This window comes from Glandiceps talaboti, chromosome 20 (assembly GCF_964340395.1).
Source record: "Glandiceps talaboti chromosome 20, keGlaTala1.1, whole genome shotgun sequence".
In the NCBI taxonomy this organism is placed as follows: domain Eukaryota; kingdom Metazoa; phylum Hemichordata; class Enteropneusta; family Spengelidae; genus Glandiceps; species Glandiceps talaboti.
Genome location: NC_135568.1, coordinates 17746593 through 17890771, shown reverse-complemented (window position 1 = coordinate 17890771; position 144179 = coordinate 17746593). Strand labels below are relative to the sequence as shown.

The window sequence follows — 144179 nt, the reverse complement described above, 5'->3', positions numbered from 1 at the left end:
TTTTTCTCATCTATGTTACATTGATGTTGACATACCAGTTAAAGAGCTATCAAATCGTGGTATGTTAAACCTAGTGTGTTGGCCAGAGCTGTTACAGGGATTTTGTACACATTATTGTACATAGCTGGTACAGCCCCGTGGCTCTACTGAGCTGGTACAGCTATGTACACATCCCTGTCCTAGGTAATGAATGTTACAGGGGAGTGCAATGTTCCCTATTTTCTAAAGAAATATACGAGGAGTGGGATGAGAAGGAGTTAGGTGTGGTGGTGTTGGTGATGTGGTGATAATAATGGGGTGATGATTATATAATGGTGAGGTGACATCTCGGCCCTCTTTACCCGCTCACCTCTTCCAATGATAAAATAACACTAAGCTACATTGATATTCAGAATACAAACCTAAGTGGTACATGCACTCTACCTAGCTGCAATAGTTGCAGCTAATTTATATACTTGCACTTATATTATATCGTTGCCTTGGCTACACATCAAAAATGTATAGAACATTAAGTGATATCAATAATTTGTTGACAAATACAAATAGCATAACAACGATTAATCTTTTTTTAGACAAAGTTCGTGATATTTTACAATTATTTAATGTCATGGCTTACACATCTAGATAAATACAGAATTTTTTTTTTCAAATATCACATTTGCAGTTTATGGTGTTATCGTCTTGACCAGCTTGTGGCTGTGAAAAGAAAGAAAGAAAGCAGGTACATGAATTGTTGTCACACGTCTAGCAAAGTCATCGAAGTCACAATTTGCAAATGCTAATTGCACATATTGCGTAGCAAAGTGGTGGCCTTCGGATTCACGAAGGTCGCCCTCAACTGTTGATTGATATAGACAGGTGTTTCCGAAGTTCATTGTATACTCAATATAGTGTCTTCTAAGCCACATTGGTTTATTTCTATAATTCTGTTAAAGAGTTGATTGATGAAAATGCAAAAATGCAACCAAGATAAACTCCGCCTTCCCTTTGTGAAATAACTTAAGTATTACGTCGAACTATATGAACTATATGAATTTTATTGAGCTCTTATATTGAGTTTTGATATAGTACTCACATCACAGTCATTAGCCTTCCATTGGTGGCCATCTTTATTCCAAGACAGACATCTTCTGAAAGATACTGACACAGTCACCACGTGTTCATCAACCACATTTTCTATAATATAGGATAAATTTGGCATACGGTCAAGCTGACAAATACTTTTATATGATGAGGCTAGAAAATCGTTTACTCATTCAAGCCCATTTCAGCATAGTCTCACTTACCCAGGCTCTCACTGCTGATGGTTCTTCTCGCTTGATGAGGTCATGTAGGCAGAGCCCCCACCGGCTAGAGTGTGGGTAACAAGACTAGTTTCAACAGGTCATGATGACCATTTTACGTTTGATTACATACATACATACATACATACATACATACATACATACACACATACACAGTGCCTATTATTTGTATGTGTAACTTGCAACAAAACTGGTTGTGTGTGACATTAAAAAATATCGTGCCGCCCAATTAAAATTCTATACTCTTTATGGTTAAGTACTAACAACTTTTATCGAATGGAAGATTCTGTTTGATACGGTTTCAGATCGACAAGTGCACTGTGTTCGTAGTGGATGCAGATATAGATAGTTTGTATTCAGATAATTTGATTTACAAATTATTAAGTCAGCTATGTTTGATGAAATAAATGTTGTGCATCCTGATGAGGTAACGACAACACACAAAGTAATTTATCAAGGGGGTGTAGAATTTAAACAATTATTAGACATCCCCATTCACAACCACCAACAACTACACCAGAAGCTGAAGCCACCCCACCCCACCCCCATCACCACCATAAACATAACTGGACGACTGAAGATCAACCTTTACTTTGAAAACTTACCAAGGGCCAACGCAAAGATTAAGTGTTGATTGCCGGCGAGTTTTGAATCGTGAAATATAGTTTGCGGGAAACTATTTTCCAAGACCCACCCTTCTTCATTTAGTGTGGAATTCAGATATAAATCTGTAAACACCTGGAGATTGTATACTGCAGCAGACTTTGTTGTGTCCACCATGACAACCAAGACGCTCTCAGGGACAATGGCATTGATCTCGAATGTAACATTTCTATTGTTGGAAATATTAAACCGAGTCCCTTGTAACTCTACTTCGGGTTTCTTTATGGCGAGGTCATATTGTCCGTTGAGGGCGATAGTCGTACCATTCCCATCAGTCATATCAAGGAGCGTAAGTGGCGTTGCACCCCAATCATCTCTGTCGTCACTCAATGGGTTGATTTTTATTACCATAAACTGAAATACAGAAGGTATAAGATTAAAATGTTTGTAAGAGTACCTCTTATATTTATGTGTATACGGGTTAAAGGGGAACAAAGCAAATAAAGGCATTTTTATGACGTTTCCACTGAAGGTAATGGCTCTTAGGGCTCATCAATATTCAACAATTTCCATAAACATTTCTGCTACTTCGATCCATGAGACAATATGGCCCGCAGCAAAGATCCTAAAAAGGGAACAACTTCAACTTGATATGTTTCTGTGAAATCGCACGTATTAATGTTCAGTAGGTGATGATCACCATGCCATGGCTTTCAAGACCCCAAAACTCATGTGACTTACTGGAGTGGCTTTCTCCTGTAATAGACATTGAAAGACAGGGGCATTTAGTCATTGTCGTCGCATATAGATAAATTGGCATACTAATTTTGAATTCTGAGTACATTTAAAGAATGTTCTCACCTTTGATAAAACATCTGTCATAGTACCGTTATTAGTGCCATTTGGCAATGTGATTGCTGCAAATGAGGATGAGAACGTGCTCCCGTCGAGGTTACTTTCGTTTACTCTGCGTACCTCAGTTTCAAGAAAGTTGTTTTTGAATGTTAGGGATCCTTCTCCACGTGGTAATGTCACCATGGAAACATCCAAGCATTTTCCAACCACAGCTATTGCATGGGACGCATCAAAGACTTGCTGGAAATGAACAATACAGAAATCATGGGCTTTACTGGATTTAACTTTACAAGCATAACACGAAGATATATGTCACACGTGCACAATACAACACACTGAGTACATGTAAAGGTGTAATGGATGAGAATTTGGTATTTATTTTCGTTTTCTAATTGATAAAGCAACTTTACTCTATGTGAAGCAACATATACCAAGCTCTTTATTTGTAACTCAACAAAGTACAAACAGTTCATGTTTGTTATTGTACGTACAATGACAAAATTACCCCACATATTTTCATGCTGAATTTTGCAATTTGTTAAGTTACAGACATTGACTTTATCGATACTGTTTTTTTCATGTGTCAAGTACAAAAATCATGAGAAATGAATATCCAAAATAAATATTGCTTTGTCATCGATATGGCCACTTATGAGCACTAGTGAGTTTTGCTTTGTTCCATGTACATACACACATACATACATACATACATACATACATACATACATACATACATACATACATACATACATACATAAATACATACATACATACATACATACACACACACACATACATACATACATACATACATACATACATACATACATACATACATACATACATACACACACACACACACACACGTACGTACGTACATACATACATACATACACCTACACATACACACACACACACACACATACATACATACATACATACATACATACATACATACATACATACATACATACATACAAATTCAATGTAATTAGTAAACTCCACACTTGTATGACACTCTGGAATAGGTTGCCGTCTTGATCGCCTAAATTTTGGTATTTTGTTTATTGATCTGTCTTTTGTAGACAGGAAAGATTTGTCAAGTATCCTGATATGTTCCTTATTGCTTTCTTTCATTGTTATATCATTCTTTAAATTAATGATGACTTCAATTGTACAAATTCCAGCTTTGTAAACCGGGAAATAATGTTGATTCTAGCAATATGTAATGAGATGGAACATTTAGCTCTATTTTCATGGTTATAATAATGAGAAGAAGAATTAAAATAACACAATGAACACGATGATCTACTAAATCTAAACATAACAGTCTGCATGTTAGGATGAAGTTACTCTCAGCTACTCAGACTTTTATCCCAGACCAGAGTCTGTGCAAATGCATACCTAAATAAAAGTTTTTGCACACTGGAAATAACGCAGTACATTTCTTCAAAGTCATTAATGATGGGCTTATGATGTCCATTATTTTGAAATGTCGCTTTAGACATTCTAACCTGTCGTGCAGCATGTCATGTTGGAGGTGAAGTATTTCCAAGAATGCACTACATGGACACAGATCGGAAAACGTTGAGTTGCATTCCCGTCTGAGGGTCTGGTAATGGGGCCCTCAGCGGTGAGAGTCTGGGTAACCCCAACTTGCATTTGGATGAAGTGGTTTATTTTGTGTGTTCACAAACACGATGCCATTCCGGCTTCCACATTGATATGTCTTATATATATGCTGGACTTGGGGGAAAGCCTTTCGTAAATATTCTAACTTTGAGCTCAGAAACAAAGTCCTTACTGGACAGGCTGTTGTAGAATTGACTCAAAATAAAAGACGCGCTTGCGTTGGAATATGTCTAGTAACATCTCGACACAGAGATTGGAAACGTTACAAATTACCCCGAGTGTTATTTTCACGACAAAACTTTGATATAACCATGTAAAGAAGTGAAACACGCATACTGTTAGCAAACACATACATTGCCAATTCTGCAAAGTGTGGATTAAATGTGTTGACGATAACAAAATGACATATTTACCTCTGTAGAATCGTCAATTTGAGAGTCATTCGAATTCATTAAACCTGCTTCAAATATATTTGAAGACGTTGCCATTAAATCTGTGAATGACAAATTGAAAGGAGAGTTTTATTAAACAGATATCAAAGCAAAAATTAGAAATACAAACAGTAAGTGTCACACATACGCCATCGCGCATTAGGCAAAATAAAACAAGTGTGTTTCCAATAAGCAGACCGACCCTAGTTCAAGCCGCCGACCCTAAACATTTGTTAAACATTTATGACAAGGAATTCGTTGTCTTCTTGACCTTCATGCACGTCAATTTTCTTTCTTCGATCATGCCTTTACAGTCATATTTCCTCAAACTGTTACAGAAGGGGTATTCAAATATAAAAACAAGATAAAATCAAATAGAACCAAATCAAATCAAACCTATTCAATTCCCGACATAATCGGCTCTATTTTCTGACGTCATGTTATCGGAAACACACAATTATTATTTTCTGACGTCATGTTATCGGAAACACACAATTATAATTTTTCGCCATATTTATGGTACTACATTCTAAATATTCGCCTGCAATTCGTTCAGCCTGCACAGCGGCAATATATGCCTACGAGAAAAAGTAGTACTCTGCCAAAACTTGTTTCAGGAAGATACCTTCATATTTTAGGAATCTTAATCATACATTACCCGCCATCATAACAATCGTTCACTATGCATACACAAAATATTGCAGAGACAGTGTGAACGTTTAAACGTTCTGTTCGGGAGATTAGCGGCCTTCCTCGCGTCGGTCGACGTCGGATTGCTATCAGGCGCAAGCGACCATATTGCTTTTTGTTTGTGATTGTATTTCGAACACCAATACTTGACATACAGCCTCACTTACAAACTGTCACGCTTTTATCTCATGTATCTTCCTAACTCGCAGTCCAAAATTAAAAATTTCAAAATGAAACAATGATATCGTTTACAATACAGACATACTTGAAATTACACTAGTTGTTTTTTCAGACGCACTACCTCCTTTGCTTGATATTTGATATAATGATGCAGTAACCATCTCAACATTTTCCACAGTTTTGTGCTGAAAAGAGAAGAAGTACATTGAACCATTGACGAACACACATTTTAGAATGAATATTCAAATAACGATATCTATAAGGCCAAATAAAAAAGTTGTTTGGTTCCGGTTACCCGACTCCACCTAGATTTTCACGCAGACCCTAAACTTTTTTTTACAAATTCAAGAAAAAAATAAGAAAATCGATGAAATTTTGAAGTCTGGCAAAAATATAGTAGATGCGGAAACTGACATCAACTGAAAAGACAATACAAAACTGTTCTTCCAAGCTGTAATGGCTGTACATCTGATGAGAAGAAACCAATAACACAGAGACTATATAGAAAACAACAGAAAACATAACTACCTGAAGTAGACACTCACATATGAAAACAAAAAATAAAAAATAAAATAAAAAATCTACCCACCTAATTTAAAATTGAAAGTAATCGGAACCACACAATTTTGTTTTAAGCCTAAGTTCATTTAAAAAGTGCATTCCTTAGCCCATTACAGGATATCGCAATTGAGTCAAAGAAAATGAATTGTAAATAAAAATTCGTGTAATTATGCAACCTTTTCACATTGTCGTAATTCACTGTCCTTTTTACGGCAACTTCTAAATACACGAACAATCTTCAAACCAATGTCTATACTAGTGATTATGACGAACTGTATCATCATTACACACTTTTGTCAAAAATGTCTGAGAAATAAAGAAGAGGAAATTACGTATATCGTACCAGAAAATCTACAGTCAGTTCTTTAGGGTCACTAAATTGTGCCACACTCTTGATTGATTGAGATGCTACACCAATGGTGTCCAGTGACGTCATATTCTCACTAACTATCTGTGATATGACGTCAGTCATGAATAGTTTGATCTTTTTTCAGAGAAAGAGGGAAGACAAGATAAATGTTATGCTTGTATTGTTGAGATAACGGTTTTGTGTGAGAATAACAGTATTCGCTTAAAGTGAAATGCAGCTCGGAAATAAACTTTTGTTATTACTTTGTTCAAGGAAACGCCAACCTATTCTCAGTTGTTTTTTAAAAAAATAATGATATAAGGGGTGACCGTACACATCTTTGAAGTTGACGTCAAAATATTAACAAAATTAAGTAATTTTGCAATCCAAAATGGCCGCTGAATACTATGTGAACTCTATAGGAAAATTAAGGATTGTCAATTTCCTCGACAACAAGACGGTGAACCCTTACATTTCTTTGGCTTCCATATGGCAATGTTGGAGAAATTTTAAAAACTTTGATTTCAGTGAAATTCCTCTCCGAGGTGCATTCTTCCTTCATACAGGTACTTTACCAACAAGATCTAATTATTTGGTCATTCTTATACTATGTATCTTGGAAACTGCATTACATTATGTGTTATGTTCGATATTTCAAAACCGTTCAACCAGACGTCTAATCTGATGCAAGGCAGCAGAGTACACTTGCAAATCATATTGAGCATGCTAAGCTTGAAAGAACTGAGACATTGTTTGTACTTCTGGTTATACCTAAGCTGGGGTGATCACTAAATTTAGGCTAGCCTAACCGTAAGGTAAGCACATTAAAACGAGATTAATTTCGTTTACTAACAGAATGATGTTTGCGACCATATTTCCCACATGATGGCGCATCATTCAAGATGGCATGGTGGACGTATGAAGCCACCAACGACTACCGTCTGGATATTAGACTAAGGCAAACGGAGGCCACAAAAATCATGACAGGCGCCCTCGCTGGCAAATTATTGAGAGTGTATGTGAATTATTGTGCATAGAGAACATTAATGTAATCATCAGCTGAATAGGAGTACGTAAAACTATCATTATTGAAGCGCAGATGTTCCTTCACGGCTAAATGACTGTTCATTTCAGTAATTAATTTACTTGATGGGTAATTTTCACTAGTAGGCACTCTGAAAAGTAAAGGAATGTCTCTTCAATAAATTATATCATGGTTTGTTGGGTTTCGTTTTTTTTAATTAGATGGTGTTTTCAATACAGGCCATAAAAAACACTTAACTTTTGTAGAACTGTGTATTTTAAATGTACCTGTTGAATTCTTTCCAGCTGGTTATCATTACTTAGTTCCTAGTAAAGAAAACAAATTGCAATTGAGGTTATATATGTGAAAAGAAAAACACCCTTTTCCGTTTCAGTTTTATGGTATATGATAGTTGTTTAAGTCATTTAGTGGCGAGAACAATACTTCAATGTAGGAAAAACCCTCCCAACCCCGCAACCCCCAACCCCCCAACCCCCTTCTAACTTGATTCCCCAAATAATTGGTTCAGCCAGCACAATCAATTTTAAATCAGTAAGCAGTATTATGAATACAAAGCCAGTATGCTGGGTCATTAAAATACTCTTGTATTGACATTTTATTGCATTTCAGTGCCATGAATATAGAGAAAATTCTTCCATTTCTCGATTTGACATTTAATATCTATATTTAGGGTTACAAAACAGATTCCATTAAAAGTGAAATTGTTTCGTTCAGTAAACGAATCGTGTTTTTCATGGTATTTAGTTGTATGTAACGAGAAAACATAATTCCACTTCTGAAGACATTATGTTCTGACGTGATAACGAATGCGTATATTTACAAGAGAATTATAAGACATGACACGACAAGTACAGGTGTATTTTATCCATATCTACTGAGTAGATATTAATAAATTGAACTCTCTATTCATTGGGGTACTGATTTGTTGGGTGCGGACCCAATAATAATTAGATTGGATAAATTGCACATATGTGTACTGTGACACAATTGGTCTTACTCACAGGTGATTCAATACATCCTGCGGTAAATAATATTACGTCTAACGAGTAGATCATTAAATCTAACAAAACAGTTTACCTGTGATATCGAATTCACCGTTCCCGAAACAATATACAGGTTGGAAAGAGCTAAATTCTCATCTGTGCTTAAGAATTCACCCAAAATACTTCCATTGTCTGATAAAGTTGTGACCAACAAATCTAGTGCATTTTCTTGGTCAGATGCAAGGTCTTTAACCTATAGAGATGATGGCAAAACACAGACGTCAAGCTAGTTTAATGCTCACTTTAATAATTACTTTGTTTACAAAAATAGCAAAGCCATTCACAGTTACAAACAATACAAAAAACATAGGGCCATTATACAAATTCCTTAAACAGATATTAAAATGATGTCAATGAAGCCATTTTAGAATCATATATGGTCGTCAAATACTTCCCACACTAAAGATTTATCTTTTCCTTTAAAAACAATACAGTGAAAGACTGTTTCTAATTATTAATAAATGTCCGGAAACAAGCTTTTATATGGCAATACTTTGAAAGAATTTTAGAAACTCGGATTTCCAGGGAAATGTGTCCCTTAGGCACAGTCTATCATGAGCATTGGAAATGAGTGGATTTAAAGACGTCTAATATAATATAATTGCATTCTGTCAGTCTGGCCTAGCAATATTCATTAACTTCATTAAAGAACAGCAGAACCCTCGTGTTTATAGTTTAAACATCATTTGCAAAATTACATTTTTTCTTTTAAATGTAGGCCAATGTAATTGGATAGGTAATACAATAGCAGGAACACGTAATTTTAGTTGCTATGTCAACGGCTAAGAAGATAATAATGACAGACGACAGACGTTGTTGAAAACTGAGTGAGTGAGTGAATGAGTGAGTGAGTGAGTGAGTGAGTGAGTGAGTGAGTGAGTGAGTGAGTGAGTGAGTGAGTAAGTAAGTACGCACGAGCCTTACCTTGACACTTAGCGTGTGAACCGACACAAGGTCAAATATATCAATAACATTAATGAATATATTAACCATGTATCCATTAGACTCCATACCAGATGGTAATATCATTTCTGGCGACGTTGAATTTGGACTTGAATACACCAGATCAACTATGTCACTCGTTTCCATGTCAACGATGATCGTGATTTCATAAATCAGTCCTATTGTATTACCATTGTTATCGAATTCGATTGTGTCCAGACCATCAAGTTCGTCTTGCCAATTGGAACATGTAAAGATGAACTTGTCAATAGGAGTCACACCTGTTTAATAGACATTAAAATAGAAAGAGATATAGATTAGTAGTAAATCGAAATGAACGGAACTACTATTGATATCAGACGGTGCAAAATCTAACAGTCACAAAATCTACAGCTGTTACAATATCACTGAGGTAAATAAAATGCCACCCCACTACGAGTAAAACAAATTCACTGATTCTAACACACACGTTCATTCACTGATTCTAACACACACACAAACACACACACACACACGTGTGTATGTATGCATTGCATGTATGTATGTATGTATGTATGTATGTATGTATGTATGTATGTATGTATGTATGTATGTATGTATGTATGCATTGCATGTATGTATGTATGTATGTATGTATGTATGTATGTATGTATGTATGTATGTATGTATGTATGTATGCATTGCATGTATGTATGTATGTATGTATGTATGTATGTATGTATGTATGTATGTATGTATGTATGTATGTATGTATGTATGTATGTATGTATGTATGTGAGTGAGTGAGTGTGTGTGTGTGTTTGTGTTTGTGTGTGTGTTAGAATCAGGGAATGAACGTGTCTATATACATACATACATACATACATACATTCATACAGTAATATTTGTCTATAGTTCCAGATAGGTTACATCTCCACATATGCGTTAGTTCAGTTGCATTGCATTGCATTGCATTGCATTGCATTGCATGTATGTATGTATGTATGTATGTATGTATGTATGTATGTATGTATGTATGTATGTATGTATGTATGTATGTATGTATGTATGTATGTGAGTGAGTGAGTGTGTGTGTGTGTGTGTTTGTGTGTGTGTTAGAATCAGGGAATGAACGTGTCTATATACATACATACATACATACATACATTCATACAGTAATATTTGTCTATAGTTCCAGATAGGTTACATCTCCACATATGCGTTAGTTCAGTTGCATTGCATTGCATTGCATTGCATTGCATTGCATGTATGTATGTATGTATGTATGTATGTATGTATGTATGTATGTATGTATGTATGTATGTATGTATGTATGTATGTATGTATGTATGTGAGTGAGTGAGTGAGTAAGTGTGTGTGTGTGTGTGTGTGTTTGTGTGTGTGTGTGTTAGAATCAGGGAATGAAAGTGTCTACATACATACATACATACATACATACATACATTACTAAATTTGACTGCTGCCTTGTGGCAAAGTAGCGATGGTTGTAACAAACCTTCATAACGATCTGCTGTACACGTTCCTGCCCAAGGGGGTTTATTTACTGTAAAGATTTTATCCACTGTAAGTGATACTCCATCCGGATATCGCACAATTGCTTGTATTCGGTAACTCTTTGTGTTCTCCATAGTCGTTGTAGATAATGAGTAGGACGATGACAACATACCTAGAATATAAAGAATCGAGAAAATATCAAACATGATACATGATAGATAACTTACGCCATTCGAGGTAAATATGCTGATTCTGGTGAAACCTGTCATCACAAATAAAAATCTAGCCCGTAACTGGCGATCGACAAAATTGTGTAAATGGGCAGAAATGTGTATGATATACGAAAGAATGTCATTAAACATAAACAGCCATGGGACAGTCACTCGGTGTAATTAGAACATTAACGTCTGGCATCTTGGTTTAAAACTGAAATTGCAGAAGATATATAAATTTTGTGGAAGTGTCTTTGCGCTTAATATAAATGAAAAGGATCACAGTACATACCAATTCCTTCGTTTGTTTCATTTAAGCTTGAGACGTATTCATATCCAGATACGTCAGACTCTATTTGTGTTCTCCACTTGTACACTACATTAGCATCAGTAGGACAATCATGACAATTGACAGTGAACAGGATTGTACTTTGTGAACTAACAACTGTACCACATGGTGCATCACAACTGTTAAAATAAATGTTTAACAAAAAAAATTTCTGCGAATTACATATAATTAATGCATAACACATTTTTCTCGTCCTTTTGGAAAATTAGGAATTATGATACGGTGACGTGGCTGTCTTGAATCTCCTTTATGACACTCTGCACCGTTATTTATTTATCATTTTTTTTACAAAGATGTAAGGCCAGTTATACGTTCTATTGAAGTCAGCAGTTAAAGGCAGAAATAAAATAAAAATTTCTTCCAATAACACGACTTCAGAAAATAGGGTAGGTAGATCGGGATTTCATTTTATTTTACATGTTTTAATTACTTCGACCAAAGAACAAGATACTCGTTAGTCATAATACTTCCATAACAGTTGATGAGGTGAAAAAGAAGTAAAATTGATACAATTATGTGATTCAGAAGTAGACAAACACAATATGTAGACTGTGCTGTTATAGGCTGAAATGGCATCGTTTCTCTCTGGAATGTGAAAGTAAAAATATAACCAAAGATACTTTGACAAGAAAATCTACAGGGAACTACAAGTAAATTATCATAAATTACCCGTTTGCATGTAAAACAATGTTTAGGGTTGAGGGCTGGAACTTTTGTCGGTCGAGTATAACAAAATATTTTTTTATTTGGCCTAAACGTAAAATCCTTCTCTATGATTTGATTGAATATTTACAACTATTTATATTCAATTGTAAATAATATTGCTATCCTGGCTATCTGTGACCCATCGTCGTAAACCACAGCCTCTTTTACGGCAACGTCCAAACGTACCGCCAAAGTTCGTTATTTACGGCAACGTCCAAACGTACCGCCAAAGTTCGTTATTTACGGCAACGTCCAAACGTACCGCCAAAGTTCGTTATTTCGCGCGCAGTGTCGCGGAATAAATAACAGCTCAAGAATGTCTGTGGACTGATTTAGCTTTATACATATTCACTTATGATAGTCACTTACAATAAATTGTCTTAATGATATTCTACTGGTATTCTACATTTAACACGTTCTGGATTATTTTTAACAACTTTTTTGATATTTTGCTAATAAAAATGGAACATTTCAAAAACCTTGGATAACAGTTAATGTTCGGCAGTAAGACATAATCAGAACTTGACGATTATACGATTTGCTAAGGAAATAAAAACCTCTAAGGGATCAGATGGTCAGGTACTCTTACCTCATCTCCAGAGTTGCTGCAAAAATAATAGGAGTTTGCATAAATATCATATTATATGCCATACATTCAATGAATTATACGTAATCGGCAAACTCGTTTAAGTAAAGTGAACGAACATATATTTTTTTATTACAAGGAAAAGGTGTAGGCAGCAAACAGTTCCAGCTGTAAATGAAGAAACTGATCTTTCGATAGCTCTCTCAACTTTTACGCCTTGTCTCAATACTTTGAAGTGTTTCCAATGGGAAAAAATACTCCCCTTTGTGGGGTTCATATGAGTTGTAGGACATTGACAAATATGGGAGGGAATCAAAACGTCTAAAATAGATTTAAAATATTATTAGTATGCGAGTTAATGAATTGCGTATATACTATCTTAAACGTTTAAGAAATTACTGGTGGTGTGAGGGTATGAACCCATAAAAAGATTCTTTTGAGATCTTGGTAAATGTTTATTTGAAAAATATGTCAATTCACAAATATTGGACTTGCAACTTTTACAATGTCTTTAAGCTTAAACACATTCTTGGGGATAAATACAAAAAAAAGTTACTCTTGATAACAACTTTTGTTATTTGTTATTTAGTCAACTGGTAAATTCACAAACATCGGACTTGAAGCTCTCGTAATGTCTTTACACTTAAATATGTTGTGTGGGGAGAAACACATGAAACAGATACTTTTGATAACCTAGCAAATTTTGTTATTTTAGTTGGTTTATGGCGAACTCGCAAATTAAATATTGGACTTGAAACTTTAATATTGTTTTTTAACTTAAGGAAAGCGTTGAAGATAAATAAATGAAACAGCAATTTTTGTTATTTAAATGATTAATTAATTAGATTTGTAACCTTCACAATGCAATCAATCTCATTGACCTTCTGCAGAGTAACGTTTACATATATCTTCTACGTTCTATGTTAATTAAGCGTGTGCTGCTGTCCTTTACGATGTGAATGAATAGATAATAATAAATTTATTTATTGCCAGAAATTAAAGGTTTACAAAATACTCTAATCTTATCTACAAAAATTTAATGTACAAATATATCAAAATTAACAAGTCAAATGTGCCTTAACATAGAAGAATGTAGAGGATTGCAAACAAATTTCTGACAAGGGCAACAATAGTTCTTAGGAATATGAAACAGGCTGTAAGTTAGTATGATACAAACGTAAACGATTTCATAGTATACTTACGACAGTGTTCGCCTGGTTCACCAACGTCACACATCTCGTAACGTGTATCTTCTACGGTATAACACCAAGCTGTGGAATCTTCATCCGGGCTCGGATTACGACAGTAGTTGTGATCCCCGAGTCCAGAATTCGGATAATCTTCGGGTGGATATGAGTGACTATGTGGTGTCTGCTCTGTCCATTTTTGACAGGTTTGGCCATTCGAGGTTTCTGCAATTGTACCTCTGTAGTCTATAGCTTTCAGCTCATAGTAACACTCCCGAGCTGCAGAAGTTAATAGGGTGAAAGTTTACATTGGGAGATGGCACATGGTTTTGGAATACTTTGGATACGAAATATTATGTTTAGCAAGACATACACCGATGACGGGTTAACCTTATTATAATCAGGGGTCTCGTTGTAATTTGATGCGGAACATTAGAAGTAGCACAAACAAAACATTATTTTGATATCCTGAATTTATTGATTTATTTATTTCCAAGGATTAATTACGGGACTATACAATACAAACACCACAACATGCGCAAATTAAAATAAAAGTGCACTTGAATGGGAAGAGAGACAAGAAATTAAAACATAAAATAAAAGCAACGCATCACATTACAATATTAACGACACTTAAACTCAGCAACTGAGAAAAGGTCAAAACAAATGAAGTCATGGTCACATGTATTGCTTCACAATATTATCAAGAAATACCCAGAAATAAGCTTTTTATTTTAAAAAATCCACGCACCGTAGTCCAGCAATGAGTCGAGTTTGTTGATGTTTGTGGGCCTATGGGATTGACTGTACATCGTACAAAAAGAAGTAGAACAAATATGGGTAGGTCTGGAAGATCGATATTTTTCTTGTCTAAGACTAAGTAATTTTGTTTTCTTGGTAACTTAACTTTACCATTCATTCTGTGCTAATACATATTGTTTCTGTCGCTGCTTTTACGTCGTATGCTTAGTTGACTGATACTCACCTTCATTTTGAAGGACGCCTTGCATCAAGACGAAGAAATTCACCACCAGACTTAATTGGAATCCGTATGTAAAGACCAACATGTTGACTTCAAAATGAATGTCGATCTAAATGCACCTCTTCCTCGTCACATATTGGTCATGTGATCTTTTTCGTCGTGGAGAAAGGAACAAAAATATTATCGTTTATTAGCTTAGTGCCATTATTATTTTACCATTTGAAATTAGAAAATTAAAGATTTACTTCATCGAGCACATCCCGTTAGAGGGTCATGATGAATCAATCATCCACATATACACTGTTACGAATTTGTAATTAATTAGCTGAATGTAATGAAATATTAACAGAGGAGGGAAACGAGCTATAATACGTTTTAGACGACAACGCAAGGTTTCTATGTTGCCTCAATCGTCGGTTATCTCTCTGTGATAACATCTTAGCCATAACTAATCCAGTCAAAACTGTAATTGCAGTGGGTTCCGTCCGTCCGGAATACGCCATTTCTCAGACATGCCTACATAACCCAATTTCATTCAAACCTGGCACAAAGATGCCATATCCCATGAGACATATGCACGTCACTTTGTTTCGTTACATATGCAAATTTGACCGACTAATTTTAGTTTTAAATGAATTTCTACTGCATATTAACTGAGAAAATTGCAAAAGATTTCACTCATGTGTCTACCCATATTATCAGAAAAAAGTTTATATAAGACCTTTAATTTTGTTTTCGAACTTGACCTTCAGTGTCAATAATCAAAGTTAAATAATTTCTTGCATACCATTGACACTGTAGAATTTGAATGATTCCAATTTATATTAAAACACGTTCACAGGTAATATAGAAGAGAATTATTCCCAATTATTATTTCTGTTTGTCACGTCAGTTTTTACTGAATGAAGGCTATATTTGTAATTAAAAAAATCGTAGTTTACTGCATAACTCAAACACTATAATAGCACACAAGACTACATTCATTTGCCTACCCCAAATTATAAAGTGTAAGCTTTCTTTTAAGAATTTAACCTTGACCTTCAGTTTCAATTAAGAAAATCAATACAATTCTTGCATACTTATATTGCAGACACTTTGTGTTATTAGGTGTGGCCAAGCTAGAGCACAAGAAAGATATAGACATGCTTTATGTTTTTTAAGAACAAAGGAGATATTTACATGCTTTACAGAATGGCAGCTATGCTTGGTGTAAAAACCAACAAATTGGTGGAGACTTCATTCAACTGTCTACTATTATAGAATATCATGTTACCTTTCTGACGATATGGCCTTTCTATTAGTATTTTTATATATGACCCTTACCTTTAGCTTCTGAGTAAAACAAAAATCACGTTAGTCCCATTGAAGTAAAGTGCTTGAATAAATTGTGTCTTCTATGAAGACTTAACTATCTGCATTTTAGAAGCTTACCCTTCTACTTAGTGCGATGAACAACACTAGCAAATCATTGCGGCTCAATAAGCCATTTTTACCTCCAGTAAGGGTACAGGAGGTATTAAAATACGAATGTATGTCTATGTGTCTGTCTGTGTGTCTGTCTGTCTGTCCGTCTGTCTGTCTGTCTGTCTGTTTGTCTGTCTGTCTGTGTCATCATTTTCTAAAATTCAGCTGGCTCAATTGTAATAAAATTTGGAATATATAATCTGTAGGGTAATAGCTAGACCTGATTAGGTTTTGAGTCAGATCGGTTAATGTTTAATTAGAGAAATTTGCATATTAATGAAATCAAATAATTAAGCAATATCTTAAGACTCCATACTTCAATTTCAATAAAACTTAGTATATTATCAAACATAAGAAAATACATTTGTTCATGGACTTTAAACTGTTAAGACAATATGAATTAATATAATTACGCTATATTAATTTGAGTAAACTCGGAAGGTTGCCCTCAGCGGCCGGTCGCTGTCAATGGTTTTATGATAGTCTTCTATCTGAAGAGTATAAAGTTGGTGTCAGATTCAGATTCAGATTCAGCTAGCATCATATTCAGCGTCATATTCAGCGTCAGATGCTTAATATGACACTCAATATGACGCTATCTTAATCTGAATCTGAATCTGACGCCAACTTTATACTCGTTCTAGTCTGCCCAAATTAGCGGGCCGAGCAGACCAAATCCGAAACGTTTGGTGAGTATACAAATACTATATATTTTTCAGATCTTCCCTTTGGCTCTAGTGTGTACATTTCAATTGAGTTATACCTTTAGGAAGTTCAATTCCGTGAGAGAATGCAATGAAGACAAATGCGTATGCATGAAGTGTAATATGGCAAGATGGCGAACCGGATCGAACACATTACGTGAACTTACAGTTCGCTTCATGCTCTTCGAAGATTCATTTGAGGTTAACCATGGTTCACACGTATACATCGTTCAGAAATAAAAATTATCATGGTGTATACCAAGTTCATAGTTCTCCTCAGCAACACAAATTTGTTTATACCAGTTTTTCTTTTTAGTATAATTTTAATAATTGGTGGTTCCCTTACGGGAGGCGCTCAGTTTAAATCTGGTCAAATCTGATATTCACACACTTGAATGAAATTTTCTCCCCTACAACATTTTTAGCTCTTCATGAGTAGAAGAGATCCTGTTTACTATCCACTGAATGGTTATCTTGATATAATATATACCCATACATACAAAATAACGAAAAGTGGTACCATTTACCAATACATCAATTTTAATTTGAACTTAATATCTCAAAGGTAGCATGGCATGTTTTAACAAACATATATAAATCTGAGCAGAAGATAGTCTAGTACATTCGATTCTAAAAATAAGACTAAAGCAATATCCTAAGATTTTGTCATATTATTGTTCTGGCCTAAGAAGCGAAATTCAAGTCTTTTAGCGGACTAATTAACTAACATTTAATTTCTTTACTGTCTTGATTAACTGTCTTCGGTGAACTCCCTCAAACGATAAAATCGCCCGTGCGCATGCGCAAATGACATGTATCTCATCACTCCCATCGAATGTGAACACAATAGAAACATCACTGACAGCAAAAAAATAGCCATTCCTCAAAGAGTGCAGCAAAGGGATACCACCAATATGTAGAGGTTTGGACCTCAGAGAGTGATCATGAACTGGCCGACTGTTTCACCGATTTTCCAGCCTTTAATAGCAAGTATATGTAAAGTGATGTATGTTTGTATCAAACTTGTAGTGCTATCGTATTTGGTCACTCCCAACGGATCTTGACACGGATCTTCTGTGTGAAATGGTTTGGTCTATTCTTAGACAACTTTTTTTTTCAATGCTTCATTTACAGTGGGTACTCCATGTGGCGTGTCCACACGTTGACAGTGGTGAGTAATAAATACAGGTATTTTGCATCGCTATTTTTCCTCTTCTCCACAAACACAACTACTATATCAAATTTATTAAACTGAAAATGTGTATTTCAGCTTGTAGAAGCTAGAATCAGTCAGGCAAACATCATATTTATGAATGACAAAGACTGCCATTGAGGAGCATAGTTATCCAAATAACAGATCAACGACTTTGAAACTGAAGATGTGAATGTACTACCGAAATAGACTAATTTAGTTTACTTTATTTTTACAGCTTAACAGAAAGGTAAACTGCTGATTGCATATAGAATGCATTATATAATATATTAAGTGAACCTTTTTTAAACATTGGTCAACTTGCTTATCACAGCAAGATCTCACTAACCATAATTGCTTGCAGGTACAGCGACTGGGGGATGATAACCAAACATCGAAGACGAATATCTGGCCGGTATCTCGTTTACCGTATTCCTTTCCTGTCGAGCCTCTCATGATATTTGAAGTTGTCTTACAACCAACATTCGGGCTACGGGAAATTCTTTAAGAGACTCATCAAATTCATAACACGGTGTTATCAGAGCAAGATCTCATCTGTTTGTAGTCGTTGGTGAAAGTGAAGCGACATGACTCAACCAAACATAACAGAAAAATACGACGTCGGTAAATTGACTTCAGTTTTCCTGACATCTCAGCCCTTCATAATATTTGAAGTTGTTTTCCTTTGTGTGATATGTATTGCTGGTATCATTGGTAACCTGTTGGTTCTGATTGTAATAGCCCTAGAGCCAAAACTTCATACGGCTGCCAACATATTCATTATTAACCTGAGCATAGTTGATTTATTAGTCTCGGCTCTACTTGATCCATTTTACGTTCTCACTATTTTCATAGGTCACTGGCCATACCACTATTTTGGATGTGCAATCATCGGTTTCGTTGCCATGGTAACGATAGGGGTTTCTATTGGTATACTATCGAGTATTTCAGTCAATCGTTGTGTTTTAGTTTGTCTACCTCATAGGTACACAAAGATATTTAGCCGGAAAAATACAAAACTCTGGATATTTTGCTTATGGGCTTTCTCAGTCGCGTGCATGCTTTTCCCAGTTTTTGGGATTGGGAAACTTGGCTTTAATTCAGCAATTGTAAACTGTTCATACGTATACCATGACAGTGAGACTTGGTGGTTTCTATTCTTTATTGTCACTATCGGTGTATTTGGTACGATGGTATGTATAACCATCAACTATTGTATCACATATAGTGGTGTACGTAAAAGCAGGATGAAAGTTCATGGGCACAGGTGTATTACGCAGAACAAGGGGAAATCGTCTTCAGGGACAACGTGTGATAACATTCAGAAAATCCCGACTAAGGAATTACACTGGACAAAGGAGGAGCAAAGATTAACACTATATCTAGTCCTTATCACCGTTGTATTCTGGATCTGTTGGTTGCCCTACTGCATCGTTAATCTGTCTGACATAAACTTTGATATGCCACACGTAGCTCATAAACTTGTTTCACTTTTAGGTTACAGCAATTCGACATTCAATCCTGTACTGTATGCTTGGATGAATAAAAACTTCCGTGATGCCTGTCGACATGTAGCACAAAGAATATGCGGTCTTAGAAAGCGAAAAACGGACAAAATAATCGTCTTACCCCGTGGAGAAAATGTGTAATTGTTAACCATCGTGACTCTTACTTTCAACAGGACAACGTTGAATCGATCTTAAACAAGTGACTCCAAGAAAACAAGTTTGTAGTGCAGTGTTTCCAGATTGACAACCACGGTCGTTGATTTAAAATGAAGATTATACATATCCAGCATGTACAGTATTTGAAACATTGGAAACATTACTGCTCAACGTTATGGCATATTTAGTGTTGGGGGAAAAATATGGATATTGCAAATTTCGTGACACTTCTCAAATTTTTATGCCTGTGTACATTAACACTTCACATATTGTTGTGCTTTACATATTGGATATAATGTTAAATTTATACATGTCTAGTGGTATACGCTTCTAGCATCGATCTTGTAAAAATCAAACTTCTTAAAACTTCTCGGCTCCCAACTTTGTCATATGGAATTTTGTGTGGGGTTCTTTTGAAATGAAAATTAAAATTGGGATTTCACCATCTAGGATATCGACAAACTTGTACTTTCCTGTATAGTTGAAACCACATTATTCTTTGGTCATATTAAATACTAAGATGGCTCCATATGATACCATTTTGCCCCATTTCGAATTGTTTATCTTGATTTTAACTGAGAATGTGTTTGCCCTTTCATTAACAAAGTAGCGGCAAAAGTTTAAGATTTTTATTTCCGAGGCATATATTACATTAGCAGCGTGTGTATGCTATTAGTATGCCAATTCAACAAATATTTTCCAGCTATTGGAAACTCACCATTGAAATTATAGATGAAACAAACAGACATATGTAACTGTTACCAACTCACGATTGATAGGATTTCAAATGATATTCATATGTGTATATGTATATGTATATGGGATTATAATATATATATTCCCATGAATGTAAGTGTCTCGCTGGAGAGAACAGTGCTCGATGCAAATATTAGTAGCAGAGCATTATAGACCTAATTCAAAAGAATACGGATGTAATAAGTCGTTACTCAGAGTTTCACGCTTCGAGCGATCTTCAGACAAAGATATATATACAATGTATAAAGCTTTACCATCAATTATGACTATGCTTTGCTTAAATTGGTCAAGTTTAGTGTATAAGCTATAATTTGACTGGAGTGAAAATACTGTATGCTAAATTATGTCATCATAACAAAAACATTTATGTATCATTCCTAAATACCAGGTTTGATTTCTGCGAATAGTACGTCATGGTTTAAAGTGGCCAGATGGATGACAAATGGATATCTATTTTGGATTTTTAAATCATAAAAGAGCTCTACTATTTTTTTATAACTAGAAAAACAAAGTATAAGAACATATACTAAATCCTTGTTTGTAAATCTAAAAATTGCAACACACTGAACCAGATTTAAACTGAATGCCTTCCGTAAGGATTTATGCAAGAAATTTAGCTCTATATCAGTTGTGGCATTGCTACTTTGACCATTGACTGTAATATGGAAAAGATGATTGTCGGTCAGAAGTGAAAGGAGTTTCGTTTCTTTTTCCAATAAAGACTTTCAAAGGTGTAAAACTTTTTTTGGAATGCATTGACAGCAGACACTCTCCGTAATGCATGGCACAAACTCAAGTTGAACATCCTTGATGAAGCAGTTACAGAACCGATCGTAACAACTAGTGGTGAAACAGTATCAGATAACGTCGACACGAAAACATGGCTGGTGTGATTGACCAGATCGCTCCCACTGACGGACAGGAAATTTCGGACTGGCCTACTACGAATGAAGCAGACCCTGGATACCAAACTTTTGATGATGAAGAGATATCACACGATGCTAAGATTGACACTGAATTTGATAGTGAAACTGAAGATAAAGAAAACGATGTCCCGTGTGAACCAGTATCATCGCATGGCAAAGCGGCAGCTATGTTTTCTCGGTGTTTGTTATGGCTAGAGTCGCAGCATGATTGTGAATCTACCCAGTTGTTTGCTCCATAGTTTACACAGAAAAGCAGCAGACAGCCGTGCAATGAAACAGAAACCCCTTACTTCGTTTTTTTGAACTTTATTTTTTTCTCATTGACTGGCTAAATTGCGGATACATCGTTTGTACACATTGATACAATTTGATTACATTTACATGTCAGTGAACACTATTTATAGATGCAACCATGACAACAGTGCGTTCTTATCAGCTGTCCGCCACGTCGTCGTCTTTCTTGTAAATACGTTTTTTGATTTCTTCTACACATATTCAATTCACAATGGCGTTTTCCTATTATATTCAACTCTTTGTTTAGTTTTAGTATTAAATAAGTACAGTTCATTAAAAAGGGTTTCTATGTAGTACGGTACGTTTCATTTGTCTGAGAGTGCATGTAACATGTGTAAGTGCGATATGCAGCGTATGTGTATATTCATTCTGTATGAGTGCGACCTTTTGACCCTGCCCCGTCCCATCTCGATGCAGATTGCATATCCGAACTGACCGCATATCCGAACTAGTTTTGTCTACACTCTCATTCCAAAAACACTCAAGTTCATACACATGACCAAAAATATAGGAGGACGCCTGTATGTTTTATTCTGGACTAGGATACAAGCTACAGATTCTTGACAAAACAAGAAAACAATGAGACAGATCATTCCTCACTAAATCGACACACTTCGCACTAAAAAACAGAGCAGAAAAACCCCATGCAATTGTAGTGTTCTTTGAGGAGAAAAATCTCTGGAAAAAGCGTAAGTGTTCAATTTGATTATTCCGCTAATATCACATGTATGTACACACTTTACCAGTAAGGTACCCAAAAATATAGTTAGCCCATTTACAAAGGCAAAACAGACTTTGGAAAACTATTAAAGAATTCCCCTGCAAAACAGAAAAAAGCATGTAAAACACAATCTGAGTAACTTTGGGGTGGGGGGTGAGTTAAGGTTACGGCCCTAGTCCTCAAACGTGCAAGCCTGGAATGGTTCTGCCTCATGCAGCAACTCCAAGTCATACACGGCTTCAACAGCCTTGTCCAATCACATCACTACACTTGGAACTTCTGACCAATCGTTGGTCCTAAAATTCCCGCAATACAAAATAACGATCAATACCATTGACGTCACGTTGCCCATGACTCCTTCAATCTGATACATTTCCCGCCTCACCTAGACTACAACAATTGCTACATTTCTGGATCCGACACAACAACATTTTCACGCTTTACTACGAACCGCTAGAAAATATTAAATGCATGTCCCCATAAGCGTTCGGATAATCGACATTTTACTGTACTTCCTAAACTTCTAATTGAAAATCTAAAAAGACATGATTTCTCTTTATTCATCTGCGCATCAGTTTGAAAATGATAAGTCCATATTTGACGAAATTGAATCGATGATAAATATTTCACCTGTTTGTGAACTCCGCGCTCATTGTAAACCTATTTTAAGGCCGAGAAAAAAATTGTTTTCTGGTGAGTTTGAATCACTTAAATACCCTGCCTCGGTCTTCTTTTTTCTCGCGTTTGTGCAGCCAATGCAGAGTGCAGATCCAGGGGAAACACAAAATAAGGTTGGCATGAAACCTCTGAAAACAAAGTCTTTCTCAGTAGTGTAGAGTACGAGTATAAAGTTGGTGTCAGATTCAGATTCGGATCTGAGGCCATCTGATGCTCAATATAACGTTCATAAGATAAGGCTACCTAAATCTGAATCTGAATCTGAATCTGATGCCAACTTTATACTCGTTCGATCGATTAATTACTCAAATTGGTCAGTAATATTCATCGCATTATTACCAAAACCTAATCAGTTCTTGCATTTACCCTATGGAACATGCCTATGAAATTTTGTTTGAATTGATGCAGCCGTTTTTTCGGAAATGGTGATACAGACACATACACACACACACACACACACACACACACACACACACACACACACACACACACGCACAGACACACAGACTTCTTCAGTATATTATAACCTTCCTTACAGAAGGTATAAATGGCTAAAGTATTTGTTATTGTTCGTACAATAACAAACTTTTTAAACACTTTTTAGTTTGTTGTAACTTATTGAGTTGCAAACATCAACTTGGTTGGTGCTATTTCACTTTGGTGTTTTTTTTTCAGTAAACCATAATAGCATTGTCCTAAGAATTAAAGTGATTTAGTAAGTAGAATTAATGCAACAGTATCTTTGATATCTACGGAGAAAATAATATATAAACTCAGCTTGTGCCCCTTCATACTACACATTTACATTCTTCAAAATACATCCTCAGTAAATTCATTCCTTGTATAATTTGAGACAAATAGCTTTAAGTCATTATAATGTAACTTTTGGTGATGTGTTTTATATTGTCTTTCATTACCTGACAAGGGAAGATTTTGACTACTGTATCTGTCATTACTAACTTAAAGTTACTTTACTTAAAGGGGTTTAATTCTTTTTGTGTATTGGCAAACCACACAATATTGACCTGGAGAATAACTGCACCTCTTATTAGACAGTTCAAATGTTTTAACTTTCGTATGCAAATGTCTGTCAAATTAAATGCATTCTTAGTCGTCCATCTTTTCCATCTCAAATCCATACCACCACGTTGAGTTGTAATGTGCTTATTTGCAAGGTAATATTTACTTGCTAGGTTTTCGTAACGTGGGACCCAGAAGCGAGCGTTTGACTCGGACGACTTGTGTGCGGAAACCGTCGTTCCACTCGGACGACTTGTGTGCGGAAACCGTCGTTCCACATTGAAAATGTATGTTGGTTTCTTTGTATCTGCAAATTGACAATATGAGCGTCATTCCAGAATAGAATCTACCATCCTACATGTGTATCTATATTTCTATTAAAATTGAACATTAGAAGAGTGATTTTGACACTGCAGTTTCTCCATGTGTGAGTAATGAAGTATATTGAATTGCATTGTATTATATAATATTTCGGCCGTATTGTAAAGTATTGCATTGCATTGTGCTGTATCGTATCGTATCGTATCGTATCGTATCGTATCGTATCGTATCGTGTTGCATTCCATTGCATTGTACTGAACTGAATTGTACTATATGGTACTGTGCTGTATTGTATTGTATTGTATTGTATTGTATTGTATTGTATTGTATCGTATCGTATCGTATCGTATTGTATTGTATTGCATTGTACTGTATTGTATTGTACTGTATTGTAATATTAGAGTGATTGCCCTACCTTTCGATTTCTTATAAATAAGGTGAAACTCTTGTTCTTCACAAATAGTACTTTTCTCTATCTCCATTTAGTCTATACACATACATTTTAGATATATGAAATGATGGTATAATACGTTTTCTACAAACCAACCATGCATGTATATTTTACCTCCTTCATTAGTTGTATATTTCGCTATGTCTGACATGCATTCAGTCATGCCTGTCAGCGAGATATCAGTGTTAACAGAAACGTTGTCCCCAATGGCAACACAGGCAATCTGATATGCTTAATGAGACCTGGACACACAATACAAGTACAGAAATTGGAACACTATCATTATCTTTAATATTTCAATGTTTAAGTCGTAGGAGATATCATGTAATCTGAACTATTTGATTCACTTTGGAATCAAATAATTCAGACTATATGATATCTACATCGAGCAATAGACCTGAACTCATGTGCATTCAAAAGGAGTAAAAAACAGAAATCTATTACAGCTTACAGCTAAAATGATGTAAGTCGGGTGTTGCACCCAATTGATATGACATTTAATACAAAAGAAACAACTACATAGGTGCCGTTCACAGAGGGGATGTAGAAGTAATCAAGTTGATATGTTGATTATCAGTTAGAAAATAAACAATTGCAAACATTAAAATTATCAAGTCCATGTGTAATGTTTTCATTAGAAGCCTGTTTTTACTGCACTGTGAAAGAATAGAAATGCTTCTCTCTCTCTCTCTCTCTCTCTCTCTCTCTCTCTCTCTCTCTCTCTCTCTCTCTCTCTCTCTCTCTCTCTCTCTCTCTCTCTCTCCCTCCCTCCCTCCCTCCCTCCCCCCTCCCCCCTCCCTCCCTCCCTCTCTCTCTCTCTCTCTCTCTCACTCTCTCACTCTCTCACTCTCTCTCTCTCTCTCTCTCTCTCGCGCGCGCGCGCGCGCGCCAAAAACGTAATGTCCCATGCGAGAAACACCAAGCCTGCCTCATTTTATTTTTAGCTATATTTACAGGCGGGTATTTGACAAACAGTACAACCAGTGACAGGTACCGTTAGTGTTAACTGTCTGATACGACCAAGCATAATTGAATAAGAAATTACACATTCTACGAGAATTCACACGAGAACTCCTAGGTTATTTCCTTCAGATTCAAAGACATTAATATTTAGTGTGCATCTAATAAACATTAATGTCTTCTAAGACCCATGAAGTCACTGACCCCCCTATCTGTAAAACCCAAAACAGGCTGACCCCCCCCCTATCACTTAATTCTAAAACATGATGACCCCCCCCCCCCCATATATGATATTCGCATGAGTGACAGGTACTTTTTGATCGTGGACTGCTTGACTGTCTTGCATCTACTTTATAAGATCCCGGGTTAGCACTATCATAATTATAATTATTGACTACACAGGGTAAATATATTTGAAAAGGAGTTTAATAGCATCTTGACAGTGAAAGGTAGGGGGAAAGCTTGAGAAGGAAATATGTACAGCTGTCATGGGGGGTCCTATGGGGTCCCCCCCTAGAAGCCCAGGAGGTTTTTAACTCTGAAAAGTCAATTTTGAGACTATTCAGACATTTTTAGAAAATCATTTCCAAGCTTTACAAGACAGCACCAACATGTAAAAAGCAACTACATAAGGTTGAAATATTTTTGAAATATAGTTTGATAGGATCTTGACAGTAAGAGGGGAAGAGCTTGAGACTGGGATATGTCCACCTCATGCGGGGGTCTGAGGGGGTCTCCCTCTAGAAGCCCTGAAGGATTTTTACTCTTATAGCCAATATTTACGCTATTTAGACCCTTCAAGCAATAACTTAATCCATGCTTTACAAGACAGCAAGTATCAGAAACTATTCTTTATAACTTACACTAAGGGTTGAAATATGTTCTTAAAAAGTTAAATGGCATCATTATATACATGTAGCAAAGGTCAGCACATCTAATGGTAGTATCATTGGTAGGGGAGATTTGGAGATTAAGGCAATTTTAGTCTATCTTGGCAAACATTTCACATCTAGAAAAAACAATATCATCTCAAATTAGAATAGGGTGAAAATATTTCAGAAAAGTTTAATACAATTATGACAGTAAAAAGGTTGTTGGTGCATCTGATTGTTGGTTGAATGCATGAGTGACCTCTGGGGGTGAGGAAGTCCTTGGGGTTTTCCCCCTGGCAGATATGGAGTTTTTTGCTTGAGATACTAAAGCAATGTTTAGGTTATTCATAACCTTTGAGGTAATATTTCCAAGCTTCGAAAAGCTAACCTAAATGTACGTTTTAAATGAGTTTCCTATATCACATAAAATAGACATGTAACATTAGTATAGGGGCATTAATATATGTATAATAAAGTCACCGGTATGTTAGAGAACTTTAGGTGGTCATACCTAGTGTATAATAGAAACTGGAATCTGATGAGATGTGGTGATTTGTAGTGTCAATAACATGACGAGTAGAACAATTTAGATTAACTTCATTTATAAACTATCTATGAAAATTGCCATTACGAAACCTTCAAGTCACAAGTTCACTTTTGCCCCAAACTGCAATATAAGTGAAGCATTGATTGTGAAACAGCCAAGCATTTACATGACATGTTCTGTAACTAGTGTGGTAGCTAGGTAATACATGTATATGTATATGTATAGTTATGTTTGAACTAATAAGTAATATTAAAGAATTCATGTAAGAAACAGGGACAAGAACAAATATTGACATGTACCACATTTCAGACAAGGCTATATGCCATTGTAGAAAGGATTTTTTTCTTCCATAACAATTTAAAACACAATGACCCCCCCCCCCCTATCCACAATTTTCAAAACAGCATGACCCCCCCCCCCCACTGCCAATTTCAAAAACAGAGTAACCCCCCCCCCCCTACCAATCCACCGGACCCCCCCCCCCCCCAGGCCGAAGAAACTGACCGGTCCCTTAGTCTGATGAAATAAATCATATAAGGTGCTGCAACTAGATGCAGGCATGCCGGGAGCCTATGTGTAGATGATGTCTGCATAGTGGCATGTTAACTTAGTTTATTTCATTGAGACAATATGTTACAGGAAATGGTATTCATTCAGTCTTGCAATCTTAAAGTGTAGGATGTATAGTTTCTTATTGTTTTCTGCATTGTTGTATCAAACAGAGCGCAGTACACTGAAAACCAGTCAATTTGAAGCCAAATCTTTTTCTGGGTCACTCTATCCACATGACGTTGATTTCAGGGTTACCGACTAACATTTTAATGTCAACTCAAAGATTTATACTCCTAGATTTGGCGTACTTGGTAATTAGTAGTTCTGCCTGTAAACAGTGTACGGCAAATGTCACAATCGCGACTTACTCCGTTTGCAAACAGGACTAGATAGTTTCCGGTTTTGTCAACGTGAAGTGTGGCGGCTAAAGTGTCATATGTGTTGTTCCCAAAGTACATTGTAAATTAGTAAAGATCTAACTCTTATTATTGTAATATTCATGAGGTATTCGTATTCATGTGGATATTCCCTACAATTCTATATATTCACTGGGTACTGTTTATCTCTGACGCATTACTAATTTCCCTCATAAATGGGATATTGGACATAACTTTTTTATTAGTAAACTGATCAAAAAATGTATTTTTCATAACTTGTCAATGATTCAGAACACTCAAGGGACTGTAATGCAATGAAAGTTTGATAGAAACACGTGGAAGACATTTATTCATATTATAATTCCTTTGAACCTGAGTTTTTCAGAAAGAGGTTAATACTCCTACTTGATTATGATAAATTTATTTATTTCTAATAAACAAAGTTATAATTGCTGATAAATATTTGACGAACAACCTGGTGTCAGGTATACAATAAGAAAGATATACCTGCCTTTGGCCATTTTCCTTGTAACAAGTTTCAACTATTCTTTGTACTCAGTACAAAGACGACATGTTTAGTAATCTAAATTAAAATTCCTTTCAATGGAGGAGGGATATCTGCAAATACAGGTCATAACCTACACCTCGATCGGACTACGTGGTTTGAGCTTGAGTACGGACATTGACTCTGAGTACGGACCTGCAGTTTCCAAGCACCAACAACGTTTGCTACTTGTCCGTACGCGTCCTTATGACCAAGTTAGGTTATCTTCATTTCACACACTAGTTCTTTCTACAGAAGATACTTCCACAATTACATATAGATAATTCCCCATTCTTTCCCTGTAGGCTCGGAGAAATACAGTTTAGCCATTTCGGAACTGGAAACATTTACATTAAAAAAGGACAGAGCTTTCCTTCCCAGGCTTGACAAGTCTATAATGCAGCCGACACATGACGTGGTTGTTGTAAAGAAAGTTTCTACTACTGAATCAAGGTTTCTACCAAAACCAACTTCTATCGAAAGAAGACACTTACCATGGGCTTCCACCCACCTCCCAACAGTTTGTTTTGCTGGTATCGTCAGGTATAAGAAAGTATATTATAAGTATAATAATAATAAAGACAAAACAAAAAAGTATAATATAAGAAGTATAAAAAGTACAAAGAAGTATACTATACGTCACAATAAACTTTGAATATAGGGCGCATGTGAAAGTCCAAACCATTATATTAGGGCAATTTGGAAACAGGAATTACTGTTATTATCTCAGGCCTTGGGGAGAGAATGGGATATGTTCAACAAGTAATTATTAAGGTATCTTTTTTCGATAGAAAATATTTTTGATAGACATCTCAATTTTGGAAAATAAGCATTTATCCCTCCGCTTTTGCTGAAACTCGACACGAATAGTTTACAATCAGAAAATAGACTAGGTGTACTTAATTCTTTTTCATAGCAATTAGTATAACTTTTGCAAAGGCCCCTCTTTCCCTGCAGCATTGAGTTAAATTACTCAGTATGCAAACAAGATGGACTCATTTGTGACCATTTTCATGGAATCAATTATGTGAGAATGTTTTTTCTTTGATACAATATACTAAATCCGGTATGTCTAATTGTATGTATGTATGTATGTATGTATGTATGTATGTATGTATGTATGTATGTATGTATGTATGTATGTATGTGTGTATGTGTGTATGTATGTATGTATGTATGTATAAGATATTGTCAATTGGATGAATACGCTGATTAGACGTTGAATTCACAGCACACTGGATACCGTATGTTGTTTTGTGGCATCACAAACCTTGAATTCACAGCACACTGGATACCGTATGTTGTTTTGTGGCATCACAAAGCTTGAATTCACAGCACACTGTATATGTTGTTTTGTGGCATCACAAAGCTTGAATTCACAGCACACTGTGTATGTTGTTTTGTGGCATCACAAAGCTTGAATTCACAGCACACTGTATATGTTGTTTTGTGGCATCACAAAGCTTGAATTCACAGCACACTGTGTATATATGTTGTTGTGTGACATCACAAAGCTTGAATTCACAGCACACTGTGTATGTTGTTTTGTGGCATCACAAAACTTGAATTCACAGCGCACTGCATATATGTTGTTTTGTGGCATCACAAAGCTTGTGAATTCACAGCGCACTGTATATGTTGTTTTGTGGCATCGCAAAGCTTGAATTCATAGCGCACTGTATATGTTGTTTTGTGGCATCACAAAGCTTGAATTCACAGCACACTGTATATGTTGTTTTGTGGCATCACAAAGCGTAATATCATAAGAATGCAAACTTCAAGTTCCATATAATTGTGTACAAGCTTACAGATGTAGCTCTTTAGCTTAATGAGTCATTTGCAGAATTGATCATTTTTGTTAATTAGGCAATACTATAAGAATGTATGCTACAAATTTCACATAATTTGATACATATATTGACAATTATATTGACAATGACACGGTACATGTGTCCTATATTGGTGTAGCTTTTGATTTTAATGAGTAATTTGCATTAGTAATGGTTTTTGGCAAATAATTTGGTACATAAATTGACATGCACATATGCCTTACCGGATTTGTTGATGTGGCAATTGATTTGCATAGTGACTGCATAATTAATGATTTGGTAATTTGACAATAGTAATGATGTAATCTTCAAATTTCATAAAATTTTGTACATAGACGATTACAAAATGTTATTTTCTTGTTGATGTACTCTTTAATAATAATCAGCCATTTGCATAATTAATGATTTTTTTTGTTATTATGCAGTTTCTTCAGGCTACAATCTTTCATATTCTTTGGGATAACAAAGCATGTGTGTCCCACATAGCTTTTTTAGTAGTTTCTATGTAATTTGGTACATGCATCGATAATAACAAAGTGCACATCTGATATCACTTGGTGATGCAGTTTTTAATTTCCACCAAGTCATTTGCATAATCAATGACTTTTTGGGTAATTACTAAACATATTAATGTGGTATATATGTTGATTACAACAAAGGATATTGCAACAACAACCTCTGATGAAAGCATTTTGTGTACATTCGGCTTAGTTTAAGCACTGTTTATAACCTACCATAAAAGAGATGTAATAGGGTAATGCTTATGTTAGTCTGTCTGTCTGTCTGTCTGTCTGTCTGTCTATCAGTGGAAATCATTACCTCACAAAACCCTTTATTTCACGATATGACATTCAACATATTGGTCTCTATGGCAATTGCTAGAGCTATATTCTTGCTATATTTTGTTTATTATGAAATAAACCGTTAAAGCATGCTGCAACTAGACAGGAACACAATGGTTTGGTGTCTGCATTTGATGTCCACATAGTGGCATTAAGTTTATTTCATTTATACAAAATGTCACAAAAAAACTGTATCATGCTATCTTACAGTGTGGCATATGCAGTTTCATATCCATTCCTGTGTGGTTGTACTAAACCGGTGAACAGTAACTTGGAATGGGCTGTAATGTTGACAAAATATTAATTCTATTCAAAGACTTTTGACATCAATATGTGGTGACTGATTGCTCATTTCTTGTTACATTAATATTTAGTAACTATTCGTACCATATGGAAAATAAATTGGTCTTCAGATTGTAAACACAATTGAAATCACTGCATATTTTAAGCATCATTTTAGTTGTACTAAAAACCTTATCCTATAGTATCCAGGACACATGTACAGTGACTACATTTTCCAAATCTTTGGTATTTCTGTTGAAGCCCTTTGCAAATAAAATACAAATGCCAAATTCCTTGTCGGCCATATTGGATTTCTTGCCCACAGAAAATTCACATTTGCATATCATTTGCATAGTGCTACTATGTGCAAATTTCGGTCCCATCTTTGAAAGTGACACTGCTTCATGGTGCTTCCATACTTCAACCACATGTTTTAAAACTATCCTGACAAGTGTCACCAGGCATGCAAGATATAATGAAGAAATGTGTACGAAAAATACAACATTGTAAAATTTAACACATATTTATTTGTAAATGAGGTCTGCCTAGTCAGTAAATTATGCTGCAAGAACAGTGTCACTGGTGATGTTTTACCTATGGCATCGATGTTATAGGGATGATACCATATGTTGTCAACATGAGTAATGTTGGCCTTAGATTCAGATTCATGATCAGATTGGAGACCAATCTGTGGCTAGCCACATAGTGAGCCACAGATCAGCCTCTTATAGTCTAATGACACCACACAAGATAAGTCAAACATGAAACACTACCATTAAGACGACAAGAAATGGTCCTGCTTCACATCTTCCATGAAGTGTTACTTTTACACACTAGGTTAAATTAGATTGAAATCTTTCTACACAACTGTGTTACAGACACATCATTGGAACCTGCCAACAAACACACACACACACACACACACACACATCAGCTGAACTATGACTTAAAGTCTTGCAATTGGTGACAGGCTTTTATCGCTATTTCACGTAGTTTTCCCCAAACAGAAATTGTATAAGTTGAGACATTCCCTACCCCTCTCAACTGATGTGAAGTGGAGACCAATGGTATCATATGGTATTATTTCTTGACTGACTTCATTGGGGTATTCTGTATCTGAAAATGATATGAGGCTGAATGAGTAAGACTAACCTCAGATTGGGTTCCAATCTGATTCTGAATCTGAAACCAACTTTATACATGTTGATGTCACGCATGAACCTTGACCCATGACTTGTACCCACTTACATAGTGGTACACTGCATGTCATACTACTTTTCTGAATGGCAATAAAAATATGTCAAGATCCATAGCATCTAGTAATTCCTACAGCTGATGGGGGTCATTGTTTTATTGGCATCTTTATATGAATTACCATGACAACCATCTAAAAGCTCATTTTAAGTCTGGTCTGCTGAATTAGAATTGAAAGCCATCCCAAGGTTAGTATTAGAGTCATCACTTTTTTCACCTGAATGAAAATCTCTAATTCAGGTTAGTTAAAAGTCTCAAGAAACTATTTTGTTATCTGGGACAACAGACGTGTCAAAGCTCAATATCATGGTATCACTTTGTAATCTGAAATGAAAGCTATCCTACAAGTCGTTTCAGATTATTTGGCAAATGATGACTTTCCCAAACCCAATTAAGGCTGGTCATTACTTTATGAGATCACTTTGTGAATTGTGGTAGAAGTTATGCTAATCCCATTATCAGGGGTAAAACTTACAAACTGAAATGACAATAATCCCAAAACTAAATTCAGATGATTTATCGATCAGCTCCAAGAAATCACTTTCTGAAACTTGACAACAGTTGTTATCCTATGTCTTATTTTTATGATAACCTGTAGTCACATTGTGAATAAAGACATTACTGCATCCCTACAGCCAATTACACAATGGCGAATGTTCACCTTCTGGATTGGGATAACAGCACTGCTAGGTCCAAAATAGCAATTTCAGGAGATCACTTTGTCATTAGCAACCATAAACACCATCTGTGATTGACAAACGATTATTTTTGTAAATCAATGCCAAGTCCAAAATAATGGTTTCAAATGTGGTCATTTTGTAATCAGTGTCACTGGCAAATGACTCAATGATGACCATTTTAATGATAAGGACAACATCAATGCCAAGCCCTTAATAACAGTTTCGAGTTATCACATTTCCATGTGCGATCCTCAACTCCATTTCAGATTGATAAACAGCTTCATATGATCATTTTGTAAACTGAGATGACAGCCATGCTAAGCCCCATTTCAGATTAGTCAGCATAAACTTCAATGCCTTGGTCCACTGTTCTTCAGAGTTGAACTGAATTCTGGTAAAAAAAAAACACAACAAAACACTCCATCATATATCTCTCTCAACAGTCAATTGAATTTTTTAATGAATGAGTATAATAAAATGTGAAGAAAACCTATATTATTACATACTGGTATGTACCAGATAGTATCGGTACAAACCGTACTTGAACAACTGTGCATGCATATTGCTGCAGTGTAATACTGAAAACATTATTCTCACACCTCCATGCGAATGATATGCTAATAAGAAATTGCAATTGTTTGTTGAACACATGGTACATGAAAGTGTGTGATCACACTATTATTTTTGTAGAAATTTGCCGTTTCGAATATTACATTATGTAATAATAACAGGACCCCAAGACATGTGAGTTGGTGTGGGTATTCCGAGTATATGCACTCGTGCCTGCAGTGTGTTCTGCTGCACTTTCACTCACAATGCTCATGAAAGTGTGGGTGCAGAGAACAGTGCAAGCACTCATGCAAACATCCCAAGTATGCCATACTTGCACTCATGCATCATGGGATCCTATCATAGTATGCCATACACTGTGCTAACAATACTAGAGGATGATTTGCAATGCAATCAAAAACTTGCATGGACATTAACGTCACACCAGAAAAGTTTACTTGAGGTTTTTATGTATTAATATTTTCACCCTTACATTATAAACTCAACTTGTGCCACTTTATGCATAAATACCAAACTATGTTCTTAGTCAAGTGACTTGAAACTAAGGTAGCCTTCTCTAACTTACTACAATCAACATAATATTTTAAACTTTGTCGATGTAACTTTGGCGGTGATGACTTACTTGATAGAATAAGATGTCCCTGTTGCTGCGTCTTCAATTCTACCATTATTCATCTTGTATGGCAAACAGAACCCTGTATCACCTCTCTCTACTTCTTCTTTGAATTGTTGTAAACAGTCTAAGAATGCCACCATGGCTTGATCGAATCTGAAAGAGTTAACAACAATGGTTTGATCAAACCTGCAATGTTAACAACTATTTGCTTTTATCTTCTTAAATATCAATTTTTTTTACTCAGCTAGATAATACTTCATGACATAAGAGTTTATCATTACTCATCTAGCAACTCATAGTGACAAGGCCCCTTAGGTCACCAATACTTTCCTTAGCTGAAAGAAGAAAAATATTGGGGTATATTATCTAACTGTACTTGGATTCTTGCATTCAACACTTGTACATACATGCAGTTATGTCAAGACATAGACAGAAAACAGTTATATTACCCTGGTAGTTGAGTCTTTGGTTTTCTAAGGTAGACACAAACTAAAACTACTGTCAAAATATGTTCACACAATAGTGATAAGCTATTGAATGGACATTGGTTTAATTATAGTCTCAGTAGGGAGGCATCTCTGCAAACTAGTTTATTTAGAGTTACATAAACTTGCAGTGCTGTTTTGGGACTTTAAATGTTTACACTATCTTGATCACAGTGTGATTAGAATTGTACAACAGATGAACCACTACCACCTACTTGTGAAATCTATCAATAGTTAATAGATTTAGTTAGCATCTATCTTAGTAAACCAAAGGCTTGATTACTAGTGTCAAAACTACCTTAAAGCCTCACTAGCTACAGCTGGAACATTTTTGAAACTGTTTTGTTAGATATAACGATGTACTCATAATATAGTACACTCTGAACAGTATTGAATCCCCGTTGGTACATGTATTTGTGCAGTTGTACACATGCTATGGAACAATAAATCCCATCAAATTGATTTTTGGGTCTACACCCAAAAATCAAGCACCCAAAAGTGATCACGATTTCAATCTGTTGCTGTGTACTTCTTCTGGATACAATCGACCCATAATTTACTTACATTATCTAATTATTGGTATTTTAACAATTTTCTATGAATGTACATGTATTGTTGAATGTTTGATTAAAAAAACCGCAGTTACGATTAGTGCAGTTTTAATACAAAGTATCACATCATCACTTACTTAGTGTCCCAAAAAAATCTAAAACCGCCAGAGCCATAAAGTGGTAATTCCTTAGACTTGTCACTCAAACATTCCAGGAAAGAATGATTTCCATAGGGAACAAGTTGGTATCTGGAAAATTAAGAAACAATATTGGATGAAAACACTATTATTACTGGTCACTTGACTGATAGATTTGTCATTGAGGGCACTACACACATTCTGTCATTGTAAGCAAAAGCACGAGTAGAGAGCTCACATCGAAAATCTTTAAAATTTCACCAGCTAGACAGGATTAATTTTAAGATATTTGTTAATAGTTGAAGACAATGGTAAATTATCATTCTGCCAACGGAGGCTATAGGACTGAAACTATCAAGGCACTCACTTATGGTTCAAAAGCTGCTTCCAAACAGCACTCCTAGTGGCCAAACTATAAAATCTTTTGTTTTTCTGACAACTGGTATTCAACAGCCATATGTCCTGACTTGAGGGCAGTAGTAGTCTTACCTTTCAAATTTCAAATTCATTTTCTGTGCTAAGGAATGCAAGAGGAGAACTGTTTGACCCCAGGCAGCATTGATTTCATTCCACTCTACAGGTACACTGGGTAGTCTTCCTAATCTGAAATTGTTGATTGTGCCAAAGTGACCACTATGCCTACAGGTGAGAAAACATACATTTAGTCTTACATGTAGACTAGCAATTCTGTCAAGATATGACATTCTGCTATTCCCATGTTTTGTGCTATATTTGTGAATAACAAAAACAGCAGAAATATGATGAAATTCTTTTGTTCTTGTTCCCATTCCTTCTATTGTACCGGGGTATGTCTAATGTATGAATATTAAAGATACACTTTTACAGACACTACTACAGATACCATAGTGAAGGACATGACAAATAGCTCTAACAAAGCTAATGAGACAATACATTTACTATTCCAGTACTGTTTCTAATAATGGTGACATCCTACTCACTAAATTGGAGACAATGAGGTTGGGATAAAATTTGGGACCATATGATAAAGATTATGTGTGTACATTGAGCACATTTTCACCCAGTGCTATCTACAATACATGCATGTATGAGAGTCAGTCTCTCTCAGTCTCTATCTATCTGTCTGTCCATCTCTCTGTCTCTGTCTCTCTGTCTGCCTCTGTCTGTCTGTCTGTGTCTGTCTGTCTGTCTCGCTCCCTCTCTCTCTCTCTCTCTCTCTCTCTCTCTCTTTCTCTCTCTCTCTCTCACTCTCTCTCTCTCTCTCTCTCTCTCTCTCTTTCTCTCTCTCTCTCACTCTCTCTCTCTCTCTCTCTCTCTCTCTCTCTCTCTCTCTCTCTCTCTCTCTCTCTCTCTCTCTCTCTCTCTCTCTCATTCATTTGTTTATGTCTGTGGCATCACTGATGACACACCTTTACAGCCTTTACACTCTTGCTAACAATAATTTCTACATTCAAACTTACCATATATGGAATGTAGCATTAAATACATTTGTTTTCTTGAGTTTATCCAACTGTGCCTGTGCATATTTCAACTGACTGTCTACACTTCTTTGTTCATCTTGGAATTCTAATAACTGTCGTTTGTATTCACTGTACTCTTTCCAATACCTGTATAAGAATTGAAATTGAGACAAACAGCAAACGTTATGCCATGCCATGAAAATGCCTTTATATCCTGGAGTGGTGTTTTCATACCATTTCATTATCATTATTTTAGAAAATAATGAATGAATGTACATGTACCTCTCTTCTTCTTGCTGTAATCGTAACACTTCACTCTTTTTTTGTTCTGTTTCTTCAGAAATTTGTTTTCTTTCGTCTTCAATATCTATTAATTTTTCAGTAAGTCTCACTTCTTCTTTCTGTAGCTGTAGACAAAATGCGAAGATAAAGAAGTAATGAGTTCCTTGAGCATCACACATGTATGGTTGGGATGTCAAGACCCTTCATTGAAACAGTGCCCTCTAGAGTTGTATGTCTAAGATTTCAAGACCTTCATTGAAACAGTGCCCCCAGAGTTGTTTCATAACTATCCATTTCCAAGTGATGGTAGCTATTTAACAGTTACCCAACTTGAATAATCAAGATACTTTAACTGATAAATATTTTGTCACACTTGAGATTAAATCTGGTACAAAAATACTGGCGTGTTTGCTTGAGGGAAGTGAGCTAAAGGAAGACTTCACACAACCAAAAAAGTAGGTGAAAACACCAATACAACTGATACAATAACAACATGGAGTGCCACTGATGTAGGTTTGTGTGGCACTTTTATTAGTTTGTTTATATCCATTAAAGTTATAATGTAACACTAACAGTCATACTCAATCGATTCAACAACTAACATTCTATCAGTAAACAAAGTTATGGAATTATGATTTGATACTCCAAATATGGCCACCATTTTATAAAAAAGTTACATGAACACTAAAAAGAACCCTTGTGTATATTTTTCTCCTCCAATATTTATTACCTGTGGACAACGTTTCAAAGAAATTGACAACAAATAAAAGATGACAAGTGTCTGGTGTACTGGTAATTGACCCTGAAGGTCAAGATCAAGGTCAAAAGTCAATGTATTTAAAGGAAGCTTGTACCTGATAATACTATAAATAGGGGGTAGACACTTGAATGGAGTCTCTATGTATTACAGTTTTTGAGTTATGCTGTAACTATTGATTTTTAGCTACACATATGGCCGCCATTTAATTAAATTTGCATATGTTGCAAAACAACGTGAGTTGCATATGTCCCATAAGTAAATTCACCTTTGTGCCAGGTTTGAAAGAAATTGGATATTGCATGTCTGAGAAATGACATATTACAGACAGACTGACGCACGCATGCATGCATGCATGTACCGCACACATGGACGGACAAACCCCATTGTAATAGTTCATCCCATTGGAGAACAAAACGTTATGTTTAAACTTGTACGTAACAGTCTCTCTACTTCCTATTATCCTGTTTTCCAACTACTAAGTTCTTAAAAGACATATTTTTAACTTCCTGACCTGTTGTATTTCTTGTAGGAGACTTTCTTCATCATCTTGATCATTAGATTGGTTTAATTTCTCCAGAAGTTCTCTGTAATCTTTGCACTCATCTTCTGTTATTTTCAGTTTTTGATCTAACTGATCTAATAATGTATCTGTACATTCCTATAATGTAAAAAAAAATGCAATAGCGCCCTCTAGAGTCTTTTTCAATATAAGTGCCACAGTTAACGACCATTTCTGATAATATCAAAATGTACATTCATATTGGCAATCCTTTTACTTGGCTCAGGTATTGTTCAATTTTGCACAAACAAAGGGGTGCTAAAACAAAGGTTTTGGCACTGAGAGTGAGTATGTGTAATTAGAACTTAATTAGCAGGCTAAATTCATGGCACCCAAGTAGCACAGGGAAAATTGGGAAAACTTGTATGAATTGTCATACCTTGAATCATAATTTAGTCAGGGAGGGAATCATGGTAAAATATCACATGGATTTTAGGTAGTTTTACTTCTATTATCACTTTTCACAAAAACACTGCTGCAAATTTCACATTTACTTACCTCGCAAAGTGGGTGATCAACATCGGATTCTCCAGACATGATATCAAACAAGTAACTGGTCACCTTTGAAAAGGAAATAGACAAACAATTAATTAAATGTTTAAATTTGACCATGATAGATGTAAATGTAGGGTGAAACCTATAATATAGACTGGAACTGAAAGGTTAGAGAGCAAACTCACAGGTTTGTGTCAGAAGCAGCTCAGCTAGTTAGCATTTTGAGCCTCATAACATATTGGGTCTTATTACTTCAAGTCCTCTACTCACAAACAAACCTTGTGTAACTATTTAATATTTCACAGCTGAATAAAGAAAACTAGTTATATTTGTAAAATGTTAATTTAGGTGAAATTGGGGGAAATATTGAATCAGATTTTAATCAGATTGATGATTCATCAGCTAGTTTTTAATTTATGCAATTATAATTATACAGCAATTTTTAATTGGTTGAGCCATATTGTGGTACACTCATGTTACTGTATCAATAAACATGTAACCATTTCGACTTTTGAAACATAACACACAGTGAATATTTGGTGAAAAAACCCAGAAGCTTTCATCCATATCTGTTGACATCAGTCATTGCTATATGAAATTACAGTCTTGTTTTAAATCATAGGGCAAAGTCCTAAGTATGTATTCAGATGACATGGTCAAGATAAGCCCAACTAAGCCTCTAAGCTACACATACCTTGACTCTGTGACTTAAATTCTCCATGTTACCAATGTCTGACTCTCCTAATAGTGTGAAGCCACCACTGTCATTAGATGACAACCTAGAATACGAAGAAAATCAGTATGTACATATAAAAGAAAAGCAAGGATTTTTAATGGAATGTACAACAGAAATTAAATAGCACTTTGATGGTATTAAATACAGATGTATCATCATCATCTCTCTCTGTCTCTCTCTGTCTGTCTCTCTGTCTCTCTGTCTGTCTGTCTGTCTCTGTCTCTCTCTCTCCCTCTCTCTCTCTCTCTCTCTCTCTCTCTCTCTCTCTCTCTCTCTCTCTCTCTCTCTCTCTCTCTCTCTCTCTCTCTCTCTCTCTCTCTCTCTCTCTCTCTCTCTCTCTCTCTCTCTCTCTCTCTCTCTTTCTGTACTCAACAATAGTACTTAGTCTAAAGTACATAGACTTTTAAGTATCATATCTAGACTATCAAATTAGCAGTAGTCCAGGACACATACACTTCTAAGCACCATATCTAGACTATCAAATTCAGAAGATGATATACTGCATGAACATAGCGTTTCTGGTTTTGTGTGCTCTCTAATGATAGCCAAATATTGTTATTGTGAGTCAAAATGATAAAAACTGGCATTTCCTGTGATTCACCACAAAGAAAGAGATAGGGAAACACCAAATATTGGTGCATTCCTAGAAATTTTGTGCATCAGTGGCGCATCAAATTGGCTTAGAGGGCACACTGACAGTCACAACAGAAATGTGACTTTTCTGGATTTTCAGCAATTCCATTGTGTGACCGTCATGTATATACAGCTGGAAACGCCACCTTTTCATGCAGTGGTAGTTTGTTAGGCCATTGAAAATCAATCAAAAATTGTAGCTCAAAGTTATATGTACAACCGTTGGTAGGATTTTTTGGAATTTTATTTTTACATGTAGCTGGTTTGATAGTTTTTTATGTTATCTACTTGTTTTTTTATTTTTTTCTTAGATTTGCTTTACCTAGCTGGCTTGATATGTTTCCTTGATACACCATCATCTATATCAGCCTGGAAGTCTTCATCTTCTGTGGCACATGTATCCCAATGATCTTTATCACCACTACTTGTTGTTGTTGCTAATGGTGCTAAAATTCATAATAAAATACAATTATGTTTTTGTATGCTTATTAAATAAGTTCAGTGACTGCATTTATAAGAATTGATGAATATGTCTGAAGATTCTTTACATACTTCAAATTTAAGAAATGTGTATGTATGTATGTATGTATGTATGTATGGATGGATGGATGGATGGATGGATGGATGGATGGATGGATGGATGTATGTATGTATGCCACGGTATGTATGTATGTATGTATGTATGTATGTATGTATGTATGTATGTATGTGTGTGTGTGTGTGTGTGTATGTATGTATGTATGTATGTATGTATGTATGTATGTATGTGTGTGTGTCTGTGCGTGTGTGTGTGTGTGTGTGTGTGTGTGGGTGTGTGTGCGTGCATGTATACATGTGCATGTACATGTATGACATGTCGAACATCGTATACATCCAGAGCTACAACACATATGCAGCATTTTGAAATGCTTACATCTCGCTCATGTTTTCGCCATGATCTCTTGGACTTACGTTTACCCAGCATGAATTGTAGGGTTTGCTTCCAGTTAAACATCGAAACGAAAAAAAAACCACGAAAACAGACGAAAACCCATCACAATCACAACAAACGCTACAATTATTGCAGCTATAAATGTACATACAATAGTAAAGTGTGTTAACTATACATTTACATTATGTATCATTATGCATCATGTATATCACTTTCAAAATAAAAATCCTGTAATATAGTATTGTGAACTCACTTTCATATACAAATACGTAATCATTTGCAAGTCTACAGTTGAGAATAAAAACATATGAACTACGTTTTACCTGCCAAATCCTGTACCGTTTGTGAATCCATCGAACTAAATGATGGGTCCAGTCTCAACGGCTGACAACATCTCTGGCACACAAAATTGACCTGGCTGGTTGGAAGAGCCAGTTTGCTTGACGATTCAACTGGTTTAAGACTAGTCGCCATCACTATAGTAATTCACTTATTGTCCTCCGATCGTTTTAAATGTCGCCTCATACGGTGTACAATAACTATACAATAACCGCTAATGTAATGACAAATGTCTCGAATGACGACTGACTGTCAAGTTTCGATGCCCGTTCTTCGTCAAATTATTTTCAGTTTATAATCTGGAAAAATCTCTATTGTAGTAAGAAATAGCTTAACATCTATAAAGGATGATAAATGTTGTAATGGATCTCCCAAGTACCCGCCTTTGTTTACGAAAACAATATTATTATTATCAAAATCCTACTCCCCTTCCGCATTAAGGCCTCGTTTTCAATTGACCCCACTCATTTACGGCAAAAACACAACACGTTGCGAATCTATTTGTCTTTACTCCTTTTCTCCTTCATAATAATAATAAAATAGATTCTATCCGTTTTCTTTGTATATTTTGTATTACTATAAATAAAAATTCAGCTCATTTTGATTAATTATATTTTGCGACAATTACATCAAATGTTCGTGCGCAGACTCAGCATGACGTCATGGGGAGTCCAAGCTGTGTCCATGACATTTCCCAAGGCAACTCAACTGATGTTTTATGTTTCGTCTTAGGACCTTTGCTACAAAGGGTGAGTATTGTTCTGTGAGTAAATACGTCTTCGTCTGCCGCTTTCCATTGTTGGATTCCCCGACTGTAAACCCCTGGCTCGTAAGTAAGTAAATTTCAACCCGGTTATTTTGTTTAGACGAACCACGTGTGTGCTAGGCTAGCTAGGGAACCATCGCCGTCGTGGCAGAAGTTCGAAACGGCAAGGACAGTACTACAAGCTATCATGGTTGCACTATAAATGGAATACGTACATATTGTCATTAAATATAGTCGTTCTTGTTCTCAGCTTGACCAAGTATTGTGTTTTACACAGATGACATTTTCTTGACCACTCTACCGCACATAACGACATGATTATTGCATAATATCTGTCAATTTCTCACGATCGCTGCCTGACATCGCAAGGCGAGCACCGACAAGGGTCAAATTTGAGCGACGACACTGTTTTAACGCAGACGACATTAGTTTCTTGAAATAAGTCATTTGCATGTATCGTGCGTTGAGTTACAAAACAAACGTCGACTTAGTCTGCCACTTAGACGTCCATGTTTATAATGAAATAACAGAATACCGCCTGTATATAAGAATATATCTTATCATAATTTAATTATGTAAATTGTTACAATCACTGTATAACTTAAGGGGAAATCAAACAAACGTTTGACTATAAAGTAAACATATTATAGTGGGTACAAACATACAACCAAAACATCTGATAAGGACTAGAATCTAAATTGGATTGAGAGTAAATAGGAACTTTACTATACATATAATCCTTAAAAAATACAAGGAAGTGACACACTACATTGATTTTTTAAAATGGCCAAATAGATGAGGATTTGATATTGATTTGGGATTTTTAATTGATAAAATCAGTTTATCATGACTTCCTACTTGAAAAATCAATGTGAAACAACATTGACCAAGTCTGTGTTTGTAACTCAATACATTGCAAAATGCTAAAACATGTGTAAAATGTTGGTTATTGTACGTACAATAACAATCGCTTTACACATTTATTAATATTTTTCAATTTACTGAGGTGTACACTAGGACTTGGCATATCTTGTTTCACATTTGGTTTTTCAAGTAGGAAGTCATGATAAAATTATTTTCTGAATTAAAAATCCAAAATAAATATCAAATCCTCATCCGTATGGCCACTGTAATGTACATCAATCATGTACCAATAAACAGTTTTTTTATTTAAACATTATTGGTAAAACAAAATATGTACAGTCTAAATAAGTTTATTGAAATAAGTTTACATTTTTTAAATAAGATTTGAAAACTTTGGTAACCCTGGTAAAGTTTGCACCTATTGATTTGCATATAGTGTACAATAATAAAAAACGTTGAAACGTTGGTAAACAAGGAAATTTGGGTTAATTTTACCAACTTGGCCCCCATAATAAAACTTCCTAGAAATAGTGACAATTAATATATCATTATATATTCCCCTTCAAATTAATATTTTTTCTGGAGAAAAATTAAGAACAATCTGAGAGATCTTTTCAGTGAGTAAAAGATGCTTGTTGACAAAAACATCACGTCTTGTGTATTTTCAGGCTGAATGTAGAAAAATATTGAAAAATACCGGTACTATCAATGATCGTACTAGTCTCGTTCCAACATACGACGCATTACAATTACTACGATCATCTCCACTCACGCATAGGGAAAGTCGTTATTCTAGCACAGAAATCTGTACTACCTCCAACTGCATTCACATATCATGTCCCCAAATGACTTAATTTAGTGTCAATTGGAGAACCGGAGTTAGTTTGGTTAATGAGCTATTGTCTAAAAGAACTAACAACTGTTTGTAAATTTGTGATGGGTTACTTATACTACTGACATGAGTCATTTACCCTTCAGCCATCGGGGGTAGCACATATTTATGTGCTAGAATAAGGACATTCCCTATACATGAGTGGAGATGATGGTAGGAATCATAATGCATCATATAGGAATTAGACCATCACGATCATACCTATGCAAGCCTAGTTTTGAAAATGTTGAAATAATGGGTACACCCAGAGACTAATGGTTTCATACTATCACAGGCTGCTGAAATGACATTGTCAATTCAGGCCAGTGACCCTATGGACTCTCTCACCAGTCCTTGGGAGTATCGCTATTAGGTGTTTTGTATGTACCAATATCTACCGCATAATTGTACTAGAATATAATTGTACTGAGGGCACTCATTGACTACATAGGGCTAATCATGCCCCGAGCATTGCAATAACACATCAACAAATGATTAGCCCTTTATGTAGTTGATGAGGGCCTACAGTACAAGCGATGTGATGCTCCGAGGACTGTGAGAGAGTCTAGTGGTTTTACTTTGTTGACTAGGAAAAAACAATGGTGATTTTGAATGTTTTGACTCATTTCAAGTATTGCAGAACTTTAGTAGATGTGTGTTATCCTGACATACAGTAGGACAACCAGGAAATAAATCCAGAATTTTCAGTTTGAAGTCATACAATTTACTTTGTCTGTAATATAATGTATGGCATGGGTAATCCTTTCTGATATTCTAGTTTATGATAAATCTGAAAGAGTACAAGTTTAACAAATTTGATCCTAGAATGGTTGACTGCAAGAACTTCAATGTACAGCCCAATACCATCCCTTATCTTACCAAATTTTTTGTCCAGTTTGTGTCTGGTCACAATTTTCACTGTGGTAATTGCCCAGTTTACTATTGACTTAAATAATTTACAAGTATTTTTTTCTGTCTGGGATGTGCCCAGTTTGCTATTGACTTACATGTAATTTCATGACCCATTTTAATTGTCTGGAATGTGCCCAGTACATGTATACCAGTACATGTAGCTGACGCTTAGGTTTTTTGAAAAATATTGAAGTCCAGTTTTTGCCCAGCACACTAGAAACTTTAATTCTGAGATATTTCCAAAGTCTTTTTTTTTTTCGTTCGTTTATCTCTGATAAAATTTTAATGTCTGGTTAGCACAGACACAGTGAACATTTAATACTATAGATACCCTATTGTAACCATGTTTGATACAATGTATGTGTTGTGTCATAGACATTGTCAGGGCTTGAAATTAACTTATTTCTATGGTAGTCCTAGTAGGCTACCAATTTCAGAAATTGGTAGCCCAAGGATTTTGACTTGTAGTCCCAAATATATTCCAGAACTGAAAAAAGATATCCTCTATTGGAAATATGTGTTATCATCACATAATCAGTGGTAGCCTGAGTGGGCTACCAGCTGCAAATAAATGGTAGCCCCATGACAATTAAGAATTGGTGGTAGTCATGGGACTACTGTTAATATCGAGCCCTGATTGTTCTGCAATGTCTATGGCTGTGTTACTATATTTTGTATGTAGGCATTGACAAGGTTCTTAATCAAGAAATAATGGGAGATTAGTATTGATTTGTATATGTATTGCTAAATGTTAATTGAACCACTATAATCCCATGATTCAGAAAACAATAAATTTACATGTATTAGCATAACAAAATAACAGCTAAGACAATCGAGTGATTGTTCTAAAAAAGGTCAATCTTTTGAACAGAGAGTTGTTTGTTTTAAAAGGTGACCATACTAGGTCAAATTTGGGTTTACAGATGTGTAGAAGACTATGACTGCTTAAAGCTTGTTAAAGAAAAACTGGATACCTTGCAGAGCTTGAAATTAACAGTAGTCCCATGTCCACAGAGTAACAGACTACCAATTCTTGTTATGGGGCTACAGGGTAACCACTCAGGCTACCACTGGTTATGCAATGATTTAAAGGATGGAACCATATTGGCAGATTTACGGACATGACAATATATTAATAACACTCATACTTCCAATAGTCAAGAGGAACTCTGTTTTCAGTTCAGGTATATAGGACTACTTGTCACCATCCTTGGGCTACCACTTTCTGAAAATTGGTAGCTCACTAAGAGTAAGACTACCACAGAAAAAAATTAATTTCGAGCTCTAGATGCAAACCTTGAAATGATACTTACTATAATATACACAGTCAGTGTGTACATCACTTATTACACAGTGTATATCACTTATTACACAGTCAGTGTACATCACTTATTACACAGTGTATATCACTTATTACACAGTCAGTGTACATCACTTATTACACAGTCAGTGTACATCACTTATTACACAGTGTGTACATCACTTATTACACAGTCAGTGTGTATATCACTTATTACACAGTCAGTGTACATCACTTATTACACAGTCAGTGTGTACATCACTTATGACAGTCAGTGTACATCACTTATTACACAGTCAGTGTATATCACTTATTACACAGTCAGTGTACATCACTTATTACACAGTCAGTGTACATCACTTATTACACAGTCAGTGTATATCACTTATTACACAGTCAGTGTACATCACTTATTACACAGTCAGTGTACATCACTTATACACAGTCAGTGTATATCACTTATTACACAGTCAGTGTATATCACTTATTACACAGTGTATATCACTTATTACACAGTCAGTGTACATCACTTATTACACAGTCAGTGTACATCACTTATTACACAGTCAGTGTAAAAACTGTCATTTCTTGTGAGTTACCACATGAGATAGGGGAACACCAAATTTTGGTGTCACTAGATGATGATATGAAATGATAAATTTTATCTATATGAACTTAAATCAACATTTCTGTGACGAAACAAGGAAGATTCAAACACAAAACTGTTTATTATTTTTACGTGTCTCACATATTTGTTATAAATTACACATTGTACATATCTGATCAATGTTTGTGTAATTTATAACAAAAATGTGTGACATGTAGAAAATATTGTGCCACCTAAATTGAAAGTCTATGGTCATTCTGGCTATGTACATGTACTTATACGTTTGCAATACTTAGACACACAGCTGTTCACAGATTAATCAAGGTATACTGGTTAAATGCATAATGCATAAAAACATATATTAAAGTTATATGGATGAGGATTGAGTATTTATTTTGGATTTTTAATCTATAGAACAGTTTTATCATGGCTTCATTCTTGAAAAAGCAATGTGAAACAACATTGACTAAGTCTGTGTTTGTTACTCAGTACATTACAAAAAGCTAAAAATTGTATAAAAATGTTTGTTATTGTACGTACAATAACAAAGATTTTTAAAACATTTGTATAGCTGTTTGCATTAAATTGGGCCACAGACTTGGCATATGCTGTCACACATCAATTTACCAGTATTACATGTATGTATCCATGTACATTTTCAAAATTAAATTTAAAAAACAAAATGAAATCATGTTACAAATTAGCAAATCAAACATATTCAGTAACAACATTTTTGCTGAGGTTTTTAGAACTCATAAAGAGAGGGAAATCTTGTAAAATTTGCATATACATTTATATACATGTACCATAATTTTGTATGGAACCCTAGTAGAAATTGCATTTGTACATGGCAAACTCAGGTAGATATTAACTACTTACCCTACAAATAAAACACTGACAGAGAACCCTGGTAAAATGACTAAGGAGCTATCACAATAGATTTTATATCTATCAATCACTCAAGTTAAAAAATTGAAATGCTGTTTGAGCCACTGTATTAATTCTAGCCTTAAAATTACAAAATAATTATCAACCAACTATGAAACACACTGTGTTTGCAGTCATGTGTTCGAGAAATGAACAAACATGTAACATGTAACATGTATGGCATGATTATTTATTATTAGCCTCATTGACTCACATTGTAGTTAATACAAAATGTATGTCCATCATTCTCAGAAGATGATTTGAAACCCTACATGGAGTATAACATTACAAGTGATCCAAGTTTATAAATATATACCAAGGTATATAATTACTCCTCCAAGCAGCATTCATTGTGGTTCATACGTCCATCATTAGCCTTATTGGCACACATAGTGTGGTTCATACGTCCATCATTAGCCTTATTGGCACACAGAGTGTGGTTCATACGTCCATCATTAGCCTCATTGGCACACATAGTGTGGTTCATACTTCCATCATTAGCCTTATTGGCACACATAGTGTGGTTCATACGTCCATCATTAGCCTCATTGGCACACATAGTGTCACTGTGGTTCATACGTCCATCATTAGCCTTATTGGCACACATAGTGTGGTTCATACGTCCATCATTAGCCTTAGCACACATAGTGTGGTTCATACGTCCATCATTCTTAAAAGACCTCATTAATTTGAAACCCTAGGATGTTGTGACAATAGACATAACATCTTCACTGTATACTGACAGGATGAATCCCCAGGTTCATTTGTTCATTATTTCTCACTTACTTCCAGCACAGTGGTTCTTCCATTGCGAATCATTCCATTTTATAATAGGGATCCTAGCATTTGGGAAAAAAAACTATAGTCCATGGCTCCAAGAATTGATTAGACTTTGAATATAGTCAGTTTGGAATGGTAAAAAGAAGTGTATGCAAACATTATAATAAATTTACTATGGACCAGAAGAACTAAATCATTTATTGTGCACTCAAACATTGTATTTGTATCTAATTTACTATTCCAAAGTGACTAGTATCACTGTCCTAAAATTCAAAGTAACTATCATTGTCCTAAAATTTCTCCTATAGATACAAATGTACAGATACCCAATATTTACATCTACTGTACATCTATAATTAATCGTAAAATTAAAATATTTTTTTCTTCTTTTAAAAAAACCCAAATTATATCTATTTTATTAGAAATGTAGTGGGTGTTGGCATTTGCATATTAACTCTAATTTGCATATTAACATTATTGAAGATGTATGATGCTCTAATCATCACACATTTTTTAAATATTCAGTTTGAATATGGCTGTTGAAGCTGTACTTGCTGCAGCTGTATGTTTTTTGAAACTGACATCAAATTGATATGTACAATGTCTAATTATTAGCATTTTAATAATTTTTAATGAATATATTGTTTGTTGTCTGCTGTCTGTCAACAAAAATAATATTCCAGACTATGGTATTCTCGCAAACTAGAGCTATTTTTTCTTCGGTAGGGCCCGGCTCGTTAAGAACGGTGCCGTAAAACGGTTGTGGTTTGCGACGATGGACTATGGCAGTTGGAAATAGTGTAGTCTTAAGTGCTTCCACAGGAATATCCTCAATTAATTAATCATCTCTCTACCAGTGAGATATTTGTTAGTATGCAAAAACATTACAAGATGAGCAAAACAGGATAGTGTTGAACTTAGTACATGTAGCTGGAAATTCACACCATGCTTGCATTCAATCAAATAAGTTTGTGATATAATTTGATTATAATTGGTAACACTAACAATGACATAATAAAGTAGATCATGTCCCCTGTATATGGAATGAAATAGTCCAAACATGTCACATGATGAGAAATTGACACAATATCCTGGCCGCTTTATTAGTTACAGTCTGCACAGGAAACGAACATACACGTACAGTTGCCTGTAGCTAACTGGAAATCGTTGCCGCTATTAACTGCCATCGGGAAGTCCATTCTATTCTGATTTACGTGAGTTAGTTTGTCATCAGTCATACTAGAAAATGTGTGATTTCTTGTTGCTGTTCCATCTTCATTTCATAATTAGTAATTTAAAATTTTATGAAAACAAATTATTTTTAGCACCAATTAGTTTTAGTAATTGCCAGCACTTCGCACATGTTATAATAATAATTATCCGCAGTGTGTCTAATATAAGCCAAAAAATATCAGCAATTTAATAACAAAATTCACTTTTCAAAGCACAAAATGTAGACAGTGTTCAAGGTAAATCCACTATCTTGGAGTATACTATCTAGTACATGTAGGGTAGTTATAGATAAGTAGGTGATTTCTTGTGGAAAGTGTACATTTTCTATGCAGCTGCATGTCGTTATTGATCAAACGGTAATTTTATTTGTGTATGTGTGTGACGACTTCTCTTTGTATAAAATTTTAACATCACTGCCATCAGTTCACTTTCATTACTTGTGGGATTTATAAGTAATTTGACCACTGTTGTGTTTTTTGTATTATGGCCGAATGAACTCCAAGGAATCATTTCTATAAATATCAAAGTCTTTATGATCTAGAACTCATACTCATGTTGAGGTATTTTATTTCCCTCTTTGCTAATTTGTTCGCTCTCTTCAAAGTGATATCTAAATACTCTTTGAAATAGTAAGTAAAAACCAACATTTCAAGAACTCTGTATTAATGTTTCTTGGTTTTTTCTAAGGTTGGTAAGTAGGTAAAACTTACCTAAGTTCTCCAGTCATTTTACCCACCTGGTTCCCCTCTAAAATATATATTAGAATGTATGGGAATTATACCAGTTTTACCAAATTTACCCCTGACTGTTACCAAGGTTCCCATACCTATGTATCTTAGCAAAAAACTGCGTTTATATGACTAAGTCAGACTGTCAGCATTTAATATTTGAAGAAAAAAGTCTAAATTCCAACAGAGTTTTTGAGCAACTCTTTGTCGATGTTCACACAACTGTGCTGAAGCATATGAAATTTTTTTTTTAAAGCAAAATTATTTAGGTTTGCAATATTCTGAAGTCATTTTGTATGTAATCCATCACCCTAGCAACCCATAATTCATAATATATCATTATGTCATCAAACTAAAGGTATATCATGTGAGATATATCTACATGTATCAATCATATATTTTACGTATATATGTGACATACTTGTATTTATGTTTTTACTCAGATTGTCACAGCTTGTGTAGGAATTTAAAAATGAAACACATGGGATTAAAATTTAATACAACATACAATCATGTATCTGGTGGCATTGTTGGAATTAAAACCTGCTGTAGTCAGTGTACATGTAGATGTATGATCTTGATGGATCACCAGTAAATGTATGTAAATCCCTTCAAATTGAACTATCAGAATTTGGTACCTGTGATTTTAGCTGCAGTAATTTCTGTGCACATGTAAGTACTTAGAAATTATCTTGAAGTGAATGTCCAAATTGTACACAGAATACAATATTATCTCTGTCAGTCTTTTGAAATTGTAGTCTAAATATTTCATTCAAAATTGTGATGACCAGCTGGAGTTACATGTTACAGTAATGAGTGTAGACTTGTTATCCTTTAGCAAAAAATGGAAACATGAACAAAAATATACTGCTGTATCATACAGTATGTATGTATGTATGTATGTATGTATGTATGTATGTATGTATACTTGTATGTATGATAAAACTATTTTTGTATGAATAATTCCATAACTTGGGATGGAAATTAGAAAAACTGAAATGGAGTTTACATAATATGTCTATGATTGTTTTCAACCATCCAGGTATGAAGTTAATAACAAATTAATTATAATTTATCCTACTGGACTAGCTGTTGTTTTGATTGACAACAGTTTCACAAGTAGTTTGTAATAGCTATGTATTATTAGTAGACATCTTTAGAGATATTGTCATCAACTGGAGTTATATCGTTACTGTGATATACCGGTAGGTGCCTGGAGTTATATTGTTTATACTGTGATGTAGATGCCTGGAGTTATATCGTTACTGTGATATAGATGCCTGAATAGACTTTTGTTACAGTTTCTCAACTACAAGATTGAAATTTGACCAAATTAATGATCACTTTGACTATGTTAAGACTACTTTTGTATTAATAATTTCATAACTTGGGGTGGCAATTGAAGATTAGAGTAACTTAATGTAGTTCTTAGTGGATAGGTATGGGAGATTTAAAGACCCAGATGTTAGTTTAGAAATTCTGTGTAGAGTTAATCATTGCAAGCGGTTATATGTGCAGGGACTTCATTATTCTGAAGTAAAAAGGTAATCTTCCCAAGGATCTGAGATATTGTACGAGTTTAGTTTTGAAAAAAATTCCCCGGAGATTCCTTGAAAATGACATTAATGAAATTATAAGCCATTATGAAATGATCAGTTGTGGTATTATGTAGTTGGTAAGACATGTACAGCATTGTGCCCTACTATCATCTGTACCACTCACTCAGAAGCCTGAACTATCTTACACTGTAATGTGATATGTTGAAAATTTGAACTATTTAAAGAATAGAAATCTACATTTCCTTTTCATAAGATTATTGGTCTATAAATGTTTTAAGCATTAGCTAGTATTGTTGTTAGTGTCACATTCATTAACACTTGGGCCAAAAAAATTATTTAAAAAACCAAAAAATAAATAAAAACAAATAGGATTTCTACTTCAAACTAGATTTTACCTTCCATCTGTAGAGTTCGATTAAAATGTTGGCGGACACTCTACAAGATTTCGAAATGTACATGTAAACTGCTAAAACTCTGATTGCCATTCTCATTGACATGGAAAAATGGATATAGCACAAAGAAAGATTACTTTGCTTTTCTGGCAAATTGACCGTCAAAACATTCCACCTCAGTAGAGTTAAACACTCGCACAGGCTGCCATGATAGTAGTATGTTTAGACAATTGTTTTCTTTCTTCAAAAATACTTTGTTTGATTTTTCTTGCTGTGACTGGTGTAGGATCTAGTGTTTTTCCGTCGGCCCATATCCATTGGTGAAATGGAAAGAACATACTATGTATCTTGTTTGACTCGAATTCCAAAGTTGTCAGTCCTCGAACACGCTCTAACCCAGCGCTCACACTTTTCAGGTTGTGTCTTCGGTTTTGGAAAACACACAAAAAAGACACTTTGCATGTAATCTCTGCCTTGAAATCTTTAATCACTTCTGCATGTGCCAATGCCATAGGTACGTATGAGAACAATGTCGTTGCTAACACTATGACAATTCCGCTTGACTTTCATAGCGTTATCATATACATGTACATGTATGGTTGCTATGGAGCATCACGTGTGATCTCATACGATCTCGCATTATGGAATATGGCTTATTCTCTAGTTACCCAAATACATTATATCTTTGTTCTGCTTTCTGTTTACAGTATACACTCGCGTCATAGCCATGACAGAATTCGCACCTCGCCCTGTTGTGTTGAGTGGTCCCTCTGGTAGTGGAAAAAGTACACTTATAAAGAAGTTGATGCAAGAATATAAAGAATATTTTGGATTCTCTATCAGTCGTATGTATACTTTGGATTTATCAATATAAACATGTGTAATTACAATTGCCCACGTAAAGTCTGTTGGGGAAAGTATTTGTAAATATTTCAAGGCTTACATTTTTAACCAGTTGTACAGTTCTGCTCACCACTGAGTGCCCCCTCACCCCCACCCCCTTGAGTCAAGGTCCTTCAGTAAACCTGTTGACTGATTGCTAGCTCCCTTGTTCTTTCTTTGAGATGTGAATTTACTGAAAACCTCAAAATGTCATCCATACCCCCCCCCCACCCTAATAATCACTTCCAATTTTGTCTTGATTAAGGGAAAAATTGAATGATTTTCTATTAATGATCAAATCACATTTTTGCTATAGTGGGTATGATTATTGACATTAACAATCAATAACTGATTTACTGCTGACAGATACTACAAGGAAACCACGTCCGGGAGAAGAAAATGGAAAAGGTTAGAATTTGATTTAAATGTATTAGTTGTGCTACAACGTCATTGGCGCTGTTTTAATGTATTACTTTGTTTGATGTAGCCTCTTTAGAAGGCATCAACCTGGCAAAGTGAATTAATTAACATAATATAGCCATTTTGTGACATTCAACCTATCAGCTTATACCGTACACACATGGTATTCATAAAAATACTGAGTTTGAATTGTATATAGTGTATTCCATGTATATGTTATATTTGTATGCATTTTTCAGAGCCTCCTAACTGTACAGCACCCTTGAACGTCATGTCTTACTGGAAACTTACCTGTTAATTGATTGATTTTTAAGTGAGTGAATGAGTGAGTTAGTGAGTCCAGTTATCCAAGGTCACCGTGATAGTCCAAATAATTATCAATATTCGTGTCTTCTTTTGATAGACTATCATTTTACAACCAGAGAAGACATGGAGGCTGCAATCAGTAGAGGAGAGTTTGTAGAGACTGCTGAATATTCAGGGAACCTTTATGGTACAAGGTGAGTTAAATCGTGTGTAAGTGCGCCCTCTATCAGTAGAGGAGAGTTTTTAGAGACTGCTGAATATTCAGGGAACCTTTATGGTACAAGGTGAGTTAAATCGTTTGTAAGTGCGCCCTCTATCAGTAGAGGAGAGTTTTTAGAGACTGCTGAATATTCAGGGAACCTTTATGGTACAAGGTGAGTTAAATCGTGTGTAAGTGCGCCCTCTATCAGTAGAGGAGAGTTTGTAGAGACTGCTGAATATTCAGGGATCTTTATGGTACAAGGTGAGTTAGCAGTTGTAAGTGCGCCCTCTATCAGCAGAGGAGAGTTTGTAGAGACTGCTGAATATTCAGGGAACCTTTATGGTACAAGGTGAGTTAAATCGTTTGTAAGTGCGCCCTCTATCAGTAGAGGAGAGTTTGTAGAGACTGCTGAATATTCAGGGAACCTTTATGGTACAAGGTGAGTTAAATCGTGTGTAAGTGCGCCCTCTATCAGTAGAGGAGAGTTTGTAGAGACCGCTGAATATTCAGGGAATCTTTATGGTACAAGGTGATTTAAATCATGTGTAAGTGCGCCCTCTATCAGTAGACAAGACTGCTGAATATTCAGGGAACTTGTATGGTACAAGGTGAGTTAGCAGTTGTAAGTGTGCCCTCTATGACAGCCATTTCCTCATCAAGTTGACCTCTTGGCAAAACAGTACCAGATAGACATTTCCTGCAACCCTTTGTGCATATTTTGAATAATAAACTCTGCTGTTTTCCAGTGCAAAGTTAATTATAGTAGTTCCCTGTAGTACATATAATAATAATGAGAAAATAATTCCCACACTGCCCAACACACTTTAGTATTACTTCCCCTAGCACAGACCTGTAACAACACTGTGTAAACTTCTACATCAATAACTACGGTATTTTCATGATTTTAGAAGAAAAACATGCCGATTTTTGGCTAAAATACCCATAGCAGAATGCTCACGTTTATGTGCACACATGAGGAAAAATTGATGTGAGGCCAAAAATATCAAATATGCTAGATATTTGCCTCATGACCACAAATGACCAAATTCTCATTAAAAGTTGCCTGCACACAAGAGGAATCAGTGTGAGGAAATTGCCAGGAGTGAAATTTTGCTCAGCTAATTCTTCTAGTGTGTGCCTGGCTTTACAGTTGATGAGGTGTAAAAGAAGAAAATGGAGACTATTATGTGATTCAGAAGTAGACAAACACAATATACAGACTGTGCTGTTATAGACTGAAATGACACCGTTTCTCTCTGGAGTGTGATTTTAAACAGATTATCCAAAAATACTTTGCAAGAAAATCTAGAAGTAGATAGAAGTAAATTGTCATAATTTTACCTTTTTGCATATAAAAAATGTTTAGGGTCAGGGGCTTAAACTAGGGTCGGTCAGTTATCGGCAACAGTTTTTTTGTTTTTATTTGGCATAATCATGAAATCCATTTCTAAATCATCGTGTTTTATTTTTTTCAGTAAAAAAGCAGTTGAAGATGTTCTGAAAGAAAAGAAGATTTGCATACTTGATATTGATATGCAAGGAGTAAAGAGTGTCAAACAAACTAACTTAAAACCTCGTTATATATTTATTAAACCACCAGATATGAAAGCATTGGTAAGTTTAATTTGAATTTTACTATGCCCAAACCAAGAGATTATCTTTGAACAGAAAGTATGGATTATATACTCTGGTCATTCTACATCATGACAACCTTCGTGTACATCACTGGTTCTGCAGTGCTCAAAATACATGTATGAACCAAAACATTCCAAATCGTCAATAGTTTTCACAATTTTTCATAAATTATGTTTGAGAAGGTATTATTATATTATTCCCCTGGCCAATATTTTGTTTCAATTCAATGGGAAAATACTTGTGGTCTAAAGGTTTGTGGCATTCTCAGCTAGTTAGCTCAAACAATCTCCAAATTGTGTGACTCTTTTCTATAGTGCCTTAAGTGGCCTCATGGATGAAAAATTGACCCTAATCTATGACATCATAGCATAGCTGAAAACTTCTCTTGACAATGGCTGCACTTCTTAATTTGATAAGTTGATTATGACATATTGAAAGTTATAGGAAAAAACAAGTTTTTGGTTGATAAAAGTGATTTTGATGTTTTATTTGTTTGTATGTTTGTTTTTTTTGTTATTACAGGAAGACAGACTGAAAGCTCGTAAAACAGAAACTGAAGAATCTCTTCGGAAAAGACTGCAAAGTGCAATTGTAGAACTTGAATATAGTGAGTTTGGAGAACTATTTGTTTGTGGAAAAAAACTGAAAAAAAGATTGATATTGGTAGAACTACATGTGTACATTGTATCAAAATGTTCCCAAGGTAACATCAAAACATGCCACCTTGATATAAATGATAGAAAGTACTTCCATCGTAATTAAAGAAAGATAAAGAAAAAATAGCTTGTCTTCCATGCTGTCCTGCAAAGTAGAGAGGGTAAAACAAGACTAAACTGAAATCACAGCTGTTTAAAGGACAACGCTACTATACAAAATAACTACACAAAATAAAGGTATTTTGTACACTTGGGTCTGGACAGTCATTTTCTGATTTGAAATCACAGACATTGTGCATGATTGCCGAGAAATACAGAATTGAAACTTGTTTCTAATTCATTGTTCAGAGGAGGTCCTTGCCCTTGGACTCCCATTGTCTCCTGGGAGTCAGCAAATAAGTGTAATTTGATTCCAAGTGTTTACTACAGTAAACGTCAAACAAAACAATAATTAGGCATATTTTTCTGTATTCTATTAATGGGAATGAATATTCATGAGAGATGTTTTACACTGAAGGGAATAAGCACTCAGCAGTCAGAATATTCACTGTGCAACCATGAATATATCTCATGATGCAATGACCCATAGCAAAGATACTCTACATAATAAAGGCATAAGATCAACTTTAATATTTCTTTGAAATCGGAAGTAAATGTAGGTGATGTCAAATCACAAAATGACTCTCCCAAAACCCGTAGTTTATGAAAATAACTTTATTTCCTGGAGTGGCTTTTCCTACCTGACAGGTCTCTTTTTTGATATTTTTTCTCTGTACAGGTGCAACAGGAGCTTACGATGTAACCATCATTAATGATGATTTAGAGATAGCATATGAAGAACTCAAGGGATTTCTCATCCAAGACATCACAGAATTACAGAAAGCTAAATTCAAAAAACATTAATGTCCGTGAAGTATTATTCCGCTGTCTACGTTTGTCATGTATCGTAACCTGGTAACTTTCATCGAGATATATTTTACAAGAAAATCAACTGTTCTTTCAAACAGTTTGGTGTTTGACAAGGATATACCGGTAGTCAAGTTTTGAAGTCTTAAATTAATCTTGCATGCTACAAATTTCAAATTTTGATGACTCGAAACTTCTGTAAATGGATGAGAAATGATATAGACTGCATGTCTCTAAGACCATCAATGATTGGTTAAATATCAATATACAGATTTGCATATTTCTGGTGCTCTGGTTTTGCAACATATCACTAAGACCATCACTGATTGGCTGAATTATCAAATAGATTTACACATTGTATATGTTCTGATTTTTACACAAGTCTTGAAGACTCACTGATTGGTTTAAAAATAATTACCATGTTTGCATATATTCTAAATATACCTCAGTGATTTGCATGTCTCTGAGACAATCATATGATTGGTTGAAAACATTTTGCATATTTCAAGTACTAAATATATTTAGTAACAACTTGTCTTAAAGACCATCATTGATTGGGTAACTAGCAACTACATTTACATATTTCAAAGACCATCATTGATTGGCTAAATAACAACTACATTTGCATATTTCAAATATACTTAGTAACATGTCTTTCCAACCATCACCGATATGGCTTGACAGTTAAATATTTGCATATTTTAAATGTGCCCATTTTCCCATATTTCATAATTTGATGTTATTCCCCAATATTTTTCTTCCTTTAGCCAAGGAAAATACGAGTGACCTAAGGGGCCTTTGTCCTGAGTAGTGACAATCGTACGATCATGAGTTTATTCTGGCTGAATCCAGAAAATATTGGAGAATAACATAATTATACCACCACCAGTAATATCAAAGAAAAATTGGGGTGAAATAATTGCAATTTTGAACGTTTTGACTCATATTTTGAACACAGCAGGAACAGTGGTGTAGGTATGTGTTGTCATGACGTAGGTATGTGTTGTCATGACATAGGTATGTGTTGTCATGACGTAGAATGAACAGTCTGAGAGTATATATTCCATATTTTTGGTTTATATACTTGGTATAATGGTTTATATTTCTTCTGTACTTTCCACAATATGTAAATTTTCTGAAATACCACAATAATTTATAAGATGGTTACTTTTAGCTTTAGGTATTAAAGTTGGTGCAATTTATACAAAGCTATCTACTAGATTGACTTTCTCAAAATTATAATCCAGTAATTTTGGATGGGAAAATGGCACTAAAATAATGCATAAGTCAATAGTGTTTTACGGGATCTACATGTATGATTGAACATAAAATTGTATACTCTATATAAAGTTCACAGGAGAATGCCAGGTGGACTGTTCTCATATAATGTTAATCAACATATTCGTCAAACATTCCTTAAGCTACTTCTAATATTATTTGGTTGTATGGGGATTTGTCGGTAATCATGTGATAGATTTTTGAAGGACGGCATTCTCCAGGCAGCAATCAAATCAAACCACAAATACTGTGTTAATAACTTGGCAGTCTCTACTTAGATTTATTAGAAACATACTGTGATTTGTCAATAAAGGCAATTTGAATATCGGGCTGGTACTAATATAGTACATGTACTTGTAAGTTCATGTACCACAACCAAGGGTTCTTATTAATTAATAAGCAAGAGGCGAGATCAATAGTTCAATGTAGATAAAATACTAAAAGTCTTATACTTTGGGGATTGTTAGTTCTCATCCTTCAAAATCGATTTTACTTTCAATCAATATTTGGTACCCCTAAATACAAATATTTCTTCAAATTGAGAAATGGAAGAGTTGTTGCTATATATAGTAAATGCATGGCAAGTAAAGTATTTATATCTGAAGCCCAAGTATAAGTTGATCTCGCCCCTAACTGCTAATGGTTCACCTGTTCAGGTTGACGGACTTTGTCAAACTATTTATTTGCAGTATACTCAGGTGAAACATTACTGGTAAGTAATAATAAGAACCCTTGGTCATAATACAAGAATTAATTATTACTATGTTTTACTGGCCTATTGAAGAATGTTTAAAGATATAGTACTAAATAATAGAAATGAGCAAATTTTAGTCTAAAAAAACCTCAGTTGGTGTAAAACTTTTACTTTTTTTTTATAAAAAGGGAGATATATATTAGCATATAGAACAGGAGAGGGATAGGTGTAAAGCGGTGGCTACTCTCTTAGGATGAGACTTTTGGGGTGGGGTGGGGTGGTGGGGATGGGGCTCTATGTCACATCATATACATGTAACCATATCTTTGTCCTACCCTCAACTTACCTCCCCAACATATACCAACTGTGTAACTACTACATGTACCGGTACATGTGTAGTGAAAGTTCTTTGCACACAGCGTTATTCATCACACCCAGTACATAGAGGGGGCCCCTCTACCAGATCTGTTGTATTCTGTATGATATGTAGAAAATTAACAAATTCTGAATATTGCTTAATTTGAAAATGTGTAATATTAATAAATTGGTTTTATTAAGTGGTATGTAGATTGATAATATGAGACATTATATGAATTCAAATCATTTGATAGAAATAGTTGCAATTTCATTAAGATAAAAATGTGGAACTTCTAGAAATAGTAGAATAATCACTGGAAATATTGATAATTATGGTGGTTTTTTGGAGAAATTATATGAAAAGAAATACAAGCTAATTTATGTATAAATATCCAGTAACAATGTTCACAAGAGATATGCTATTCACCTTTGATTGGACAGTTGATCTTGAAAGCAAAATATGAGGAGCCAATCAAATACTAGTCTTGTGTCAGTATGCGTCCTTTATTATTCAGGGTTTATTTTTCAACATTGTGTATGTCTTTGCAGTCAAGGGTTCATATTCTACAGTGATATTTCAATTGTTGATTTGTATTTTGAGCACTCCAATTGTTGATGATTTTTTTTTAATTTGTCAACTAAGTCTTTGGTTGTTATGGCAATTATCTGATTATAATGACATTTTTAAGCAATACTGAAAATGACAGTGATGATATTTTTAGTTGTAACAAAATGATGACTGCAAATTCTACATTGTGGAACTGCAATTAAAACTGTAGTAGTTTAACTAGAATATTAGTTTTTTTGTTGATTGGACAGCCAACAACATATTCATTTAAAATTATTAAATTATCAATAATTAGACTTTGTACATGTTAATTAGTTTTATCCACAAGTTGTACAGTAACAGTAACAGGTTAAAATCAAGATTACATTGGAAAGATGATTTTAGGGTATTGGTCCAAAAATCAGTTTGACTGGATAGATATAAATATGTGTACAGCTACGAGTAAGTCATTATAAGCCAAAAAAATGAATTGTTTCTAGTCGGAGCATGCATCACTTAAATTCCCTCGCATCAATCTTTATTTTTTACATGTTTGTCCAGCCCATGCAGTCTGTAGATGCAGGAGAAAACAAAAAAATAACCCTCCCTACATTAATTGCTACCTCAGTGAAGACAACTTCAGAGCCAATCATTAACAAGCAAATGATATCTACCCCACATATACACTTGCTGTAAAGTACTAAATAAAAAGAACAGTAACTGCCATAAATTAAAATAGTAGATAGAGTGACAGGTTTGACAAGTTAAAAAAAAAAGTCATGTTGTCACACCACTTCAGACAAAATGTCTTGACCAGAAACAATTCTTTTTTTTTTTTTGGCCATATCTAATAACAAGTTCCAAAACACATTCCAGTTGCAACAAGTACCACTTTAATAGTTGGAATCATGTCTTAACCGGTTTATATATGTTGAAATATTTGTTAACTTGCATTTGAAAACAAAAAATCATTTTAGACTTCACAGGTTCCATTGATTGTCAACAAACTAGGGTGTAATTTTTGGTGGTTTCTAAGACTTTTTACATTGATCAGTTGGTGCTCTCAAGTACAAACATCTATTTTATGCACAAAAATATAAAAAGTAAGGGTTAGAAATTACTGTCAAAAGTTTGCAATTTAAGTACATGTAAGATTGCATTTATATGAGTTTCTTCAAAAGTTTTCTTAACACTAAGTCAAATGAAGGCAAGGGTAATTTTAATTTTCCTTTTTTATACCATAGACCCTCCACAGTCTGCCCTATTGTAAGTATATGTTCATTCCTATTGTTTTCTGTCAAATAATATGCCCCATAACAGAGATATGGGTTGAACAGGGCTGCTAAGTACTCAGTATGGTTCTTACATTTATACATTTATGATATGTGTTTTTATATCCTTATATATCCTATAGTTTGTCTTTGTTGAATTTTGACAGAAAATATTTAATTTCAAAGACATTATCATACGTTTATAGTTTTAGTAACATTGTCTATTGTTGTGACTGTTTTGTACTAACGTAAATGTTGACATATTATGCTGCAATGTAGTATGTGTAATACTGTACAAGTACAAAGGAAGAAACCACTGAATAAAGAAGAAAAAGAGAATGGCGTCAGTCTCAACAAAACTCAACTATACAAATTTGATAACCAATTGTGCTATTTTTATTTCTTGTTGGTTATTACAACCCATAACACCAAAGTAAAGCATTATCTGTATGTACCACAATCGTTTATATCATCCATATCAAGTGTAAAAGTATACTGTTTCATTGCTAATTGACCACATTAGAAAGGTCACATGCTAGGCTTGTAAATACACCAATTGAAACCATATACTTTCACACTTGATATGAATGCTATAAATGAGTGTAGCACATAGAGAAAGTGCTAGAATTAGATCTATATTGTTGTTTGCACTCCTGTGAAGCATTTGTGTCTAGAGGCTATCTGTGACTTCAAATCTCTTCTCACGTCTAATTAAATGAGGTCCTAAGATGATATTTCAAATTCAAACAAGAGCCACCCACCCACACAGTCATTATCATCAAGTCTTTGTTGGTCAATCACAGAATTTTGCCCAGTTATAAGTTAATGTTTATAGGGGCAGTTATGTAATGTCCAAATATGGTATATTTGTCAGATCAGGATGTTACTTATACACTGTTTGCATCACTCTACACAGTTGGAGGTTTACTCATTTGCTTAAAGAACTTTTGATTCATGATTTCTCATTAAGCTAGATGGGGTGAAAAGAGATTTTGAGATCGGAAGCCAAGGTTAGCCTCTAGACTAGGTAACCATAAGAATAATAACATACTGGGTCAAGAAATAAAAAACTAGTCAAATTCCACGTATAAATTCTTCATAGCTTGTACACTTTTGAGGCTATGTTGTTTACTTTGTCCGTGGCTTAACTTCAATCAAAATAACTGATATTTAACCCAAAAAAATCCTTTTAAGTTCTGTAAAACAGACATGGACGTAATCAAGCATGTACTCAATGATGAATCATTCAATCTTGTATTTTGTCTCATTTCTTAAAGTGGCACAAGCTGAGTTTATAGAAAATTTTCTTAAGTGAAAATACTTACCTTGATTAAACTATACTAGTATAATTTTAATGTCAATGCATACATTCTTTGACATTACAGTTGTCTTCTGGCACTGTTAAACCAATCTATATTAGCAATGAGTTTTGTAACATTTTGTATACCTATAAGAGATTACATCAGATCACTTCTAAGGTATATCTTACTAGCAGGTTTGAGTTCAGTCAAATGTAAATGGTAGTTAACTATGCTTCAGTAAGTACAATACTGTGAGTACTTTATTGAATATGCAGCAAAACTTATGCCCAAAACATGGAAACTCAGCTTGTGCCCATTTGATACACTCAGACTAGCTTTTGATCACCCAAGACACAGGACATCTTCAAATCAACTACTTAATATGTACATCATTCTTGCCATCGACACAGTGTACTTCATATAAATCTTTGTTCTGTCATGTAACTATGTAAGTAGCACCTTTATCTGGGTATATTGTGTACTTATCACTTTATACAGTCACAGTTATTATGTATTTCACTACATGTATATCTCTAGAAGAGGATCCTAATTCCAAAATTGTAATTCATAAAATTAACATATTATGTTAATAAAACAAGTGCTTTAAACAGAAATGTCGATGGAAGTTTCCACCCATGTGTGTTTCTGTCTTACTGTTTGTTTGTTTGTTTGTTTGTTTGTTTGTTTGTTTTTTATTTGCTTGTTTGTTTGTGAGCTTGGTGAGTGATTAAACGAGAACCATTTCATATACATGTAGAGTGAGTACACAGAGTTACCATATTGTAATTCCAGTACTTACTCTGTCAAAGTGTGTTATACCATTTTTGGCAGTGTTGATATGTTTGTTTGTTTTGTCATAAACATACTAGCCAAAGCTTTGGATCACTGTGGTTGGTTACATCTTGCTATTTTGCCTATGGATATATGGTGATGTACTCAGATGTACTAGTATCCAGGTTTGATGGTTATAGCGCCACCTAGTGTCTGGAATGGTTGACCTTTTCTCTATGACCTTTACATCGATGTGACCTCCCTAGCCACATTGATGAGTCGTGGTATTATTTACCTCTCATCTTTGGACACCAACATGTGAAGAAAGACGATCATAGTTGTCTGTTATTACAATTAGTTTCTTCGTTGGTAATCATATTGACAAATATAGGTAAGTTAGCTTGTAGGTTGTTTATTCCACAGTTACAACTTCACGTTCCCTGCTTCACGTTACATCATGCATCACTACTGTAGTAGTACAAGTCCACTATGGTGGAAGCACGCAGACACAGCCAGCAGACTCTGGAAGCAGGCAAACATGACCTCCTTCATGTCAGTAATCTAGACTCGTACACCGCCTGCAAGCAGGACTAGCATCACTATGTGTGCATATGGATCATGCACTAATACAAATTACAATAAGTGTGTGTGTGTGTGTGTGTATTATATATACTAGTATAGACTTTAATAATATACTCTGTGGAATTGTATAATATTATTATGCATACATGTTTACGTGTGTGTTTAGAACTTTGTGTTTGAAAATAATAATAGGAAGACCATGTACAATGTATATTTAACCACAAATTACTGAAAACATGAAATGTAGTACAATAGCACTGTATATTATATACTCATATATACTCATATATATATATATATATATATATATATATATATATATATATATATATATATATATATATATATATATATATATATATATATATATATATACACACACATAGACTTAACTCAAAAGAATTAGGATGGTATAAGTCCAGGTATTCTTTTTAATTGTCTATAATGCTCTGCTACTAAGGGGAGAACCATTTGATTTCTGGGGGGGGGGGGTATGGAGGAAGTAGGTATGGGAGCAAATTTTTTTTCCCAGAGTGACAGCAATTTTTTTTTCTACTGTCAGTCCTGCATCAATTTTTTTTTTCAAATGGAGTAGCAGTGCAAATTTTTTTTTAATTAGTCATTAAGTTTGTAATGCGTTGTTCATACCTATACCACGTCACAATGGTTCACAACTGTACCTCTAAATAACTTGTTCTGTGCAAGTAGAAGAATTAGCAGTTAGTATGACAGACGTCTGTCTACCAACCATACTTCTGCTACTTAAATTTGTATGTACAAAAGATGACTGGTAAAATATCCCTGAGGAGCTGACTGATCTGGGGAGTGCTGTACTCCTGACCCCTGTGAATTGCTTTCCTTTAAGCCATCATAGTAGTACCAGGAACCAGAAGAAAATATCTTGCATGTGTAATGTGACCCATTCCAATATGTTGCAGCATGTATGTTTTCTTGGGTCAGAAAAGGAAAGGAAAACTTTGTGTGCACTTGGGTTTAAAGCAGAGCTATATAGTGCATGCTTTAATGATAAGAGCTGGAAAAAAACAGGAATTTATACTTGTATTAAAAACATTTGCGCCGCCTATGGTGGCGCGCTGCCAAAGAATACATGAGAATAAGGTTTCCAAATTTGCTCATTTCTGGTGCATTGTGACAAATTTTTTTTTTCACTTCTGTCTGTTATGACAATTTTTTTTTCTCAAGCCATTACAGGATCAAAATTTTTTATTTTCTTGTTCACCTGGAAACAAATTTTTTTCCCCTCAAAATCCTCCATACCCCCCACCAGAAATAAAATGGTTCTCCCCTAATATTGCATTGAGCACTGTTCTCTCCAGTGAGACACTTACAAGTTTGTATATATATTATGTGTACATATTTGATGTGTGTGTGATTGTGTCACATCTTGTAAAGATAGCAGTGAATTAATATAACTTTTTGTTTTCAGCAATTCATACAGTACAGCCAAGATTTCAACAATGAGTGCTAACGTGGGTCTTGGTTTTTATCGTCTTGGATGTCGTGAACTTTTACTAAGGAGAAGACTTTGTTCTTGGAGAAGGTAATTATTGTCTTAAGACTGTAAGTTTTACATAGAGTTTTAATAGGGGAATGCCACTCCAGTGAATAAATTCTGAATGCATTTGTGTAAATTTTGGGTTCTGGTGGGCCATTTCCTGATTTCACATCATTTACATTAATTTGCATATTTTACACTGGCACTATGAACTCAATCTTGTCATGTCATACCAGTACTAAGGCTAGTCCCATACCTGTCAACATTTTCTACGATCACTTTCCTCTCCATGTATAGTCAAACATACAGATTTTACCGAAATTGTAGCTCAGCCACCTGCTGGGGAAAGGCTGAACAGTGAATGTCTGAAATCTATCACACACTGACAGGCAGTTGTAATTAGTTACTTCATTCAGACAGTTGCTCATTCATATTCAATTAGTACGGCCATGTTTTATTAAATCACATGAGGATGCCAGAACATCATCACATTTATATCAACTTTACAATACCATTAAATTATCATTGTTGGTAAAAACACAATGTTGTGCTAGAGTAATCAGTTTGACTATACGGTGGAGATGATCATTATAGTAATAATAATGTGTATAGTAAACTAGACTACGTCCATATACGTATGTCTTCTGCTATGACCTCTAAATATCAACTCAATGAAATGTCATTTCAAAGTAATATAAGCCTCAATGTTTGAATTCCATGGTCTTAGATTATCTTATAAGAGGAGTTGTAAGGATTAGATTGGATTCTTTTCAGATTCTTTTTTATTCTTTTGTTCAGGTTTCACTTTTTCTATATCTCTGCCGGACAATTGTTTTCACTCCAGGGTTTAATTAAGGCAAAAACAGAAATAGCATTGCTTGTTAGTTGTCAGATACATTAACAATTTGGGGAAAAATTAGTTACAATTTTCACATTCGATGTTTATGACATTGCAGTACAAGATACAAATTACAATCCATAGATGAATGTAAAGAATCTTTTATGTACCCCTAATAGCCAAATGATATAATTTTTCATATACTGAGAATGGGAATATAAATATTTCAAACTGCAGTCGAGTCTCGTACGCCAAACCATGTAATCTGTCTTCTCTCTGAATGTGGCCAATTCACAGAAGATAGTAGGAAAATTTTTCAAACAGCACTCCTAGTGGTCAAACTATGTAATCTTTTGTCTTTCTAATGATTAGAATATGGCTGATTTACACAGAAGGTAGTTGGAACATTTTTGAAACAGCACCCCTAGTGGCTAAACAATGTAATCTTTCTTCTTTCTGATAACTGACATACACAGAGGGTAGTAGGAACATTTCATTTTCTATTTCAGAATGAATATCTATTTCATAATTATAAGTGTTCTAGTGGTTATCCGAGTGGTGACATCATCAGCTACCTGTCCAGCCAACAATGTCTTGTATTATTTACCAATTGATAGATACTGTACAGTGTCCCAGGCTGATAATCCACTATTACAACAAGATGGACTTCCAAAGTTTACTAAAATCCAGTCACATCACGTGGTGCCAGGAATTCAAAAACTTGTCACTGACTTTGAAGGAAATCTGCATGAAGTGGAATTAAAACTTGCAGGTATGGGCATAGAATGTAAGGTACATTGGGCCGTTCTGCTCTCACCGGTCTCCTTGAGGGGTTGACCGATGTATGAGGGTGCCCCTTCACAGTGTACCTTACAGACTAGTATGGACATAATGAACTTGATAATACATGTATATACAACTGTCGACATTAATAGACTGTTGAATGGAACCTGTTACAAACAGGGAAAGTAAACAACTGAATTGGATTAATAACACTTGGCACAGCATGTTGGAAGTACAGAGACTTGTATTACACACCATGGTTTGATAAGAACAGTTTTATGGCCTCTTTATGTGTACATGAAATGCCAGGGGAACTGGAAATTTGTTTGTGAAGGTGATCATGTAAAGTGGCCATAAAGCTGTTTTTATCAAATGATGAAATGTAATATTTGTCTCTGTATTTCCAACATGTTGTGCCAAGTGTTAATTTTTATTAATCCAATTCAGTTTGTTTACTCTTCCCATTTGTAACAGGTTCCGTTTGTCAATGGTCTGATGTCAGCAGTTATATATCTACTCTACATGTATGTACGAGGAGGGAAACATTATAAAACTTAATGTATTTTTCCAGATTTGGTTAGGAATCCTGGTCACAGAGGAGGGAAATCCAGTAAACCTGCATAGTTTTCCATATATTGTATTATATTTTTGGGAAGGATTCAGTGAGAAATCCTTGGGAATCTCATTTCTAGCTCTACTCATACAGAATTATTTTTGTCCACTATTTAACCACATAGATCCAGTTTACAAGGAAACATGGACCAACATATTTGATCCTCTAGAAGTGGGCGGAGCTCCACTAAGTTATGGCTGGAGTGTTGTCAATCATCTAATGGGTGTCAAAAACAATGATGAATTAAGAACAGCTTACCAACAGATACAACCATTGGTTGTACAAATAACAACAAAGCTGGCACAGAGCCAATATATTTATAATGCTATAAAAGTAAGTTGAAAGTTGGCATAGAGCCAATGTTTTTTGTAAAGTAATTATTACATATGTACCTACCAGTGATTACTTGCATTGATGTATGCACATGCTAGTGGTATTTGCTGTGCAGTGCCATACTGAAAACGTTATTACATACCTACATGCAAGTGATATTGTTATTTCAGATAAGTATTTTTTAATACTACAGGATCCCATGCCTCATGAGTAGCAGTGTGGATGTTCACCCAGGGGTATTTGCAGTGTTTTTTGATGCACTTTCACTCACTCTGCATACGAAAGCACAGCTGCAAAGAATGCTGCAAGCACTCCTCCAAATACGCTGAGTACAGCACACTTGTGCGTCATGGGGTTCTGTCATATTTCTGTCTTGCACAGAGCCAATATGTTAAAAGTACGTATGAAAGTAAGTAAGTTGAGTCTGATAAGAAGATGTTGACCCTTGGAGTTCAAAACATTGTTGAACAATTTCATAAACACTTAAAAATATTTTATTTTCATTGAATGTTTTCATTGTTCATGCATCTCACCAGAAGTGATATTTTTGAGCATTGAATACAAACCAACATCTTTAGTCATTTGTATAACCTAAGTCAAAGTTCTTATCTGAAAAAGTAAAGTTGAGAAATTATTTTAAAAATGGTGGTTGAATTATATTTTTTTAGAAACTGAGGGAGAATGGTGAGACCTTGGATGAAGCACAGCAGAGAATAGTCAATTCTAGTTTACTATCAGCACAACTAGGTGGTGTAGGACTGACAGGACAAACTAAAGATACATTTAATAATAATAAATTAGAATTGTCAAAACATAGCATGGACTTCAGGTAAGAAAAGATAGTCTTCAAATTATCACTCACAGGAAAATTTATTTCTATTAAAGGTGACCCAGACTTAATTCTGTATTTTTCATTTCCAAACTGATATGTCTTCATTCTTAAAAAAAATTGATGCCCAGTATGACAGCCTTCCACTAGGATTAAACAAAATATGATAACATGACTGATTGTCAGATACTTCACTTGATAATCACACTTTAACTTTAACAGTCTGAATGATTTGAAAATGACAGTAAAAGTCAGGACAAAACTTGTCTCCTGAAATTTCCCGAAATTCAGCGATAAACAATAATTTTCTCTAGGGTACACACTCATGGGGTTGCCATCTGACAATCAGTCATGCTTTGATTTTCTTATAATCCTGCCACAGAGGGCATCAATTTTGCATCCATAGCAACCAAATGAGGGTGGTCAAGCTGAAAGTGTCAAATGCTTAGTAACACTATTGTTCTCAACATCATCACACCTGGCTACAGCGAAAGCTTGACTGTGATCACGTTTGACAACTGTTGTTGCTAGGCATATTTGCATATCTCGCAATATCTGCAATGAGACGTAAAATTCCTGATTAAGTAAGGCCATCCTTATCAGGAAAATTGGTCCCCAAAGAATATTGTACAAGGTAGTAAAATATTTGACAGTAAGCAGTGACTTTTGTTTGTACTGTCAAGGAAAACATCTACACACAAGGACTGTATTTGATTGTCTAAAAGTGAAGTAACAACAGTTACTGTAAAGTAATGACACACTGTGTTTGTGACTCAAATCAGGGTTAGAGTCTAAAATCTACTTCTTTGCATGTCACTAACTTGACTCCCTAGCATAATTTGAAGTGTTCATCTATTGTACTTTTCATCATTCTTCATTCTTCCTCTACGTAATCCTTCTCAATTTAATAGCAATTAATTTGAATTCAATGAAACCAATCAAACCTCTTCAGGTCAAGTTCTTAATGTAAATGATAATAAATGACTGTGACAGGCTTATTGTTAATGTACATGTAATATTTGTCTATCAACAGTAACAATGTACTAGATTCTATCAAATCATTTCATATAATTTTGACGGACAAGAAAGATGTTGATGGATTGCCAAGTTCTTTATTACAATTAATGGCATTTAATGCTGCAGAAGATAAAACAAGGTAATATATATGTGTGTCAATTGTGTGTGTGTGTGTGTGTGTGTGTGTGTGTGTGCATGTGTGTGTGTATGTATGTTTAAAGAAAGTTATGAAGTTGATTTAAGAAAATAAAGAACCACATTAATTTATGTGTATGGCAGTGAGAAATTTAAACAAAATGGCATTGATGTGTCTTTATACCTAGCTGGTGGAATACTGGTGGTGGAGTTATAAAGTAGAGTGCCACCAATGGTTGGAATGTGATGTCAAGAAGTCTTACCTTGTCAAACACATGCACCTTTGATGTTTCACTTTGTGTTACAGTGTACCGATAAATACATCTGAAGGTCCATGGAAACTAACTCTAGACATGCCATGTTATGAACCATTTATGAAGCACAGTAAACAAAGAGAGTTAAGGGAGAAGTTGTACAGAGCTTTTATTAGCAAGGCATCAAAGGATACACATAATAATAGTGATATTATTGAAAGTATAAGACATTTAAGGTAAGATTTGCAGTTTGTAACAAACAAAAGTTTACCTTGTCTTGACGTTGGGGGCGTCTGTCCATATTAGATTGGAGATGGAGAAACTTGACACTGACTGAACTACCTAACTTGGCAGTTTTGATATACATATGTCTTTAACATGTTGTGTACAGTTTGGGGTTTAAAAAATATCTCAACCAAATTGACAGGTTTTACAAGGTCTTAAATCATATTGTTTTTCAGACAAGAAAATGCAGAAATTTTGGGATTTCAGAACCATGCTGCTAAGTCACTAAAATCTAAGATGGCTAAAGATGTACAGGAAGTGATGTCATTGATTCATAGTTTGAAAAAGAAAAGTAAAGTAGCTGCTGAAAGGTAAGGCATTGACACCCTATCTTTCTAATACTTAATTATATATATCTGTGTTGGTGAAATATTAAACATGAGGGTAAAACCTTTTAAATACTAAACTAAAATTTGTTGTCTTCAAATAGAAATTCATTTGTGTTGGCAAACCATAGTATTCAATTGAACTTTTATTCCAAACACAAACTTGAAAATTTTACCCGAAATTTTTGACTGTACACTTCAGTCTTTGACAACAGATTGGCCCACTATTCAGTACATGTGACATTAATAGATACGTGAGCATAATAACATTTGTTGTTTAAATCATAACGAACGTAACAGTTTCTTTCAATCAAATTTTAGGGAGATAGAAGAACTGAAGTCATTTGCTAGTAGCCATGGTTTCCATGGTGACCTGGCTCAGTGGGATCTATCATATTGGGCAGAAAGACAACGAGAAAGTCTTTTCAAGTAAGTAAAAGTGATGTCTTTTAGTTTGTTATATTTCATCTTATGTTCAATCTTGTAATTGATTTGCCTGTAATGTCTTTAATCAGGTGTAGGTAATATATTATTATTATAAGCACAAATTAGGCTAGGTGTAAAACAGTTGACACTTCAAAATTCAAATCATAGGGGGCTCACCCTATTCTTGTCTTTAACTCTGACTCCCTAGCTTGAATACAAATATGTACATACCGGGGTGTTGTACAGTCCATCCACTGTTCTACAGTCATGAGCATTTTCTTCTGGTTTACAACCAGTTTTATTAAATAAATCCAATTCATTTGTTTACTTTTCCTGTCTTGTAAGCAAGTTCTGTTTGTTTATGCTACTTCTCACTGGTTATAAATATCATATTCCGTGTTCACTATTCATCTCATCCATACATGTGTGCTCAATTTGACTGTTTCAGTTTTAGTGAAGAGGAACTGAGGCCATATTTCCCTCTGGATAAAGTGTTGCAAGGACTTTTTAATTTGAGTTCCTTTCTATTTGGTATTACAATTCAGGTAAGTGAGAATTCAAATAAATTACGTCTTTAAAGTGGTCATATGGATGAAGATTGAGTATTTATTTTGGATTTTTAATTTTATAAAACAATTTTATCATGGCTTCCTACTTAAAAAATCAATGTGAATTAACATTGATTGACTAAGTCTGTATTTGTAACTTAATACATTGCAAAAAGCTATAAAAAAACAATTAATGTGTACAAAGTTTGCTATTGTACATACTATTACAATTTACAAACTTGGCATATGTAAAATAATCTGTATATACTTCATATAGTTCTTGAAGTATATCCCTCATGGGTTCAGTGTTAATGCAGGAGGAAACTGGAGTACCCTAGGAAAACCTGCGCTGTTCGGTAGAGTCAAACTGAACGACACTCTTCTTATTTACAGCGTGGTAAATTTAATCGAACCCTGAATGGGGTTCGAACCCCGACCGTAGTGGTAAGAGGCAAGTGGTTTAACCACTCGGTCATCGACAACACTGTTTTGTTTCACATTGATTTTTCAAGTAGGAAGCCATGATAAAATTGTTTTATCAATAAAAATTACATAATAAATCCCCAATACTCATGTAATATGTGAGAAAAAAGTAATTATTAGAAATTGGATTTTTCAGTATATTTATTCTCTATCAATCAACCAATCAATCAATCAATCAATCAATCAATCAATCAATCAATCAATCAAATTTCTATAGCGCCAATTTCCAGAGCAATGTTCTTTTCAGTAGCACTGCATGGTTAAAGCACACCATAGACTTTGGTGAACAACTAAGTGAACAAATAACTCTCCAGTAGTGTGAGATGTCAGTTAATGATTAAATGTAAATATCAAGTTGTACAGTCAAATTTATTGTGAGATATTGTTTTCATCCAAGACTCTAAGAAAGTTAGCTTGAATTCTTCATAAAATGGGGGAACCTGACCAAAATAGATATTATCAAAGTTTCATCAGGGTTTTAAACATTTTTTGGCCTAAACTCTCTGTATTTGTCCATGATACAAAGACTTTCAACTGACTGGCAGTCAACATTGTACATCTTTCAACTGACTGGCAGCCAATATTCTACATCTTTATACTAATGTTATATCCCTGCTGAAAAAGTCAAAAATCCCAAAATGTCAGCATCAACACAGGAGTGTTTTTCAACCTCTCAGATCTTTACACTGCTGTGTCTTAAAATGTGAGAAGGGACATTCATAATAGAGCTGAGAGTTTTGGAAACAGTCCTGAATTTGCTTGGAAATTTTGGGATTTGCTAACTTAAAAGTTTTTTTTGACACTGTGAGTACAAATTTTCATTTGAGCTCAGAGCCCATGAATATTCATTTGCATAACATGATTTCACTATTTTATATTTTACAGCCAGCTGACAGCAAAGTTGAAGTCTGGCATGAACATGTTAAATTCTTTGATATTAAGAATGAACAAGGTAAGAGCTTTGTAAAGTGAATGACCCTTGACCTTGATATGTAACCTTTGACCTATATTCATAACTTTGCCTGCATGAATTTTGTTTGTATGACAGAAACCTACCAATGTATATGTAGAATTTGGCAATTTTTAACACAACTGAACTGATAAGGTTCAGTAGTGCTATAGGCATGTGAAAATGTGTGTGTGTGTGTGTGTGTGTGTGTGTGTGTGTGTGTAAACAACTTAAATTCAAAAACTGCAGGGCCAATTGCCATGATATTTGGTGGGTGTATTACATTTTTTGTTTGTGTTTGTGTTTGTGTTTGTGTTTGTGTTTGTGTTTGTGTTTGTGTTTGTGTTTGTGTTTGTGTTTGTGTTTGTATCTTATTTGAAATAAAGTTTTTCAGTATAAATGGTATTTGCTTTGATGTTACTGTGGAAAAATAAAGTATTGCTGTAAATGAACAACTGAAATATGGATACCTAGGTGTGTATGATGAATGGGTGTAAATGCATTAGAATACTCTACACAACTCCACAGTGAGTGAGATATCCCACAATTCAGCCTGTTTTGTATGCTCAAACCATGGCAAGTTCCCCAGTGTACAGAATAATGTGGTAGATTTTCAAAAATTTTGTAATTAGTGTTGTTATAGCCCCGTGAGTGCTCACTTCGACATCTTATCAAGAGGTGTGCTAAAATTTACTGCAGAATTTTTCCAAAGCAAACTTAACAAGTATAAAGGGATGTAAGGGAAAAACATAGTCCAGAGACATGTGTTGGTGATACTATGTCAATACGCTTACAATCTCAATACCAATATGTTGTGGAGAGTGTCTTGAGATAGTAACACTAACATATCGTATATGGCATGATCGTGATCATGTACTCAGTCATAGACAGTCTGTGATTCCATGTAGCCTGTAGATTGACATTGTAACATACAGTACATGTATAAATGTACATACAGGACCAGACAACAAAGATTGGTATTGTATACCAGTCAAAGATATTATAGTTGATTTAAGACAATAACTTTACAATGAGACTGGAATCTTAGTCTATTTTACTGACATTACATTACCATCTATATTGTAAAAGTTTATAGTGTCTTTCTGAATACATATATGTAGAAATGAAAAAGCAAGAAACAAAACAAAAATAAATAAATAAATAAATAAATAAAAAAATTGATCAGGTATGTTATATCAGCACTATGTTAGCACTAGGTCAGCACTAGGTTTGCACTAGGGTCACACTAGGTTAGTACTAAGTACTAGGTCACACTAGGTTAGCACTAGGTTAGTACTAGGTTAGCAGTATAGGTTAGCACTAGGTTAGCACTATGTTAGCCCTAGGTTAGCACTAGGTTAGCACTATAGGTTAGCACTAGGTTAGCACTAGGTTTGTACTAGGTCACACGGGGTTAGCACTAGGTTAGTACTAGGTCACACGAGGTTAGCACTAGGTTAGTACTAGGTCACACTCGGTTAGCACTAGGTTACACTAGGTTAGCACTAGGTTAGCACTGTGTTAGCACTATGTTAGTACTAGGTCACACTAGGTTAGCACTAGGTTTGCACTAGGTTAGCACTAGGTTAGCTCAATGTCAAAGGACACTGTTACCAGTCCAGCAAATCAGAAGGGGATTATTGAGCTATACTTGACTTGTCTTTATAGAGAATATACCATGTAAACAATGGAGAAGAACAATCATTTATATATACCATGCACTTAGCCAATCAAGTTATTGTCATTGAACAGAAAATATGGAGTATATGCCCTTGTCATTCTATGCCACAACAACCATTGTTCACATCACTGGGTTTGTGATGTTTGAAAAGTATATACAATTTGTATAAGTCAAAACATTACAAATTGTCATTATTTTTCCTGGTTTTTTTACATAAATTATGCTTGAGGAAGTACAATATATACTATTGTCCAATATTTTTTTCATTCAGCCAAAAATACTCATGACTAAAGGGTTTGTTACTACTCGTCTCATGACTCATAGTGACAAGACCCCTTAGGTCACTCGTATTTTCCTCAGAGCAAAGAAAAATATTGGGGAATAATATCTAAGAAGATGATGGCATGTGAATTGTGTTTCTGATGTAGGAAAAATTGGAACACATTTTCTCCTTTTTTGACATCCTCTCTGAAAAAGTGGGAACGTCACCTTCAAACAATGACTTTAGTAGGTGTGAAAATCAGTTGTCTGACAAAATTGGAAAAGACTTAAGAAAAAGTTGGTCGATAACAAAAACTTAATAATACTCACGGTTCCAGTTATGAGAGACAACTAATGTAAGAACCTGGGATTGAAACCCTGGCCTTGTTTTTTACAACTGCTGACATCAGACTGTGAACAATCAGAACATGTTACAAACAATGAAGTAAAGAACTGAATTGGATTAATAACACTTGGCACAGAGACTTGTATTACATTCCATCACTTGATGAGAACAGTTTTATGGTGATTTCATATAATGGCTCACCTTCACAAATTTGAAGTTCCCCTGGCATTTCATGTACATATACATGTACAAGTACAGAGGACATAATACTCTTCTTATGAAACCATTGGTGTGTAATACAAGTCTTAACATGCTGTACTAAGTGTTATTAATCCAATTCATTTGTTCACTTTCCTTGTTTGCGACAGGTTCCATTCATTCAAGGTTTGATGTCGGCAGTTGTATTTTTTTGGGGGGGAAATGTCAAAATCAAAAATAAGTGATAATAAACAAAACAATGGAAATAGAGGTAAATAAAGAAATTAAGCTGTATTCAGCACATCAGATTTTTAATCAGATTGTTGAATGTCATGAAATATCAAAGTTTCTAGTCACCAAAAAAATGTCTATATGTTTATGGTACTTTTTAAGAGGGTCTGACTTTCTATTCTTTTATTCCAATCTTCAGGAGAACATATTGCATCTTTTTTCCTGGATCCATATAGTAGGCCTGCTGAGAAACGAGGAGGTGCATGGATGGACACAGCTTTGGGTAAAAATTAGTGTGGTCAATTAAATGTACCACATCAATTTTGAATTTTTTGTACACTTTATTGAATTACAAAGTTAACACAGATTTATTTACAAATGTAAAAAGACATGTAACAATAGTCCATTGTAGTACACCCCCTGACACTCTTAACGAGATGTCAACTAAAATTTGGGATTCTATTCCAAGAAATGGTTCGAGTCTGTGGGTAGAAATTTTCACTTGTAACTGTGAACCGAGAGTTCATGAGCATTCATTCCCACAGCTGTTTCATATTTTTAGTACAGTTGTTTCATTCATTTAAAAAAAATAAAAAATACTCATTTCTTGTCATTCATATTCTACTTACTGGTAATGCAAGAAACTTGTGTGATTTTGTTTACTAGGAAAGAGTGAATTACTAGGAAGGAAACCAGTGGCTTACCTGATATGTAATCAAAGTCCTCCAGTTAAAGACAAACCATCATTGATGACATTTAGAGAAGTTGAAACATTGTTCCATGAGGTAGGTAGTGCAGTCATTTTAGTCTGTATTCTTAGCTACAGTAGGGGAAATTAAAATAAATGAAATACCAATGTCTGTCTGTATGTCTGTGTCTGTCTTGCTGTCACTGTCCGTCTGTCCACCTGTCAGCCAGTCTGTCTGTCAGCCAGTCTGTCTGTCTGCTATCTAACTGTCTGTGTTTCTGTTAGATTGTCTGTCTGTTTGTATGTCTGTTTGCTTTCTGTCTGTCTGTCTGTCTGTCTGTCTGTCTGTCTGTCTGTCTGTCTGTGTTTGTATGTGTCCATGGCTTACTTGGACTTGGTATTACATGTACATTATTATGTGGCATTTAGAGAAGTTGAAACATTGTACCGTAATGTACCTAGTATAGTAATGTTATGGTGTATTTTATATTTGTATTACATTCTGTCAGAGTTCTTACATTCCAGCTATGGTATTCATCCATCCATTTGTACATCCTTCCAATCTGTTAATATATCTCTGTGTTTCCATCCATCAATCAATACCGGTATATCCATTCATCTTTCCATAAATCCCTTCGTGTATAAGTTCATCATTTCTCATTAATACAATCTTCACTATTTCAGTTTGGCCATGGCTTACAACACATGCTGACAACTGTAAACTATGCTGACGCTGCTGGTATTAACAATATTGAATGGGATGCAGTTGAACTACCTTCTCAGTTCATGGAAAATTGGGTCTATGATGAAGTTACCATGGCAACCATTAGTGGACATTACCAAACAGGGGAACCATTACCAAAGCATTTGTTTGAACAACTTGTCAAAGGTAAAAATGGAAGGTGACATACAATACATTACACAGAGAGTCCATGAGCAATTTTTTTGCTTTAAATTAAGTGACACTTACAAAAACTGAGTTTTGTGAAAAGAAGAAAAAGCAGTGAAAAAATTGCATGAAATGAAGTGTACTATTAAAGTTAGTTTAGTTCCTAAACAACGTGTTACGATTACTACATCATCTACACTCATGTATAGGGAAAGTTGTTATTTTGACACAGAAATCTGTGCCACCCCTGACTACATTCCTATAAACATGATGACGTTATCGTGTCGCCGCGTCATTTTAGTTTCAAACTTGAGAGGTGGCGTTCTGCCTGTCAATTTGTGATAGATGACATGCGTCATTTACCCTTTGCCCAGCAGGGGTAGCACAGATTTCTGTGTTAGAATAAGGACCTTCCCTATACATGAGTGGAGATGATGGTAGTAATTGTAACATGTCGTATAGGAACTAGACTTATATTACAGTTCAAGTTAATGGGTTAAACTTCGTATTGCACCAAAGTTTATCCACCACAGGTATCCACCACAGGTATCCACCATAGCTTTCGTCATACTATATGACATGTACAGTTGATACATACCTGTGATGGCAGTAAAAGTATTTGATATCATTGTTGGTACAGTTGATGTCATAAGTGGTGGACCCCTAGCTCACGAACCCCACTACTGGGTTAAAAGGGTGTGATGTCCTGTAATGATTTCCTTGCATGAGAGTGCTAAAATTGCAAATTGTCCAATTTGAAATATCCACAACAAAATATGATATACTTTCACTCTCAGCCCAGTGTATTAAAATTGCAGTACAGCTTGCATGATTACTGTTGCAAAGAAATAAATATTTCCAATCATTTTTATTTTCAGCACGAAAATATAACGCAGGTTTGCAAATGCTGAGACAATTATATTTTGGTGCTCTAGATATGGAGTTACATACTAGGTAAGTTTGTATTGTGATCTCTTGTTAGCCCTCTATAGGCACCACCCTGAGAGGAACTAGTTCAATGACCTGTGTCTGTTCTTCAAGCATGCATGTGTTTGTCCACTTACAGCTAAAATGATGTAGACGTGGTGTTTCACTCAAGTAACATGACATTTAATACACACCTGCAGACAACTTCTAATGCCAATGAAATAATTACATGTTAGGTGCCGTGCACTGTGGAGATGTAGAAGTAGTCAAGTTAAAATGTTAGTAAAAATGAAAATAGACAATTGCAGCCATTAAAATCATCAAGTCCATGTGTAATGTTTTTACTGCAGTGCGAAAGAATAGCAATGCTTAATATCAGCATTCAATGTGATTGGGCAAAGGATCCTGCTGTGTTTATTGTGTCTCTGTTATTGTTAGTCTAGAGTTGAAATATGTCTCGCTCTGTTTCAAAAACGTAATGTCCCATGAGTGAAATGCCAAGCCTACATCATTTTAGCTGTATAGCCATATTTCTGATGGAAAAACTCCATTTCAGCCAAACCTGTCAACATCTGTATTATCACAACCCTGAGGGCGCTATTTGAATTGCCCATATCCATTTGTTTGTTTGTAAGTGCTTGTGTCGGTACAGCCCTATTTCCAACACCCATTACTCAATTCCAATGAACCATGTCAACACACATATTACCACCACCACCCTGAGGGACTATTGTAATGACTCTTGTCTGTTCATTCGTCTGTTCATGCTTGTCTCTGTCCAGGTATAAGCCCAACCTCTGACACACACAACTCAATATCACTCAAACTTATCACCAGCAGTGTGCTCTAAGCCAATTTGATGTGCCACTCACACACACAATTTCTAGTGATGCACCAAAATGTGGTGTTCCCCTATCTCTTACTGTGTGGTGACTCACAAGAAATGCCATTTTGACCCACAACAAGATTTGGCTATCATTAAACCCAGCACTGTATAGGCAGTGTCCAATTTCTCCTGCAATGGAATCAACTAACATCACTTTATTTTGTGAGTAGACATTGTTATGAACTTTATAGATGGCCAGCTTAATTGTATGATTATACTTGAGATATCACTTAACAGTACACATTGTATTACTATGTGTCTATTGAACACTCAGCACCTGTGTCTTTGTTACTTAAACATTTTATTGTTTCTTTTGAAGTAGATGACATATTCTCAGTAAAACCAAGATTAAGCAATGTTTATATAAATATTTCATATTTTAATTTTAATTTATCTGACAGTAATGACCATTGGATGGATATTATGAAGAGAATATCTGATGAATACACTATCATTAAACCATTGTCGGTAAGTGGATCTCTTGCACAGTTGCTAGGTTTCAAGAGTACCAATAATTTGTGTTTGAAATAACTAGTAATTGTAGACATCCAGTACCAGAACATGGGTGTTGGTGGGGACTGTACATTTTCCAATGTAGAGGACTTACTCGTACAGTATACTTTAAAATGTGTGTTTGGCTGCATTCATCCCCACACAATCTAATGTACATCACAGTCCCCACTGTAGACATTGTTTTCTCCTAATGAATGTCGGGAGATTTGTAGGAACTTCACCGATGGCCAATTTTTAAGTGTATCATCTATAGTACTAACTACCTTAAATATTCAATTTCCAACCCTATTAAATTATGCATATTTTTTATCCCTCAAATCTACCAATCAGCATATCTGTTTAAAATGGCAAAATTCAACCTTGATCTCCCACTTTTAGCTCTGTTTGAGACTTACATGCTAACTTGGACACTTGGTTGGGTACCACATTACAATCTTTGATAACTCACATACATTTCATCCACTAACCATGTACGTTTCATGTACTTACTTCTCTTGAAGAAGTAATCTCTGCATTTCATGTTCTTGCCTTCCATAGCGAGATTTGTATACATTTAATTATCATAATTATTATTATGATTATAAAACTCATAATTTGAATCTTATCTATATACTAGGAGGACCGTTTCCCATGTTCTTTCCAACATATATTTGCCGGTGGATATTCAGCAGGATACTATTCCTATAAATGGGCAGAGGTGAGACTTGTTCCTTCAAATCATAACATGTGAACCAAAATCGAAAGTAAAAGGGAAAATGAACATTTGAGTCATATTTGCTCACAGCATCACAGCATGCATGATGTCAGCAGAATATCCTGCACAGTCCAACCAGATTCGGTTGCAGCCAATCAAATATCTTTATGGTGTAAAAGGTATCAAAATAACCATGATGTCAGCCTTTTAGTGTTGATTTATGAGAATATCCACCTAATGTTACATTCATTAGTAAAGATAAATTTCTTAGCCAAAGTCTGGTATTTTATCAAGTACAAACAATTAACAAGTATCACCATAATAACAATGGTTCTTATCACAAGAAGCAGAAACAGTTGTGTCCGTTTGATTTCAAGCTACGTAATGACATCTATGTGAACTTCCAACCATAGGTTCTAGGCATGGCCTAAATCTTGTAATGTAGCAGGCACAGACCAGCAGTTTAGTACAAACTAAGTGGTAACTAGCAGGCACAGACCAGCAGTTTAGTACAAACTAAGTGGTAACTAATAGCATGGCATGAATGTTGTATCTTACAGACATCAACATCATTTTGATCACTGACTTCTTATTTTTCATAAAAGTTTTATTAATGCAGTATATTCACAGTTTGGAAACTTTAAGTTGTTCCTGAATTATTTTTCATTTTGTGTTCTGTTTCATTTTTCAACAGGTAATGTCAGCTGATGCCTTTGAAGCTTTCCAGGAAGTAGGTCTCACAAACAGAGAAGAAGTTGCCAAGGTTGGAAAAAGGTAGAAATATATAGAGTACCATTGATGTTTTGATTAGTTTTGATAACACACAATCAAAGTAGCAAACTGCATTGGCCTAAATGTTCTCACTGTGAAACTCTAAATACTCAAATACAATTCTCAGCCAATATCTTTCTCTTTGAGTAATATTGTTATTATTAGTCCACAAGAAGGGGGGGGGGGGGGGGGGGGCAGCAGTGTATATCCATGCATCCATCTCCATAATATGTCATTTCTCTGACATGCAATATTTCATTCAAATCTGGCACAAAGAAGACATACCATATTCGAAATACATACCGTACATACATGCGTTTATTTTAAGTTACTGGTGAAAAAAGACAGTTGATAGCAATATTTTGACAGCAAGAATGTTGTAGAAATCATTTGACACTAAAGCACTCGTTCACTTCAAATATCCCATCTTGTTTTCAGATTCAGAGACACTGTATTATCACTGGGTGGTGGAGCTCACCCAAGAAATGTCTTCCAAAAGTTCAGAGGTCGTGACCCTTCACCTGAGCCACTTTTGAAGATGTATGGTCTGAGTTAATATGACGCCAGCTAGATTTCAATTTGTTCCAAAAACAAACAAATGTTTTTATTTAATTGTTGTTGGTAAATAGTGAAAATGTCATTTTGACTGTGGAGTGAGTTGGTAATTATGGACAATAAAAGATAGTTTTAATATGCTAATTACTGTCTCATATGTGTTTATCTGAGTCAACTACACTTACCAACACAACTTGTAGATGAAATGGTAAAGGTCAACTTGGTTTCCATACAGATATTGATTGGTCACAAACCTAGTCTGGATGCCAATGTGGTTTCTATCTAAACCACGTCTAGTCAAAGTCCCTCAATCATCACAAAAAGTTTTCAGCCAATCAGTGAACCCCAACTGTTATAACGATGTAAATAGTGTATAAGTAGCATCCTGAGCTGACAAATATACCATATTTTAAGACATTACATAACTGCCTCCATAAACACTAAACTTATGTGGGACTGTGTTATTGGTTAGAATGTTGTGATTAATTAACAAAGACATGATGATAAAGACTGTGTGGGTGGCTGTGGGTGAATTTTAAATTGCATCTCATGCATCTCAGGACGTCTAGAGTAACGACTTTGACTATACTGTGAGTGGAGGTGTAAATCATAATGATAACAGGAGCTAGACTACCTCAAACCCGACTTTGACCTAAACTTGTTTACCAACGCCATCTAAACAATCAATGGCTGTTGTGTTTTAAGGAATAAGTATGGAAACTAGACTACATTAGTCAAGTTAACTTTACTTAATAAATGCAATCATTTCAAAAACTGTATTGTCCATACATAAAAACACAGAAAATCATTAAAGTGACCATATGGATGAGGATTGGATATTTATTTGGATTTTTAATTTATAAAACAATTTTATCATGACTTCCTACTTCAAAAATCAGTGTGAAACAACATCACAAAGTCTGTGCTTGTAACTTAATATATTGCAAAAATCTAAACAATGTGTAAAAAGTTTGCTATTGTGCGTACAATAACAAACGTTTTATACATTTATTAATCGGTTGAAATTTATTGAGTTACAAACAAGGACTTCACATATGTTTCACATTGATTTTCGAAGTAGGAAGTTGTTTTATATACAAATTAAAAATCCAAATTTATACCCAATCCTCATCCATATGGTCACTTTAATCTTTTTAACAGATACAACAACAATTGTAAACAAATGTACACACAGATCACAAACACCAAACAAAAGACAGTGCATTGTGATAGAATGGAGAAATAAACATTTAAAATTAGTAATACTCAGAGTTTAGATAGCTGCTGTTGATTCTTCTGTGAAAATGAAACCCTAAAGCACTACCAGAGGGAAACTTATGGAAATGATAGATGTGTCCAGTCATTAACTGTGTTCAATGTCTTTCTGTTTACTGATAAAGTGACTCTGAGGAGATTGTTTGCTTCTGATATCTGGGATTGTTTCCTTTTGTTATTAATACTTGAATTGCCATACCAAAGTCCAAGACTGTCTAATAAAGTGCAATAAAAATCCCCCTCTCAGCGCTGGAATTTTGAGCTACGCATGTCATATTGGAGACTTCAACACATCTATGACGATGGCAGAAAAACAAAAGTCATATCTAGTTGTTGGCTGTAGGTGGTGCGCTACTGAAAATAAAAACAAAAGAATAACGTTTGTGTTCGAAAGGGGCGTAGTTTATCTACAAAGGCTCAAAATGGCTGCCGGTGCGGGTGATACGAATCCGTCGCAACTTCTACCACTTGGTAAGGCTAACCTGAGAGTTATGTTATCTTCACTTGTCGTGCAAAATTATTACAGCGATTTCCAGAGTAGTTCAGTAACTATTTACAAACGTATTTCGAACTGCGAAAGAGAAGCATGATGTTGACTTGAATCTGATGACTCGTGTGAACAATAACATTGACAAAACTGTCAAGAGAGATACACGTGTGCTAGCTGCAATAATTGTAGCGTTTGATGTGATTTTGAGGGCTTTTTCGTCTGTTTTTGTGCCTTTTTTCGTTCCGACGTTTAACCCGAATCAAACGGGTTAAACTTCGGAACGAAAAAAGGCACAAAAACAGACGAAAAAACCCTCAAAATCACATCATCAAACGCTACAATTATTGCAGCTACACGTGTGCGTGATGCAAGACGATGATTGAACACGTCTGTTACCATGGTTACGGTTTGTGCAAAACCAGTGCGATCTAATTTAATCAGCAATAATAGTAACCGGGGGGGGGGGTGAAAATGCCTTAAGCAGCTTTAGAATGCATAAACATTGGCTCAAAGGCAGTCGTTGTTTACCGTGTAGCTCAAGTGACTGTAACTGTTGTGTACGTGTTGGTGTCTTTTCCATCTCAGAGTCAGAGATGTCATGGGGGGGGGGGGGGGATCATGGGTGCATGGATAGATGTATGTATGTAGCTCTGGATGTAGACACTATGAGGTTTGACACGTCTTTCCTCTCCGCTACGGTTCTTCCTTATTATAAATAGCGAGATTTCATTCTCACGGATTTTCAGAATAAAAACCACCCATACCCATGCTAATGAGAATATAAAATATAGAAATGAACTTTAAATCACTAAATTCAACCTACGTCTTGTGTAATCTGTCAATTCTTACGTTTGCTAGAGCCATGAAACGAAAACTGGTAAGTCAAGCAAACAGATGAGCTCAATATTGCACATGTGTACAACCTTTTACACGTTTAAGCAGCTGTCATGTTGCACATTTTGCGGCTCAAGTGAATGATAAGACAAGAAATGACAGAATAGACAAGACATAGGTTGCATTAAATGATCTAAAGTTGTTTTTAGTATTTTTTATTGTCATTAGCAAGGGTATGGGTTGGTTTTATTCCCGAAATCCGTGTGAATGAAATCTGTTCGCAATCTCGCTATTTATAATAGGGACGAACCATAGCGGAGAGGGAAGATGTGTCCAACCTTGTAGCATATACTTCCAGTAGTATGTATGTATGTACATGTAATATGTACATTGTATTATGTATGGTTTGTGTGTGTGTGTGTGTGTGCGCGCATGTGTGCACGCATGTTTGTGTTTGTGTTTGTGTGCACACCTGTGTATGTTTGTGATAGTCCAGAGACTATCAGAAAAAAATGTTGCATCAGTATGACAAGTCAGATGACCAGGTTCTTAAGAGTGTGTATATAAACCTTTCCTTTCCTGTATAAGTACTTACAGTGTTTTTATCATTATTTCTAGAATTGGTTGATAAATGTATCGGAAGCAGAATCCATATAGTGATGAAGACAGACAAAGAGATTGTAGGAACATTACTTGGATTTGATGACTTTGTCAGTATCCTTTAAGTTAGAATTTAATAATGAGAAAACAAAAATATAGAGTTTTCACTTAGGTTGGTGGATGTTGACCTGGGTGATATGGTTGGTAGTGTATCTTTCAAGTAATCGAGAGGTCTTTTGTTTGGTCACAGCCAAGCAAACTCTTCTTCTCGAATACATTTGGCAAAGAGGAAAAGATGTATTGTGCCTGGTATTGTAAAGCTTGTGGTTTGATTGGGCTTCCCTAAAAGAGAGAAGGAAAACGAGTATTCTAGGATTTAGGGGTGAGTCAATGGACACTGGTACTGGTACGGCTGGTAATTTGTCTCCAGGTTTAGCCTCAACCTAGCCAATTCCCTTCATATTTTACAAGTGAAGTCTACAGCATTAAGCACTGAAAATGGTAGCATTTTACATTACAATTCTGCCGATGCTAAAAGTAACACCTTTTAGCACCTTCTTACACCTGTACCCATATGGTGAATAACGCCACCAGCCTATGCTTTGGGGCTATGCTATCAAATATTAGCAATCGGTCGAATATGTACTCATTTTACATCTTTTTGACGATAGTAGTCGCTGGTACGATCACAAAAGGTGTCGAAAATCGGAACTTTTCCAGTTCCGACTGATTTCAAAGTCCCGCCTTACAAACTCCGCCACATTTGATCGGGCGTCCGCTTGGGCATAAATTTTACGATTGAACTTGTGATTTCGGGATTTCTGGTCCTCCGGACTGGGACTAGTACTTTTGTAGCCAAGGCGAGGTAAAATTACTAAATAGTCGATTTATTGCTGATATTTGAACACAGATGCGTTAAATCTTTAGTTACTACTATACTAGCATTTCAGGTAAGCCCAGGTTTCACAACTGTCTCTTTGTAGGCGACTTACTCCGTATGCAAGCAGGGCGACATGGACCCTCAGACCACTAGTGGTCAACCGGTCTGAGATGGATCATAGACCCTACGAAATGGATGTAGCCTAGTAGAAATGTCTGTATTTGTGAACAGTAAGGAATGTCTCTCAGATAGACTGTGTCCATGACTGTACAATGTTGTGTCAATCAAGGCCTCTTCGCAGGTTTGTGAAAATGATGCTGGGGACTAATCTCCATTTCAAAAAGGGAAGTTTTTCTAACTGAAAAAGGTGTTTGTCCTGAATGTTCGATATCTTGCATTTCCGTCATTTTCTCGTCTCTGTTAATTTTAGCGACGAAGGGATATGATATTCCATAGAACGCCTTTTGTTTTATCAATTACAAACAATAGCATGTGAAGGGCGATATAATGTTGCCTTGTCCGAGAAACGGGAAGTACACTAGCTGTTTTCACTTCACTGCTCACACTTACATTGAAGAGCTATGTAGTCAGTAATCTTGGTTAGTCTATTCTATTGTCAAACAGAATTTTCCCTCAAATTCAACATCACTGTCAGAATATATTCGAGAAAGGTTTACAACGTTTAAACTTTATTCATCCTGGATCCAATAGCAAGTGTACATTCTTTGATCACGGATTTGCGAGTGCAAAACATTATAAAACTTAAAAGCACGGGACTGCAATTTTGTGTTCCTTGTCTGTGTAACCTCAGATCACTGAAAATATTCATTAGTGGTCTGAGTCTGAGTTGGAACACATCTCCGTTTATAGTGCTAGTTGTGTGTATTCACTAAGCCGTTTCAATATAATAATCATATGGATGTTTTATTTTCAACATCACGCAAACCATTGGCCTCTTTTCATGGTAGCGATTAGTCTATCTGCTAGACCTCGGATGTTCTTCCGATACAATACGACACACGACCGAACATCGCTATCGAGGATGGAACATCCAAGGCAAGCCCTCACTGCGAACTTCGTTCGCTTATAGTAATTAGTATCGAAAGAAAGCACGAACATCTAGCAGCAAGATTAGGTAGCGATTTGACAGACGCCAACAAAATCGAATTTTAGACTCTAATATTACTCTTCGCACGTACAGAGTACTTTTTATAGGATAATATCATAAACAGTGAATCAGAGCAAGCATCTAACCTAGAGTCTAAAATCAGATTTTATCCGATAATGGATATTTGTGTAATGTCGCGTCTTCATGGGGTCAGGTGTAAAAAAGACGGGTCAAAGTTTGGAAATGTGCACTCAGAGAACTGCGACACAACTGCTGACAGAGAGTTCTCAAATCGTATTTCAGAGCTAAGGTGGCTATTGTCCTGCGTGTTCATTATAAAGCGGCCAAGTTCGCGTCACAATTTGTAAAATAACGCTACGACATTATACTAAACAATAAAGAATAAATAAGCCTTTGAAGTTTCTGTGCTCCTACTATAAATACTTCCTATGAATCTGGCCACAGCTACTCATGTCCTAGTCTAGCTGCTAGACCTCAGGTGTTATTCTGAATTTACAATACGACAAGGATGGGCGTTCGCCGTCACAGCGAACTTCGTCGGGAGAAGCCCGAACGTCTAGCAGCAAGACAACCTCTTTCTATAGTGGTCTGAGCGCACCATGCATACAATGAAAAGATGGAAAAGAAGATTATGCAAATACCCGACACTTCTTTATTTCTGTTGATATAGATGATGAGGCCAATTAACACATTTCTAACAGCTTAGCATATTAACTAACCTCGGATTTTCGAGGTTGGGAAGTTCTCAATTGGTCATACTTTAGCATCGGAGAGAATTATAATGTAGAATACTCTCAGACTCTTTACAAATGAAAAATGTTTTGTAAGAGAAGTTTATCCAACTTTAGAGTTCAGTGTATAGGTACATGTTTGTTGAAAGCAACTTGTTATCCATACTGATATAAAGGTTAGAGTGATGGTTATGAGGATTAAGTGGATAGAAAGGCCAGGTCAGAATCTACATGTTGTTGGTCCACACAATGGCATCTTAAAGTCAACGTCCTTTTACCAAAATACTGTACTGCAATCAGTAAAGCTGTATAAATGGGGACCTGGTAGAACAGAGAATGCTATGTGAAGGAGTCAACTGTATGAGGCTATAATGGATTGTATGCTCCTTAGAGAGTTGAGGAATAGTAAATGTCCTGGAGCTGCTGTGCCATTATAGGTCCATGCTAAAGGTGGACATTGTATGCTTTCTTAGGATACACCTCAGAAACCAGTTTCTTTGAAAATCAGAGTTCTTGAATTCTCTCCAAACTTTATCATATGAAAACTTGTTCCTGTCCTTTAAATAAACAAATATTAACATCATAACTAGGCAAAGGCCATAGCTTACACAGGGTAGATTCATTTGTGACAGGCTGCCGCACGATGATATTGTAGATAGCGCCCTCTGTGGCAAATGTGCATAGTATATATAACATGCATGTGTAGTCATTGCACCGCAGTGCATCCTTGGGTAAAACCACCAAAAAAACATCGCATAGTATATAGGACGCACATGCATACTAGTCATTGAGTGCGTAAGCTATTACGATTTGCAGTGTGTATGTTTCTATAAAGTTTACCTTAACCAATACTCCAGACATGGTTTTAGAAGATGTTGTAGAATTGTAAGTATATTGTATTTATGTTTTGTTAGTTCTTAATAACAGAGTGCAAAATATACACTTTCAATTTACAATCTACTCACTTTAATACAATGATAGTCACAATACCATGCAGCTTTTCTGTTTGATACAACCATGCAGAAACCAACAAGAAACTGGACATGCTACACTTTAAGATAGCAAGATTGAATGAGTACAGTTTCTTGCTACATTTTGTCAAAGTGAAATGAACTTCAAATGTACACCTGCCACCATACAGACATCAAATGAACACCGCAAAGGACATTTTTACGTGCCCTTCATTGGGTGTTTGATACTAAGAAAAACATTTGCACCCGAATGTCTGCATGGAGTTGTAATACATTGAAATGGTTTATTTCATTTAGACTAAATGTTGCAAAAAAGCAATCTTGCTATTAAAGTGTGCACGTGTGGCATATATGCAATTTTTTGTTGGTTTCTGCATAGTTGTATCAAAGAGAAAAGCTGAACAGTATATTGTGAAATTCACTGTAATTCTCATACATTTTGTATCACAATCTTTTTTATTATTTGAATCCCAAAATAATTTAGGGGTATATTATAAATGTTGTCCCAAAGTTCTGCATATTTAATATTATTGTGGGCAATGTACGTACAAAAACAAAACATTCTTTAGTCTTACCTAAAAGTTGTGTCATTGTTACAATTCCATACAAAAAGAGAAAGAGTTCATAAGCAACTTGAATTAAATGTAGAGAATGCAGGTATATGAATTTGTATTTCACAACCACCTATCACATTATCAGCTGTTTAGTTCAAAGGAAACCTATTTTTTGTATTCCTTCGTTGACAGTGAAACTACACCAGAAGGTAGACGAGTTACAAAGTTAGATCAGATATTACTTAATGGTAACAACATTACTATGGTAAGTTAGTACATTTTGGCATTTGTATTTTGTTTAGTTTTTTAAAGCGCAACTGTTGTCTGGTTCACACACATACACTGTTTGGTTCCATGCTACATGTATGAAGACGTAGGGAGGCTGAAACAACATTTTATTTCTGAGCAGAAATGTACATAGTTTACAAGACTTTTCCTCACATGAACTCTGTCATCATGCAAGTAAACCAAGTTCAATGTGGTTGTCATAACTTTGAATGAGTAAGAACGTACATGGTTGGTGAAATTTATTCTTGTACAGATGAAAGAAATGTTTTGATTTTCCTTAAAAGTAGCCATGTAGTAGAGGATTTGGTATTTATTTTTGATTTTTAATTTATAAAGGAATTTTATCATGGCTTCCTACTTGACAAAATCAATATGAAACAACATATGCCAAGTCCTTGTTTGTAACTCAATAAATTGCAAAAGAATAATAAATGTGGAAAATGTTTGTTATGGTACATACAATAACAAACTTTTTACACATTTTTTTTTAGCTTTTTGCAATGTATTGAGTTACAAACACAGACTTGGTCTATGTTGCTACACAGTAGTAAGCCATAATAAAATGTGTTGATAAATTAAAAATCCAAAATATATACCCAATCTACTTGAATTTCTTCTGATGTTAAATTTCTTATCCTTATTTGTTTTATTTCAGTTAATTCCAGGAAGTGAAGGTCCTGAAGTGTAAATGATTTTGAAGACTAGTATTTTTCAATATACTCTTTATTTGTTAAAGCTCCAGAAACTAAAATTATTGGTTTTGTAATACATGTATTTCTTTTCTGTAAGATTACCAACACTTGGTCTTCTATTTCCTATGGGGTATCACCACTGATACAACCTGCAAAAAAACACTGATGCATTTGCTTGTTTGTGGTAAGCTGAAATGAGACAAGTTTTATGTAAAGACATACAATGTAATTAATGTCAGTAACTTATCAAAGCATAAACACCACATGAGCTCCAGATCCTGTAACTCTGTTTACTGATAGAATGTTACATATTGTAAGGATCAAGTCTGACTGTTATTGTTACATTGTAACTTTCATAGACAAAACAAACTGATACAAAAACATCTTTTGAATCTACATCAGAAGCACTTTTTATTTTTGTATTGGTTGTATTGATGTTTTTACCTAATGTTGTCTGTGTGTGAAGTCTTTCCTTGATGGACTTCATGCAAGCAAATGCACTGATGTATTTTAGCAGGTTGTATAAGAAAGTCCAACGAAAGCCAATAATTCCAAAATGTCAGTGTAGCATTAGTGATTATTGTGTTTCCATTAACAAGAAAAGTTTGTTGTTATAGCAACTGAGACTTTAATTTTTACTTAGCCTAGATTTAGTACATATCTGTTAGGGTTTCTTACATTTTCAGAATTTCATATCAAATCAAGTACTTTGGTTATACATTCCATGCTGTAAGCATCACATGGTGAGGAAAGGGGCATACATGTTATGAAACAAACAAACATTGCCCTCTCCCATGTGGCACTCCAATAATTCATCACCTGTAGTTTGCTTACCATTGTTATCATTATTATCTAATATAAGAATTGTATTATTAATATGTGGCATATATACTATAGAAACCAGTTGACCTGAAACAAAATGTGTGACTCTATCATTGCTATACTGTATAGATGTGCAGACAATCCTGTTAATGTCATCATTGCTAAATCACTAGCTACATATGTTCTTTACATGAAATACCTTTGGATGATCTGGGATTCAACTGTAGTGATTGTTCTTCAATTTTTGTCAAGCTAGGTGATATAAAGTAGCAAAATTTCTGTCTGATATTAATGACGATATTATGTAACGGGTTAGGATTTGTCAAGTCAGAAACCATTCTGTTTTAGGTGAACTGTCTTCTATTGTAAGTTAGGCATATAGTTAAGTTTGACGAGTGAAGTTAATTTTGCAATCTTATTTTAGTTCAAACATGGTTCTAAAGATTCATACTGCTGCTGTTGCTGTCTTCTTTGGATATCAAGTCAGAAATAAAATACAACCAATGACAGGCAAGCATTGACAAGCAGAACATGTTACAAACAGGGAAAGTAAACAATGAATTGGATTAATAACACTTGGCACAGCATCATGTTGGAAATATAGAGACTTGTATTACATTCCATCATTGATAAGAACACTTTTATGTGTTCTTTATGTGTGCATGAAATGTCAGGGGAACTTGAAATTTGTCTGACTCTGAGCGGTTTTGTAATACGGCCATACAATTGTTCAATTGATAGAATGTAATACTTGTCTTTTTACTGCTGTGCCTAGTGTTATTAATTAATTTGTTTTCTTTCCCTGTTTGTAACAAGTTCTGCTTGTCTGTCACTGGTTGTATATATATGGGAAGGTAACTGACAAAAAAAAATGTAAAACATGGTAGAAACGTAGTCTACCTTAGATTTCTTGACAAGTTTTAATTTTTATTATGATATTGTAAGAAGTATTGGACTGCCTATCATGTTGGTTGTAAACATAGAACCTAACTACATGTAAGCCATAATGCTTAACTAATCATTATTGACAAACAAACACGGGTTTTCCATAACACATGTTCATGTATCTGATATTGAGCGAGGCAAGCAAAGAGATGAATCTAGAGAAGTGACATCTTACATACCATGGTAAACAAAAAAAGATAACCCTTTTATCCAAAATATATACTTAGTATTTTGTGGGTTGTACTATTCAATTGGAGGGGTGTATGAAGAACTCTTACCATGTTGTGTATTTATTTGAACCTTGTGATTTTATTACTAGAAATAAAATTTCATGTATATGAAGTTTAAATAGTTGTTGAAATGAATGTTTTAGACTGCACCCCACCTCTTGTCTAAGTTTATTGGTTAGGCCTACAAAAAAAATTGTGTCCATATATGTTGGTGGTGCTTTCAATTCATAACTGTACTTTAACAGTCTGAAAAAGTAGGAAGGGAACTGGAACCAAACAATTTTTTTTTACTCAAGTTTATTTTTATTTTAGTAAGAACTTAGTATGGTTGCTTTATAGACAAGGTTTCCAGCTAACGAATAGCCGACACTAAATTCTTATACCTAGGCCTCAGACCCCCCGTCCCCCCTAACTAAATTGAAAAAAATTGAAAAAATTTCAAACTACACAATCAATTTCAAATCAGAATGTAGTAGTATGTAGTGCTACAAAAAAGCCAGTATGTAGTGAATAAAAAATAGTTCTTTTGCTGACACTACTTTTTTTTGTTGGTGCCAATGTTATAGCAAACATTCTTCCATTTCTCAAGTTTTAAAGAAATATTTGTATTTAGGGGTACAAAACATCCACCAAAAGAAAAATCAATTTAGTAGGATGAGAACTATAATGACTCAACCCCCCCCCCCCACCCACCCCTCCCCCACCCACCCCCCAAGTAAAACAATGTAGTTTTTATCCTGATATTTTGATTTTTTGAATTTTTGAGTGGACAAGGGGGAAATTAAAAACGAAAATGTCAGGACAGCAACATAGTATAGTAGTAGCATTAGTCCTGAATTCTACAGATAGACTAGCTAACGAATAACCAAGTGAATACACTATCACTTATTTTCCAAGGTATTTTGGTGTGTGGTTATTGTTTGGGGAAAGGTAAGAACATATTCATCAAAATTGTTTTCAAACATTTTATAAAATATAGGTAGAGTAAATATGAGTAAATATGAGTGTTATTTCTGCATTGCATCTACTTTTTTGATTTGAGACTGTTTGTGAATTTGTTGCAAAGGTTTAAATAATATTAATTTTTAGAACAAGTGATTGACAACCGTTTGTGTAAGGCTTAAAAGTTATACATATAGGAAATGACATATTTTTGATAATTGTTGACGAACCATGCATTACTTTCATGACTTTGGCAGTATGCCACTGTACTTGTACTACGTCATTCTGGTACATGGTACCATCAAAAACGCCCTCAGTGGTGAATCCAGTACAACTTGACGAAAAATTTCGTCCGAGTCCACTTGTTACTTCCGGGACGTTCACAGTCGACTAGTCTCGCCTACGTGCAGTAAAAGTGAAGTGCCTCAAATCCGTTTATTATGTTTCATGCTAATGCGTAACAACAACTGCTAGCGGACCAAGGATTTTGTAACAGTTATGTACAATGTTTTTGAACTCGTTCTGAGGTCACTATTTAGGTGACGCAGACATCGAACTTCGGTGAAAATTTGTGAAGTCTGAAAATTAGCTAGCTGCAACTTGCAAGTCAAGTGACCGCCGCTGTCACGTCAGACGACTTCCCCGTGACATGTTTCCTGGACTCCAAACAATTAATTCGGCATAATATTACTTTTGTGCTAACCTTTCCGATGGGAAATTGTGCGGAATGTTGTAAGGCTCTTTTTGGGACAAAAGAGGAGGAATCGAATGAACCGACGAAAGATCCCGAAGACATCAAACCGGTTTCGGCGGAACCACCAACTAAACAAAAGACTGCCCGAAAGTTTGGGAGTACATTGATCCCAAGAAAGACAAGTTCTAATGAAAAGACACCACTTATAGAAGGTGGCACCACCAAACACCGTAAGCATGACACAAGTACGGATGAAGGACATGGACATGAAAAGAAAAAGTCATCATTTAAAAAGTTTAAAGATAAACTCACTGGCAAGAAAAGTGGTACGTCAGTTTTTATTATTATTAGCTGTTCATTCATTCTTTCATTCAATATTAATTGATGCCGAGCCGAGTTTTCAATTGACTGCTTTGACGTGTGTTCTGCAGTTTAGAATTTTGAAAATAAATAACCACGGTTTTTATCAACATAACTATAATCTATTAATTGAAAGTTTCCACGGGTGGGAATATTGTAAAGATGGTGAAAAAAAACCATGCAATTATATAAATATATGATAGCAGTAGCTAACTGATTTTCAAAGAAACTACTGCATTGTACTTGTTACACCTGGATGTAAAACTACCCAACCGTTCTATTGTACATGTTGCCTCAGGGCAAATGCAATCACATGATGATGATAGACATTGTCATTTACCGGTATCTATCATATCTTGAATTTGATAGGATTTGTTTTTTGCTATTGTGTATATGGCCAGAGTACCGTTTTAATCTTAAATACTATAATAGCTGACAAGGTCACAAGGTTGACAACAAATATGTTGAACATTGTATTGATTAATTACCTCCCATATTTATTGATGATACATTTGTCCATGTTTTGGCCGTTTTTGATCACTGTCATGGACCCAAGATTGAGGAATTTTTCTTGTTTTTCTTGCAACAGTCAGTACATGTTGTGACAAGTAATTTCCTATGAATACATTTCAAGGTACATATATGTATAAATGTACCTTGTGTTTGCTCAGCCCCCTTTAACAATAGCAGACAGCACAAGTGAACAAAACATCTACACTACAAGTACTTTCTATGCAGTATGCAGTCACGAGACTACAAGTCAGACTGCCAAACCACAGATTACTCACTAAATTCAGGGTTTTTCCCAATGACTATTTCACAGACGGCATTTCTGTTATGAAATTCCAAAACCATGCAAGCTGTTAAAATCATATGACAGATCAGGATTTTTACAACTCTAGATTTTCTGACCATATATTGCTGTAATATGTCATCAGGTGTTTTTTAAGTTTACGCTACATTTACATGTGTATACCATTCTCTTATTTAGAAATGTTTTTGTAATTATATTTGTTCCTTTTTTTGTTTCGTTATTACTAATTTCTCATCTTTAATTCAAAAGAAAAAATTTGTAAACTTGGCAAGTAGTGCTAAAAATTATGCCTTCTGAGATTCTAAAACGAATTTTCCAAAAAATGTTTTATCCTCTCTAGCTCTAGAAGTTGGATTTCTCCAAACTTATTTTAAGATGTATGTTACTCTCTGAATCACTGAATCTCAAGACATTATTGACACGTCATGAACTTTTCACTATACGTGTAATTAGTGTATTATAAAATACAGGTTAAATGCTAAAACAGGATTTACTACTATATTGGTACATCAATCATTCTATTCTATTCTATTCTATTCTATTCTATCAAGGATTGAATGGTGTGCACAAAGATGAATAAAGAATGAAATGATCAATCAGTCAATTAATCAATCAATCAATCAATGAGTGACTGAGTGAGTGAGGGAGAGAGGGGGAGTGTTGGAGTGAGGGAGGGAGGGAGTGTGACTGAATGAGAGTGGCTGAATGAATGAATGAGTCAATGAATGATTCAGTGAGTGAGTGAGTGAGTGAGTGAGTGAGTGAGTGAGTGAATGAATGAATGAATGAATGAATGAATGAATGAATGAATGAATGAATGGATAAATGAATGAATGAATGAATAAATGAATGACTGGCTGGCTGGCTGACTGAATGAATAAATGAATTAATGAATGAATGAATGAAAATTATTTCCCTGGAGATAGAAAGTACAAATTACTGTAGTTTGAAAGTACACAATAACTGTTACATAGGAAATTCAATGGTGTTGGCTAGGGACTAGAATATAATTTGTATAAACTGATTGAGTCTAAGTTACTTGGTACCAAGAGTATACAGCTACATGACAACTCTACTCCCATTTCTTTCAAGAGGAGGATATTAAAGATATCTTGCCTTCATTATTTCCAAAACAGACCTCAAGACTGTATAGTTGTGTATTTTCTTCTTTTTTTTGTTCAGTGTATTTGAAACCACACAGGGCACTTACTAGCCATTGTGCTACACATAAATGTAGACCCTTTTATCATATCAGATCGGACAATAGTACTTGTTTGGTACTGTTAGAGTGGAACACCACTCCATGAAATAGACTCTGAGACATTTTCATATTTACTATGGGTCGTGGAGAGTCATTTCATGATTCTACATCACCTATAATTATTTACAATTTCAGAGAAAACATCAAGTTGATCTTTTGCCTTTATATCTCTGCTAATTGGGCCATTGCATCATGGGAGTCAGTAGAAATAATATATGTGCAACCATGAGATTATTATAAAAATGACTTTATTTCCTAGAATGGTGTTCCTCTTTAAAAATATATTAAAACACAACACTCAACTGTCTTCAAGTTCTACCCACTGTAGAAATATTTACTCAATAACTTCAGCATCTGACCTGTAGCATTTCTTTTTAGCTTAGACATATTTGATTATGATGTTTGATCACCATATATATGCAAATGAGGTGATCTATCAGATGAATTTAAAAAATAGATTAATTACTATCACTGATAATTGCTAACATGATTAATAACAGTTATCATTTCTTGACTTCTGTGTGTATGTCATGTCGGAATTTGACCCCATTCACTGTCTATGATTTTCAAATTACATTTCAACAGGTCATTGAGGTACATATTTCAATGCCAGCAGTCTTTGTGCCTAGCAAAACAACGAGCTTTAAGTTTAACAATAATGACATCGTATAATCATTATTTAGTCTTAAATGTTCAATAATTTGGAAATATTTTGTAATCTTCTTCAGTGATGGGAAGAGGATAATGCACAATATTGAAAACAATTGGGTTTGAGTGCTCAATTAAAAATAGTCTATTTGATGCAATCTTTTGTTTGCTAACTGGTTTTAAAAGGAAAAAAGAGGCATTTTAAAAATGGCAGAGACTGATGAGTGTTTGTATTGAAATGAGCAATATTTCAACTTGAGTATATGCCATAATTATACTGAATAACGCCATAAGGCCTAATAAAAAAAATTGTGTAGTTCCGATTTCACTCAATTTTAGAGTAGGTGGGGTAGGTAGATTTTAATTTTAATTTTTAATTATTTTTTTTTCATATGTGAGTGTCTTATTCAGGTAGTTATGTTTTTCATATGGTCTCTGTGTTATTGGTTTCTTCTCATCAGATGTACAGCCATTACAGATTAGAAGAACAGTTTTATATTGTCTTATTTAAATTGATGTCAGTTTCCACATCCACTATTTCTTACAAGACTTCACACAAATTTCTAGATTTTATCTAATTTTTTCTCAAATACGTAATTAAAAAAAAGGTTTAGGATGGGCAGTGAAAAACTAGGTGGGGGCAGGTACCGGAACGAAACAATTTTAGGTCTAATAGCAGCTAGCATTTGTGACATATTTAATATTAATTTACAGAAAAAAATGTTATTTACAACATGATTAGTTCATGTATGGATTGTGACTTTTTACCATTCTTGATTTTTCCTTTCTTTGTCAAAATATCATAAAATATTATGACAACTATTCATTGACAGTTTGTGTGATTGTTTTGATAAATAGTATATAGTTATTAGTTGAATGAAAAGGTTAGCAGTATTGTATTGTATGAATGTACCACTACATGTACCTGCATGTTTATACCTGGTATGAGCTACAAAAAGAACTCATGACATATTGACATGAAATTTTAATGTTTTACAAACACAAGGTAAATATGGGATTTTACATCTCTTTACAGATCTCATGCAAATATGTGTAGCTCAACATTTGTCAAACTTGTGATTGGGGTCAAACTTTTGCTGTGGCCATGTGTGATGATGTTGAGAATTAACACTTATTGTTGCTAAACGCTTGACACTTTCAGCTTGACAACCCTCACGTGATTGCTATGGATGCAATATGGCTCATGCAAGATCTCGTGACATCTACCGCGAGATGAAAAACAGCATATTGGCATCTGACCATCCAATTGTAAATTTGTATGTAGCATTTTGGGCTATTTATTTGTATACAAAGATAACAGAGCCCCATGATGTGAGTGTTAATTTAGCGTACTCCAGGTATTTGTGTTCATGAGTCCTTGTAGTGTTTTCTGAATTGTGTTCTCATGAGTGTGGCAAGTGAAAGTGCAGCAGAAAAACACTTGAAACATGAGTGCAAATACCCTGAGTGTCTACACTGTTGGCAATCTCACATCATCTCAATGGTATCCAAAAATATAACTGTGTTCATGTGATTTCATAGATGGAGTCATGATCACACATTTGAATGGCTAAGTACTTCAGTACATACCATCAATGGCTAATTAGTACTGTAGTACTTACCATCAATGGCTAAGTACTGTAGTACCTACCATCAATGGCTAATTAGTACTGTAGTACCTACCATCAATGGCTAAGTACTTCAGTACGTACCATCAATGGCTAATTAGTACTGTAGTACCTACCATCAATGGCTAAGTACTGTAGTACCTACCATCAATGGCTAAGTACTGTAGTACCTACCATCAATGGCTAAGTACTGTAGTACCTACCATCAATGGCTAAGTACTGTAGTACCTACCATCAATGGCTAAGTACTGTAGTACCTACCATCAATGGCTAAGTACTGTAGTACTTACCATCAATGGCTAATTAGTACTGTAGTACTTACCATCAATGGCTAAGTACTGTAGTACCTACCATCAATGGCTAATTAGTACTGTAGTACCTACCATCAATGGCTAAGTACTTCAGTACGTACCATCAATGGCTAATTAGTACTGTAGTACCTACCATCAATGGCTTTAGTACTGTAGTACCTACCATCAATGGCTTAGTACTGTAGTACCTACCATCAATGGCTAAGTACTGTAGTACCTACCATCAATGGCTAAGTACTGTAGTACTTACCATCAATGGCTAAGCACTGTAGTACCTACCATCAATGGCTAAGTACTGTAGTACCTACCATCAATGGCTAAGTACTGTAGTACCTACCATCAATGGCTAAGTACTGTAGTACCTACCATCAATGGCTAAGTACTGTAGTACCTACCATCAATGGCTAAGTACTGTAGTACCTACCATCAATGGCTAAGTACTGTAGTACCTACCATCAATGGCTAAGTACTGTAGTACCTACCATCAATGGCTAAGTACTGTAATACCTACCATCAATGGCTAAGTACTGTAGTACTTACCATCAATGGCTAAGTACTGTAGTACCTACCATCAATGGCTAAGTACTGTAGTACCTACCATCAATGGCTAAGTACTGTAATACCTACCATCAATGGCTAAGTACTGTAGTACCTACCATCAATGGCTAAGTACTGTAGTACTTACCATCAATGGCTAAGTACTGTAGTACCTACCATCAATGGCTAAGTACTGTAGTACCTACCATCAGTGGCTAAGTACTGTAATACCTACCATCAATGGCTAAGTACTGTAGTACCTACCATCAATGGCTAAGTACTGTAGTACCTACCATCAATGGCTAAGTACTGTAGTACCTACCATCAATGGCTAAGTACTGTAGTACCTACCATCAATGGCTAAGTACTGTAGTACCTACCATCAATGGCTAAGTACTGTAGTACCTACCATCAATGGCTAAGTACTGTAGTACCTACCATCAGTGGCTAAGTACTGTAATACCTACCATCAGTGGCTAAGTACTGTAATACCTACCATCAATGGCTAAGTACTGTAGTACCTACCATCAATGGCTAAGTACTGTAGTACCTACCATCAATGGCTAAGTACTGTAGTACCTACCATCAATGGCTAAGTACTGTAGTACCTACCATCAATGGCTAAGTACTGTAGTACCTACCATCAATGGCTAAGTACTGTAGTACCTACCATCAATGGCTAAGTACTGTAGTACCTACCATCAATGGCTAAGTACTGTAGTACCTACCATCAATGGCTAAGTACTGTAGTACCTACCATCAATGGCTAAGTACTGTAGTACCTACCATCAATGGCTAAGTACTGTAGTACCTACCATCAATGGCTAAGTACTGTAGTACCTACCATCAATGGCTAAGTACTGTAATACCTACCATCAATGGCTAAGTACTGTAGTACCTACCATCAATGGCTAAGTACTGTAGTACCTACCATCAATGGCTAAGTACTGTAGTACTTACCATCAATGGCTAAGTACTGTAGTACCTACCATCAGTGGCTAAGTACTGTAGTACCTACCATCAATGGCTAAGTACTGTAATACCTACCATCAATGGCTAAGTACTGTAGTACTTACCATCAATGGCTAGAAGACAAGTACTATAATAATAATATAAAATAATTAGGATTTGTTTGCAGTAAAGATTCCAAAAGTGTGTTTCAATTAGCAAAAATTAAAAACAGTGAACAAAATTACAAATTACAGCTACTTAGACCAAGCCAACGTTTGAATTTAACTCTGTTATACTCTAGATAGGTAAAATGCCATTCAGTTTGACCCTACTCAGCTTGGAATTTAAGATTTTGCAGTTCACTACCATGCAGGCATTTCATTTTCTAAATGTATGTATAACAGGACAGCATGGATTTGAAGTTATCATTACAGCTACTACCTAGCACATTTCACTACCTAAAGTATGCACAGGGTTACCAGTGGCTGTGCTATTAGCTTCTATACCTCTACCATTGCAGTCTTTGTTCAAACCTGCTTATCACCATGTTGGGTTCATTAAAAAATTAATCCGATCCTGGTTTTCTGTAGGTACTTGGGTTTCCTTTTGTTGGTGCTGGTCAAGTTGCAACTGCATTTGAATTTGAGACTTTGATTTGGATGATGAATAAAGTTAATGTTATTATTATTTAGATGTATTTGTTATTGTGAAACTCTGTACCCATCCAAATATGTCTTAATTATTTGTATATTTGGTCCATGCATGGACTTTGATTATTTCCTAGGGAACTATTTCCATGGCCCTATACCAGAAATGTTCTTTCTGTTGCTTTCAAAGTCTGTGTATATGCATATTTCTTTTCTGGTGGAATACTTTTTAATTCAATAATTATTGTTATTATTATTACTAAAACTACACATTATATTTTCAATCAGATAACCAACAATATACAAAATTATTAAAATTAGACATTGTATATGGTTTATTAGTCGTGATATGATAAGTAGTATAAGTTATAACAACAGATTCAAATCATGATCACTTAAGGGCACTGATTTATGGGTGTGGACCCTAAATAAATTTGAATGACTTTACAGTACCGTATTGTGTGGTACAGCTGCACAAATATATTTATTCACATGTGATTGAATACTGCAAAGAGATGAATCATCAAATATGCAAAACCGTGTCAAAAATGTCCTAGTTGCAGCTAGTACTGATTTAAAACAGAACAACAAATCCCAAGCCAGGAATACTTTGTACAGGGGTAACATTGTAACATTTAGAATAACAGAGGACACTGTACATTGTACTACTATACCTGGTGTTTATGGATAATGGGTGGTACTGAATTTTACCAAAATACACAATGTCTTGGGCTTAATGTCTTAGAAGTGCAGACTTTTTCTAGTGCTTTAACACTGAATGCATTGTATAAGTCTGTTATTGTGTCTCAACCAGCAGACTATTGAATTCTAAATTTACCCTAAGGATGGAAAGGCTTATTCTCAAGGACTTAAACTCTCCATTGAATTCTATTTACTAGGTTTGTAGATCATAATATACTTCACTTGCAAGCAGTGCTTCTAATCATAACACTACAGTCTGTTCTATCACAGACCCTACTCGAAATGGTTCCATTTCAGGGCTTGAATTTAACTTGTATGCTTGGTAGTCAGCCATGTGAACTGTTTTAGTCAGTTTTCTACTGATTTTCGTTCATCTAACAGAATCACCATATAAATTTGGTAGTCTAGATACAATGTTTAATAGTGTATGTATCCTGGACTACTGCTAATTTGGTAGTCTTTTAGTAGTAGTCTATGTGTCCTGGACTACTGCTGATTTGGTAGTTTAGATACATTGTTTAGTAGTCTATGTGTCCTGGACTACTGCTGATTTGGTAGTCTAGATACATTTGTTTAGTAGTAGTCTATGTGTCCTGGGCTACATTTTAGCGATGAAATGATATATTCCTAATGACATTATACCAGCATAAAGTGAAGCAGGTAAACAATGGCATTACACATTGTTGACATTGTTGACATTATATATTTAGACAGGAAATAAATAAATCATCATGCACTATACATGTACAAATTGTGTATATTTCTGGATTGTATGACTAGCCTGTAGCATTTCAACTGTGTGGGCACATTGTTGACATGTGGTACTGTAGAGTTTCAATTTGTAGACCTGCAGCATATTTTGAATTCTCAACAATGTTTTTTATCACGAATTACAAGGAAAGAAAAGTACTGACAATAAGTGACATGTACTAAGCACACACACACATGCATACTGTATGGTATATTTTATCTCACTGTGAACATCATTGTTAGATAAGATAATGAAACTTTATTTGTGTTCACAAAATGTAATTATTATTATTTTATTTGCATGCGCTATCATGCAGTGTCTGTATTTTTAACCCCCCCCCCCCACCCCCACCCATGCAATATCCAATTTCTTTCAAACCTGGCACAAAGGTGTCATATCATGTGGGACATATGCACGTCAATTTGTTTTTCGATGACAAATTTGACCGAATGGCGGCCATACCGGTATTTGTAGTTTAGAAATCAATATTTACTGTATAACTCAAAAACTGTAAACAGACACTCCATTTGAATGTCTACCCCATATTAGCAGATGTGAGCTATCTTTTGAGACCTTGACCTTTGACCTTGACCTTCAGGGTCATTTATCAAAATCAATTCAATTCTTGCCTATCACAGACGCATTATTGTAGTGTTAACATATTGCCACTATTTTTGAAATCATGTTCACAAGTAATATTGAAGAAAAGAGCAATACACAAATATTATTCTTGTCACTCATATCACTTTTACTGAATGGCAGCCATATTTGTAGTTAAAAGTCATTGTTTACTGCATCTCAAAAATTGTAATACATAGAGACCCCATTCAGGTGTCTACCCTCATCAATATTAACAGGAGACTGTCGACAGTCGTTCGTGCCTTTTTTTGCTACATTTCATCTAAAACAAAGTCATCGCCTCGCTCCATAGCACTGAATACTATCGTACTCAATAGCAGCCATATTTGTAGTGAACAATCATGATCTACCAATTAACGGAAAAGTAATGCATATATATGTTTATCTAGTTAATAATGTTTTAAAAGTATTTAAAAAAATGTAAATATATGATTTTGCACATGCTGGTGATACTTTCATTTCATAATCACACTTTAACATTCTGAATGACTTAGAAATGACAATTGATTTAAGTCAAAGAATCTTTAAACCATGTGTTTTAATTCCAGATTTTCAGTCATAAACGATAATTTTCACTGAGATACGTGCTTACTCGACTCTTTTACCTTCAGACAATCAGTAATGTTGCGATTTTTTTCCAAATCCTGCCGTAGAGAGTGTTGATTTTTGAAAAGATTGTTTGCCAGAATAAAGAAATACAGATTTAAAGACCCAGTTGGGATAAGATTATGTAGTATAAAATATCTGGCAGAAATATAAAAAGCCAAAAAAAAGTGATCCTGTATAATTTTTATGTACATGTACCACTAATAACTTAATATGATAACAGTAATGTTAGAATGTGGGCTTGAAACCCTGGCCTTTATTATAATTTTGATATATGTATTTATGCAGAAACCAATGTCATGGCAGAGCTCAAAATTAGCCATAGTCCAGGGCATATAGCAGCTATAACTCTCAAATTTATATTGGTGCTAGTCTATGATTAGTCAATTGGAACTCTATAGAAATTGTAACTGAAACATTGTGTAGATGGCTAATCTGAGTACCAAGCGTATGAGCCCTGAATAGGGTGTTGGAGGTAATTTTTTATTTCAGTTGTGTTAGAGACATCTTTCACAAATTGAAATATTCCAAGTTAATAAGAGCTGTTTTCAAGAAGTAATTACAATCTGACAGGCATAGTCAATTTAACTGACTATTGACATATTTAGAAATAATTAAAACCCCGTCGGTAGTTTGATGACTTTTCTAAATGTCATTTTTTCAGTGGCCATAAATTAGTTGATATCTGACTCTGACTTCCTCTAGGTATTACTGGAATTTTAATGATGATTTTATTCATGTGAAAATTAATGTATGACCAAATTTAATACTTTCATTGTTATTTTAAACATTTCCGAGACAATGTCTGTCTACAGTATCAAATGTCTGATGATTGTACACGTGTACACAGATGATGGTACTCTCATAGCTACTACTAGTACTGCTAAACATTTGTTAAAGGGACATACAATGTACTGGTATGCTATAAAGCCAAAAAAATGTTTCTGGTCAGGACATTTCATCTGAAAGTGGTGTGACGATATTGTATTTTTTTTTTAAATTTATTCTCAACAAACCTGTCACTCCATCTACTATTTTAATTTATGGCAGTTACTGTTCTTTTTATTTAGTATTTTACAGCAAGTGTGTATGTGGGGCAGATGTCATTTGCTTGTTAATGATTGGCTCTGCAATTGTCTTCACTGAAGTAGGGAGGGTTAATTTTGTGTTTTACCCCCGGATCTGCAGACTGCATGGGCTGGGCAAACACACACAAAATTTTGACACCAGGGTATTTAAGTGATGCACGTGCTGACTAGAAACAATTCTCTTTTTTTTTCTGTAATAACATACAATTACTAATTTGATCTAAATGGCTTAATACTTCCATAAAACTCATCTGTGTCGTAGAATAGTTTTCATTGAAATGAGTACAAAATCTCTATATGCCAACAAGTTCTTACTTTTACCATATGCTTACCACCAAACTAGAGAGCCTTGAGTTTCCTTTAACCAGCACAATGTTTTTTGTCTATAACAATGTCTTTTCCTTCGAATTATACAAACAAAATACAGACACTGGTATAGGGCTCACTTACATGTACTTCAATTTCAAATGTTACATTTTTATCTATATGTACCATAGTCTAGTTCCTATACCTATACGGTATCGGTATCATTATGATTTACACCTCCACTCACCAGATTACATTTTGTCATACTGTGAACGCAAGAGCAATGAATAATTTTGTGTTATCCAACAGTGATGTTGATTTGTGTTAATAGTGTGTCATTTTGTGTGCTTACAACCTTTCAGTGCCTTTATTTGGGTTATTTCCATATGGATGAGAAATGCATATTTATTTTATTTTTATATGCAGCCACAGAAGTTGCATGTGACACAGTGATCACCATGCAAGTTACCAAATGTATTTATAATGCAGGTATAAAATGTACATGTAACATCCTACATACATGAAAATATACATAGTACGATAATAACTTTTTATACATATTTATATATTTTTTAAATAGTTACAAACACAGAGTTAGTCTAACTGTTATTTCACATGTTTTTCGAGATGAATTAAGCATGATCATCCAATATAAATACCACTTTCTCATCCATGTCACCACTTTAACTGGAATTTGAGACCAAATACTCTAATCTACTGTTTTGTCTATTCATTGTAGATAAAGGTATAGATGAAACATCAGAAGATTCAGCCCATGGTGAATCAGAATATAGTACATCATCACGTCCTGAGTCACCATTATCAGCAGCAGATGCTGCAAGACGAGCACATCAGGTGAGTTTTTATAGCTACCTGTATATACCTCGAATATCTTATAATTAAACACAAAATGGATACATCATGGTAGCCGGGTGATTCTAGTGTAACAGCAGTGTTTGGATACATCATGGTAGCTGGATGGTTCTAGTGTAACAGAAGTGTTTGATCTCTGGTAAGACATGCGAGGTAGCGGCATAAACATGTAATCATTGGACATGCCCAATGCCCTGTTGAAAAACTGGGGGGGGGGGGGGGGGGGGGGGGGGGCACTCAATGTGAAAGGTGTTATTAAGTGTTTTTGCTAAGGTTAGGAAAGCCTGGTAAAGAAGGGGTAAAAGTTGTATTATAGTTTCCCATACAATCTACCATATATTTTCTCTATGAGTCCCAGTAAAATCGCTGGGGAATCCCGGTAAATATTACTACCACCCTTAATAAAACACTGTCATATTCATGAGCATACTGCCTATTTGGGACATCTATTTTTGTGAGCAGTTGAAAATAGCATGTAGATTTGAGGAGGCTGATGAAAAATAGGGTCATCTATTGAACAGGTGTTTTGGTCTAAAATAAAATATGGCAACAATCCTCTGAGTGATCTAAACTGATCAACTCTGCCCTTCCCTAGGGGTGTTCTGTGTGATCTAAAGCTGACAACCCTACCTTCCCCAGGGATATTCTAAACTGATCAACTCTGCCCATCAGAACTGTTCTTTGTGATCTAAAGCTGACAACCCTACCTTCCCCAGGGATATTCTGTGTGATCTAAAGTGGACAACTCTACCCTTCCCCAGAGCTGTTCTGTGCGATCAAACTGAACAATTCTGCCCTTCCGTAGGATATTGTGTGTGATCTACAGGGGACAACTCTGCCCTTCCCCAAAGGTGTTCTGTGTGATCTAAAGTGGACAACCATGCCCACCCCAGGGGTGTTCTGTGGGATCTAATTTGGACAACCTTGCCCCTCCCCAGGGGTATATTCTTATTTAAGACTTATATAAAGACTGTAATGTTAGAATCACTTTAGACCCATAGTCATACAGGTCTGGTTGTCCCAAAATAGCAAGCAAAGTCCTGTTAGTACAATATCCTGCAAGTCCATTGAAGTTTTCAAGATTTTCTCCTTTCTGATGTAAGTGTATTATCTATTGAGTTCTAAAACTTTAGGGACAATTGCACAACGTCACACAAGCTTGAGAGAAACTTTGTTCATTTAGGGGGAGGGAGTCTGGCGTAAATGTGATTTGTGATTTGAACTTCATTTTTGCATTTCTAACCAAATTTTGACAGAAAATTTTCACTCCTTCAATGATAACAGCTTTTCTATTTACTACTGAGATGTTGATAAGTTGATAAAAATTTACTTCTAATGTGAGTTATGGTGCTGGGTTTCTGGTAGTATTTTGATGTACAATGATGTTTTTACATTACATTGATTGTAGTGGTGTGACCTTTGCAGTTTTCATCATGGTTTACATGTATCATTTAAATGTGTGATTTTGCACTTGTGAACAATTGTGAAGGGAGAGGGGGAGGGAGAGGTTTTTGAACAAACGGTGCTTATTTAATTCTTTTACGACATTGTGCAATCACCCCCTATTTAAACACTACACTTGTTGCTGCTTTTTATGTAATGAATTACAAAGACCAGAGAGTAAGTTCAATGTTTTGACTTCAATTTTTTTTCAACTTAATGAGACTTGTTTTTTGTCTAATCAGTAACTAACACTTGTGGATGTGTGCCTCAAGCATATTAACATAGGGATACAAACATACTTATAACACATTGCTACAGTGAAAGTCTTCTTTTCACAGTTAAACAATCACATGTTATTTACAAACATACTTATAACACATTGCTATAGTGAAAGTCTTCTTTTCACAGTTAAACAATCACATGTTATTTACAGAGCAGTTTTTGAATCCAATGTTTTGTTAAAGGCATTATCCTTATTCCAATCAAATAACTAAAATTATGCAATGTGATTACCTTTGTACTACCAGTAGTAGAGTTCTTCAAACGTCATAGTATGTTTAACTGAAAATTTCTACTCACAGAGTCAAAAGATTTGTTGGAAGCAAACCCTTCTCAAATTTTCATTGGTCGTGTCAGCATTGTCAGGGGTATGTTGCTCCTACTATGGACTAAATGTTGCATATCTCAGTAGATGAAATGAGCTGCCATTGTAGTAACCTTGTACCCCTGATGGTGCTGACAAGACGTCAGCAACATTTGGGATTCTCTGAGTAGAAATTTTCATTTGGGATTCTCTGAGTAGAAATTTTCATTATTAATATCTATGAACCCTGGCAGAGTCCATGAACATTCATTCTTGCATGCTATTAGTTAGTCTATAAAGTTAAATTGTGTCTATCTATGTGTCAAAAACATCATGTCCCATGAGTGGAACACCACCTTATAGGCAACTTCATTTCTACAGTATTTCATACTATTACACATGCAATTACAGTGCTGCTGCAGTGACATGAATTGGAATGAAGAGATTAAGTACATGCCAATAACTTCTTATGTATCTGGAGTTCTGATTTTCTTGTTCCAAACACATACACACACACACTACTATTGGTGAATGAAAGACAGGAATTGTATAGTAGAGTTTAATTGTCTAGTTACTTGGTTACAGTCAACTTAGCGAGAGTAATAATCTGAGAACAATTGTGGGAATTAAGGTTTAAAGTCCTCAGAAGTCACATGATGTTTTTATCACGATTCATTGTGCACCAAAACTTTTGTTTAGCTGTATGGCTTTAACCAGCTGAAAGGAATGTTTTAGAGAAAGTGTATCCTGTCATCGTCACATGATAGTCTTGTGAGGTGAACAGACTGACTGTGATTGTGATTGGAAGTATGAGAGTAGACAGGTTTTAGGTCAGTCATTGACCCTGGATTCACTCTATGGTCTGTGTGTCAGCACAGGGTAATAAGTCACGTCAAACTGGCATCTGTAGTTATTGCATTATAGCAACTGGACAAATTTTGATAAGTTTTTTGTATAAAGTAGGTAAATCTATCTTAGTTTCCCAGTCACTTAATGCTGTAATCCCTACCAGAGTTTTTGTTATGGATGGTAAGAACTTCAATATAAGAAGCTTTTGGGTGAAACCTGCATAAGTTTCCAGTTCATTTCCAGCATTTTTAAGGATAGCAAAATGTTTATATCAGACTGAGTGCTCCAATAGCATTAAACTACATGTAACTACCACAGTGACTATCAATGGTAAAAATGGAATGTTGTGATAGAGAAGGCCATTTGATTATATGGTGGAGAGAGAGAGATTGGAGAAAATGAGCCCACACATACAGTTACTAGACTATGTTTGACATAAACAAGCAAAGTATGTTGAGTTAAATTTACACTGTTCATTGATTCTGAAGTCTAGTTCAAAAACACCTGTGAAGTGATTAAAACACAGAGCTAGAACTACGACATGATGGATTCAAATCCTACTGGGATGTGTGCTCAGTTGACAGACTTAATTAATGGGCTAAGACTGTGTGTATCGCACATAGTCATGTCATAATACCATTACTAGTGCAAATTTATGGGTATGCATGTAAGAATGACATCGAGTCATTTGGAACGATTACTCACTAGGAGCCTACAGGTGCTTAGCTATACATTGCCACACCTGCATGATTCTGAGATAGACTGTGAACTGATCACTGGCAAAGCATACTGTTCCAGAGATGTAATAATGTGGTTGCAAGTTTTGCAATCTATAAACGCATTGCCACATAGTCCCATTATCCTAAATGGAATCATGCATGCATTTGTATTTGTCTGTATTAAAATTACTGGGAGCAGTCCTTAGAAAATAACGTTGTTTACGATTTAAAAAAAAAAAGTCATTTTCAGACTGCCGAGTCAAATATATGTACTCTGTGTAACTTTCATTCTTTGTTTTCTTCATATTCATGACAGGGTACTGTTGAGAGGGGAGAGAAACTACAAAATACAGAAGAAGTAACTGCCTCTTTAGCGTCACACTGTAAGAGACTGTCAATTACTGCCAAGATGCTGGCTGACAAGAAAAGATCATCATCAAAAAAGAGAAAAACTGAGGATTTGCCAGAGTAGGCTATGAGTTTAAGGCATATACTTGTATCAACTTTCATGGGTACAAAAGTATACTGCATGCAACTTTATACTTGGCTATGTTATTGAAACATGTAGGAGAAAGCTATGGAAACTATGCATGTCTAAAACAAAATTATTTTGTAAATGTTTCATATACAGCAATATTATGATGTCAATGCAATAGTGTACCCTTTTGAAATAACAATCGATGTTTCCTAACAGCAAACAGCATCTTCTGTGCTGTGAATGGAGACAACTGAATGGCATCATAAACAGCGCCCTCAGTGACTGTTGTGGGCCAAACTGAAAGGCATCATTAAACAGCACCCCCAGTGTTGTGAAAGGGGTTCATTGAAAGAATGGCATCACTGGTACGTCATGGCTGACAGTTCTGGTAGGGGTGTTTGGCCAGTGCTGGAAACCCCAGGCCCCATATTAGACCCATTTAGACCATTACAGGTTTTTAAAAAGTTTCTGACCTAAATACATTTTTGTTAGAAGGCAATGGTTTTGGGACAATTAATAGCAGTTATGATTTGGTAAAGGATGATGGCCCACAATTAGACCAAGCAAAATAAAAAATAATGCAAAGTGGACCCCGTTTAAGACCAGCTAAATAAAACACACCAGACCCCATATTAGACAAAGGGGCTAGAAATCGCACCCCAAGAGGGGCACTCCCTGTGTTGTGATGGGTCCAGCTAAAAGGGAATTAAATTACCTCACTGAACACACACTGTCAACTCTGCAGTACCATGGATGGGTTTGTTGACGATGTCTTTATTGTGCTTTAGGAAGTTGTAGTGTTGCTATGTTGTAATGTTATCTTTATAAAAAACATCATTATGATTTCCCACAATATCATGTTGATATTTGAATGATATTCTGCAAGTCAGATATTTATATTGCCTTCCAAATGAGAACTTTGTTGGGAGTCTTTTCACTCATAACTCAAGCGATAACTATCATGAACATGTAGTTTACATGCACTGTAACTGTTCACTTCAATAGTACATCTATATGCATATTTAGTACAGTGTTAAAATTGTAATTACTTTTCTAGAATTGAATACTTCCAATCCATTTACAAAACTGTTAAAGTCGACAACTGTAAAACTTAATTTTTACAACTTTGCACTGGTTAATAGGTAAAATGAGGTTCCCTGTAGTTTGTACAGTGACTTCAGGAATGTTTGAATGAACAGTTTGTGTCTCTGGTTCTAGGGTCCTCTAAATAGGAGTCAAAATGTTGCAAATCATTGTTATTGCTGATTTCCAATAAATTATTCTTGAAGGGGTACAATTATATTATTCTACAACACTTTTCTTCATTCAGCCATGACAGTTTATCATTACTCATCTAGTGACTCGTAGTGACAAGGCCCCTTAGGTCACTTGTATTTTCCTTGGCTGAATGAAGAAAAATATTTGGAAATTATAATTTTCACCTTAAATTGTCATACATGTATATGATCACAAAGAAAAGTAGCAAGGTCCTCGCTACAATTATAATGAGAGGGTTTTCACTATTTGTGGATATAGTGTTAAGTAACTGTCGAAGGCTTGACTTGACTTGAAGTTTATACCAAATGGTCAAACCATGGATTGTGATCTACATCCATGGTCTTAGGCAGTGTGCCCTCTCAGCCAATTTGACGTGCCACTGACGCACACAATTTCTCATGACGCACCAAAATTTGGTGCCCCCCCCCCATCTCTTACTATGTGGTGACTCACAAGAAATCCCAGTTTTTCTTATTTTGTCTCACAACAACAAAATTTGGCTATCGTTAGAGGGTACACTGGTCTTAGGGCTTTTTAGTGAAAGTATAGCAAGGCTGTGAGAGAGTCATGAAGACTCTATAGAAACATGACATTTTTTTGCAAAGTAAGATAAATAGTTAATATGTCGTTCATTTTTGTGTGTGACTTAATCAATAATTTTTGCCAAATAAGATAAATCAATCAGTTAACAGATATTTCCTACTTGCACAAAGGAAAGAAAAACATATGAAAATGTATCAAATATCTTTTTATGTTGTACAATGCAATGCACCAGACTAATATTAAATGCACAGAATTTAGTCTCCCTTGTAATTATACAGACTACGTACTCTTGTAACTTGAGTATACTATAGACCCTCCTCCGCCAACTGGATACACAGCTGCTGTAAACATCATATTGTGAGATTTTTGTGACGACCAGACATCTGAGTTTACCGTTATCAGTAAAGAGAGTATCATATGCAAAAGAACACTGTCTCAAACGAAAGACCGCAGTTGCGTATCATGTGTTCAATTGGTGGAGAGTCTATGAGTATACTGAGGGAAAATATCAGTGTTGAAAATCTCTCAGAGGTTGTCGATATTTTACTGCAGCTACTGACCATAGCCAAAGTGAATACAATTTCAACAAAAATTATTTATCATATCATTAAAGCAACAAAAATCTTAGTAATAAAAATTTCTACTCACAGTGTCAAAACATTTCTTGGAAGCCAATTGAATTGGGATTTGCTTTCATGAAATATTTTGACTCTGTGAGTAGAAATTTTAATTACTAAGTATGACGCCAGAATTCATGAACATTCATTCTCACAACAGAAGTCTTGCATTTTGATCTCATAAAATCGTATACACATTCTTCCATGCAATGGAATGTAAGAAATAAGTTGTGATGGGTATGATTCCATGCTAAATGTTTTTCATGCAAATGCTTATAGTATACCAGTACCAACATTCAACTCAAAAAGTAAAACACATTTAATTTTTGTTATGCAAAAATGCTGTTTTTGTATAATTGTATTTTGCAATTTAACAGATTTATCACATAACTCCTGTAGCTATTTAATCCTTGACCTTCTACAGACCTGTGATTGACCTTTAACCTTAGCTATATCAGTGTATGTAGTATACATACATACATACGCACACACACATACATACATACATACATACATACATACATACATATACCGGTACCTACATACATACATACATACATACATACATACATACATACATACACACACACACACACACACACACACACACACACACACACACACACACACACACACACACACACACACACACACACACACACACACACACACACATGGCAGTGCCAAAATTTTGTTTGACATGTAGGATGTACAATTTTACATGAGAACAAATTTATTGAAATAATATAATAGTCATCACTTTAAGTCTTTCTTCTCTCAAAGGGTGAACTCTTCTAGAATGTTTTTTTTCAGTATTTCAAATATCCCAGCTAGAAAAAAGGAAGCACTTTCATGTTAGAGTAAGAATTGTAATACATATATGTCAATATTTAAATTTGTAAATATTTTGAATTTGAATATCGGATTGCACCAATAATATTCACAACTCTTGTCACAGCACTGGTGTACATGGCCACCACTGGACGGGTATTCCATAGTTGTTATTCAAATGTGTACAATATTATAATTTATGGTAATCACAACTCATGTCAAAACACTGGTGTGTGTGACTACCAGGAGTATTTCATAGTTGTTATTCAAATGAGAACTTCATTATGGTAATCACAACTCATGTCAAAACACTGGTGTATGTGACTTCCAGGAGTACTTCATAGTTGTTATTCAAATGAGAACTTCATTATGGTAATCACAACTCATGTCAAAACACTGGTGTATGTGACTACCAGGAGTACTTCATAGTTGTTATTCAAATGAGAACTTCATTATGGTAATCACAACTCATGTCAAAACACTGGTGTATGTGACTACCAGGAGTACTTCATAGTTGTTATTCAAATAGTTGTCCAGTAATCACAACTTCATCAGTTGGTATTCAAATGTACACTATTTGTTTTTTAGCATTCACAATTCTTATCATAACACAGGTGTATGGTGACTAGGTGTATTTCACAACTCTTATTCAAATGTACACCAATAGTTTTTCAGCCATCACAACTTCTGTCACAGCACAGGTGTACATGACCACCAGGTGTATTTTAGTTCATATTCAAATGTGCACCAATAGTTTTAAAGTAATCACAACACAGGTGTATGTGATCACTATGTATATTTCTTAATTAATATTCAAATGTACATCAGCAGGATCCCAGAATTCACATCTTGTACATTAATATCACAGCACATACCCTTTGTACATGTTAGTTGATTTATTCATAGACAAACAAAATTATAATTCAGATTTTTATTGAATAAACATGAAGGTCACTGCTGACATATCATAAAACTTAAACATTTCCTTACAGTTGAAAATGAAGTGCCTACAAATTGCTGTTGTGGGCATTCTTTGCAAAATGAAAAAGTTTTAAAACAGATCACAAAGTCTAAAGAGCAATTTTATACCATTATTACCATGGCAACATTTCATATTGATTTTAGTATTGCATCCATTACTAAATTAAATGATCTTTACTTTGCCTAATTTTTCAAGCATGGTTATTTGATAAATTTGATAAATTTTTATGTTGCTTTTTTGTAACTATTTTTACACATCTCAACTTTATTTACTTTTTTTTATGAATGGAAAAAACTTAAATTTGCTATGAAGCTGTGGTAACTATCTTTTCACTTTTACTGGTATTATGCTATATTCTTTATTTATTTTGCATTTATTTATTTCTAAGTTCATACTTCTGTCATTCATTATATTTAAGGCCACTTTAATGCATTGGTGAGGGAATCATTTACATTTCAGGGACGCTTTCTTGCATTATGATAATAATTAAGAGTGATAACTTTATTATGTATTTTTTCTTGAAATCTAGACAGACTAGTCTGTAAGGTACGCCATGATGGGGCGCCCTCACACATCGGCCAAGGCCGGTGAGGGTGGAACGTCATGACATATCTTACAGTCTAGACACAGACATGCTTACAACTCTGGCAATTCAGGCTTCAGTTTACTAAAATACACAAGTGGGTGATAGTGGTTTCTCTGTTGTGTAATTCTAATCACTCTGTGATCAACATTGAAAGTCTCAAAACAGCACACTGCAAGTTTATGGAACCAGCTTTCTGAGATCTACCGTACTACTGAGACTGTATATCACTGTTGTGTTATATCAATATGTTGTGGAAACAGTTTTTAGTTTGTGTCTATCTTAGTAGACCAAAGCCTTGATTTCCAGAGTAATATTATTACCCCTGGTGTACATCTACATGTAGAAGCAAACACTGGTCCTGTAACTTCCTCCCACTCCTTGTAGAGCATACAACCCCTGCAGCCAATGAGGTGCAGAGGAATAAAACTGTCATTTATCTTGTCAGGTCCCTGTTTATATAGAGTTGGGTTGACTGGGGCACAGCGTTGGTTCAAATCTTTCCCAAAGACCTTCCTTACCAATTCAGAAACAAATGGCAGTGATGGGTACAAATCAGTAACTCCACAGATTGTGAGAAAGCTACCCCTACTCATTCAACCATCACTTATAAAGCAAAATCTGTTGATTTACAATATAGCACACTGAGTAATTGTTTACTGATAAATGTGTAACTCACATAAAAGTCTTCCAATGGTACTCGGCGTAGTCTAACAACTATCTAAAATATACAGCAAATTTCCAGCAGAGTGAAATCCATGCTATTATCTCAATATTTATCATCAGTATTAACAAATCTTCTTATCAAATTTTCAACAAACTTCTGAATCACAACTGGAAAGTTTTGAAATTTTGTGTACAATTTTTGACTGTTACAAGTATTTTTTATTTGGGATGTATTAATTTTATCCATGTAAATTTCATAATTTGAGTCAATGTGACATGCAGTGTTTGTACATGGGCTATCAAATGTATTTTTCCTAATTTTCGGTGAATTAATTTCATAGCGTCTGTAAATTTTATAATTTGAATAACTGTGATGTGTACATTGTTTGTACACGTCAGGCTATTACAGTAACGTGTGTTTTCCCAGATTCTTTATGAATTCTAAAGACTTCTGTAAATTTTATAATTTGAATCGCTGTGACATGTACATTTTTTGCATAGTTCAATATTTCATAAACAGGTTTCTTATTATGCCACCTAGTGGCTGAAATATAAATTTTGCCATTTTGTGACTCGCAATAAAATGAAAATGCAAACAAAAAAGCATCTTGTGAGCAGACAGTTCATCTTATTAAGTGTAAGGCTGAAAAGTCTTATTGCTCTTTACACTGAACAAACAGAACCTGTTACAAACAGGGAAAGTAAACAATTGAATTCGATTAATAACACTTGGTACAGCATTTAGGAAGGGCAGAGACTGGTATTACATTACAGTTTTATGACCTCTTTACATAATAGTTCAAGTTCACAAACAAATTTACAGTTGCCCTGGCATTTCATGTACACATGAAGAAGCCATAAAACTGTTCTTATCAAACCATGAAATGTAACACAAGTCTCCATTGTTCCAATCAGCTGTACCAAGTGTTATATAATCTAATTCATTTGTTTACCTGTCTTGTTCGTAACAGGTTCCATTTGTCAATGCTTTGATGTCAGCAGTTGCAGCTTCTGTAAGCACATATGATTAAAGCATTCATATTGCAAACTGTATCCTACCAGATCCCCAATTATACAGCTAGAATGACTAATTGTGTACAATCGTGGTTCAAATCTTGTCCCAGTGACTTTAGCCATTCAGAAACAAACTGCTATGGTGAGGCTCCAAACTGTAGATTCTGAGTGGATCACTTTAATCATTTCACCATCACCAGCATATATATATATATATAAATGAAAGAAGACGAGTCTGATATTACATTATGGATTTACACTACGGACCGTTTCATCAGAACGATCCTTCTGATGAAACGGTCCGTAGTGTAAATCCATAATGTAATATCAGACTCGTCTTCTTTCATTTTTATGTATGATAGCTCTCCAAGGTGATCGAGCACTCTACTTGGCGAAAGAAGAATGAAACTCTATGTATGTATGTATGTATATATATATATATACAACTTAACACTGAGTTTCTATATATGAATAATATCATCAATAAAAATACATGACTGTATATACGCGTACCGGGGCCTGTCTTCTACTAACAATAATGTACTGTTTCTGTATATACTTGAGTCAGTAACAAACGGTTTGTTATTGATACGTCGGAGCACGTTATTTTATTAGTATACGGGCCTGTATATACTGTTTACATGTATTTGTTATTCATGTGTTTAAAATAGTATTTCCATGTACTATGCATATTATTTATTTGTTTGAGAATGTTTAATATATTTATTTGTTTACATGCATATCCATTCATTCATTCATTCATTCATGCTTATTTGCTTTAGAACGTTTCCCGGGCTCACAGTGTATCAAATACACATAATGCACCCCCACTGTACCCCACCCCACCCCCTGTCAGCCTCGAGGTTAAATGAAATAGCCACTCTCTTCGGCTAGAATAGCATAAAGAAAGTGAAAGAGGATTTTTATTTGAAAATTCAATGATCCAAAGGAACTTGGGTTTTCCCCGTTGAGTCATACAGGTAAGAATATCTCAGTTTTACTTCCGCATTACCAACTGTAATAACGTTTAGTTTATGCCGCAGCACATATTCCCTTCCATTCAATTTGGTCATTTTTACAAAGTCATCGCCGTTCTGGTTGCCCTTGTTGTTACGTGGTTTGTCAGAGAACGGGAAGACGTGATGTCGGTCGAAATTGTCAAGCGGTCGGAATGGAATGCAAGAGATGTGTCGGAACGTTCAGACATGGCCTCCCCAGTACCGTATGTAATTCTCCACCATACACATTGGAAACGTTGTTTTAACAAGGAAGACTGTCTAGCTGAAATGAGAAAGATACAGGTATGTGTGGCGTCCAAAAAATGTACTTATAAAATTAAATATATACATGGCCCCGGCCAAGACTCACGGCACTTTACGTATTTGTGTGTACGTGTATGTGTGCCTATATACATATTGAGCGCCATGCCATTGAGCTGACATTATATATGTTCAGGTTGCAATTTGTCGGCCCGGTTCATCGGCCTCGTGTTGTATGCTATCCGATCCCAGACGAAGTGGTACGCATGCTTGTTAGAAATTTCACGGAAAAGGGGGTATTTTTCGTGGGCCATCTAGTACTGTGGACTCGTAAAAAAAGGTGCTTTTTTCAGATCGTGACCCTAACATTAGGGTAAACAGTGTACGTGCGTACGTGCAGTGTATGGATTAGGTGTCCTTTAAGGTAAAACCGCCCAGATTTCGGAAATAAGGGGATGTTTTTTGCAGTGAATTTCTTCCAGATTCACAAAAACAAAGGGTTTTTTTATTGAGAAAAGGGGTACATTTGAAATTTCGCTAACAAGTATGGGTACCCACCCACCCATCCAGGGACTGTTGTCATAACAACTAAGCTCAGACCACGATAGAGAACTATTAAGGTAAGGGAGCCTCCAGTAATTACAGGCGGAGGGCCGGTGGAAATCAGGCTTGGGTTAACGTTGTTGTGTAAAATGTCATATCTCTCTCTCTCTCTCTCTCTCTCTCTCTCTCTCTCTCTCTCTCTCTCTCTCTCTCTCTCTCTCTCTCTCTCTCTCTCTCTCTCTCTCTCTCTCTCTCTCTCTCTCTCTCTCTCTCTCTCTCTCTCTCTCTCTCTCTCTCTCTCTCTCTCTCTCTCTCTCTCTCTCTCTCTCTCTCTCTCTCTCTCTCTCTCTCTCTCTCTCACACACACACACACACACACACACACACACACACACAAAGGATTTCCATATAGATGGTCGAGGTTGGTGGGATATAGGCTACACTTTCTGTATTGGTGAAGATGGTCGTGTATACGAAGGACGTGGTTGGGACACACAGGGGGCGCACTCCATCGGTTACAACGCCAAGTCACTGGGTAGGTGGTACTGCATACTTTATTAGTTTAATTCCTATAAGGAGACAATCTCGTCTTAAAAATCAACTTGCGAAACACAGACACCGGACGAGCCCCATAAATTATATATTTTGTCGTTGCCGTAAAGAGGTGTCTTGGTTTTACGACTACGATTAACATTTAATAACATTTAATTAACATTAATATGACGTGTGTCCTCCTGTAGTAATGATTATAATATTATTAATATTTCAGGTATTTGCATACTGGGAGATTTCATGGATGTTTTACCAGACAAAGCTGCGCTAGAAGCCACACACAAATTCTTAGCCCACTGTGTTGAACAGTAAGTATATGAAAGTGTGGGGAGAATGAAAGTAATTTTGGATCAATGTGAAAATAATAACCCATAACAAAACATATAATTGTGTCACCTTTTCCACAGAATGAATACAGTGTCGTATTGCAGGTTTACTGTTCACTGTCTTTTGAACCACTCAGACACCAATAAGAAACTGGACATGCTACACTTTAAGATAGCAAGATTGAATGAGTACAGTTTTTGCTACATTTTGTCTAAGTGAAATGAAATTCATGCTACCATACAGACATCAAATGATATGAACACTGCAAATGGCATTTAAATTTATTTTAGACACCCTTCATCGGATGTGATACTAAGAAAAACGTTGGTGCCCGAATGTCTGCCATAGAGTTACAATACATTTAATTGATTTATTTCATTTAGACTAAGTGTAGCAAAAACTGCTATTTTGCTATTGAAGTGTGGCATGTGCAGTTTGTTGTTAGTTTCTGCGTGGTTGCATCAAACAGAAAAGTTGCAAGCTATTGTGAAATTGACTGCAGTTGCAAATGGTTTCTACATGGCTGCATCAAACAGAGAGAGTGAACAATAACCTGCAATACGCTGTACTGTTACTATCATGTCTTTTAAAAAACGAAAGTGAAAGTACATTTGGTAAGTCAATATAAACCGGAATTCGAATAAAAAGAAAACCATGGGCAGCGTTTGTTCCCAGTTGGCTGTTACTACTTAATTCATTGTGCTTTACTCCTAGTGGTTGCTATAACAGGTATTTGGAAATGTGAAACGGTCATTTTCAAAACAAAGGTCAAACGTGTTGTATACATCTTCTACCCTGACTAATGCCCATAGCCTAGTAACCATAGATGTTACTACCGTCCGCGTCTTCCAGGTTGGACAATTCGTTTTACTCTCTTATCAAATTCGTTTTGAAATGAAATCATAAAATTAACCGTACTGTCATGAAAAGTCGGCTAAGTCTACTATGAAGTATTCATGTTACCACCAGATCTTGTAACGTCATTTCAAGGACGAGGACATTTACCGTTGTGGCAACAATCGGGTAATTTTTGTCCTTTGAGTACAAAATTCTTTACAAATTACTCAGTTATTCAAGTTTTAAAAAGGCGGTCTATAGTATATTAGGCGTAAAAACAAATTATGTGGTTCCGATTACATTCGATTTTAAAATAGGTGGGGTAGGTAGATTTTTTGTTTTATTTTATCATATTTTTTCATGTGTGTGTGTGTCTAGTTCAGGTTTTTCCGTTGTTTTCCAAATGGTCTCTGTGTTATTTATTTCTTCCTATCAGATGTACAGCCATTACAGATTGGAAGAATAGTTTGCAGGCATCGACATTGGCATTTTACAACAACAACAACAACAACAACAACAACAACAACAACAACAACAACAACAGTGGTTATATCAAGAGTAAAAATTAACAGTTTATAAACTCCCCTTACGTGTCCTGATGGACTCCTGTAAAGTAACTGTACACATACAAGATAAAAGACATACTTAGAAAACAGTCACCCTGGAACATTTCTGTGGTATGTTACCATGGTAATCCCAGGACATGTGCTGTAACATATACTAGTAGCACATAATACAGTAGTCTATCAGCTAGCCCTCGAACAACACTATCGAGGATGGAACATCCGAGGCAGGCCCTCACATGCGAACTTCGTTCGCTTATAGTTATAGCATCGAAAGAAAGCCCGAACGTCTAGCAGCAAGACTAATAATACAGATGAAAAAACGTCATGTAGCTATAGTTACATCTACTAAAGCATTCAGAGTTCGGGTCGAAAACTTCGACTATTTCAAGATGACATTCCTAGAGAGCTACGAGATGTTACTTTTCTTTCGAGACTTTTTGTATTCGCTTTTCTATTTTCTTACATGACAACCTTACTAGGTACCAGTGTCATATAAATCCCGGACATACAGTACACCACACCATAGACCGTTGGTGGAGGGTCTATGAGTACACAAACAAGGGAATTGTTCTTGTCTGTGGTTGCATGACACAACGAACATTACGCACGTCACGCCTTTTGGCGATGCCGTAAAGAGGTCTATATTTTTACGACCATGTTGTGTGTACTGAATACATATTTAACTTTCACTTATATACGTCATATTTCAATTCACAAATTTGATACACAATATAGTTCTGATATGTGATATTAGATTTTTATTTTTCAATAATTCGTATGTTCTTTTCACGACAGGAAAAAGCTTAGCGAGGATTATATTTTGTATGGTCATCGACAAGCCCGACCTACAGAATGTCCTGGTAATGCGTTGTTTGAACACATCAAAACATGGCCTCATTGGGTAAGTGTGTGGTGTCTATATTATACACAAAGTGCAGTTCGTAACATCTGTGAAATTATCAGTCATTTGTCCGTGAAAGTGGGAGGTTTTTTTTTATTTATTTTTTTTACAAATTTTGATAGCGATTGCCTAATGAATACGCAGCAGTTGAAGAGGCATACTTTTGTTAATGGATTGTTGTTGTACGTATAAGCCTATTAATTCCCACCAAATGACCGAATATCCACGTTTCTTAATTTCTGCTTGGGGATGATAAATGAATAAATACACATAGTGTCGTAAACTGTAAAATACACCATGTTGTTCCGCCCTCAGCGGCTAGACTTTAAGATACACCGTGTCGTCCATCCCTCATCCTTCGTCGACTAAACTATACTTCATAAGTCTCCTCGCCTGTCCTTCCTTAGACTGTCGACAGTTGCTCGCGCCTTTTTTTCCTACGTTTTATTTTAACTTAAGTCGTCGCCGCACTCCAATCCGGCGCAACACTACTATAATCGCATATATACTGATATCGTGGCCCGAAGGCCCGAGCCGTCGGCCCTCGATATCAGTATGCGATTATAGTAGTATTGTGCCGGATTGGGGCTTAGATAAAACGTAGGAAAAAAAGGCGCGAGCGACTGTCGACAGTATAGCCGTCCTCAGTCCTCATAGACCCTCTCGTTAGGCCACTGAGTGATGGCGCCCTGACACGGCGTATCTTGTCTGTTATACATGTATTGATGACATATTGATATAATTATTTGAGAGATGTTAGTCTCATTGTCTTCATTGCTTATGTTTTTTCATCTCACTATTCCTTTTCAGGAGGCAGGTGAACACTTCCCACCGTCCATGAGATAAGGAAACACTGTGTCTTAGAACCAGGACAATAGTAATAAGCTGTCGTTGTCATATACACATTCAATGTGACTTGTGTGTTTACTTTCGTGCATGGATGTATGTCTTGAATTGTGATGTCGTTATATGTATGTATGTATGTATGTATGTATGTATGTATGTATGTATGTATGTATGTATGTGTGTGTGTGTGTGTGTGTGTGTGTGTGTGTGTGTGTGTGTGCATGCATGCAGGTAGGTAGGTAGGTAGGTAGGTAGGTAGGTAGGTACTAGGTAGGTAGCTAGGTAGGTAGAGAGTATTAACACCAGGAGTAGCTCTACACTGAAAGAAATTTTATCTGACCACTCTTTATCAATTCTAAAATTCACCTTTTGTTTATATTTCTCTTTTTTTGAATAAAACTTTTTAGATAAAAAGTGAATGGTAGTCAACTTTTCCTGTGACGTCACATGTAACGTTAATCATTCTTAAAACATATTTTGGAATGGTGGATTATTTCTTCATTATGCATAATATTTATCGCTATTAGTGTTAGATTTTCTACAAACTTGACATTTAAATCCCAATTCTTTGTAGTATTGTATTTTTTTTTATCTCTAGAATAATAAAGTGGTTGTAACATGAAATCAATTGTCTTGCATTTTATTCAAGCTCAAAATCGTTACAAGAACCTATGTAACCCAACCCTTCCACGTTATGTTCTTTTTAGTTACCTATACTTTAATCAGTATGTTTGAAGTTGTTCTACGATTTCAAACAATACTGCCCTGGGAAAGTCTTACTCGTCCTTTTTTGGCTTTGAATACAAATGATTTACTAACACGTTTGAAATGCCGTGTGTGTGCCTACCACTCTCAGACCTATATATGCAACAGAGGAATTAACCTTCGTACAAGTAATATACTGTAGATAGTGACTCCGCCCTCAACGTCGATCTCGCAATATTGCTTGCTAATCACACGCATTACTACTACGATTCGGAAACCCTTTTCTTTTCTTTCAACTGTACTTGCCCATATCATTTTCTTAAGCATATGCAAATTTATCTTACATTTTAATATTTTAAAAACGTAATAATGGATGGGAATCTTGATAACATAGAGTAGGCTTCAGAAATAAACTCTTGAAACTTTTACTGTTACAATAAAGAAAGAAATCAAAGACTAATATAACGAGTGTATTTTGGAAATAGATGTCAAATTGTTATCAAGCTTTAAGATTACGTCATTTTTAGAATCCAATATGGCCGCCGAATATCGTGTCAACTCTATAGGGAAATAAAGTATTGGCGATTTCCTTGAAAACAGTACAAGACGGTGAACCCCACGTTTCTTTTATTATTTCAAAAGGTCTAGATGGAAGAAAGCCGTTATATATAGCAAAGTTTATAGAGAATTTAACAACTTAACACAATCCATGCTTTCAAATTCGCCACATTTACTGACACATAGCTATATCATTTATTTATTCATAAGCTGAACTCGTCAATTTTGAAAAACCGGATTTACTTCTCTCGGTGCGTACGTCTACAATAATACAATGTGTCTTGTTTGGTGAGAGTGGCATGGCATCTGTATTGATAGGAGTGAGGTGAAATTAATGTTCTTAACACACTTAGAATAAGTATAATGTTATGAAGTAATAGGTGCTAGTGGTGAAATGAACTATCACGTGGTGGGTACAATTCTCTCGTTACAAAAAATGTACTGATCCTTTTTTGCCGACAACATAAAGGTACTAAATGTGGATAATTATGATGCCAAAACAAGTGCTGGTACTTGTCCATGGCCATATTTAGTGCCTTTACTGTGTGCGTGTTATAGGATGACTTCTTCAACTCTGATCAAATACTAAATAGTATTACAGTAATAAAGACAACCTACACGTTTTCCAACAGTGTGTGATTTCAATCATGTTTTGCGTTTGTTATCTCAGTACGGCTCCTTGACACATTTAACCCTTGTCATATTAATATCCTATCAAGAATCTAAGAGTTTGTCTAAGTCGATTTGGAAAGCTATAAATGAGCATTCCTAGTTTGTACCTAGAAGTCACAAGGTACCCACAATTGTCTATTTATCGTTTTACTTAATACACATTGCAAGAATGCACAAGACAGAATATATAATGTACACGTGAGTTTGATTGACAATCGTGCCTGGCCTCTAAAGCAAGAGGAAAGATACAAAATATCCCCTTTGAATCATATTGTATTGCAAAGCAGTGGCCGTTCTGTTTATTAGGTTTTTGATCGCTATTGAAGTAATTGCCATCTCTTTAGCACTTCATAAAAACATATTGATGACAACAACAGATGTCCGACTTCTTTTATTATGTGTTCCTCCATGGCTAGTTTCACTTTCCACACTGTTATAAAGTCGGACAGCTGGTAGACAAAAGGCAATACCAATTATCACATGACTTCCTCTACTGTTGTCAAGTAAAACTGATAAGAATTAATCGCGTAATATCTTAATTAATCCACGTTTAGAAAGCGTATCACCGTGTCTTTTATTTCGACCAGTCGTACCAATGACAGTCTGGGGTACATTAACCTCGACTCTGTAATGAAAGTATCCGTTCAAGAATCAGAGTTGTCTGTTGGACGTTTCTACTTTATTCAATGTGCTCCTAAGCATCCTTGTCTGCAATTCACGTTTACTTAAATACACACTAAACGAAAATGAAACTTTCTAAAAAAAAAAATTAAACATTTTCAGTTTGTCTGAAGGTTATTTAGTAACAGCGCCCTCTTTAGCACTTCATAAAAATAAGACTTACGACAGCTGATTTCCATCGCCATTTACTATGTATTGATACACCAGTCCTTCACGGTGTCGTTGCCGGAAGGCTAGTCGACAAAAAACAACACCAATCATCACGTATACTTTTTGTGTAAATGATTACATATGCTATTATACTGATTGAAGTATATTTAATATCACTACAAGTAGCCGTGGTGTATAGGGCATAACAGTTTAATAGGCAAATGATGAACTAGCTGGTGCAATGACGTAAACTTTGGGTGCAAAAATAAAGTGCCGTTGACATGACGACGGACAGAGATATGTATGCACATATTACCTACTAAATGTTATATGGCTATGTTACACCCATTTCAATGCATTAGTCTTGTTGCTAAACCCATCGGGGCTATTCTGCTTACTGTAAAGGCAACTGAAGGTCGATACTGAGGGCGCTAGACATAGGTACTCATTACATGTGAGCTTCATGCAGTAATCCCCAAAGTACAGATTCAATGTCATACTTAGCACTACAAGACTATACATATATCAACTTAAATACAATTATACTGGAGACGGTTCATGTAAAACATAGTTAATAACTACCTAGAATTGTATAAGATATTTCTAATCCTAGAATTGTGTCTAAAGTTATTTCTAATCCTAGAATTGTATCCAAAGTTATTTATAATCCTAGAATTGTATCTAAAGTTATTTCTAATCCTAGAATTGTATCCAAAGTTATTTATAATCCTAGAATTGTATCCAAAGTTATTTATAATCCTAGAATTGTATCTAAAGTTATTTATAATCCTAGAATTGTATCTAAAGTCATTTATAATCCTAGAATTGTATCTTAAGTTAGTTATAATCCTAGAATTGTATCTAAAGTTAGTTATAATCCTAGAATTGTATCTAAAGTTAGTTATAATCCTAGAATTGTATCCAAAGTTATTTCTAATCCTAGAATTGTATCCAAAGTTATTTCTAATCCTAGAATTGTATCCAAAGTTATTTCTAAACCTAGAATTGTATCTTAAGTTAGTTATAATCCTAGAATTGTATCTAAAGTTAGTTATAATCCTAGAATTGTATCCAAAGTTATTTCTAATCCTAGAATTGTATCTAAAGTTATTTCTAAACCTAGAATTGTATCTTAAGTTAGTTATAATCCTAGAATTGTATCTTAAGTTAGTTATAATCCTAGAATTGTATCTAAAGTTAGTTATAATCCTAGAATTGTATCCAAAGTTATTTCTAATCCTAGAATTGTATCTAAAGTTATTTCTAAACCTAGAATTGTATCTTAAGTTAGTTATAATCCTAGAAGTGTATCTTAAGTTAGTTATAATCCTAGAATTGTATCTAAAGTTAGTTATAATCCTAGAATTGTATCCAAAGTTATTTCTAATCCTAGAATTGTATCTAAAGTTATTTCTAAACCTAGAATTGTATCTAAAGTTATTTATAATCCTAGAATTGTATCCAAAGTTATTTCTAATCCTTTTAAAGGCCAAGTTTAGAGTAGGAATAAAATCTAGGTGTGAGAAATAGATGTTTTGGGAGAAAAGGAGAACAAAAGAATGATCCCATATCATCAATAGGCCTAAAAGACTCAGTCATTATAATGTGAAGCGTTTTATCAATAAACAGAGTTCTAGACTCATGGACTCATGGGCAGTGTTTATACTTTAATAAGTTACTGACGCTAATTACATTTGTGTCTTCCAATGAAATACTTCTCATTTATGCTAACCTCAAGTAAGCAAACGCATCGGTGTTTTTTCGCGGGTTGTATATCATACTATCATTGAACATCTCTAGTATATAACTAGATCACAGGTCACAGGTCAAAGGTCACACATGTATCTTTATTCCTCGTACAAAATAACGTCTATATTCACTCCTAATCTTTAACATAGGTTTGAAGACTACATATTTAGTCTCAACAGTATGAATAAGTTAAGAATAAGTCTTGTGATTGTAAAGTCAATGGCAGAACATTTCATAGTAAATGTTTCAAAGTTTTTAACAGCCTGTTAATAATGTCTCGATCGCTATTTAAGTAAATACCGCCTCTTTAGCACTTTTAAAAAACACCCACTTCTCCCATCGTCTATGTCGGCTTCAATCACTTCTAGATCGCTATATAATAAACACTGCCCTCTAATTAACACTTTTAGATGACGTTAACAGATGTTCAATGTCCTTTATCATGTATCCATCACAGATCGACAAAGAAAGACTTTTACTTTACAATCCGTCGATGCAGGAAGGAGGGTCGACAATAGACAATACAAGATTTCTTCAACATGTGAACGGATCAAGTACTGTATTATCAGAGACGTCTTTGACGGTATTTCAGTGCAAACACATTTTGCATATTTTACAACAAACTAAGAAATGGGTGTTCGATCATCCTTGTATTATAACCGGTGATAACGTTGTTTGACTTTTTGAAAACACGAACGATACACGCTTTTAGCTACTGGAGCGCCTAGCTCTTACAATGAATGTCACGATAATGTACTGTTGGACAATCATTAACCCACCCACCCCTCCCCTCCCCTCCCAACCCCCCCCCCCAACCCCCCGCCAAAGCACATACATATATCGGTACAAGCATAGGTACTCGTGAAGTTACTATATCATCTTAGTGATCTACGCAATGGTGGGGTTGCGGGGGATACTAGTAACAGGAAAGGGGAGGATGAAGAGGTACAACACAGGGAAACACGAGCAAACGGTCTGGAGCAAAGTGCTCTGTACGTGTCAAGAATATTCCCGTAGACAAAGGAACCGGTTTGCAAGGAACAACGGTAGATATTTGTAGGTTTATCTGTGTATCTTCTACCAATAGTCGACAATGATGTCAAACAATTTATCATTTCAGAGTCCTTCCTTGTTTACTAATAGTTATTAAAGTCGCCTCTTTAGCACTTGATAAACATATAAATAACAACAACAGATTATCATTGTCTTTTATTTCGTAGTAGTTTATTACACGTATTCACAAATTCGTCTTTTACTTTGATTTCACACTTTCACACCATCTATGTCGAGAAAGCAGAAGGTCGACAAAAGGGCAAATTCACATGGTTTTTTTTGGTGTTACTTTCAACATATGCCGACGTTTCTAGTGTATAAAAGCCACGTAGCCGTATCTTTGCTCCTCACTTCATCTCATCTTCTCGAACCGACAACGTCTATCAGTTTCTAGTCTACCGACCAAAGTTCTAAAGTTTCGTAATGTCTCGCAGTCTTGTTGAAGTTGTGTGGATGGAGCCAGCCAAAGATAAGGGCAAAGTTACAACACTCTCAGCTAGTCGTGTTCGTCCGTCCAATTTTCACGAAGGCGATGTTGTCAAGGCAAAATGGAAGAAGACCTGGTACAAGGCAAGAGTACTAGATGGTGAGTAATTACTAGTTATCTACATTTAGTGTTATTTTTCCAAGTTGCCGAGACTGTGACTGTGATGGTGTACCTGATGCATTTCGAGCAAGGTAATCTCATTCTTGTTATATCGAACCCCTTTTCGAAAGAGTACCGACGCCTGAATCTCGAACCGAATTCCCCGTGTTTAATCATTCCTGTTTTCTCAAAAAAAAACTAAGTTATCTAATAACGAAGATGGCATAGAACCACGTAGCTTTACCTACTCGATTTTTGTGGCCATTTTTATAAATAATACATTGTATACTGTGTTGTCTTTCTGTGACTACGTTCAGATAAATTATGAGTTATTTACGACTAGATATGTTTATGGCGAAAATACTCGAAAGAAACACCAAAAACGAATCGTTTAATCTCTAGATATCATTAGAATTTCACTTTGACGTCAGTAGTCACGCTCCAAAATCGTGTATTCTGTAAATTTTGTTAGCCAGCATGTACTGCTTTGTATCAGTCACTCCTGTAAAGAGATAACAGTGGTGACTTGAGGATTACTGCTACATAAAAGAGCTAACCAGTAGTACAAAATCCCTCGTTTACCGAATGTCTTTTCCTCAAGTAAAAATTAACTATGTAACGTACGGGTGTACATGTAACGAGTTACGTTTTACTTCTCACGCTAAAATAATGGAGAAAGCGGCCCTGTTCCGTAACCGGTACCATGGGTAATGCGGCCACGCAATAAGCAAGGATCGTAATCAGACAATCATACAACTGTCACATTTTTGATGAACCTTTTGTATAGAAAAGATAAGGCTGCAATACTTACAACTGGAATGTTTTTTTTTTATTAATTAACCTACTATAAAATTTCCGAGTTATTTGTAATAGACGTTGTATCTGTTAATTAGTAGTCAATACTAGGTGGTTTACAATTTGGGCGAAGGCTTGGTTCTGAATCTGTCTCTAAGTTAGAACTGCATTAGTTTGTAACTGTAGTATCGTTTTTATATCATACAACCACAATATCTATTCACTGAAAAGTGCTAAAATACCAATAATCTGGCATTGTAGATATAATTCGTCAGGCCTAAAAAAGGTTTGGTTCGGCTTACCCAACCCCACCTAGTTTTACACGCCAACCCTAAATTGATTTTACGTATTCGTGAAAAAGAGTCGCGAAATTTCTCGCAAAAAATAGTGGATGCTGAAAATGACATCAACTTAAAATGGCCAATGTAATTGGTCTTCCAATCAGTAATGGCTGTACATCTGATAGTAACACAGAGACCATGTGGAAAATCAAACAATCATAACAACTACCTGGACTAGACACTCATATAATGTAACCTACCGCTACCTCACCTATTCTAAATTCGAGTGTAATCGGAGCCACACAATTTATTTGTTAGGCCTCATCGAAACTGACGGCATTCGTTTTTGGAAATGACCACCAGATTGACTGATTCGAAAGTCAAAGACTAGTTTCTAGTCAATTTTGTCCAATATTTGGACAAACTTGAGCTTGTTCTTGCCATACTTTTAGGAGTGAACAGTTTTAATAACTAATTCCCTTATTTATTTATTTCAACAGTTCATGGAGGATCTCAGATATCACATTCCAGTTTTGAAGGTGATGACGACATTCCGTTATCACAGTATATGGTCAAGTACAAGGATACTGTCAGCAAGACCGTACGCATGTCACCGTCTCCTTTACTCAGACCACTAATTCCGACTACTCCTCCGACCACACCCGAGTCATCAACTACTCCTCCGACCACACCCGAGTCATCAACTACTCCTCCGACCACAACCGAGTCATCAACTACTTCAACCACTAGTACTCCTCCAACCACACCCGAGTCATCAACTACTCTATCGACCACACCCGAGTCATCAACTACTCCCCCGAGCACACCCGAGTCAGTGACAACTCCCCCGACCAACCGTGGTTTTACGTTAGCATCTTCTGGTTATGAAAATATCGCGACATGGTTGATGCTAAAGCTCATCGAGAGAGGGTCTTCACCACCAACAACAACGCAACCAACATCTCCCAGTGAAGAATACGACGCACTGATAAACATTATAGCAGAAATACACAACGATATCTGTGAAATAATACCATGTCTTCTGATCCGAAGTGGTAAAGAAACCCCGATTGACCACGACAACCCTGTTGGTGACATGATATGCAGGTTGATAGTACTCTTTGATGATATGGAAGATATAAAGGTGGTTCTACAAGCAAGGAAAGAAGATAATCTCCCGATTACCGTCAACCAAATTCCCCTTGGTGTCATGTTACGTATATTACTGACAGAGACTCTTAGTGATATGAGATCAGAATACGTATGTCTACAAAAAAGTATATCTGTGAGTAGTCCAGATCGTCTGATACCAACCCCGACGTGGACGTGGTGTAACGGAACCCCGTTTTGGTGTAACAACGAATCCCCAGCTAATACTAGTACAGATTACTGATACAGACTCACAGGTGTAGGGAAAATAAGTTTGTAACTTTTTGGCATTTTCAGTACAGTTTAATGCTTTTTTCTAATTACAGACCTCTTTACAATACGTGTTTGTCACTCAATGTTTCAGTTATTGCAGTAAAGTTTCATCACAAGAGGGCGCTTTGCACAGTAAGTTGGGTTTCATGGACATTTCGTTAAAAAAGTCAATTATCTGATTTGTACATTTGTTGAAGTTTTCAATATTATTTTGTTTGAACAAGATTTATTTGTGATTTGTAAATTTTGAAATTTGATGAAGTCATTAAATATTACTATTCTTCATTTAAATATTGATGCTTACCGTGTGTGTGTGTGTGTGTGTGTGTGTGTCTGTCTGTCTATGTGTGTCTGTGTATGTGTGTGTGTCTGTCTGTGTGCGCGCGCGTGTGTGTGTGTGTGTGTAGTTGTGATGTTTATGACTGTCTTACTGGGTAATACCTTTAGAAGTGCAATGAGGTAATATATTCTTCATATTCTTCACAAAGCCAGTATGTAGTAGTATAGTAGTATGTAGTGCTATATGAATACAAAGTCTATAGGAGTACATATCTATTAAACTTCGTTTTTGAAGGACGAGAACTAAAATGACCCAATCCCAGCCAAAAGTAAAAGACTTTAGTTTTTTTATCCTACCATTGAACTATTGATCTCACCCCTAAGATATACTATACCAATGTCATTGACTTACCCTTTCTTTCGTTGTCTGTACTATGAGGATCGTTTCAAGCGAGAACGCAGTTTAGTAGGAATGGTGTGATGCCGCCCCCAACGTCGATGTTCGTGATATTGATAGAAAGTTTGAAATTTGTTGGCAGAAGTCATGTGAACGATTTAAATAATTATCAGATAGAGACTACTATGATGTTGGACAATGGTATTTGATTTAATTCACCGTGTGTTTTTTATCATCGATTATCAATCCAGTGTTAATAAATATTTGTGGCTGATAAATATATGGTGTTAGACGACTGTTAGATACGTGGAGTCGATCTGCCCGTGTTGGTCTTGATCTCCTGCCGATGAGGGCGCTCTGATATGGCGTACCTTACTGAATGAAGAAATCTGCATAAAATCTGCTGTAGGGAACATTACGGGATTTCTTTATTTACCTTCCTATTTTCTACTGTCCTTTGTTCTCTTTTTGTTCAAGTCAGTCTTGTATATTACAAAGGGGTGAGATGTCTTTGAAATTTATATGTCCACAAGAAGTACTAGCTTGTAGATAGATTAGAATGATTCGGAAGTTCATGGCGAGTTTTTCAGACCTTGTAAAGACCAATAATCACCCAGACATTTATACTATAGCTTGCAAATTCGTCTACGTTGTTTTTTTATTTCCCGAGTAACTATCTTCGCTATTGAATTAACCACATCAACATCTTGAACAGCAATGCATAGTACAATGTTCACTGCGACGTAAACAATAGCGCCCTCACAGAAATCGAAATGTCATCACTCATTAAACCAATTATATGTGCGGAACGATCATTAGCATTATAAAACATAAGCTCTATATAAAAGATTCATTTGATACAAATGAGTAATTTTTCACCCTGTACTGCTAGATTTCTTACGACAGGCATAAATTGGAATATAAATATGCATAATTGTCAGATGTTATACAGGTAACATTAGAGCTTTATCAAATGAAGTGAAAAGCTGTAAATTCAGACATGTATTTTTATAAGTTGATAGACTGCTTCGGTGGCAGTGGCCAGCAAATCTAAGTTTTCGCTCTCGTAGGGTGTCAGATATTAAAGGTAGAAGTCCATATAGTTGAGCATTTGTTAAGTGTTGCCGCCAGCTGATGTTTAGTGCTGCTCTTAGGAGTCATGTGTAGCATCCATTTAGACGTGTTGCTAGAGTTTTTTGTTAGAATCCAGCTCTCTGCCCCCATATAGTAGAATGCTTGGGAGGTCTGATTTCCAGATGTGGTCCATTTTAGATAGTGCAGACCAGGCTTTCCCTTTCCTGATTTCCATGTCTTTTGGTGTTGAGTCTATCCATGTACCTAGATATTGTGGTGCTCTTACCGTTCAGCAATAAAATGGGTAGGTGGGTACTTATGTATGTAGGTATAGATTATAGCATACAACATTAACACCGACAGTAGTTCTACATATATAAGAATATGCTATCTGACCACTTTTTATCTAACGTTGACAGTACTTCCCATGTTTTGTTTAATGTATTTCTCTTTTCTAGAATAAGATTTTTAAGATAGATAAATGAATTCGAAGTTGTTGTATTTCTATTCGGAATGGTAGTAAACATTTCCTGTGACGTCACATGTGAAACTTTAAAAACATATTTTGAATGACATTTCTTCATTACGCATAATACTTGAGTTTATTTTAAATATTCTTCAAACATGACTTTTATAATCCCATATTTGTGTTATTGTATATTTTTCCATCTCGAGAATATAAAAAAATATTTATAACATGAAATCAAATTGTTTTGCATTTTCTACAAGTAGGTGAATATTTCAAAATCGTTATAAAAACCCACTTAACCCAACCCTTATGTTCTCTTTAGTTACTTATAGTTCAATCAGTTTCTCTCTGTACTCACTGTGTTTCAAGTGTTCTACGATTTCAAAACAATACTGCCTTGGGAAAATCTTACTCGTTGTCCTTTTCGGCTTTGAATACAAATGATCTAATAAAATGATTGAAATGCCGTGTACGTGTCAAAGACTACCAAACCTATACAAAAGAGGAATTAACTTTCGTATACACTGTATATACCTGTAGTCGACGGCGTGGTGACAAAGTGACTCCGCCCTCAACGTCGATCCGGTACAAAATTGCCTGCTAATCACACGCGCTACTGTACTATTGGCAATTGGAAACCACTTCCTTTGCTTTTACTATGTATTGATACACCTTCACAGTGTCGTTGCCGGAAGGCTAGTCGACAAAAGACAACACGATCATCACGTACTTTTTGTTTCATGTAAAGAAGTACATAAGGTATTCTATTAATTGAGGCATATTAAATCACCACAAGTAGCCGTGATGTCTCAGTGTATGGCATAACAGTTAGACAAAACAAATAAATGAAACGATGAATTAATTTCTAGGTGTAAAAATAAAGTTCCGTTGACATCACAAACCTAGAGTAATACATGTACATATTACCTATTAAATAGCTATGTTACACTCATTCCAATGCATATATCATTAGTCTTGTTGCTAGACCCATGACCGGGGTTAATACCATTGCTTACTGTAAAGGCAACCGAAGTCACTACTGAGGGCGCTAGACACATGTACTCATTATACTGGAGAAGGTTTTTGTAAAAATATATATCAACTAGCTAGAATTGTGTCTAAAGTTAATTCTAATCCTAGAATTGTGTGATAAAGTGGATGGCAGAACATTCACAGTAATGTTCCGATCGCGCTGTTTAGACATAAACCCTACACTTCATGTAGGAGCTAGGGTTTAGATAAATACCGCCTCTTTAGCACTTTTAAAAAAACACTCACTTCTCCCATCGTCTATGTCGGCTTCAATCACTTCTAGATCGCTATATAGTAAATACTGCCCTCTAATTAACACTTTTAGATGACGTCAACAGATGTTCAATGTCTTTTATCATGTATCCATCACAGATCGACAAAGAAAGACTTTTACTTTACACACCGTCGATGCAGGAAGGAGGGTCGACAATAGACAATACAAGATTTCTTCAACATGTGAACGGATTAAGTACTGTATTATCAGAGACCACTATGACGGTCACATCTTAATGTATTTTACATGTAATTCCAAACACATTTTGCATATTGTGCATCAAACTCACATTACTGCAATGTTTTCATCCTTTCACTATAAGCATCCGATTCCCCCCCAAAAAAAATTCAGAGTTAGCATTGTTTGACTATTTTAAATCACTAACTATTACACGCCTTAGATAGTGGAAGGCCTTTTACATACTGTGCAAGTGGAGCGGGGGGGGGGGGGGTTACTGTATAAATAAACGTTAAAATATGTGTAGCCGGGAAGGGGGAGCTCCGAAAATTATTGGGGTTCATTTCGGGGGGGGGGGGGCATGACATTTTTTGAGAGCGCGAAAGGGGGGGGGGGGTTTGTGAATTTTTTTGACCAAAATAATTTCTCCCCAGCCCCCTGCCGTAAATTCTGACCACAGCATTAGCTGCATTTTTGTTTTACTTCCAGTGATCGACATGGGCAAAGGTTCATCATAAATGTGATACTTGTATAGTCGTGCGAATGCGAGGTCTCATTACAATCCTGTTTATTGCGGGGCCGCGTTACTCACGGGGCCAGTTACGGAAGAGGTTTCTTCCCATCAAATGTACATGTGATTACGAGGTCTGATTACGGTCCCTGTTTATCACGGAGTCGGTTATGGAAGAGGATTACTTCCTCCAGAATTAGTATGAGAAGTAAATACGGTATCATGCAGGAGAAAGCGGCTCCACTTCAAATGCGACTCCTCAAAACATTAGGACTCACTGTACCATTACTTCTATCAAGTTTTGCCGCTCGTTACACCCGGTCGTGGCCGTACATTACATCGTTAATCTTTACTGAGGACAATCGGTAAACGAGGGATTTTGGGTCCGTGTATATACCGTCCATTTGTTTTTCGTTTGTCTATTGCAAACAACCTGCTTCGTTTTTCGTTTTCTCGATCGGAAAACAGATCAAGGAAAACAAATAGTTTTTCCCATCGCCGTTTCGTTTTATCATAATACAAAAAACGGAAAACGAACCCTGTTCCTTTTTTCCTTTTTCGTAAACGAAAAACGAAAAACGAACGGACATTTTATTTCATTTATTTACTATCGATTGAGTATACGATGATCGAGAATGAGTAGTTTTTCTTGATTCTTTTTCTCACCATCAAAGAGAAACATGAAAACTGAACACGGGTTGGTTTTTCGTTTTCATTGGTTGATTGTGTTAAACGAAAAACGAAAAAGGGAACAGGGTTTGTTTTCCGTTTTTGTATTATTATAAAACGAAACGACTTGTTCTGTTTTCCGATCGATGACACGAAAAACGAAAAACAAATTGTTTTCCTTTTTCGTTTTCCGATCGAGAAAACGAAAAACGAAAAACGAAGCAGGCACTGGTTTTTCTTTTTTCTTGTTTGCAATCTCTTACAAGCAAGCAAGCAAACAAACAATGAAACAAACCAAATAAATTTTAAAAAGGGGGAAAAAAAGAAGAAAAAAAGAAACAAGCGAAATATGTGTGAATAAATGATGAAGATGCCAGTATACAACCTTAGAATAACTAGCCTCTCGGGGAATATACAGTTCACTTTAAAATAATCACTTTACAATGTAGTGTCAACAGTTTACATGATATAAATGACAACAATACTAATTGCACACAAAGATTCACTTGCCAATGTGTCGTCATTATACTTTCAAACAAGTAATTAGTTCAGAGTGTCACGTCTGCTTATTAGATTTTTTTCCAGCCCGATTCAAAGTCTCTGTTGTTTACGAAAGCCTACTTCAGAGTATGAACTGTGAAGTATATGAAGTGTGAAGTCCCCAATTAGTTTCGTAGTTGTGTCACCCTGGTTGTTAACGTTTTCTCTAGAAATTATAATTTAATAATTAGCTTGCTTCGAACATTCACACAGAATAGTCGATATTCCACACGTACTTTGGTGGCAACAATCAGTTATTGTCGTCGGTTAATATCATAGACAACACCTCGGTAGTCATGTGATATTTAACATTAATTCTCATCAAATATACACAGTGCCCTTTTATACCAAATTATGAAATTACACACGTATCCGTATACCGTCAGTTACTATATGTGCCATCCATGGTTTAGTATAGAGAACCTGCAATTGCATTTGACATGCTTGATATACTGTACAGTAAACATCCAAAGATTAAGGATTTTTACACGATTTATGATTTAAAAAAATTTCAGCCATCGTCTCATGTAATAAGTGAAACACACATTTTTGTAAATAAATATTTATTTATTTGTTGATTGATTGATTGATTGATTGATTGATTGATTGATTTGTTTGTTTGTTTGTTTGTTTGTTTGTTTATCATATGCATCCAACAGGCATTGCCCAATAACAAGAGGAAGGCTGAGTGTCAGCATAGGAGGAAACCGGAGTACCCGTAGAAAACCTGCGTTGTTTGGTAGTCAAAGTGGTGAGAGGCAAGTGGTTTAACCACTCGGCCACCGACAACCCAATCATTTATACCTCCGTGTAAAAATAAATAAGTGTATGTGACATGTGATGGAATAGTCATAACTGAGTACAAACACTAACAAAAAGCGACAAAAAGTGAGATGGAGTGACATTCGCGTTTTCAATGTGTCCCTTCATCCATCCACTATCCATCTATCCATCCATCAATCCATCCATCCATCCATCCTCCCACCCACCCACAAACCCACCTGTGAGGCACTAGTAGACGTCTATTACTACGAGGGATGAACATGTAACAACTACATATTTCCCTCCCTTTCAGTCTCGAGGAATAGTCAGAAACATAGCAACACGAGGGATAATATAACATCTACCATTTTATGACACAGCACACTCAAGCACATATTATTTCTATAGTCAAAGTAAATGGTTGAAGAGTATCCGTTCTAGGTGAATATTTCCATTTGGGGACGATAGAACGCGACAAGAGCCCTTTACAAGCAAAGCATGATATGAGCAGCCACCACGACACCTAATGATACGTTAGCAACATACGAGTTGACCAAGATGTAACTTTGGCGTTTTTGTCGTAGAGTACTACTGGCTACCTATCGTGATGATAACTGTAATATTGAAAACCACGATGAAGAGAGACAGCAAAGCCTGAAAGACAATCAACCCGAACTGTCAGTATTCGTGGACGAAGTTGAAAGTTGATACACGAGGTTGGCCGGCTTGGTAGATTCCACGGTACGGTACGCTGCTGATAAGAATGGTTTTTAAAATTCTAACAAGGGGAATCATTCATTTCACTAGTGGGGTTGGTCAACCTATAGAGACCAGGTGTAGTAGCTATCTTTTACTTGCTGCACAATGTTAGGGGTAAACCATTTTTACCTTCCGTAAGGAAGGTTATAATATCCGATGAACTCTGTGTGTCTGTGCGTGCGTGCGTGCGTGCGTGCGTGCGTGCCTGTGCGTGTGTGTGTATGTGTGTGTGTGTATCTATCACGAATTTTTTTCGAGAGCGACTAAACAGCAATTTTAAATTTGCTTAAAATTTGACTTGTCGTCACGTGGTGTGACTCGTGTCTTGTCAGATATTACTAACAACCTTAGTCCAGTGTCTGTCAATCAACACGTTTTACTTCTTCAAATTTGATGGTTGTATACATACATACATACATACATACATACACATACACATACATACATACATACATACATACATACATACATACATACATACATACATACATACATACATACATACATACATACATACGAACAAACAAACAAACAAAAAAAAAAAAAAAAAAAAAAAACATTGCACCCCCTCTTTCACCTAAACTACACTGGAGATGTAACATTCTATGGTACAGTAATAAATTGAATAACATTGACAACCAACTACAGTAACAACCCAAACAAGATTTATTTTACAAAGGATCGGGATTTCACATGCATAAAAGATGTGTCATAATGAGCTCTAACGTTAACCTATACATGGCTATAAAATGTCAAATCATAGACATAATAATAATCTTACAATTATTATACTTGAATATGGGCCAGAATTTGTATTTTCTTGTTTTCTTGTGTTTTCTTGTGGCAAAGCCGCAGGATATTTTGCAGATGTGCACTTGGTAAATGACTTTTCCTGAAGTTTAATTTGGTTCCACAAATAAAGTGCAAAATATGTCAGATCCCCCCTTCCAGACTATCAGAATTTTGATGGCCCACTGACTTCTCCTCAGCCCCCTTCTCCTTGTCAATATACTCTGCTCATTCCTTTAGTGTACTTTGGATATGAAACACCTTAGTTTAATCTCAATTCACTCTTATATGCATAATCAATCAAGTAAACCACTATACTATATATATACATTGTATATATATATATATATATATATATATATATATATATATATATATATATATATATATATATATATATATATATATATATAATATGATAATTATAATAATATAATTTAGACTTGACTAAAGTGTATAAGATCACATGAATTGATCAGTAAATATAAAGAAATCCCCATAAATAATGTAGAAACAAAGTGTGCATAGTATAGTCCAGGTGACATTAATTTTTAAAATTTTACTGACATGTGACCGCAATATATTGTCCATCACCAAAAAAATAAATAAAAGAAAGGAAATGCCATAAATATGAGTTGGTCGTTTAGCAAGCCGTTATGGCAAACCGTTCAAGCTAAAAGTACTATTCTTATTTTAACTCTAGTATTTTATATTTTTTCGTAGTTATAAACTCATTTTAACAGTTTATGTGTTGTGTAGGTTGTCGATTGAATCCACACTAAGGGAGCAACCCCTGTATACTGCATGAGTTTTTTTTTCAAATGGATAATTGAATCATATACATAAAAACATTTTGCATAAGGTTGCCATGGTAACAAATGGTTAAAATAATATATAACCTGGTTACCCTACAATTTATATGGTCTGGTGTAACCTCACAATATTTGGAAAAAGACCTTATCACGCAACATTGTATTGTAAGGTCTCTGATTAAGGGGATACAGTATTTATATTCTTTAAAGATTACACATGCAGACACAGACAGACAGACAGACAGACAGACATACAAACAGACATACAGACAGACACACAGACACACACACACAGACAAACACACACAGACACACAGACATACACACAGACACACACACAAACACACACACACACACACACAGTCATACAGACACACACACACAAACACACACACGACATTCTCAAGCTCCCTTTTGGATATTGCACCACTGCAATCACATTATCACATTATGGTTATTTACTTCCTTAGAGTACATATCGTTTAGAAACATTCTGTGCACGAGTTTTGTTTTTAACCAACGTGAGTTACAGATTGCTTAAAATAATCTCCAAATGTTCTTGAAGATGTTATACGATCATCATGTCTTATCTAAGACAGTTGACACCTGATGCGGCTTAATCTATACACTTAATTTTTAGCCATCGCCAAGGATGATTTGATTCTATTGCCACTTTTATAGAGATGTAAACACTTGACACATAGATACACCATCTGTGTCTCGATATTTTGTATAGTTTTTTAGATGTGACTGACATGTCACAAGATTCAAACCTCTCAATACAATTGCAATTGAGCGCTTACACATATGAGCGTTCATCACACTCAAATATTGTTTTCCATTTGCACAATTGTGTATTTCTTCTTGTAAATCTGTGTACTTTAATTTTCAGACATTTAGTCTTTATACGACGCATAAAACCATCTGTAAGACTCAATAAAAGCTCACTTTTGTCAAGATTATAAATTTGTTGGAGCTTCTGCCGTTATGCTTTTTTATTTCTTGAATAGAGTCTTTTTAAACGTCCAATCTATGATTAAACAGTTGACAAGAAATTTGGAAACACTGATAAAAACAGTTTTATTTTCGATGACAATAAGACAAAGTTTAGAGTGCAACATGTCCCAGAGAAATGTTGTTATGTTTCACTTTTTAAAATTAGGATAAATATTCCTATATCTCGTGTGTTCTTACATAGTTATTTACATAACTTGCAATATAAAAAGCTTAAAGCCATTCTACCTTAAGTATACTTACAATACATGGGAAAATATCGCACAGATATCTCTTTGTTCACTTGTTCAATCACCAACTTGTTCCTGTCGTACATGCAGAGATAAGTATTATATTATTTGCCAAAGCGCAGTTCCGTATCTTACTACAAAGGCCAGCTATCAATTCAATATCCTTGTTTATCACAATTGGGCAATTTTTACTTCCTGTTGTCGTATGAAGCCTGAGAGGAAATCTGTGTCGTACATTTATATGTATCAATATAGTAGTCGTGATTAGGTGTCATCATCTAAATGTACATAATTGTGTAGACCTTGCATTTGTGACGAAAGATGCCTTGGATACGGTCCATTGAAGTGGTGCGGTGAATACTCTCAGTGATATCTCCATGTAATTTCCCCATAGGTTAATAGTGCCATTCAACATAGTAGTTTTTACACAACCAGGAGCATATGGAGAGTTGTATTTTAACGCGATCCATTATCTTTTCAACAAATATGCCCCCCCCCTCCCCCACGCAGTCACTCACTCAACATGTTTTCCAATACCCTTTTCTGGAGTGAACAGATTTCGACGTACTGGTGGTCATTTCAGAATGCTTACAATTAAAGGAATATTTTGAATCGGAATATGAATACATTGAAATAGTTAAATAGTTTTAAATTTGCAGAACAACTGATACAGTATGGTCAACAAAAGCTTTAACTTTTTAGAGTGTTTGATTAGTCATTGCTATAGGTGTGTCCAATGTTGCTATCTACATTTGTGGTTATATCTGTATGAGAAATGTATGAAAGCAATATTCCTATCAAATATTAAAATAATCTTTCCAGTGATTTTATACTTTAAGTCACCCACTGATGAACGCATGGACAGACAGACACTTTACTACATCTACAACATGGTGGCCGAACAGTATATTTCAGTTGTGTCAAAAACTGAGATAAACAATTAGGTGTGAATTACCTCATAACAGATTAAATGACTTCATGGTGTTAACAATACTTCCCTGAGGTTGGAAGCCATTCTATTAACAAACAATAACATTTTTCGGCCCATATCGCAGAACTGTGGTGTGATCATTTATCATTTGATCAATTCGCCAACTAGACATCAAAAGACATCAAATACCAAGGCAATTGGTACGGCTGTTTTGGCTTATACCTAGCATGGATATGGATAATATTTTTAGAAAAAAACTGTACAGTTGTGCTACAATGCCATTAGCGCTATTTTTACCTCTAGACACCAATTACACTAATCCGACAGTACATATCGCAATCAAAACGAACACCTTTTTAACAGGCATTACACCGGCATACGATAACCTAAAATGCCATCGACATAAAGTTGAGGACAAGGAGGAATTAAATTATTATCTTTATTAACCAACACATACTTCTGGCCACTGGCCCACTGTACAATCTCGAAAAGGTCAAAGGTCAAACGTCTAAAGGTACAACACATACATAGTGGTAAAGATAAGAAATTCAAAGATTAAAATACAAAGTTAACAATAAGAAAATTAAGTGCTTATTCCACGTCTTGTAGAAAGAATGCTCTCTTTTTTTCAAAAGCATAAAATGAACATCTTGCACAGTTAGGAATATACTTTTCTCTGAGTTCTCCATAAGAGGACAACATAAAAAAGTGTTTCCCATCTTCAATGTCATCCAGACACACTGTACACAACTTGTCTTTGTGTTGGATTCCCAAATGTATGCCCTTTTCAATCATTAGACTATTAGCAGAAACTCTAAACTTTAATGACGTTAAACAACAAATAAGTTTCATCTCAA

The 144179-nt window shown here is 35.4% G+C and overlaps 6 protein-coding genes across 8 annotated transcripts; 5 read left to right on the top strand and 1 right to left on the bottom strand.

The window, feature by feature from the left end:
* Positions 1-32062: 32062 nt before the first annotated feature.
* On the bottom strand, positions 32063-43036 carry LOC144450419 (beclin-1-like). Its single transcript, XM_078141015.1, has 11 exons — positions 42598-43036; positions 41666-41789; positions 40669-40753; positions 39978-40040; positions 39432-39578; positions 38161-38285; positions 37879-38025; positions 36929-37078; positions 36440-36550; positions 35273-35419; positions 32063-34471 (listed from the first exon to the last, which is right to left on the bottom strand). The coding sequence occupies exons 1-11, from the start codon at positions 42746-42748 to the stop codon at positions 34369-34371; spliced, it is 1353 nt and encodes a 450-aa protein (XP_077997141.1). The 5' UTR covers positions 42749-43036; the 3' UTR covers positions 32063-34368.
* Positions 43037-43283: 247 nt separating this feature from the next.
* On the top strand, positions 43284-59019 carry LOC144450771 (guanylate kinase-like). Of its 2 annotated transcripts, none has more exons than XM_078141482.1 (7): positions 43284-43362; positions 54260-54397; positions 54801-54842; positions 55258-55354; positions 56838-56976; positions 57520-57604; positions 58432-59019. In XM_078141482.1, the coding sequence occupies exons 1-7, from the start codon at positions 43332-43334 to the stop codon at positions 58554-58556; spliced, it is 657 nt and encodes a 218-aa protein (XP_077997608.1). In that variant the 5' UTR covers positions 43284-43331; the 3' UTR covers positions 58557-59019. The 2 variants fall into 2 exon arrangements, with proteins under 2 accessions (XP_077997608.1, XP_077997609.1); XM_078141483.1 differs by lacking the exon at positions 43284-43362 and adding an exon at positions 50765-50854.
* Positions 59020-65032: 6013 nt separating this feature from the next.
* Positions 65033-83448, top strand: LOC144450736 (uncharacterized). 2 transcript variants are annotated; one of them, XM_078141431.1, is made up of 19 exons: positions 65033-65169; positions 66808-66921; positions 68332-68486; positions 69235-69443; positions 70112-70272; positions 71306-71428; positions 71732-71914; positions 72140-72274; positions 72611-72718; positions 73164-73260; positions 74632-74698; positions 77612-77695; positions 78079-78197; positions 78785-78989; positions 79868-79943; positions 81204-81270; positions 81932-82012; positions 82704-82783; positions 83219-83448. In XM_078141431.1, exons 2-19 carry the CDS (start codon positions 66839-66841, stop codon positions 83334-83336), a joined length of 2151 nt encoding a protein of 716 aa, XP_077997557.1. In that variant the 5' UTR covers positions 65033-65169; positions 66808-66838; the 3' UTR covers positions 83337-83448. The 2 variants fall into 2 exon arrangements, with proteins under 2 accessions (XP_077997557.1, XP_077997556.1); XM_078141430.1 differs by having other exon boundaries at positions 68224-68486.
* Positions 83449-85031: 1583 nt separating this feature from the next.
* On the top strand, positions 85032-93847 carry LOC144450664 (U6 snRNA-associated Sm-like protein LSm5). Its single transcript, XM_078141313.1, has 5 exons — positions 85032-85081; positions 86553-86648; positions 90132-90159; positions 90992-91064; positions 91743-93847. The coding sequence occupies exons 1-5, from the start codon at positions 85033-85035 to the stop codon at positions 91773-91775; spliced, it is 279 nt and encodes a 92-aa protein (XP_077997439.1). The 5' UTR covers position 85032; the 3' UTR covers positions 91776-93847.
* Positions 93848-95128: 1281 nt separating this feature from the next.
* On the top strand, positions 95129-111600 carry LOC144450635 (uncharacterized). Its single transcript, XM_078141280.1, has 3 exons — positions 95129-95738; positions 107401-107516; positions 111445-111600. Exons 1-3 carry the CDS (start codon positions 95429-95431, stop codon positions 111598-111600), a joined length of 582 nt encoding a protein of 193 aa, XP_077997406.1. The 5' UTR covers positions 95129-95428.
* A 7546-nt stretch (positions 111601-119146) lies between these two features.
* LOC144450862 (peptidoglycan-recognition protein SC2-like) lies at positions 119147-124062 on the top strand. Its single transcript, XM_078141605.1, has 5 exons — positions 119147-119421; positions 120322-120457; positions 120692-120782; positions 123000-123105; positions 123916-124062. Exons 1-5 carry the CDS (start codon positions 119155-119157, stop codon positions 123949-123951), a joined length of 636 nt encoding a protein of 211 aa, XP_077997731.1. The 5' UTR covers positions 119147-119154; the 3' UTR covers positions 123952-124062.
* The last annotated feature ends 20117 nt before the right edge of the window (positions 124063-144179 follow it).

Excerpts from the sequence above, each read along its gene's own strand:
- LOC144450419 (XM_078141015.1), bottom strand. The coding sequence starts at position 42,748 with ATGGCGACTAGTCTTAAACCAGTTGAATCGTCAAGCAAACTGGCTCTT. Across the intron at positions 38,286-39,431 it reads TCCTACAAGAAATACAACAG|CTACAGAAAGAAGAAGTGAG; the intron begins GTCAGGAAGTTA and ends TTTTGTCTACAG. Across the intron at positions 37,079-37,878 it reads AATGCTACATTCCATATATG|GCATAGTGGTCACTTTGGCA; the intron begins GTAAGTTTGAAT and ends TCTCACCTGTAG.
- LOC144450635 (XM_078141280.1), top strand. The coding sequence starts at position 95,429 with ATGGGAAATTGTGCGGAATGTTGTAAGGCTCTTTTTGGGACAAAAGAG. Across the intron at positions 95,739-107,400 it reads ACTCACTGGCAAGAAAAGTG|ATAAAGGTATAGATGAAACA; the intron begins GTACGTCAGTTT and ends TATTCATTGTAG. Across the intron at positions 107,517-111,444 it reads CTGCAAGACGAGCACATCAG|GGTACTGTTGAGAGGGGAGA; the intron begins GTGAGTTTTTAT and ends TATTCATGACAG.
- LOC144450736 (XM_078141430.1), top strand. The coding sequence starts at position 66,839 with ATGAGTGCTAACGTGGGTCTTGGTTTTTATCGTCTTGGATGTCGTGAA. Across the intron at positions 73,261-74,631 it reads TATTTGGTATTACAATTCAG|CCAGCTGACAGCAAAGTTGA; the intron begins GTAAGTGAGAAT and ends TATATTTTACAG. Across the intron at positions 82,784-83,218 it reads GTTGCCAAGGTTGGAAAAAG|ATTCAGAGACACTGTATTAT; the intron begins GTAGAAATATAT and ends TCTTGTTTTCAG.
- LOC144450664 (XM_078141313.1), top strand. The coding sequence starts at position 85,033 with ATGGCTGCCGGTGCGGGTGATACGAATCCGTCGCAACTTCTACCACTT. Across the intron at positions 85,082-86,552 it reads GTCGCAACTTCTACCACTTG|AATTGGTTGATAAATGTATC; the intron begins GTAAGGCTAACC and ends CATTATTTCTAG. Across the intron at positions 86,649-90,131 it reads TGGATTTGATGACTTTGTCA|ACATGGTTTTAGAAGATGTT; the intron begins GTATCCTTTAAG and ends CCAATACTCCAG.
- LOC144450862 (XM_078141605.1), top strand. The coding sequence starts at position 119,155 with ATGCCGCAGCACATATTCCCTTCCATTCAATTTGGTCATTTTTACAAA. Across the intron at positions 119,422-120,321 it reads CTGAAATGAGAAAGATACAG|GATTTCCATATAGATGGTCG; the intron begins GTATGTGTGGCG and ends ACACACACAAAG. Across the intron at positions 123,106-123,915 it reads TCAAAACATGGCCTCATTGG|GAGGCAGGTGAACACTTCCC; the intron begins GTAAGTGTGTGG and ends ATTCCTTTTCAG.
- LOC144450771 (XM_078141482.1), top strand. The coding sequence starts at position 43,332 with ATGTTTCGTCTTAGGACCTTTGCTACAAAGG. Across the intron at positions 54,398-54,800 it reads TTTTGGATTCTCTATCAGTC|ATACTACAAGGAAACCACGT; the intron begins GTATGTATACTT and ends TACTGCTGACAG. Across the intron at positions 55,355-56,837 it reads GGGAACCTTTATGGTACAAG|TAAAAAAGCAGTTGAAGATG; the intron begins GTGAGTTAAATC and ends TATTTTTTTCAG.